Here is a 142,249-nt window from a genome sequence, read left to right as displayed (position 1 = left end):
TGCTGAGTTTTTCCTTAAAGGGAGTAGATAAGCTGTTTTAGACACACTTTGATTGATTTTGCACAAAGATTATGTTTTGCCTCCAAGATGCAAAGTGGAATCACTTCTGTTAAGTTCAATAAAATTTGTCCCATAGTTGGACCACCTGCACCATCTATACATCCTTAAGCCAATTATAGCATGAAACAAAATCCTGACCTAAATAACATTTAGCTGCCTCAAGCAAATTGCCTTTTGCTCCAATCATACTCACCTTTGTTGTTAATTTCCATATGTATTCATTGTATTTTTCCTCTAATCTTGTTGCTCAGTTTATTATTTAGTATTTAATGTTGTGACCTTTGTTGGGATCCATTTCAGGTCTTACGTTGATTCTGGTTCCAGCCTGAATAATTGTCTCTTTGGATAATCACAAACCTCCAATGCATTCACTGATGTACATCTTTTTCTCTTTTGGCCTGTTTACCTAAAACCTGCTACTGGAAAACAAGACCTGGTCCCCAAAGATCGCACATGTAATTTTATAAGTACCTGCAATAAGTTGACGTGTTGCAGTTGAGCTACATAGATCAATGCATAAGTTTCACCTGCTAACATCAGCAGAGAGCAGATGAAGTTCTAAACTATGGAAACAAAGAAAAAAATCATTTAGAAAATGCAATTTTTATTTCTAAATAATATTTATAAAACATCTTACATTGGTTACCTGTCACTAAGTGCTTCAAACAAAATTAGTAACCTAAAATGGTAACACTAACAAAATGTATGTGTAAAAAATTAAATATCATGAAACATGAGAAAGATTTTTGCTTGTTTGTCCCAAAGTTTTTGCTCTAAAGACCTCTGAATCGTTTACATGTCAGATTTTCTCTGACTTCCAGAAGTAAAAAAAAAACTTGGTCCCGGTTTAGTTTCCTTATGGTCATAAATTCTGGTCAAATGTATTTTGTATAATAATAAGTATATTTGTCTATATAAAATAGATTATATTTGCAAAGCATGATTAAACAAGTCACAGATTCGTCACTCAAAATCCTAATTCTTTCTTTCTTATATAATCTTTATATAAGTTACTTTTTTCAGATACAAAGCAAACATCTTTGTGTAAAACTCTGTGCTTCAACTTTTTAACTTGCGTGTCACTTTTCATTTTCAAGCTTAAACTGTGATGCCTTTCCCTATGATATCATCCTGATTGGTCAATGTCATGTCAATCATATAACAGTCCAATCAGAGAATAGATGGGTTTTATTACACATGGTGCTTTGAGCTGATGCAGGTCCTCGAAGCATCATGGCTGATGGCACCACCAGCTCTGGCTCAGGTAGACCTAACTTCTTGTCATAAACGGGACAGATGGACGCAGTATTAAATGTCACACAGGCAGTAGGAAAGTTTGAAATGTTTATTAACAAAAAAAATAAAAATGACAGAAAAGATGCAGAGGAAAGCAGGTTCCTACCAAACAAGAGCAGACCCCCCCAGAGTGGCCCAGATGCAGCAACCTCAATGAGCAGGCAGGAATCCGACCAAAGTCAGGGAAACAGATCAAACAGTAACAGTTCTGGAATCCAGGAGTCCGCAGCATGGTCAGGGGTTCCGATCCACACAGGAACAGACAGATCAAAGGTTTCAGGAATCCACTGAGCGTGAAGACAGGTTCAAAGTTCCATGCGTTGAGCAAAAAGCTGAGACAGAATCGCATGGATGCAGACAAGCAGGCTGGTTTAGGGACACAAAAAAAGACATGGTCCCGAGATTACTGCAGAACTTTAAACTGGTCTCCACCTAGGAGCCAGGACATGATCAGGAGACAAGACAAGACAAACACTAAAAACCTCTCAACCTAAACAACCTAACTAAAACTAACAGAACAAACACACAACATACAATTTTCTTTCCCTGATAGCTGGACTGAGTCAGATATAAAGCAACAGACGCAGGAGGATGAGATGAGTTAAGCAGGTGAATGAAGTGAACAATTATGATCAGCTATCAGGGCAGACCATGACAGGAGATCAGGTAAATACTTATTCATATGGTGGCAAGTGAAGTCTGGGATGTCCGATGGATCCCAGTCTGAAATTGCAAAAAAAAAAGCTGGCAGGCTATTTATGGGGAACCTGCTCTGATAAGAGAACTGCCATCTAAATGTTCAACATATGTAGACATTGTTGGGTTAGAGCTTCAGCTTCTGGCTGTAATATTACAGCGCATGCAGGCGGTATGAGGCCATCTAGCATGGTGGCAAAAACAGACAGTGGACCGTGCATCTTCTATATCTGCCCTTTATTTTTCTAAATACATATTCACCAGTTGTGGAATACTGGTAAATATATGTGTTTCAGTTGTGGCATTCTGAAAGTATGTGTCTTCTGTATTTTGTAGCAGAACATTCAAATAGGTGAGCGTTAGATACAGTGATTCAGTATTTCATACAGAACCTTTCATAATGTGGATGTTTTTTTGATACCATCTTAGGGCCTTGATCTATTTTCGTCCAACTAGAGAACCGTGAGATTTCTGAGGCTTTTCTCTGTATGTTACTGGTTATATGTTAAGTTACCGACACTAAGTTTGTAGGCTAAAATTCTCAGTAAAGGTCACTTGTGTGTCTAAAGATTAGATCAAGCTAATTGTTAAACATCATTAGGTTCAAATAGAAAAGCTGATCCTCTTACACCTGCATAGCTGACAGCTCCAAACCTGTAAGTTTAAACTGGAACCTATCTAATGTGTACAAACCGGATTCCAAAATAGTTGGGACACTAAACAAATTGTGAACAAAAACTGATTACAAAGATGTGGAGGTGTCAAAAACAAATATTTTATTCAGAATAGAACACAAATCGCAGATCAAAAGTTTAAACTGAGAGAATGTATCATTTTAAGGGAAAAATATGTTATTTTCAAGTTTCATGGTCTCTGCATTTATGGTGCCTTTCCAGACATGCAAGCTGCCCATGCCACAAGCACTCATGCAACCCCATGCCATCAGTGATGCAGGTTTCTGAACGGAGCGTTGATAACAGCTTGGGTTATCCTTGTCCTCTCTGGTCCGGATGACACGGCGTCCCAGTGTTCCATTAAGAACTTCAAATCGTGACTCATCTGACCACAGAACAGTCTTCTATTTTGCCTCACTCCATTTTAAATTATCCCTGGCACAGTGCAAACAGCTGAGCTTGCTTAGAAATGGCTTCCTCTTTGCACTGTAGAGTTTCAGCTGGCAACGGCAGAAGACACAGCGGATTGTGTTCTTTGACAATGCTTTCTGGAAGTATTCCTGAGCCCATTCTGTTATTTCCTTGACAGTAGCATTCCTGTTTGAGGTGCAGTGACGTTTAAGGGCCCGGAGATCACGAGCATCCAGTAAAGTTTTACGGCGTTGACCCTTACGCACAGCGATTGTTCCAGATTCTCTGAATTTTTCGATGATGCTATGCATGGTTGATGATGATAACTGAAAAGTCTTTGCTATTTTATGCTGGGCAACACTATTCTTGTTTTCCTGCACTATCTTTCTGTGCAACAGTGGTGAAATACAGGTAGGTGATCCCAGGGGCGCAGATAGGTTTTTGAAACTGTGGGGGACAGTTACTATAGGGCTTGGTCATCGTGACGTAGGCACTTCGCGTCGCCGCCATGTTGAATGCGTCTTTTACCACAGCTCAGACTACTCCCTATGACTCCCGCATACTGTACTCCTTCTCAGCCGTGTTTTAATTTGATTAATTTCACCTTAACTTGATTTCAACCATGGTAAACCGTTGCTGTATTGTGGGCTGTAACAGCTCAACACATGATCGCCATGGAAACATAGAAAATGGGTTAACTTTCCACCACTTTCCTGACTGGAGGCGTAACCATGGAGACCAAGCGTCAGAGATAAAGAGAGCTAGCTTGGATCGCGGCTGTAAGACGACCGAACATAACTTTCCACAGTATTCCAATGTCATTGAGAGTGTGTTCCCTGCATTTTCATTCTGGTAAGTTAAAGATGCACGGTTTTATTTTATAGCCTACATTGTTTCTTTCCTTCAAAGTTGGGATCTTTTACGGGAAAATAATAAAAACGGCAGCGGGAAAATGCTCAAATACGCGAGAAACCCGGAGGGTTGGCAGTTAACGTTACTAACTACATCTTTGAAACACATAGCAGCTAGTTAAAAGTACATTACATGCGTGAGTGGTTGTTAGCATTAGCGGTTAGCAGTTGCTAAATTAGCAGGTTCCAGAGCCCCTCTGATCACAGTTTACCTTCGTACAGATTACTGTGTTCCCACTGTTTGCTGGCTTTATGATCTGCAGCTCCTGAACCCATCCATTCATGAACTGCACATGAGACTCCAAGGACTTGTAGCTTGGGAACTGTTTTGAAGTATAGTCGCTCACTCATCGGTGCTCCACTCATTGTTTGGAACTTTATATGGATCCAAATGATTAACAATGCTGATTTTGTCAACATACCGGTCCGTAGCTTCTCTATTTAATGTGTCCCGGTAAATTCCAGATCCTTTTCGGGATTTTAACATCTTTTTTCTCTCTACTTCTGTCTCTTCTTTCAACAACAACGTTGTGTCAGAGCTATGCTTACGTTTGCATAGCAGTCAGTATGGCTGCGACGTCCCACAATGCAACGTGGATCCCGAGCCCTATTACTGGCTATTACTCAGCTATGACAACCCATCAATCTTAATTGCCCATCATTGCAAGAAAATAACATGTATTGGTACCAAGTACTCACCAAACATGCCACATGACGTGTGAAAAAAAAAAGGTTTTATTTAAACATGGACTGACTTTAAGTGCAGGCTGTAAACACACAGAAACACAAACAGCAAAGCCTACATATATACAAAAACAAATTTGTAAATAAGTACTTTACATGGCTTTTCAATAAATGGCCTCATATGAAGAAAGTTGTGTGTCTACTTTGTCAAGGACTCTGTAGAACTCCACTTTGTGGTACTCCACAGCAGATTCTGGCCTGTGTGCAGGTGCTGGCCCAGAATATCTCTTTGGGGGCCTATGTGTTCGAGATAGAGCAATGGGCTCTAGAGACAGCTTCTCAGCCATATCCACTGCTTCCTTAAAGACTGCCTCAAAGTGGGCTGGCTTTCTTTTGTCCCGTAATCTCTCTTGGACAACTGAGACTGCAGAGACCATGCCCTCCAATGTCTGGGTGCTTTTTTGGAGCGATGTATTCAGCACTTCCAGTTCGCTCATTACATCTAAGGCCAGTGAGCCCCAGTAGCTCCAATTTCAGTAAAATCTCAGGCTTTTAAATGTTGTAAAATCACCCATAAGTTTTAGGTGTTTTAGTCCTTTATAATTAAATTTATACATTCAAAAAACATAAGTAAGTTATTATCAACGTCTCACTCTACTTAAAAGCTTTGTATTAACATTGCTTTAATGTGTGTTATTGTGTACAGCTGGGGATGTTAAGGGCCATGTTAATTATAGATTAAATAATTTACTGTTCTGTAGTTTAAGCACTTGTCATATTTGTAACATCACTAGTCTTTCCTGTGACATGCACCTTTTATTTATTTATATACACACACACACACACACACACATATATATATATATATATATATATATATATATATATATATATATATATATATGAGAGAGGGATTCTTTCCTCCGAGTTACAGTGACATAGACAAACTTGAAGATACATGACATCCTCAAATTTCTATTCTATTAAAATTTCTGTATCTGTATAATGGCTCTGTTCTATATGTTGGCTCTGTTCGAAAACCTAGGACGGGTCCTCCAAGGACGCGGTCTACCTAGACTGGATCCTTCGAAGTCCTTGAAAATAAGGAGACCGGAAGAGTTTTGGCTGTAAATTCGACCAGGTCTACCCTTTGGCGGGTTTTACCGCCGTATGCTTTGTTGCTTAGCAACCGTGAACGTTGACACACAAAGCAGGAAAAGAATAAATACAGAAGTTTTCAAAACTGTTTATTTATTTCTTTGTTATTGTGAAGTGAACAAAGACTACACTCACAAGAATCCAGAGTGGAATAAAGATTCCAACCACCGGGAGCAGGAACAAATAAAATCAAATGTAATGATAGAAACCTTAGTCAGTTAAATAACCTGCTGCTGTCATTCTGCACATCTCTGATGTTGCTGCTATTTTCAAATATCCATTACTGTAAAAATGTCCATAGCTGCATATTGGTTATTTATTCTCCAGTTTTATATTGTTAAAACACTTTACAGTATTTTATTGTTTATATTTTAACTCTTCCTATTATGTTATTCTTATACATTTTTCTAAGGTCCACATTTGTGTGACCATTTTCAATAATCTTTCTGCTGCTGTAAATTTGCCCATTGTGGGAAAATAAAGGGATTTTCTATTCTATTCTATAAAAGGGGTAGAAAGATATAAGTAAATCTAAACAATATATGTATAAAAAATATATCTGCAAAATCTCTAATATTCAACAACAAAAAATAGGAAGTTAAGCATATTGTGCAAAATAGCAATAAAAAGATTAAACTCCTATCAGATTTATAGTCCCCACCCTGCAAATATATTAGAATCTGTCCTTAAATTCCAGCCAAACCCATTTACACAGTAACAGATTAAAACCTTTAGATAAACCAAACATTACCGCCACATATCTGACTCTATAACCATTAAAACAACTATTTTCATTCATTTCAGACGGAACTATTCACAGAGTTGTATTATATTAAACTGAACTTCCAATTTTCACCACTGTTCGGCGCCAAGTAACCTTTCCTCTGATCACGGCTTGCTTGGTCTCGCAATGAATCCTGGGATATCCAAGAATACCGAGGATACATCGGACCCGTTCTTCAAATCGGGCAAAAAGAAGGACGCATTTTAAGGCCGCATAACGAGGACTCTTGGAATCCGACCAGACCTCGGCGCCGCGCTATGACGTAATCGGCCTTCGAATCCGGTCTTCTAAGGATGCGTCCTAGGTTTTCGAACAGAGCAGTTGTCTTCTCAATAGGCTCTATGCACAGCTCCACTACTTCCTGAATTTAAAGCAGCTCCTTTGTTTCCTGTCTTTCATGATTGGATGCACTGATTAATCCAGGTGTGTATGACCTAAGTAACTGGCCAGACACACCTGGATTAATCAGTTCGTCCAGTAATGAAAGACAGGAAACAAAGGAGCTGCCTTAAATTCAGGAAGTAGTGGAGCTGTGCATAGAGCCCATTCAGAAGGCCCCATGCCTGTCTTTGCCTAGGGCCCCAAATTTCCTAAATCCGCCCCTGTGTAGTGGAATTTGTCTAGTTTTGAAGTTCGTTTTTCTCATGATTCAACCTGTAACAACCTAAACCATTTGGCTTGGCATAAATACGGATTCAAGTAGCCTACTGTAGCCTACACATTTCTGAAAGACCCCCAACAACTCCAGAAAAGGTCGGAACAGTCGATTTAATTATACATAAATAAATGCCAGTCGATTCCCCCTGCCTCCCGCCTTATGACATTGGCACCTCTCTTCACGCTATTCTCACTGACCGTCTCTACTCTTTTTTTCCACGGCGACATCGAACAGACAACCAAAAAAATGCAATGTGATATGATACCGCAATGAACAGTTTACTTACAGTTGGTGCTTTTCGAAAAAAGGATGCAATTGTTTTCTGTTTTTTCGGTTTGGCTCGCCTCATGTTGATGTCCGGACTCCGGAATTGGGAACTGTCCCGCCACTACTGTCTGTCTGAGTAACCATGGAAACCAGGCTCGAGACGTAAACGCCAGAGACAGGATAACTTTTAGATTAGAATCTCTACGACGCAGGCAGCCTGCAGTTAAACAAAACGATTGCCTGTCTATGATCTGATTGTTTTATGTTGTTGTTGCAAAGCAGTAAATTAGAAAAAGCTTTTTGATTTTCTGTGAGTTTCGCCATATGTTTTTTTTTTTTTTTTTTTTTTTTTTTTTTTTTATTATTAAAAGTGGGGGGGACGGATTGAGGGTCATTCGAATCTGTGTACGTCAGAACACCCCTGACGTACACGCTATCTGCGCCCTTGGGTGATCCTCTTACCATCTTGGCTTCAGAGAGACACTGACACTCTGAGAGGCTCTTTTTATACCCTGTTGTTAATTGACCTAATTAGTGTTAGTTGGTCTTCCAGCTGTTCGTTATATGCTCAATATCCTTTTCCCAGCCACTTATTGCTACTTGTCCCAACTTTTTTGGGATCTGTAGGCACTGTGAAATTTTGAATCAACATATTTTTCCTTTAAAATGTTACATTTACTAATTAAAATTTTGAGCCGTTATCTACATTCTATTACGAATAAAATATTGACATTTGCCATCTTCAAATTATTGCATTCAGTTTTTATTCACAATTTGTTTAGTGTCCCAACTTTTTTGGAATCCAGTTTGTACTATGGCTGTCAGAACCTCTGCTACTTCAATTCTATTCAGTCCACTTTATTTCAATAGCGCCAATACACAACACTTGTCATCTGAAGCCAGAAACAATTCAACCCGATCATACAGTCGAATTGATTCAAAGTTTTCAATCTAAGGAAAACCAGCTGAATGCACCAATTCATTGAATCTGCAGCAATCCCTTACAAAGCATGCTTGTTGTGATAATGGAGATAAAAACTCCCTTTTAACAGGAAGAAACCTCCAGCAGAACCAGGCTCAGTGTGAGCGGCCATCTGCTGAGGCCGACTGGGGTTCAAGGAGACTTAGGCAGACATAGAGTAAGAAGCAGAGATACAAAAGGCCCTGTCTTGGAAACACACAGCCAGGCAGATGAGTTCCATACCAGCTCCCACGTCAGTGGATGAAAGAGAGCACACCCAGTTAGTCACAGTCAGAGAAACAGGACTACACTGAAAAACAGGCCAAGCTCCAACTTCTATAAACAAAGGCGTCGATGGCAGCTGCTCAGCTGATCTCTCTCTCTCCAGAACGGAGACAGCTAAACAGGAACAGACCAGACTATGATGAGAAAAAGTAGAGAGAGCATTTAAGTAATTAGGATTTTGTTTCCTTAAATTTTTGGTAGTTTCTCTGCAATATATTTATGATTTTAATGCTCTGAACAGATAAGAAGTCATTTCAGGCAAGAATTATTGATACAAAGTTGCACTTTATCAGAGGTTGTGCAGACCTCTGCATCTAAGGCCTCTATATCAGATGGATTTTAATTTGTTTGGGTAAATGGTAAATGGCATGTACTTATATAGCGCCTTTATTCAAGTTAGGAGACTTGACCAACGCGCTTTACACTACATTCATTCACCCATTCACACACACTCACACACGGGTCTATAACTCTTGCTTCTATAGAGCTGCAGACACACAGAGATTTCCCTACACTGAAGCTAAGTTTTCTAGTTTTCTATTTTTTTTTTCTGAGAACCTAAAGCCAAAGTTTAACTGGTGCTTTTAGTGAAGCTGGTCTCCACCGGGGGATTGGTTGTGTTGTTCCATTCCTCCCTACGGGTCACATAATGTTCTGGGCACCATTTAAACAGCAAACATCTTATTAAAGCTCCTGCATTTGATTCCAGACAGGAAGACAGTCCAAGATGATAGGAGGGAAACAGCAACATGCATGGATTTCTGCATGACTTCCTAATAAAATGTGTTACTAATAATTTTCTTTTCTGTCATACTTATATGATTTAATTTTTAAAAGTTTAAGTCATGGTTGTGTAAAAGATCTACCTTACAGATCTTTAGCCTTTCTTCTGTCCTCTGATTATACCTGCTATGATGGAGACCTTCATCTACATGCTGAACATCCCCACACATGCTCCTACAGACTTGAGGAATATCATCCTCAACAAGTAATTCATTTCCATATCAGATTTTTCCAATAGATGCTGATGGTGTCGAGCAGAGATTGTATCACAGATGATGTTTTTTTCTTTTAGGTCTGAGGAGGGTTACACCTTCAACAGCTTCACTCTGCAGCTGGAGGGCCTGGATGTCTCGGAGGAGTCCCGATTGGCTGCCTTTCTTTTCATCCTTCTCTCCTATCTGTTTATTGTCGTTGCCAATGTTGGGATCGCTGCTCTGACTTTCCTGGATCAGAGGCTTCACCAGCCCATGTACCTGCTGTTCTTGAACCTTTCAGTCAACGATGTTTTAGGGAACACCGTTGTTCTGCCCCGTTTGCTCCTGGACATCCTTAGGCCGCCCTCTGACCGCCTCATCGGTTACTATGAGTGCGTCCTCCAGGCATTTATCATACACATGTTTAACACTACGTCCCACACCTTGCTCATGATCATGGCCTTCGACAGGTATGTGGCCATCGGTAACCCTCTGCGTTACTCTGTAATAATGACCAATAGAATGCTGGTGAAGCTGACGGCGGGCGCCTGGGGGGTGGCTCTGGTTCTGGTCGGGATTCTGCTGGGTCTGACCATACGGCTGAACCGATGCAGGACGTTCATGAGAAGCATATACTTTAATAACGCTGCATTGTTTCTGCTCTCATGTGACAATATTTTCATCAATAACGCATACGGGCTGACTTTCACCGTGGTTCTCTTCACAGCGTCCATCGGCAGCATGGTTATCACCTACACTAAGATAACTGTGGTCTGTCTGACCAGTAGGAACAATACTTTGAACAAAAAGGCATTAAAAACCTGCAGCACCCATCTGCTTGTTTATCTCATCATGTTCTTAAGCGGAATAATCATCATTATTCTGCATCGCTTTCCTCAATATGCTGAGGCCAAAAAAATCGCTGCTGTTTTGTTTCATGTGGTTCCTGGAATCCTCAACCCCCTCATTTATGGTCTGCAGTCCAAAGAGATACGGAAATATTTCTCAAGGATGTTTTCCTCAAATAAAGTTTTGATGTCATCTTAAAGAAGACTGACTTGGTCTGAAAGCACTTTTTTTTAAAGAAACAACAAATGCTATCTTCATTTGTATGAAATGCTCCAAAGGCTAACCAATGATTAGAACATTGTATAATGTTTTAAGGTTAGAAAAAACCCCAGCATGTCTTCCCCCTTTTGTTCTCTCCTTTCAGCAAATCAGATGAGAGGAATTGATGTGGTGAATCCCAGCAGCAGACCTTTTGTTAACAATATACCATCTCTGTTACTAGAACCCTTTCTCAGAAAACACTTTAGATGCAATTCTGGTTGTTTTTTTTCATACTTTCTTATCATAATAATCAGAGAAGAAGAGCATGACATTGAGAAGAAACACTTCTTCAGCACCTGAAACATTTTTCTGGAGCCCTTTTCCCTGCGTTCAAGTATTACTCCTTTATCTTTTGTCCCTCTAAGCTACTCTGGGATGATGATGGAGTCATGGCTGGTTCCTACGAGCCTAGATCATCATCCCCTACAGCACGGGATGATTAGCTGTGGTTGCTTTTCTCATGCTGCCCATAATTACATTAATGCTTAAAGGCAACTACAATATCACATCTACCTTTGTTATACGAGGCTTAAGTACAAAGGTAAAAAAAAAGCATTACCGGTAATTGTTTCATGAAATTTGGACAATAAAATAATATTTTGGAGTAAGTTCTGTGTTTTTATTAACAAAAATATCCTCCACTTCACAGAGCAGAAAGTGACATCAATACTGCATATATATAATTATATCAATAACAAAGAAGCAGATAAATCTAAGATTCAGACTATGAGAGATTATAGCTGTTAACAGGAGAATGCTGACTGCTTCCAGCCATGATCCAGAACTTTCTTACAGGAACAGACAGGAACATCAGGTACATTCAGACATTATAACCATAGCTTAAGGAAACTAAAGTCAATTTTATTACAAGGAGCACAGTGAAGTAATAATTAATTAACAGAGGTAACCTTTGTTGTGCACTTAAATTGATTGATGTTAACTAATATGCAATCATGAACATGTCCAAATAACTGTGTTTTTAAGAAAAATAATTAAGAGTGAATTCAAGCATGAGAATGGTCTGAAAGTTACCTCTGCACACATATGAAATAAATTCACCAATGCCATTCAAAAAAAAATTCAACGTGTAGACTGTAGAGATAATTGATGTTTACTATGTCATGTTAATATTCCTGAAGAAATACCAGCTGGTTTAGGAACCTTTCAAATGGTGGAGCGAAACTTTATGATGGTCATGAAGGTCTCTTATTGACAGACAGGCAGATGAGTTTCTAGATTATCCACTTAGCTAACAATCTGGTAGCTTATTTAGATTTAAAGCTTCAAAAAAGTACCATTGCTGTGTGGCAGCATGACATCATCTGATAAAGGAGCAAACCTTGTTAGTCAGTGAAAGAACTTTTAGACAAAGGAGCTAAGGGCTAGCAGAAGCAAAGGAACCTTTTATGACACGTTTGGTCTAATGAGTGAATTAGAAAAAAAACTATATGTTAATTTCAAATTAGTAGTTAAGCCTTCATTAAAACACAGTTTGTCATAAATGTTTTAATAACATATGAAACATAGGTAAAGGACGCCAACAGGCCAACAGGCAACAAACTCTTCTGCAAAGCCGATTAAGTTGTTGGAGAGGAGCTGGACTCTGACTGCAGTGTCAGAGAGGAGAATGTTGGCCAGGTTAAAATCCATGCACTTCTGAACATCCTCTTCCTGATGTGCTGGTCGCCCATAGAAGCACCTTCAGTGAGAGACTCGTTTAAAAAATCAGAAATATCCTGTCCTGGGGTGATGCTGAGAAACTAGTCCATGCATTTGTTACTCCAAGGCTGGACTATTGTAATTCTTTACTATCAGGAAGGTCAGCTGATCCAAAATGCTGCAGCCAGAGTTCTGATGAAAATTAAAAAGAGAGATCATATCTCTCCTATCCTAGCATTTCTTAGAGATTCTAGAGGACATAGGGACCCCATTTCATAATTCTTCTTCATTCTATCTCTATTTTCCAACTCTGCAGAATCTTTTAGTTCAATCTCTAACCTTCTGCTCTCTCTGCTTTTTCTCAGAGTAGCTTTGCCTTGTCTGTTCCTGTTTGGCTTTGACACCATCCTGGAGAGAAATATCAGCTGTGCTGCTTCCATCAACACCCTTGTTTAAAGATGTTGGAGATCGGCCTGTTTTTCCAGTGTAGTCCTGTTTCTCTGACTGTGACTAGCTGGATGTGCTCTCTTCATCCTCTGACATGGGAGCTGCTCAGAGCTCTTCTGCCTGGCTGTGTGTTTCCTGGACGGGGCCGCCTTTTACAGCTGCTTTTTGTGTCTCTGCTTCTGTCTCCTTGAACCCCAGTCGGCCTCAGCAGATGGCCGCTCACACTGAGCCTGGTTTCGCTGGAGGCTTCTTCCTGTTAAAAGGGAGTTTTTCCTCTCCACTGTCGCTACAAGCATGCTTAGTGTGAGGGATTGCATTCGAGTCAATGAGTCGATGCAATCAACTGGTTTTCTCTAGATAGAACTTTGAATGAACTTGACTGTATGATCTGGTGAACTGTTAAGTGCCTTAAGATGACATGTGTTGTGAATTGGCGCAAAAGAAATAATTTTAATTGAATTGAAGGGTGTAATTAACTGTTTGTCATTTTACATATTTTATTTGCTTATTTTATTCTGTCTTATCATATTATATTTTATTTTGCTACTTCTGTAAATGGTTGCAGTGTAAGAAAAGAGGGATTAATAAAGTAATTCTGATTCTGGGAGCATCTTGGCACTTGGTTTAAAGGTGCTAACATGGTATATCTGGTAGCTAACCTGCTAGCTTAGCTTTTCATTGTGCTTTTAAAATACAAATTAAATGAACAATACCCCAACTGTCTATAGCTGAGAACAACTTCCCCTGCTTTTGCCAGACCTGGTGCCTCTGCATCTCTAACCCTGACCAGCTTTCAACAGTCCTGCATCTTTGTTTGTTTTTTAGGGATGGCTCGTTGCCTGCCCAGCACCACTCTGTGAATAGAGGTAAACAGATTGACTTGCCACATCCCAAAATCACCCTCATTCCTCTAAGCTTTTACCCAACTTATACTTGCCCCACCAGAATGTCTCCTCCTTGCTCCTATCTGGATCATTACAGTATCTGTCAGGGGCAGTCTTGATTAGATAAATGTCACTTGTATTACCTTTTCATTTCACTCCGTTTTATTTTGTACTCATTTCCTCTCTCGTTTTAGGCAGCTTCACTACCTGAGGTCCTTCCTGCAATCAGGATCTGCCACAGCCTAATGCCATTCACCTGGTGTATGTGCTCCTCTTTTGTTTGTTAGAATATGTAGTTCCCACTCTTGCAGCTTTCCTTTGCCAGTTTGTCTTGGTTCTTAGAGCTTAGCGTTCCAGCCTTTTTGTCTGTTAGACTTAAGCTTTTTAGTGTTTTTACCCAGGCTTTGATTTGGACCTGTCTTTGCTTCTGTTTTGATACCCCTGTTTCTGCTGCATTATTTTGGTATTCAACCCAGGACTGTATTAAAGGAACTTTGAGTTTGAATCCACTGTGTCAGGTCTTGCATTGGAGTCCTTTATTCCTGAGCCATACAACAGTATCAGTGTGGCCTATCAGCCTTCCTGTGTTCCTGCTGTTGGCCTGCCCTCACTGGATTCTCGTCGCCCATATTCTAGACTGTTTCTGTCTGCTACTAGTCTTTTCTATCCGCACACAGTCTGTTCAATGCTTGCTTACATTCTGATCAATGAATATCTGGCTTGTGAAGTCTGCATTCAGCCAGTAAAGCCTGTCACCAGCCGGTTCTGCCTTTACCTGCCTCCTTAAACCTGCTACCCTTCTTTTTCTGCTGGTCACTAACAGGTTTTTGTCTTCACCTGTCTGCTCCAGCTGGCTACCAGTCAGTCTACTTATATTCATAAACATTTTTGATAAACCTTTAAAATTCAGTGTCTGGCTAAATGCGAGGTTCTTAAACAAGTATCAAAGACAATCTGTTTCATCTGTTCCAGTTTAGTGTCTGAAGAACAATGAAAGGATTTTAACCAGCTTTGCATCATAATAGCAACAGCGTCTAAAAACCAAAATCTCCACATAAAGTAGATTCTATAACTTATGGTTTTTACGACTCAGAAGAGAGGACCTAGTATTCAAGGCAAGACATACAGTGGGATTACTCAAAAAAAGTTTATTAAAACAACGGATCTACAGTGGCAGAGGTTTGGGCGTTTAAGGCAGGAACCTCTGCCCCAGAGAAACAGGTTAAAAGCCACGTAACTCTGACAGAGGATGATTATGAACTTGTGAGTCACTAACCTGGTTTAACAGTGCAGTCCATGCCCAGAGAACAAGAAGTGGCACCTGCCGCATATTGCCGGTGGGTGACAATCCAGAGGGTGAAGCCAAAGCCAATGCAGAGGACCTGCTCAGGAAACAGGAAACCAGATTTCCGAAGAGGTTCCAGAGGGAAATCCAGCTGCGTGAAAGAAAAGGAATGAATAATGAGAAACCGGGCAGGATTAGTGAAAGAAGTAATTAAGCCAGTCATCAGTGCCAGTCTCATGACAATGGTGGGTGTGAACCCGACAAACTAATAGTGTAACTAAATCAAAATGTAAACATTTATGTAACGAGTTTATTACACAGTTGATTTAATCCTAAATCCCCCTGATCATCATGTTTTTTTTCAGTTAAACTGTTCAGAAAATGAGACACACTGATTAAATTAAATAACATAAATTTCACAATTTACCAGAGAAATATAGATATCTTAAATTCATCTGTATCTTATCCATAGTCTAATGATCAGGGAAACTTTTAATAATTTTTCCATCAACTAATCTGCTTCACTATGTCTGCTGTACTATGTACTATACTATGGCTGTAATACTATACTATACTATACTATACTATACTATACTATACTATACTATACTATACTATACTATACTATACTATACTATACTATACTATACTATACTATACTATACTATACTATACTATACTATACTATACTATACTATACTATACTATACTATACTACACTATACCATGGCTATAAATCATACCCTAACCCTGTCATGTTGGCTTGGGGTATATTGACCCATAAGCAGAATCGCATGGAGAACCAGTGAATGTTAAATTTTATTTACAAAAGCAACAAGAATCTGGAAGAGGAGAATTGCAGGAAGTGAGATGAACTTTCTAATTGATCTGAAGGGAGAGTGCAGACTGATCAGCAAGGAGCTGATTTATGTCCTATAAGTGGAACTTTAAGTCTCCATCTTTTAGGGAAATTGCCCCCACAGTATAACAAAAAATGTCCACTCTTTGCACTAACCTTGAAAATAACCATAAACAATTACTAGAGTATGCCTAACCCTAACCTGAACCTCAACTATATTGCAACTTAGAGCTAAACCAAACTGTTAGCATGAAACAAAGTTAAGATAAGGAAAACGTCTCCACTTTGGAAAAATAGCCCTCACTTGATGGTAAATTAGGAAAAACTAAACAGTCCTCACTCTGATGCTAAGACACGAGGACCCCACCTCACAGTAAACAACTGGAGACCACCAGACCCCTGACCATCCTTTAAGAAAGGGGGATAAAAGACTGGATGAAAATAATCAAAGGATGCTGCTCTCATTGTGTGTCCCTCATGTTGCATCATAATTGTTGTATGGAGTAATTACGTCATTTAGGCTGCAATCGTGTCTTTAAAACTCTGAAGCATTGGTCGTCATGAACACTGCCAGCTGTGAGCAGGGATGGAAGGTCAGACACACTGAAGCATATTGCCAAAACATTTCTAGCAGGATGGCAGACCAACAGGACAGGGGTGAAGGATATTTAGAGTAGTTTGTTTTGTAGTTTGAAGGAGTCTCTTCCTGCTCTTTAGTATCCATGGAAAACCTCACATACAACAGCTTGACTCTCCAGCTGGAGAGTTTAAGCATCTTTAGCTATTCACCGTACCTCGCATTTTTCTTTCTCTTGTTCTCATATGTTTTTATCATTGTTGCCAATGTGGGAATAGCTTCTCTGATCATCGTCAATAAAAGCCTCCATCAGCCCATGTACCTGCTCTTCTGCAACCTGCCATTTAACGATGTTCTCGGTAACTCCATCATGTTGCCACGGCTTCTGTCTGATGTTTTAAGACCCCCAGCGGATCGTCTCATCAGCTACTATGAGTGTGTTGTTCAGGCTTTCACCATACATATTTTTGGCACTGCTTGCCATATGGTGCTGATGATCATGGCCTTTGACAGGTACGTGGCCATCTGTAACCCTCTGCGTTACTCTGTAATAATGACCAACAGGATGGTGCTGAAGCTGACTGTCTCTGCTTGGGGGACCGCCTTTGTTCTGGTTGGGATTCTGCTGGGTCTGACTATAAGGCTGAACCGATGCAGGACTTTAATCACTAGTCCATACTGTGACAACGCAGCCTTGTTCAGGCTCTCTTGTGAGAGTGTGGTCATCAACAACATCTACGGCCTGACGTTTACAGTGGTCCTGTTCACGGCCTCCATAGGCAGCATCGTCCTCACCTACACCAAGATCACCGCTGTCTGTCTGATCAGTAAGAGCAAAACTTTCAACAGCAAGGCCCTGAAAACCTGCAGCACCCACTTGGTTGTGTATCTTGTCATGCTGTTCAGTGGGGTGTCTATCATCACTCTGCATCGCTTTCCTCAGTACTCAGACTACAGGAAACTCTGTAGCATCTTCTTCCACATTGTCCCCAGCAGCTTAAACCCCATCATTTACGGTCTTCAGTCCACTGAAATCAAGAAGCTCTTTTCCAGGTTAAAGAATAAGCAACTGCTTTCATAAAACAGTTGTTAAAGCAAGGATTGTTAAATGATCATCAGAGGCCATGAATGTATGAAACAAGGTCACTAATGATATTTAAACATTTGGGTCTGAATGAAGGACAACAAGATGAAAGATGTGAAATTATTAAATTACAAGAAAACATCCTTATCAGTAGGAAATATAAACTGTAATTAAATATTTTGCTGGTACTTGCTTTTAATGCTAAATGATAAAGATGATATAGATGGTTTAATCAAGTGAAGGGATGGATGAACTTTAGGTTTCATCTTTTCCACTATCTGTCCTTTTTTTGCTGCTGCTGTTTGTGGACGTCCATATAAATAATTTCTTTCATTTATTCCCTTTCAGTTTAGCTCCTCATCCTCAAGGGTGACAACTGAGATGCTACGATACTGAATAAAGAGTTACTGAAAAAAAAATCTAAAAATAAGTAAATTTTTCTTGAAATAAGTGTATTTGCCCTTAATTTGAAGAGGTAAATAAGATGATCAGCCAATCTGAAGAAATATTTCTGACCATAAAATAGATAACTACCTACTATACAATTAAAATAAATAATGAATTTGTTTTTATCTCAGTTGTCAACTCAAATCAAAGAAAAAATATATTTATATCAAGGAAAAGTGACGTACTTGGATCTAAATGTTTTGAGTGTATGCTTTCTACTGTGGCATGTTCTGCTCACATATCCAAAGCTTCATCATCTTAAGGAGAACATGTCTTCATCCACAGCCTCCAAATAAAAGAGATTTAATGTGCTTTACTTTCTCATACTCAAAATAAAAATTATTTACATATTGCTGTTGGTTTCTGTTTATTTCAACATAGTCAGCCTCTGATAAAGATGTTAAATCAGTGGAAACAATCTTTGATCCAAAGACCATCATCCGTCTCTGCAGTGAGTCAGGAGCAGAACGTGATGATGAAGATGATGATGAAGAGGGACTGTTGGATTTACTCCCAAACTTTAGTAGATTTCTGGCAAAAAGAAGAGAAAACTGGGAAAACTGTCCGAGTCCAGCTGCAGATCTTCTATTTCTAAGGTTCTTTAGAGGATTTATGGCATCATGGAGACCAAGACACATCTTTAAAATCAGGCTTTGGCTTGATGCTCTACACAACAATATGGAAACAAACACAGAAACAGTTGAAAAAGAACATTAAGACTGCAGCGATGCATTGGGAGAGAAATAAAAACAGCTCCTCTGTCAAATAGAGACAGCTTTGAAATAGAGACAGCTTTGAAATAGAGACAGCTTTGAAACTGAAAGCAAAGTAGATATTTGGAGGTAAACGTTCCACCCTTTCAACTTCAGGTGTTAATATTCTTAACCTGTATTTTCAGCTTTTAAAGGCCTGTTTTGGTTTAGTGTTGCATGATTAGAACTGTTTGTTTTTTATTTATTTGTGGATTTATTTAGCGTTTGAAACAGCCAACTGTGGTAGTAAAGCATTCAACTCAACCTGGAGAGACTCACACAGAAAAAAAAGCGGTGATCCCAACATTTTATTGACCTAAGAAACATATGATTTTGGGGCCTCGGCATAAAATGATGTTGCTGAATCCAGCAGGTCTGCTTGTGAAGGTAGATCTAGAGACATCTTTCTTCTTAGAGTGTGACGCTGGTGGTGGGTTGAAAGAGGAGGGGCAGCTAGTGGTGAAGGGGAGGGCAGTATAAGGAGAACAAATTTCTGCAATCTAATCTGGGGAAATTTCCTGCACATAAATAAAAATAAATACCTTTTATAAAAAGTAAAATAGGAAATGGGGACAGTGATGTTTTCATTCATTTTTATATATTTATTAATATTTAAACAAAAACCAAGTATGAAATCCAGGAATGCGCCTCTTCCATTTCCTAAGATAAATCATATTAATCAATCAATAGTGTTTATTAGCGCCATCTGGTCATTCAGTCTTCTCTGTCTTCTTCCCTTGTGAGCAACATAACATTGTGTTCAGGGACAGACCAGTTTGCACCAATTTAGAGTCTGTGAGAATTTCCCTCTTTTTCCATTCCAAAAAACTAAAATGAAACTCTTTTATATATAAAAATTGAAAAACATATTTTCTTTCTACATAATGATAACTATAAAATGAAATGGCCTCCATTTGTTTATACTGCATCCTGGAGATCCTTGGGTAGCCTTCAGCAGCCTGTATTAAAATATGTGTCACAATTAAAAGATTTACATTAGATATTTCTATTAAGATTAAATTACAACAATTAAAACACATTTATAAATCTGGATCTCATGAGCAGCTTGAAGAAGCCACACCAAAAATACATGTTTTGTCAATACAGGTATAGATACATGAAAAATAAGCTCTCAGGGCAAGCATAAAAATAATGCAACCTTTTGTGAATATATATTCCTAATAGGAATATATATTCAGAATCCTATTTTCTATTCATAAATACAGCTAAATCTACTAATAAAAGTAGATTTAATGTCCTCAGGAATCCATCATGTACAGAAGGATATTCAGAGCATTAAAGCTGCACTGTTTAACCTTTGACCCCAGGATTAGCTTAATCTGAGATCATCAAATGATCCTTCAGCTCCATCTTCATCTCGTGCTGCATATTGATCCTCCCTCTTTGCTGCATTCCTCATAAACTGTCCTCTGTGACCTCAGAGGGTCGATCAGCCTCTGAATGGGTCATGTGACCCAGAGCTAACAGTTGTTGCTCTCACCCTCATCTAATCAACCAGATTTCTGGTTCTCTGATGGAGGATTTAGGAGGAACAATGCGGTTTTCGTCCCAGTCCCAGCACACTGGACCAGCTCTATACCCTTCAGCGGGTGCTCGAGGGTTCGTGGGAGTTCGTCCAACCAGTCAACATGTGTTTTGTGGATCTGGAGAAGATTTTTGACCGTGTCCCTCGTAGTGCCCTGTGGGGGGTGCTCCGGGAGTATGGGGTGCACGGCTCTCTATTAATGGCTGTCTGTATGTCCGCAGCACGAGCTTGGTTTGCATTTCCGGCAGTAAGCCAGAGCTGTTCTCAGTGAATGTTGGTATCCGCCAGCGCTGCCTTTTGTCACCATTTCTCTTCATTACATCAATGGACAGAATGTCAAGGGGCAGCCAGGGACCGGAGGGTGTCCAGTTTGGGAACCTCAGGATATCATCTCTGCTGTTTGAAGATGATGTTGTCCTGTTTGCCTCGTCAATCAGGACCTCCGACGTGCACTGGGGTGGTTTGCAGCCAAGTTTGAACCGGCCGGGAAGAGTATCAGCACCTCCAAATCTCTCATTTTTCTCCACAGGAGAAAAATGGACTCCCCTCTTCAGGTCGGTGGAGAGTCCTTGTCTTAAGTGGAGGAGTTCAAGTATCTCGGGGTCTTGTTCACGAGTGAGGGACGAATGGAGCGTGAGATCGACAGAGGGATCGGGGATCGGCAAAGATGCGATCGCTGTATCAGACTGTCGTGGGGAAGAGGGAGCTGAGTCAGGGGCCAAAGTTTTTGATTTACCGATCGATATATGTTCCCACCATCACCTATGGTCATGATCTGGATAATGATCGAAAGGACAAGATCGTGAATACAAGCAGCTGAAATGAATATTCTTCACAGGGTGGCTGGGCGCACCTTTAAGATTGAGTGAGGAGCTCAGTTACCTGGGAGGAGCTCGGAGTAGAGTCGTTTCTCCGCCACGTCGAAAGGAGCCAGCTGAGGTGGCTCGGGAATCTGTTTCGGATGCCTACTGGTCGACTCCTTTGGGAGGTGTTCCAGGCATGTCCCACTGGGAGGAGGCTTCGTGGAAGGCCCAGGACACGCTGGAGGGACTGTTTCTGAGCTCGGCTGGTGTCGCCTCGGGGTCCCAGAGCAGATGGAGGAAGTTTGTGTGGATCGGGAAGTCTGGGCATCTTTCCTTAGACTGCTGCCTCCGTGACCCAGCCCCAGATAAGTGGAAGGAAATAGATGGATGGATGATGGAGGATTTCATCTAGAGGGTGAATGTTTCCTCATCATTAGCAGGAACTCCAGCACTGCTGGTCCCAACTGGTCTGATATGAGAACTCGAACAAAAACTGATTCATTGAGAGGCAGTGCTGTTCTGCCAGTGCCCTATAGTGGAAGCAATACCCTGATGTTACAGGTCTAGCACTCCCAATCACTTAAAAGTGGTATAACTTTCATATATTAGCATTCACACAATTAAAAAACAAAATGGTGAAACAAAAGATAAAAGAATGAAACTATACACCCAAAGCGACTCAGAACCAGTCAGAACCAAATAAGGATTACAGAAAAATGTAAAATTTTGGCTTACTAGGAGGAAATTCTACAATGTCGTTCATTTAGTTAGTAAAATTTGGCCTAATCGGGATTCTGCTGGGTCTGACTGTACGTCTGAACGGATGCAGGAATCAAACACATTTTTTTATTTTTTACTTCTTATTGTTATTTCTCAGTTTTTCTTCATGAGTAAAAAGGAGTAAAGAGTTGTGTCTTTCTCTCTGACCTTTAAGATTTAAAAACTTGAAGTTAAATTTTTCAATCCAAAGTTAATTCACATCTTTTTGACCTCCTCTAAACTACGGATTAAAAATATTGCTCACAGACACCTGAGAAGATGCAATTACAGATAAAGGTTTTAATCAGGGGATTCAGGATGTCTGTTACCGTGGCAACGGGTGATTATGTTCCTTGTTTTTCGTGAAGGAACCAAAATGAGTCCCATGGGAGTTTTCCTGCTTTTGCTGCTTAATGAACGTTTATTACTAAAGGCTCTAATGTAATTTGGCCTAATTAAAGTTTCTTCTATCAAAAATAAAAGCTGCTGTTCGACCGTTGGGGTCGGATTGAGCTCTGGCTTGTCGGTAGATCCTGTTCAGACGATGGTCGTTTCTGAGAGACTTTGTCTGGTTTCATCTGTGCTGCTCTGAGCTTCACATGTTTCTATGAGCAGAAGATCTTTGTGGCCTCATGGAGCTGCTGATGTCTGAAAGGCTCAGAGGTCTGTATCCGACTCTCTCCTTCTGTTAGTTTGAGCTACAGTGAAACTGTTGGAAAGGCTCATCAGTTCATCCAATTTTCCAATATCATGCTTTCTCTGATTTCTGAGTAAAAAATGTTTGTTTAGTGTTACCAAAGATTTTAGATAATCTAAATAAGTAGATATGTGTAGATTATTGATCTGAGTTAAACAAAAAATTCCACATTTTGGCCAAAATCCAATGTCGAATAAAAGGGATTTATTCATAAATATAACTGGATACCATCAGCATGCTAGTTTTCCTTACATAGAAAACTTTAATCTGACTGGATGATCTGAATAAATGTCATCTTGAGATAAAAAGTGTTCTAAATGTGCACTTCAGAAGTAAAGTGAATAAAATTTAATTGAATTAAACCGTAATTATGAGTAGAAACTGTTTAAACTTTATTTGCACATTTCCAACACTTTGCTTCAAAGGTTTGTAGTTTTTAGGTTGTTTTTAAAAATGAGGTGGAACAACATCAGAGATTACTGAATTAATTTTGTCTTGAAAATTACAGAAAAGTATTGCAGATGATTTTATGTTGTTGAACTTTAGCTGATCTCAAAAAGGTTAAAACTGTTCCCCTAATAAATAGACATTTTGGTTTTAGGTCTGTTTCTGGTTTGATGAACTTAAGAGTTAGTTAAAACCTTAAAGTCCTCAGTGCTGAACTCATGCTTTATAAACTCAGCTTCCATCTTAAATACGCTGCATTTTCAGACAATAAGGCTTTAGTAAATGTCCTAATCTGGATGTTTCTTTTTCTCAGCAGCTGAACTTTGATTTTTCTCAGATTTTTTTCTAAAGGTTGTGTTTTTTTATTAAAAAAATGTATCTATGAATTAATTTTGTCATTTTATTTCATTTAAAAATATTTCTCTGCATTGTAAGATTTTACTTAATCAACCAATAAAAATAAAAAAAATTGGAAAATAAAATAAAACCCCATATAAAAAGTTAATTTAAACCTGAAGGTTGAGTAAAAAAAAACAAAAATCTGTTCAGGTTTATTTACTTCGTTGAGCAGTGAAGCCTCCTGCCTGGTTAATGTCCAATAATCTTACTTGATTGAACATTTTAACATGGAATTTATTAAACGTCTCGCACAGCTTTTATCCACATTCTGCTGGTTCTGCTGAGTTCTACATGTTGAATCTGTGGGTCCATCTGGTTCTTTGGGGAACGATTCCTGCTCATACCGACACATGTTTATCTTTCCATCTGCTGATTGACAAACAGTAGGGAAGAAAATCTCAGCAGGTTTTCGTATTTACAGTGAAACTCAGCTGAGATAAAAAAAACTGTTTATTTAACTTGGTTTCTGGATCCATCATCATTTTATTTCTTCATTAATTATTCCCTGAAGTTGGGTTCAGGGTCTTCTGGGTCCAGTTTTACTCTGAGGTGTGTGTCAGACTCATAGTGTAGGTTCTCTGATGTTTGAACGGTCCGTACAGAACCTGATCTTAAGGAAACCTTAAGGTGATTGATAGTGTTAGGATTATTTTTCTAATTCATGTATGTGCTTGTTAAACCCTAATAATACCAGCCTTTTATAGGTTAAGGCTCATGTTTTTGAAACAGGTTATCTAATTAGGCCAGTATTTTGAAATGAAATGGAAGCATATGGACAGATTGGATTACGGAGAGCTCTGTCGCTTTGCATTCAGAGTTTACTCGATCATGAGCACTCTATTATTTTGATAAGGCTATAGCCAGAGATGCCTAATTTTACAAACCTGTTTGTGATGAACTGATGTGATGATGAGGCAGGCAGTGTGTATAAAATGCTTCTTTAACTGGTATTTGGCCGACTTTCTGAAGAAGGGAGCGTGGTTGTAAACTCTGTCATCTATAACCGGTCTCATTATAATTTCTGTTAAATATGTTGTCGTGTTTCATAAGCACGCCTACCGACAGGGTGGACCAAGACAGAGGGGGGCCCAAAATTGACACTCTTACCATTAAAAAAATACAGGCAGAAGTTATTTTAGAAAATATTCGTGTGGAAAATATTTCATATTATAGTAACTATATATATATATATATATATATATATATATATATATATATATATATATATATATATATATATATATATATATATATATATATATATATATATATATATATAATGGACAATGGCGTGCTGCCTCTTTTAGAGTTCATTTCGCTGCAGACTAAGAATTTCAGGTTTCCAGAAGTCCAGCACACAAAAAAAAGAGAAAAGGGGAATATGACACCAAAGGCTTGAGGGGTTCTAGGGGCAAATATTAAGAATAAACTGAGGACGAGTCAGGAACAGGTCCAGGAACATGAATTGCAGAAGAATGATGTCCATTCAGAGTCAGTAAGAAGCAATGTGTTTATCATTGTGGATTTAAGGATCCCCTAGCAAGTGTAAGGGGGAAAAACACTTTTACTTTAAAAGAGATACTTCAGCTTTGTGGCAAAACCACAGAAAGATGGCAGAGGTTCAGGTGCAGTGTGAAAGACAGTATTGCAGGGGAGCCAGGGGAGGGATGGTAGGAGTCAGCGTGTGTTTGAGGAGGAGACATAGAGAGCCATCCCCACTGCTAACCGAGAGATGGAGGGTCTTCCTGCCCAACTGGACAGTCTGAGCATAGTGGCTCAGAAACAGATTATGCCGTTAATTTCATTGATCCTGCGCTGTGGCCAACAAAAATGACTGATTCTGATTGTGTGAATGATGTATGTTTAATGGCAAACGAGAAGTCTTTCACAGAGATGGCAAATTATCTGCCAGCAGATTCATAGTGTGTCTAACCTCTTCTACCTCCCACAATGGAGGGGGAAAGTTGTTAGGAACTGGCTGATATACAACAGGTCAAAAATAGCCATATTTTGCTCACCATGCCTGCTGTTCTTCTATCAAGTAGAGAAAAGATCAACTAGTGCATTAAACTCAATAGTTGGGATGAAAATATCCAACATAAAATACAGAAAGCTTAATGAAAGATTTCCAAGGCATTAAAGAAACTTTGCACACAAAACATTGTTATTGGAAATGGAAAAACCTGCTAGGTATTTTCCTATCTCTACCGGTGAGTGGCTGAATGTGAGCAGGCCTTCAGTAAAATTAAGATGAATAAAAATCTACCTGGGCTCAAGGATGACCCAGGTAAGGTTCAATGGTCTGACAATGCTGTCTATAGAGCATCAGCTTGCTAAGAAAGTAGGCTTTAAAGAATGCATAAATGACATTTCCACTAAAACAACTGGCCTGTTCATAAGCATTTTATACTATTTTATCGAATATGTAAACATAGTTTTTTGTTCTGACTCTCTTTTTCTAGATGGAAATCAGCCTCTTCTGAGCCTCAGATCCCTGAATGACAGCAGAGAGGGTGAAGATGTTACATTCTTCATCATCCACGGCCTGGCTGACCTCGCTGGACACAGGATGATCTTTTTCAGCATCCTGCTGCTGGTCTACGTCATCATCCTGGGAGGAAACAGCCTCATCATCTTTGTGGTAAAATGGATGATTTTCTCAGGATCTGGTTCTCGTTCTGATGAACCCATCATGTGTTTTCTGTCTCTTCTCTGTCTCCTGATACAGACCGTTACTGACCCAAAGCTCCGCTCCCCGATGTATTTCTTCCTCTACAACCTGTCGTTTGTGGACATGCTGTTCACCTCCAGCATCATCCCCAACATGCTGGCAGGCTTCCTGATGGACCAGTTGACCATCTCTTTTAATGGCTGCTTCCTGCAGATGTTCTTCTTCATCAACCTGTCAGTGACTGGCCGTGCTATCCTGACCGTCATGGCCTACGATCGGTACTTGGCCATCTGCAACCCTCTTCGCTACACAGCTATTATGACCCGGCCTGTCCAGGTGCTTCTGGTGGTAGGGGCCTGGGGATTCGGAGCTCTCTGCCCTCTGCCGGCCACCACCATGGCCCTGCAGCAGCGCTACTGCGGCCCAAATGTGATCCGACATGGCTGGTGTGACCCGTCCTCTTTAAGGCGTCTTGTGTGTGCCGACTCATCCGTGGATAACATTGTGTCTTTGGCCTTCGCTCTGGTGGCCTTGCTGTCCACAGGGATCCTCATCCTGACCTCCTACATCCTGATTTTTGTGACCATGTCCAGCATGGCGGTCACTCAGAGGCTGAAGGCTTTGGCGACATGTACCGCCCACCTGACCGTGGTTTCCTTCTCCTACAGCGCTGCCTCCTTTATCTACATTTCTTACCGAGTGCGAGACGTTTCACCAGAGGTAAGGATTTTACTGAAATCCTGCTTGGTAGATTGCAGTTCTACAGGCATTGGTTCCGTCCGGTTTCCTGCTGAAATCCAGAACCATGAATGTTAGGTTAATGGTTATAATAGATCATTTAAAGGGGAACACCTTTTTATTTTACCTTGGGCCCTTGATTACCCATCACCCATATGAGTTTTGTGTCATTTGGAGCTGTTCTGAAGTTATTTCGTTCAGTTATATCCAAGTAACGTCTGCTGATGGGCAACGACTTAAAGGCACAAACTGAACTGTTCATAATTTATTCTTTATGGTACGCCAGCATTCATAACATGTAGGTGAATTACTGTCCCCCAGACATCCGCGGTTATATATTTTTTATATTTAAATTTTTAAAAACAAAGCGGAGTGTGTATGACGTCAATCTCTGATCAGGTCGAGGAGACAAAGCGTCTCAGTCTGGTCCTTCCTTCTGCATTAAGGTTTCAGAGAAATCTTCATGGTTATGGTGCGTCATCACTAACCCTAAAGAAACACGTTCCTCTCTGACTGGAGCTTCTGTTTTCCCTCCAGGTACGCATCATTGTATCTGTGTTGTACTCCGCCTTGACGCCGTTCCTCAATCCCATCGTCTACAGCTTAAGGAACAAGGACCTGCAGGACGCCATCAGAAGGATCAGGTTAAGGTTCCACCTTGTGGTTCTGTCAGCACCAAGGGGCATCCAAATTGGGATCTGACCAATGCCAGGATGACATCATGTGATTTCAGAGAAGTCGCTTTGGGATACATTGGGGTGCAAAGACAACCATAAGCCCAGGATGTAGATAAACAAGGACCTGGGTTATGGAGGTCAGAGTCTGAAAACCAAGCCAGAACCTGTTCTTTGTTTCTTTGGATATTCATACTTTAATATTTTCTGCTTGGTTGTTTGAACTGATTTATGTTTGGTCAGTTTTCCTCAAAGAAGAAACTTCAACAATCAAAAAAATGTGTCCTCCTCCTTCCCTGTTGCAGACCTGGTTTAAAGAGCTCAGCTCTTTATTCAGTGTTTCTATAAAATTAAACTCTACATCACTGTGATGGAACCACTACCTGGTCTGGTGGTCGGTCCAGGTGCTCTCTCTCTCAGGCAACTGGATGATATGTTTCTACATTTTGTTCGATGCAATATTACTTTAATTACAATATAATGAAAGTCTCAGAAAGACTGTTATTAAAGCCCTCCTGCAGATGTCTGGAAAAACATGTGACAGTTATTTTTACAATGTTCATCAAACTCCTAACTAGAAGAAATAATTTCTCAAATTGATTAAAACTGCATAAAACTTTAACCTCAGTCAGTGACAGGAGTCTATACATCAGTCATGGACTCTGATGTATAGTGAAACATCAGACATGTCATATCATTGTTATTGACTGAAACATATCGCCATATTTCAATATCAAATCATCATTTAATATTTCTATTTTTTTAAATAAAAAGTAAAAGAGAAATTTGCTGGTGATGCTACTCGATGCTCATTAAAATTCCAACATTTTTAAGAGAAGCTGTCTGCAGCCATCCGGTGGTCAGAGGTAGAACCAACATTTGCTCAATTGCAACCAGTTATTCACAGGTGCTGCATTTAGCTAACTGAATTTCCAGTTTATTTAGTGCATTAACATAAACATTGTTGTAATTGCCTATGGTTTTATACATTTGATCCTTATTTCTGACCACATTAATGGAATATTGAGAATTTCAATTATGTGTGAATCACCAAAAGCTAAACCAGGAAGCAGATGTACCCACAGATGGTGTCTTCTAGTTCATGATAGTAAAACAAGCTTTTACAGTAAGTTTAGTTAAATAAAAGATTTATTTTAAATTAGTACATTTTCTGTAACAGATGTTTCTGCTCTGTAAAAACTTCCACTCTAATAAATAATCATTACAGTTGAATCCTAATTTTTCCTGACATTCTCTTTGCCTCCTTACAGCCTGGATCATAATAGTTATGTGTGAATACAGAAAAATCTGTTTTTGGATCCATAAACCTCCAGGTTAAAGTTCCCAAACATGCTTGAGGACCTTAATGTTTAAGTGGATGTTCCTCCTAGTGTTCCAGGTGGGAACATCAAGAGAGAAGGTCCTGTTTGTGGAACATTGAGAACTTATTTTCATGGGGATCTTTTTGATTTGATCACTTCGTATCTGCCACCGTGTTCTTGTTGAACATGATGAAGATCTTCTGGCGCACAGCTTTGATTTGCAGTCCATAGATAATGGTGTTCATGGCTGGAGGGACCACATGGAACATGATGGCAGCTAACTTCCTTTGGTCCTCTAAGTCAGGAAAGCGATGAAGGAGAATGATGATGCCTCCTGAAACAAACATGATGATGTAGAGGATGAGGTGGGTGGCGCAGGTCTGCAGGGCCCGGCTGTTTTTCATCCCTCTCTTGTTGATGAGGCACACCATGGCGATCCTCAGATAGGTGAGCGCGATGCTACCCAGAGAGGAGCCCAGCAGAACCACGGTGTAGGCAAGGCCGTAGATGTTGTTGATCAGGACGCTCTCACAGGACAGCTTGAACAGCGAGGCGTTGTCACAGAACGGGTTGAAAATGACCCCCCTGCAACGGGACAGGCGGACGCTGAGCCCCACCAGGACCAACACCAACGACAAAGCCACCGTCCACGCCCCCACCGACAGCTTCACAACCATCCGGTTGGTCATTACAGTGGGGTAGCGTAGCGGGTTGCAAATGGCCACATAGCGGTCGAAGGCCATGATCATGAGAACGGTGTGAGAGGCGCTTGCATGAACATGGGCGCAGAAGGCCTGCAGGGCGCAGCTGCTGTAGTGGATGAGTCTGTGCGAGGTTGGAGTGAAGATGTCACTCAGCAGGCGAGGGATGATGGCCGTGGCCCCGACCGCGTCATTGGTGCCCATGTTACAGAATAGCAGGAACATGGGTTGATGCAGGCTCCTCTCTTGGGTGATCATAGCTATCAGGCCGATGTTTGACAGCATCACAAAGATGTAGATGACGAGGAGGAGGATGAAGGCTGGGACAGAGGACTGAGGAGTGACCTTCAAACCCTCCAGGAGCAAGATGTCTGGACCAGGAGTCTTGTTTTCCATAAAGCATGAAGTTTGGCGATGCCTAAAGAACAAAAACAGAATTTAATGTCAACATCATCTTTATGTTTTTTAGCTTAAACAAAACGGACACATATGAAGGAAAGGAGCACAACCATGAATCCTGTGATCTTCTCCACACCGTTTGCTCTCTGCTTTGCTATCTGAAGAAATTAGAAAATAGAAAACTGCAAGAAACACGGTTTGGTAGTCTAACCAGAAAGGTTAGACTGACACCGATTATTCATCAAGGGTCAGGGCTGCAGGGCGTGAAGCACTGCCTGCCTTAACACGAGAGAAATCCAGAGATTGAATATGGCTTTTTTTTTTTTACTAATGTAACATAACATTAGCTCCCCTTACAACTAGAATGCTATAATCTGACCTCCTATCAATCACTATACTAACATTATCCCCCCTTATTAGAAACGTGCCAACATTAGAACCCTTTATTATCACCATTCTAACTTTAGTCCCTCTTGCTATCTCCAGTCATGTGTCTGTTGCACCAAATAGGGACTCCCCTGCAGACAGTAAATGTTGCTGCGTTGCACAGACTGCAAAATGATGGTAAAGGTACATCTATCTCAACAGTTTGGTCAGTTTAGGCAACTGGACCTGCTCGACGAGAAGGACAAGAAAGCCAAGATGTCTCAGCACAAGAAAGGCAAGGAAAACTTCACGTCCAGTTGCCCAAACTGAACTTTTCAAGCTTGACCATGACCTGGATGACAAAGAATCTTCACACATATCCACAGGAACATGCATGCATACAAGTTCAATTCTCCGGTGTACCTTTACAAGAAAAAAAGGTTATTAAAAATGTCAGCATGAGCTCTATTTAAATATTTTTCCTAATGAAAATGATTAGAAATGAATTTCCAAGCAATTTCAGAAGGGGAGGAAGAATGGGTAGCATGATAGAAGACAGAGAGCAATATTTTAACATAGTACTGTTAAAGTTCTATTAACCCCAAATGTCATCAGGACACAAACATTAATCTTTGCTTTATGAAGGAAATCAGTCCTAGCAAAGCAGTGAGAACAGATGTAATGATAACAAACAGGAACATTTGCTCTAAAAACTGTTTTTTAGAAATGAAAATGTCATGAGAGCTACACAAATTAAAATTTTGCTTTTTTTATACACTCTGTGTATAAAACATTAAAATTAATGCCTAAGTCTAAATCTAGGTCTTTCCTCTAATGCTCAACAAAAACGAAACAGTTAAACAAAGATATCATATTTTAATCAAGTCAGAGTCATTACTGGAGAGGAAGAACCAGATGAGGTTGGTGAGAAATCAGCTGATGTGTTGGTTCTGATGCCAGATGAAGATGCAGCACAGCTTCTGCTTAATCTGGATTTAGATGATGAAAGAAAACGAGAGTTATGACGATAAAAACCTGCTTTGTTCTGTTGAAATCTCCAAACGCATTCCTGTATGGTTCTATACAACAACTAAAACTATCAGGCTGAGAACCAGCTGTACATGAAAACAAAGGGTAAGTCTGAAGAAAGATTGTTCAGGGCTAACATCCTTCCTATGCTGCTTCAGTTAGAGCAGATCTGGCTCCACAAAGCAGAACACATTAGGAAGGTCCAACTAAACACACATTAGTGATGACACGCTGTCAGATTGTGAGCTGTAGGGAGAACAGCGCCGTGTTTATTCTGTGGTACTCACGTGTGGACAGGAACCTCCTCCACTGACTCCACAGCTCGGTCTGCAGGTTTTATACCATGCCTGACGACATCCTGGTTCTCCAGAGATGGATAACCACTGAATCCAAGTCTGATAGATTACTGATAGATTAAGACACAGGGAGGTTTACAAGTAAAAACATTTCCTATTGCAGCAAAAACACATATTATCCCACGGTCAGTTACAGCTGATGGTAAACTGGCTGCATAAAGATCTGTTTAAGAGAACATTAAATCACAGTAAAGACCAAAAATCCAATAAGTCTTATATATAAATATGTCATTTTTATTTAATTCATGAATCAAAAAAGAACTTTCTTGATTTTCCCCTTAGATTACCTTTTGAATCAAATGATTCTTAAATAATAGATTTATTAAAAGGCCTTTTTATTTTTATCAACATGTTCTTATTGTCATCAATTTATTATAATTTGATATATTGTTACACAAAAAATAAGTGTTCGTAACTTTGATTCTTTCAGCAGAGGTTCATCGTTTCACTGGCAGCTTACTGTCATCTGTCAGTCCGTGTGTCATGTGACCAAACCTGGTACCTGAGTGAAGTTGGCCTTCTTCAAATAAAACTAAAAGGGCTACCTGTCTTATCCTGCTGGGTCAGATGCTCACGTCTGAAAAAGTAGGGAGGCATTCAAGGTAGCAGAATAAAGCATTAGCCTCACTGCATGCTATTAGCCAAGCCTTGTAGCTAAACCCGGTCCTGGAAATGCAGATTAATTTTGATGTTCGACCGATCAGATCCATACGGTTTCACCTCGAGCTTCTATTGGTAAGTTTGCTTCCCTGCTGTGACTCAGTATGTCAGTCACCCACACAGCTACTGCGACGACAGTTCTTGTCACTTCAGGGCATAGCTTTGGTGCCCGCAGAGCCCTCCTATACTTCGCTATTGCAGAGGAGCTACTGCTCATGTACAACTTTTAACAAGAGTCAAACACTTCAAATTAGTCTGTTTATAAAGCGTCACAACATTGACATTCTTGTAATCACAAGGTACTTCAATTTAACCAGATCATACAGTCAAATTGATTTGAAATTTTCTATCTAAGGAAAAACAGTTGATTGCATCGACTCATTAACTCGAAAAACAATCCCTCACACCAAGCATGCTTGTAGCGAAAGTAGGGAGGAACAACTCCTTTTTACCAGGAAGAAACCTCCAACAAAATCAGGCTCAGTGTGAGCAGCCATAAGCTGACTGGGGATCAAGGACACAGAAGCAGACATACAGAAAGAAGCAGAGATACAAAAGGCAACTGTAAACCACCTCGAAAGACAGCCCTGCGCAGGAAACATAGAGCAGGCAGAGGAGCTCCGAGCTAGCTCCCATGTCAGAGGATGAAAGAGAGCACATCCAGCCAGTCACAGTAAGAGAAACAGGACTACACTGAAAAACAGGCCGAGCTATCTATAAAGAAAGGTGTTGGCAGCAGCACAGCTGATATTTCTCTCCAGGATGATAACAGACCAAGTTATGCTACTTTGAGAAAAAGCTGAGAGAGCACAACATTAGAGATTGAACTAAAACATTCTGTAGAATGGGAGAATGTAGACAGAATAATTCCAAATGATGAAAAAGGGTCCCTATGTCCTTTAGCAGTCTAAGCCTATAGCAGCATAACTATAGAGATAGCTCAGGATAACCTGAGCCACTCTAACTATAAGCTTTATCAAAAAGGAAAGTTTTAAGTCTAGCCTTAAAAGTAGACAGGGTGTCTGCCTCACGGACTAAAACTGGTAGTTGGTTCCACAGGTGAGGAGCCTGATAACTAAAAATTCTGCCTCCCATTCTATTTTTAGAAATTCTAGGAACCACTAGTAAACCTGCAGATTGAGAGCGAAGTGCTCTGTTAGGAACATAAGGAACAATCAGATCTCTGATATAGGATTGTGCTTGGTCCATTAAAGCTTTATAAGTGAGAAGGAGGATTTTAAATTATATTCTGGATTTAACAGGAAGCCAATGAAAAGATGCTAGGATAGGAGAGATATGATCTCTTTTTAATTTTAATCAGAACTCTGGTTGCAGCATTTTGGATCTGCAACCAGAGTTCAGCTGAAGGCTTTTAAAGGAATACTATGCAAAATTTTTCAGTTAATTAATGTGTTCCATAACATTTTGGATGATTAAATGAGTCATTTCAGGTCGAAAAAAGGTTTTCTCGGCCGCCCTGGTGGTCTGTAGGGGAAATACCTTACTTGCAATTGCATGGGGGGCCAATGGAGCGAGACCAGAACAGCGGCAATGAGCTGTTTTTCTAGTACCCATTAGAAGACATGCAGCAGCAAGCTGTCAAATGACAGAGCAGAGACTGATTCACTCCAACAAAAAATCCACTAATCCAGGCAGGGAGGAAAAAAGTGCCTTAATCATTGTTTCAAAGAGTTGTCTTTTTTTCCAGCTGTGTGATAAAACCACATTTAACAATTGTTCCACTCTGAATGTTGCATTTAAAATCACGTTCCAACCTAAAACCAAAGTCAAAGATAGATGTTTTAACAATCTTGTAATAGGTTCTAAATTAACTGCACCAGGTCACAGGAGCCACTTGGTCCGAACACTTTTACCTTTGTTTTCTTATGGTGGAAAATCAAAAAGCTCAGGGCTAGCCAAGATTTCATGTCTTTTAAATAGTCCAGAAGGGCTATTTTAGAGGCAGAGAGATGTGTTGATCATCAGCATATAAATGGAAAGGAAGTTCATATTTCTCTAAATGGAGCCTAATGGCAGTAAATATGATAAAAAGAGCAGTAAGGCTAAAGGCTGATTTATACTCAGAAACCAGGTCGACTGCGTGTGTGTCGCAGTGAATGCAAATGTAGCCCCGCTCCTTCCGCAGACACTCTGGTGCACCTCTCCAAAATTGTAGGTGTAGTGCTGCGCCGATAACTGCATGCAGGAGGTCAGATGATTACAATCAATAGTTGCTTTGTATGACTCCAGATGTTCTGTGGATGTTTATGTTTCTAAACTTCATAGTTTTGGTAAAGAATTGTAGCTATGATCACTAACCCCTCTGCCCTTGACTTTAAACCTGTTTACCAGCTTCCCCCTCTGACCTATAGTTGAGTCTTCTAGGTCCCCTCATGTCTGATGCTCTCATCTTGGTGACCATTATTTATGGACTTTAGGGAGTTGGACCTTCTGAACTTTCCAGGTTGATTAGCAGCAATGGCTGATCCAGAGTTTCTCCTGTTGTCTTTCCATCTTGGCATTGATTAAAACTCACCCGATGCTGCTGAACTCCATCTTTTTCAAACAATCCTTTGCTGAAGGGAGCTTTTCTTCAGTCCTTTAGAAACATATATGGACTCAGTTTGACCCTGATCACTACTGGTTGGTTTAGTGTTTAATAATCAGCAACTTTAGGAAAAGTGAAACATTGTTGAGTATATGTGGCGGTTTTGAGTTGGAGAATTTGAAAGTTCTGAATCATTAGAAAATTGATAAAAGAATGCTGATTTTCTTCTAAGCAGGATGTCAAATTCCATTAAAAAGAGAAAAGCAACCTTAGAAAGCATCGATATGATTAAGCTGAGGAATTTTTCTCATAATTAATGTTAATTTCTGCCAAAGAACAGCTTGTTTGTTCTCATCACTATAAATCACCAAAAACTGAGAAATAATTCGTGCATCCAGAGAAGCAAAGGAATTCATATGACCATAAATGGATTTTAGTGGGCTCTGGTAATAAGAAGAAAAAAACATGGAGCATAGAGGTTTAAGTATCTAAATCATTCTTTAGCGCCAGATCCAACATCTAGTTCTGATCTCTGCACGATCTGCCTCCTTTATGATGTTAAGCATCCATCTCTAATTTTTTTTTTTGTGTGTGCTTTTGGCCCTGTTTGGATCCGTCTCAATCTACTGACCCTACCTATAACCAAGAACAACATGTTTTACCTGGAAACTATTGGTGTAACGAGATCTTGCAATATTAAAATGTCATATCATTTGTTTTACCTGCTATCTCACAAGCATTAGTCATTCAATCGTGCTCATATCATTACATTTAGGTAGAAGGTAATGCATAGAGAAGAAAGTACCTAAGGTCTGAGAAAGTTCTAGATTCAGGAAAAAATGTTTTCAGTTTGTAATAAACTACTAAAAATGTGCAAACACATTTTTGTGGCATAAAGTTGATAAATAAAATTATCTTTATACTCTTATCAAAATCCCATTTTGTCTCATTCTTCTGAACTTCCTTTTGTTTCTCGTATCATTTTATCTATTATTACGCTCCCACTGTAAACAGTTTAAAGTCAAGTTTTCATCTTATCTTTGACATGTTAACTTCATCATGTTATTAAAGCCTCCTGACCATACTGAAGACAACTTATTTTACAGGAATAAATTCACTGCAGCTGTAATCCTGTTTTATTTCTATCAAACTTTTATTTTGAGCATCGTTTAAAAATTGAAACAAAATAAATTTGAACAAAATGTATTTAGTAACCAATCCGAAACAGCAAAGCTCCATTTAACACGGTTCTAGTCCTTCGAATGCTGATTCTAGGTCCTGAGTCCTTGCTGTCTGAGTCAGAGGTTAGTCCCTCTGGCACAGGGTCATAACTGAAACTGAACCTTCCACTAACAGACCTCAGTAAGCTGGAGGAGCTGTGGATCCAGACCCGATTACAGGAACTATTAGAGTCAAAGGGTGAGAAACATGGAGCCATGAGGGACAAATCAGGGCAAGCGGCCTTGACCCGTGCTGGGTTCACTGTAAAACACAGAACCTGAATAAATCCACATAGAAGATGTTTGAAGCCTCACCGTTTTTTTATGATGATGACAAGGAAATTTTCCTGGACTGAGAGAACCTGGAAAAGAATCGTTGAATTTCTTTTGACTGAACCCCATAAATGATGGGATTCAGGCTGCAAGGAACGATATGGAACAGGATGGACGACATCTTTCTCTGGTCTGAGTACTGAGGGAACCGATGCATCGTTATACTAGATATTCCACAGAAAACCATGATAAGATACACAACCAGGTGGGTGCTACAGGTCTTTAAAGCTTTAGTGTTCAGGGTTTTGTTCTTACTGGTCAGACAGACGGCGGTGATCCTGGTGTAGGTCAGCACGATGCTGCCTATGGAGGCCGTGAACAGGACCACCGTGAAGGTCAGGCCGTAGATGTTATTGATCACCACACTCTCACAGGACAGCTTGAACAACGAGGCATTGTCACAGAAGGGGTTTGTGATCAGAGTCCTGCATCGGTTCAGCCGTACTGTTAGACCCAGCAGAACCCCGACCAGAACACAGGCCACCCCCCAGGCAGAGACGGTCAGCTTCAGCACCATTCTGTTGGTCATGATGGCCGAGTAACGCAGAGGGTTACAGATGGCCACGTACCTGTCGAAGGCCATGATCATCAGCACCGTGTGGGACGCAGTGCCAAAGATGTGTGAGAAGAAAGCCTGGACCACACACTCATAGTAGCCAATACGGCGCTCAGACGGAGGCAATAAGATGTCTGACATCAGACGGGGAACCATGTAGCAGTTACCAATAATATCGTTAACTGGAAGGTTACAGAAAAGCAGGTACATGGACTGATGGAGGCTTTTATCAATGCATATCAGGACCACAATCCCCACATTCAAGGTCATTATTAACAGGTAGGAAAACAGGAAGAAGAAAAACACAGGGTACATGGAGGTCTCTGTGACCTTTAACCCCTCCAGCTGGAGGGTGAAGCTGTTGTAGGTGAGATTTTCCATTAACCTAAAGAAAAGACAGCATAGATTATTATATTTTACAATAAATCCCAAATACATGAAAATCAGTTAGAATGAATGACCAACAAGGGCCATTTTACAGGGTTTAAAACTCAGCTTCATTCATTTAACACTAACATTCACTCAGTAAAACTGTTCAACATGCTGGTTACCTGTCGCTCCTCCTGTTCAGATCCTCAGCAGCCAACTGACTGCAGGGAAGCAGCAGCTTCTATCAGTTTTATAGAGAGCTGCTTTCCTTAGTGAGGAGAGTTGATGAGTAACATCCATCCAGTGACCATAGAGACCGTCCCACCCAAAACTACAAGCAAATCCTCGCAACCAGGATCCTACTTCATATACTGATCCGCAAACTTCAAAGAAAATTGGCCACAGCAGAAAGCTACATTTTATTCTGCTTTTCACAGTAAAAATATTCTCACTCTATAAACAGAGCCACGTTTGGAAGAAAAGGCATTCTGTGGATCAATAACAGGGCTGAGCATAAGGCCTGGCATCTACTACTGAATCTTGTTTGGTGTAAATAGAAGAAATAAATAAAAAAAAAATTGAAAATATATTTCTTCAACCAACAGTGTTTGCAGAGCATCAATATAGTATTAAACTGAGTCAAGAGTATCCCTGCTTGCATTAAATCTTTGTTAAGGTCAAACACCTAGAGGGCTGGGATGAAGGAGCCTGAGCTGTGCGGGACAAGAAGTGATGCCTGCCAGAAATAGTGGGGATCTTCTCCACACAGCACCCCTGAAAATACCCCAGTCAGATACTGCGTAGAGAGTAGCTACATGGTTGGAGGAGAGACACACAGCAGCACTCAGTGAATATTAACCGGCAGCTACTTTGATGGTTCAGTTAAAGTTAGGAGACGGGTTGGTTAAAATAATTAGAGATCATATCATTGAAAAATCTGTTTGTTTGACATACAGAGCTTTTTAGCTAAAAATGGCAACAAATTGTAAGTTTATACAAGTTAGCATTATAATGCAAGAAGCTTGAGAAAACATAGTTTGTTCTTCTTTACTAGTTAAAAAAGCTTGGCTTCTCAGAGGACCATGACTCACAGTTAAGGGTTAAAATTAACATGCTATCTTATTGTAGAGATAGAATCAGACTACAGAGTTTCTACATATCTTGACATTTTGTTTCTGGCATCATTATATTAGTATAGTAATAAATATTTTTTAAACAGAGCACAGAAAAAAGTAGGAAGAGCTGCAGAGTTAAAGGTGAAACAGATTTACTGGGATATGCAACATGCAATAAAATATATCTCTAAGTTTACAAGAAAGTTTACAAAAAAAAATATGCTGTGCTATATTTAAAATGAAGCATATCCATGTTTTTCTGGATGGATGGAATTTAAATTGTATTTCTAGGGATGCATGATATATCGATTTTGGCATCGGAATTGGCTGTTATTCATAATTTTTTTATACATTAATGTTTTTGGGCTCTATATATGTAATGCAGTAAAAGGCATCTCTCTAACTATCTATAAATATAAATATCAGTGTATTATAGTTCTCTTGTGTTCTGAACATTTGGAAAGCATTCACTAAATATATGTTTGAGCTCATTTTTGGAAAATACAAAAACCTAATGAAAGTATTTGGGTTGAGTAACTGTAGGTCCATAAGACACCACCCATGTGTCCCCACCAATTTTTATCACAAAGTTAAACCCTTGCCCCTACCGCTAGGCCAGTAGGGCTAGTGCCTGCCAACTGCTCCACAACATTTCATTATCGGATTAAGGGTTGAACCTTAACCAGGTAATTCTAACCAATGAACCTGTTTTGATCAAACCATTCTTAGTATCTGTTCAATTCAATTTATTTATATGTATAGCTTGAATTCAGAACACATTCGGCACTTTACAGACACAATTCAATCAGATCATTCAGTCAGACTGGTTCAAAGTTTTTAACTAATGACCAACAGCTGATTGTATCGAGTCATTTACCTGCAGGACATCATCCTTCTGGATGAACATGTGGCAACTATATTTGCTTTTGTTGCATTTTGTTGTTGACTCTACAGCAATCCCTCACACTATGGATTCATGCAAAAATTCACTTTACCGGAACAATCCTCCAGCAGAACCAGGCTTTGTGAGTGGGATTCTGCATAGGCTGACTGGGGTTCAAGAAGACAGAAGCAGACATATGAAAAAAGTTGACATTTGAAAGGTAACAGTAACAGTTAAGCAGACAAACTTTGTGGCAGTTTTCATGTCAAAGGATGAAAACCAAACATTCAATTAGTCAGAACAAAAGCTGAGCCCATAGCTATGTCTAGGAGAGAAACAGGACTAAACACAAAAAAAACAGGCCAAACTCTATCATCTATAACCAAAGTGTTGATGGCAGCAGCACAGCTGGTATGGTCAAGGATGGAGTCACAAACAGGCAAGAACAGACCAGAAGAAGCTTCTATGGTGGACAAATAAGAACAGAGAATGTAAATGTAGGGGTTGAACTAACAAATACTGCAGAATGAGAAAATCTGATTTTGACAGTTTATTTTATAAAACAACAAGGACAAAACGAGAGGTGATCTGGATCTATGGCGGTGTTTATGGACAATGGTTCTCTATAAGCGACAACAGGGTGAGAACAAGACAGGAAGAAGGAAGTTAATGTAGCTAAAGGTAGACGCATGTCTGCCAGGTAGTAGAGACTGACATTTTTTCGGGAATCCCACGGGTCACGGGATTCCCGTGTGATTCTCGTGGGATGGGAGTCGGTACTAGTAACGATTACGTGATTGGAACGGTACAGGATTAAACATTAACGGGAGCAGACGGGAGCGGGAGCAAACCAATAGTAACTAAAAAAAACTAGGATCGATGCCAAAAAATTTAATAAAATAGAAAGAAAAAAAATCCAGTACTGGCGCCGCTATTTTGTAATTTTTTTCCATGAAGCCTACACTATAATGCGAGTCAAAAAAACTACACGACCCAAAAACCAACAATGCTTCCACTCTGAGTTTTTCACCCACTCTCAAAAACAACAATGGAGCGACCAACAGTTAGTGGCAAACTCGACTTCGAAAATGGGAGTGGTGCAGGAGCAGGAGTCATTCTGAATGGGAGCGGGATGGGAGTATTTTAACCAGGAGTGGGACGGGACAGGATTTAGATTTCTACTCTGGCCCCGGATCTGGACGGGACACAATTTTTTTTTGTGGGAGTGGGACGGGACAGAACTGACCAGGTGTGTATTTCTAATATGTAAAGAAATAGAAACATTATACTTTTTTTATGCCATTATTCATTGAATAACTTATCAGTGGTTATGGTAAATTTTCAGAGGCACTTTACCAGAGATTCTTTGAATGTTCCTGATGCTCCTGTCAAAGCTTTTCTCTGGTTAGCCTATTGTGGCTTCCGAAATCACAGTGAGATAATTAAATTAGAGAGTGAGGTGAGGCGTTCAGGGGACGCTGGACAGGGACCTGCTTTCTATTATGCTGCCTGGTCTCCTCTCAGGGCCTCTGTGCGTTTCAGGCTCCCAGATGAACTGGTAATGACTGAACTGGAGGCAAATGTCCAGGATAGGCCTGAGTTCATTTCTTATGGGTTCCTCTGGTCATCTTAGCTCACGGATGTAACTACTTCTGGGAACTGGGATGACCATGGAAGGAGGATGTGGACCTGTTTAAGATCATCATCCTGGCAGAGAATCAAATGATGACCTGGTTTTGTGTATCGGTCATATTAAGCTGAACTTTCGTATTTTAAAGTGTTCATGATCCAAAAACATCCTGACTAATTTTTTATTCCTTTTTAATTTCTTCAATTGAAAACATTGTGATTCTTCTAATTTTTGATATAAGATAGTGACTGAAACCTTTATCAGAAGTAGGACTTTTTTGTTCTGACAAAATTACAAAGTCTTTCAGATTCATGTGGCTGACTAGTGCTTTGATTTGTCTTTCTACCAAAGTTTTAGTTGAGACTAGTTTAACTATTTTGCATTAATTGTATCTGGCAACAAGTGAATCCCCGCGGAAGCCTGTGTGTTATCTGGTTCCCTGCCCCTGAGGGCTACGTGTTATTAGAAGGGGTTGATAATTAGTCCTCTGGGTTTTATGGCAAAGCTCACAGTGGAGTTCATTAATGAACGCCTTTGTTCTGAAACATTACATTGTTTCTGTTTGTTGTTGGAACGCAGACTGATGAAACCTGTTCATCATCAGGGGCCAAAGTGGTCCCCTAAGGCCCCAAAGGTTTGAAACAGTTTGACTCTGTGGAGAAAAACACAAACAGGTGAATCTGTTTTAGTTCTAACTTAAAGCCAAAGAAAGTTTGCAGTTTTCACGCATAACTTCTTACATTGCTCTTGATGCAAACCTTTGGCTCTCACTCCAGAAAGATGTTGAACAATAATCTGAAATTACTGGATTACGGTACTCAGGTTGATTTTAATCTGGGGTCAAGGGTCAGTAGACCTCTCAAACAAAGCATATAAAAGATATTAGAGAGCAAGCGACCTTACAATGTTTTTGATCGAAGATGCAAAAAGATTCAGGTTAGAGTAGCCTATAACAGTGTTTATACCTGTTAATAGATCTGAAACAATATTGTTTGTTGATGCTTGTCAAGCAGTAGAGAGATTACTTTATTTGTAATATTGCTGCACAGAGCTGCACAATCCTCCATGTGGCCACCAGAGGTAGGATTACTTCCATTAGGTACCGAGTTGAGACCCTAAGACCCTTTGTGAGACTATATGCTGATGCGGTTGGCCGGTTGGGTTCCTCCTAATGCAGCACAATGGAAGACCTCATGTGGTTGGAGTGTGTCAGTTCTTGCAAGATACTGTAAAGGTATTGAAGCCATTGAACCGCCTGTTACACAGACCTGAATTGGATTAAGCACATCTGGGACATCAAGTCTCTGCATGGTGAAACTGCAAAAGAACATAAACAAGCCCCACAAACTAGAATCCTCACAGTCTCCATCCATTGACTAATCTCATTTTGCATCAGTCGGCGAATGCTTTAGTCCAGGTCTGGGAGGAGATCCATGAGTAGACCATCCACCGCCTCATTTGAGCACATTCTGAACTAATTTAAGGACATTACCACCCAAGAATATAAATTAACAAAATTATAAATAAATTGTAATACAAAAAAAAACTGAAAAACAATATTGTGTGAATTCCTTAGTTAGGAGTTTTGTCTGAATAGATCACATATTTTACATTTATTTTTCACCATAGTAGAAAAAAAAGGGTTTCCAAGCAGAGTGAAGTATTTCTTCTTCTTTCCTTCTATTGTTTTTCCTATTGTAAATGACTGAAATGTAAATATCCTGCCTTAGACGGTTATGATGAGTTGGAGGACTCTTATTTTTCTATTTAAGCAAAATCAGGCATCTTGCTTTTAATAGTACAAAACACATTGATATAGAGACTGTTAGGATGTATGTAAACGGCGACAACTTTAAGTAATAACATATGTGAGTCTGTAGGGAGACTGATTTAAAACATTTTTATAAAATGTGAATGGTTTTGCTGCATAGGTAATATTGGGAAAGTTACAGTATGGAGCATAACTGCAACGTTCACAAGACGAGTCTGCATCTGATATTTCTCCTTTTTAAGGGCTGGATTCTTACCCACTAACCCTGGTTATATTTACTGGTCCTACATGCAAAGAGGATTTGGGGCACCACTACCCTCACAGGATTGTGCAAAAAAATGAAAAATTGATGGGTATGGAAAACAAAATTAGGGCTAGGGGGCGTGTTGGGATTGGTCTTTGAAGATCCTGTCTGCAGACCTGAGTGCAGTGGTCCTATTTTATGGATGATCCAAACCAAATAGTGAGGGTCAAACATAGGATAAACACTGTTGTGGAAGATGACCATTAGCTGAGCCTGCAGGGCCTTCTTCTAAGGTTTGTCTTTGTGTGAGGACCACTTAACCTCAGGTCCGTTCCTAGGAACTAGTCCACAGCCACAGGCGGTTCCAAAGGGTGAGGTAAGGGAGCTTGGCAGGGGGTTATTCGCCAGTATTGAACAGGTTAACCAGCAGGTTGTTCTGGCAGTTGTAATTCTGTTTAGACCTTGTGTCTTAGTTTCTGTTTTGAAATACTGTATTTACCTCAGGTTCCCATCCAGATGGACCGAGTCCTGTTATCTTAAGAATAAGAACTCTGCCTCTGGATGGTCGTATGTCTGTATCAATTTTTTGTCTCTCAGTTGAGGTGTTTTATTGTTTCGTTGTTTTAATGTAATTTATTGGAATAGTTTTCCTCCTTTTGTTACCAACAAAAGCATAAAAACTCACAAGGTTTGTGTTTTTAGACTTTTATCTGTAGAGGTGATTCTAACTCAATGTCCCAAAAAGTTAAAGTCGAACTTCTCAGACTAAGAATCCCTGCAGAGACTTTACTGAATTCCTACAGGAATCAGACTCATTATCTGAGCTGTAATTAACATCCGTTACTTTTTCTTCCCACGGGATTAAACATCATCACAAAGTGTAGATCATCAGCTCACTGTGGGATTCATTAATCAAGCACGAACTCTTGGTTCTGTTTGCTGACGGAACCCATCCCTGGCAAAACCTGTTGCTCACTAGGGGTCGCTGTTGTCCCCCTGTGGCCCTCTGTCTGAATTCAAATGGACAAGTTGAATAAATTTTAGTTCAACATAAAGAACTTCTAATTATGCTTTATACCGTCTAAGATGTGGCAGCTTTAGAGATTTTTATCAGAAGCTGCTATGAAGCACTTTCTTGCTGCTTTTTATAACGCACACAAATACAAACTGAAACTGAGGTGCACTCACTACTCTTAAATCTGAAAAAGTAGATGTAAGTTATTAAATGACATGCCCCAAATTATTTTTACATATATTTTTTCTTTAATTGTGTAGAAATTGAGCAAACCCTTGAATATGAATGTATATATTAGAGGAAAAACTAATTTAGCCAAATAAAAAATATGAAAAGATCCAAATAACGGCCAAGTTAAAGTAGCAGTGATCATGATATAGAAATCATCAGTTTATTAATAAATGATATAACTGAAAATTTTGGACATAAAGTTATGGAAAGCTCTCTGCAAGGGTTAAACCAGATGATTGTTCACCCAACATCATAGTTTCAAGTTGAATCAAAGTTCTGAAAGTTTCCTGAGAACATCATGATAGAAAAAATATCCTTTAAATTAAATCACTGAATCATATATGAAATAATTCCAAAAATGGCAGAAAATATAAATTCATATAATAAAAGTTATTTCAATGGGCTTTAAATAGAGTCATTTGGGGTCGACAGTCTAACCACTTGATATTATGAAAATTGAGTAAAAAAATTAACAAACAAAATAAGTAATGTTTTCCTAAAAATTATTAGAAAGTGCAGCGATAGGAGCTACACTTCTTACACTGTATATGTCTATGCATTGAAAAAATTAATGCTTAATTGAAACATTTATGTTTTTTGAGGACAATATCACCATAATCTCATGTTCAAGACTATGAACTTTGATGAAAAAGGGTTTCAGGGGTGTCATGACTTTTCCAGTGGTAGCTATAGAACCTCTTATAGTGGTTCTTTATTTCACTGAATTAAAGTAGAAAATAATGTGGATAGCTCTTGTAAAAGATGGAAGGAAGTTTCTTACATTTTTATTTAAACTCCTGAAACTGCCAGAAAATGTTTCACTGATAAAGTGCATCTTTGTTTGTACATTACATTTTATACCGTTCAATCAACACATTTAAATGACTTTTATGAAATGATTGTTATGACATTTAAAATTATTTGGTGTTATTTCATAAACATCGAAAACAGTGTAGTTTAGTTCTGAATACATGTAATATATAAAATACAGGAGACAAAAAGAAAACATTTCATTAAGACAATTTGGACAATAGATAAAACACACATCTGTATGCATTTAAAGAGGATATACATTATCCTAAATATCTGAGACAAAATTTGAAAATATATTTTCAGGATGAAGAAAAAACTTTTTTAGACCTGAAAAAATTAGAAAGGGATCTATTTATTTCTTTGAACTGAACTCCATAAATGATAGGATTCAAGCTGCAAGGGATGATGTGAAACAATATGGCCGACATTTTCCTGTGGTCCGAATACTGAGGGAATCGATGCAAAGCGATGATCAAGATGCCACAGAAAAGCATGATCAGATACACAACCAGGTGGGTACTGCAGGTCTTCAAGGCCTTCCTGTTCAACGACTGGTTCTTACTGGTCAGACACACGGAGGTGATCCTGGTGTAGGTGAGGACGATGCTGCCTATGGAGGCTGTAAACAGGACCACTGTAAAGGTCAGGCCGTAGATGTTATTGATCACCACACTCTCACAGGACAGCTTGAACAATGAGGCGTTGTCACAGTATGGGTTAGTGATGAAGGTCCTGCAGCGGTTCAGCCGTATGGTCAGACCCAGCAGAATCCCGACCAGAACAAAGGCCGTCCCCCAGGCAGAGACGGTCAGCTTCAGCACCATCCTGTTGGTCATGATGGCCGAGTAACGCAGAGGGTTACAGATGGCCACGTACCTGTCGAAGGCCATGATCATCAGCACCGTGTGGCAAGAAGTGGCAAACAAATGTGTAGAGAAAGCCTGAACGACACACTCATAGTAGCTGATGAGCAACTCTGAGGGATTCTTCAGCAGGTCAGACAGCAAACGGGGCAAAACAATAGAGTTCCCAAAGATGTCATTAACTGGAAGGTTACAGAACAATAAGTACATGGGTTGATGGAGGTTCTTATCACTACAGACCAGAAACACAATCCCAACATTCAGTGTCATAATGAAAAGGTAGGAGAAGAGGAAAAACAGAAAGACAGGGTAGACAGATGTTTCTGTGAGCCTTAAACCCTCCAGCTGGAGCGTCAAACTGTTCAAGGTGACGTTCTCCATCATCCTGAAACAAATTAAGTGAGAGCATATAAAGTCTCCTTCTTAAACCTAGAAAAAGAGCAATAAAATATGCATTATGTTGACTCATCTGTTCTTTATAAAGCATTTTGAAAACAAAGTCTATTAAACAGCTGTAAACTTTTGTGAAAGTTTACCTGCTTAGAACTACAGTATGAACAACAACATTTTTAACACCAATTATAAATCCTTTAGAAATTGTTCAATGAGGCATAAATTGTAATTTTTGGAGTATAACCCAAAACCTTACCTGGTATCTCTGACCTTCTTAGGCTTGTAAAGATCAACCGTCTGAATCGCTGGGAGTCAAAGACTTTCTGGGCTCATTTTATATAAATACGTCTATTCATCTGAGAGACAAGTAAAGATGAAACAACATGCTGGTCGTCATAGAGACCAGCAGGTCACACCAGTGAATGAGTTTTTGTTTTTTTTAGGCTGAGCCATAAAGTTACTGCTTCATTTGATACTTTGTTCTATTAATTTTGATATAATAATGATGAATAACAAAAATCATATGGAGCCGTATGTCTCTTTAACAGCCCTTACTAGTTCCATTGAGTTAGCATCAACTGATGACCTGAATGTTTCAGTCATTTTAGTTTTTTTATAGTGCCAATGCATAACAAATGTCATCTTGAGTCTCTTTGCTGGACATAAATAATAACCAGGATGAAAAGCTACTGTTGGGTGTGGGGTCTGCAGATCTGCAGCCTGCAAAATGTAGGTCTTAAGAGTTACAGCCTGCAGATCTGGGGTCTGCAGTTCTGGGGTCTGAAAATTTTGAGTCTAAAGACCTGGGGTCTGCAGATGTGCGGCCTGCAGAATTAGGGTCTGAATTTCTGGGGTCTGCAGATCTGGGGCATTCAAATCTGGGGTCTGCAGATCTACGTTCGGCAGATCTGGGGTTTGCAATTTTTGGGATCAGAAGACCTGGGTTCTGCAGATCTACGGTCTGCAGATTTAGGGTCTGAAGAACTGGGGTCCGACGATCTGGGTCTTTCACATCTGGGGTCTGCAGATCTGAGGCTTGCAGATCTGAGGTTTGGAGATCCAGGGTTTCAAAATTTGGGGTCTGCAGATGTGGGTTCAGAAAATTGTGGTCTGAAGACCTGGGGTCTGCAGATCTGCGGCCTGCAGATTTGGCTGAATTTGTTTGACTGTGATTTGAGCTTGATTCACACTTTCATTTTTTTTGTTCTAACATACAGCCAGTAGGCGTGTGTTCATAAACAATATATTACAGTCCAAATAATATCTGATTAAATAAGATATTTACCATCCCTGCCGGGGTGGGCAGGGATGGTAAATATTGCACTTTAACTACACAACTTTGTCCAGTGGCGAAACATGTCCTCAATTTCTGTCATAGATGCTGCTGTCCTATGGTCATGCATACTTTAGCTTAACTACAGCATGTGTGTGTCTTTATTTGTTTCTTTCCAGCTGTAATTAAAAAATCTTCAGTCATTCAGAATCATTGATCTATCATTTCTATCACATTTTTATAATCAATGTTGGGATCTTAAACAGAGAATTGATATAATTTTTCTGGCTGTATATACCAGCAGGTTTGTTTGGTGGAGGGTTTTGTTTCTGTTTAAGTTCAGATGAATTTAGTTAGTATACACGTCAGATTAAATAATACTGCCTATACTTCAGCGATAGTATCAAGGTGCAGCTTTATTGTATCTATTATACTGTATCCGTTGGTTGTGTTGTTCTTTTTACGTCTCTCTTTGCAGGTGATGAAGCAGACTGAAGACCTTTTACTATTGTCTCCTTTTTATCTCCTCTCACTGGAAAAAAAACTAAATCTAGCTAAGTAATTTTTTCTTAAAATAAGTGCATTTGTTCTTGGATTGAGGAGATAAAAGAGACATTTTGCCAATGTAACAAGACAATTTACACTTAAAATAAGAAAACACAATTACACTGTCTTATTTCAAGTGCATATTATCCAATTACATCCCCAGAGCCAGTTTAAGCGCCCGCGGATCAGGTCGCCGAGGTCTCTGCCTCTGGCTGCCGCCCAATCCACTCCTTTGGCCTCAAAGCGATTCTGGCAAACCGTCCGGCGCCTCCGGAGGGGAAAACAGTGCTTCGCTAACACTGTTTTCAGTGGGAGTGGGGAGCTGCTGACCTTGAAGGAGGATATTGTCGGGCGGTGGAAGGAATACTTTGAGGATCTCCTCAACACGACGGACACGCCTTCCGTGGGGGAAGAAGAGACGGGGTGCTTGGGGCTGGGATCGTTCATCACCCAGGCCGAAGTCACTGAGGTGGTCAAAAAACTCCACGGTGGCAAGGCTTCGGGGGTGGACGAGATCCGTCCTGAGTATCTTAGAGCTCTGGAAGTTGTCGGGCTGTCATGGTTGACACGTCTCTTCAACATCGCGTGGAGGTCGGGGACAGTTCCCCTGGATTGGCAGACTGGGGTGGTGGTTCCCCTCCACAAGAAGGGGGACCGGAGGGTGTGTTCCAATTATCGGGGAATCACACTTCTCAGCGTCCCCGGAAAGGCCTATGCCAGGGTGCTGGAGAGGAGAGTCCGGCTGATTGTCGAACCTCGGCTGCAGGAGGAGCAGTGTGGTTTTCGTCCTGGCCGTGGAACAGTGGACCAGCTCTACACCCTCTGCAGGGTGCTTGAGGGTTCATGGGAGTTTGCCCAACCAGTCCACATGTGTTTTGTGGACTTGGAGAAGGCATTCGACCGTGTCCCTCGTGCTGCCCTGTGGGGGGTGCTCCAGGAGTATGGAGTCGGGGGCCCTTTATTAGGGGCCATCCGTTCTCTGTACAAGCGGAGTAGGAGTCTGGTTCGCATTGCCGGCACTATGTCGGACCTGTTCCCAGTGCATGTTGGACTCCGACAGGGCTGCCCTCTGTCACCGGTCCTGTTCATAACTTTTATGGACAGGATTTCTAGGCGCAGCCAAGGACCGGAGGGGTCTGGTTAGGGCAACAGCGGATCTCGTCCCTGCTTTTTGCGGATGACGTAGTTCTGCTGGCTCCCTCCTGCCAAGACCTACAGCGTGCGCTGGGGCGGTTCGCAGCCGAGTGTGAATCGGCCGGGATGAGAATCAGCTCCTCCAAGTCCGAGGCCATGGTTCTCGACCGGAAAAAGGTGGCTTGTCCTCTTCAGGTTGGAGGAGAGTCCCTGTCTCAAGTGGAGGAGTTCAAGTATCTTGGGGTCCTGTTCACGAGTGAGGGAAGAATGGAGCGGGAGATCAATAGACGGATCGGTGCGGCTGCTGCAATAATGCGGACGCTGCACCGGTCTGTCGTGGTGAAGAGAGAGCTGAGCGAAAAGGCAAAGCTCTCAATTTACCGGTCGGTCTACGTTCCTACCCTCACCTATGGTCATGAAATTTGGATCATGACCGAAAGAACGAGATCCCGGATACAGGCGGCTGAAATGAGCTTTCTCCGCAGGGTGGCTGGGCTCTCCCTTAGAGATAGGGTGGGGAGCTCGGTCATTCGGGAGAGGCTCAGTGTAGAGCCGGTTCTCCTCCACATTGAGAGGAGTCAGTTGAGGTGGCTCGGACATCTTTTTCGGATGCCCCTTGGATGCCTCCCTCGGGAGGTGTTCCAGGCACGTCCCACTGGGAGGAGGCCCAGGGGACGACCCAGGACACGCTGGAGAGACTCTGTCTCTCGGCTGGCCTGGGAGCGCCTAGGGCTTCCCCCAACAGAGCTGGAGGAGGTGTCTGGGGAGAGGGAAGTCTGGGAGTCTCTGCTTAGTCTGCTGCCCCCGCGACCCGGTTCCGGATAAAGCGGGAGACGACGAGTACGAGTACGATTATCCAATTATCTTATTTTAAGAGTAAAAATACCAATTCTATTGGCAAACTATCTCATTTACCTACTCAAATTAAGGGTAAATACACTTAATTTAAGACATTTTCACTTATCTCTAGATTGTTTTTGCAGCGCTTTCATCTTTTCTTCTTTTTCCTGTTTTACTTTCCCATTGCAGTGCCATATAATCTGTAATAATCTGTAATACTCCCTGCATAATCATAATAAAACCATGCGTAAACCAAGCGGAACACTATGGCGATAGCCGTCCTGCTCCACTTGTGAAAGCAAAATCTGTTGGGCTCTTTTTTGGCAAAAAAAAAAAAAAAGAATTTAGTTAGTTTGGAAATTGTGGTTTGGTTTGGTTGATGTGAATTAGTCTCTTTTGTGTGTATTTGGTTGATTCATTTATTATTGTTTATCAAATTGTCAGTTTGAAAAATTGTCTGAAATGAATGCCTATTCATTCATTCTGTTGGGATCTGGAGATGTACCACCTTCCTCCAGCAGAGTGCGCTGTGGGTCTCCTGGACTGGAGCCCTCCAGCACACCTGACGTTCATCAACCCATCAGGAGACCTGCCTTTATAAGCAGCAACCAGACCTTCCTTCGACGCCGCAGTGTTGACCTAGTTTGGTTAGCGAACCTGAGCCTCTGTTACCTGAAAGAATCTTTGTTATCTCATGAGAGAAACCTGATTCTAATCTGCCTCTGTCTTTGCTCACAGGAAACCTGTCTCAAGTTTGAAGCTCTGGATGAGCTTTAACCTGCCTGCCAGCCCTGGTGAGCCAAACCTGAAGATTCCAATCTGGATTTCTCCTGCAGCTCTCAGAGAAGAGCTGGAAACTCTGATCAAGGTCTGCCATTCATAGTCAGAAGCTAGACGCTGCTGCTGCTTTGTGCACTCTGCTGAACCAACAGTCTCTGAACCCAACCGGTTCCCTCTCTCACAAGCAAAGCCTGGACTTCTTCAAGGTAGACTCTGAATTATCTAAAGACTCAATTAATCATCTGACTGCCTGGCTAATCAAACTGTTCGTCTCTGCAGACATCAGTGAACCCAACCCGGACCAGTACCTGAACCAGTTCATGTCTTTGTGTGAAAACCTTTTTCAATAAACTCTGTTAAACTTTTACTCAGCCTCCGTTTGTGTTCTGCATGTGGGTTTAGCCTTAAATCAATCATGACGCATTCATTAATTTATTCATTCATTAATTCATTTTCAGTCGACTTGGTAATAATTTACAACTTAATGATTGGAACTCAGGTCCCTAAATAGAAAAAGCTAAAATTCTATATAGCAAACTACGACACATAATTATTTACCACTATTTTCATAGTATTCCTAGTATTGAATTTTTTTTTTTTTTCAAAAATATATACTAACAGCTTAACTAGCAGCTTGTCTGCAGCACCTCATCTCAGAAACTTCTAAACACTTCACAATAACGCTTATACAGATTTTTTTCTGACTCTAATTTGACTCTCCATTTGCATCAGCTCATTGTTAGGACTTCCCCTTTCCATGTCTTACCTGACTCCATGGCTTTATAAACCAGTGAGGACCTGATGCGGGCCCAGATCATCCTCAGGTCATGAGAAAGTCAAGGAATTCTCCTGTCACTGAACTACTGAGCTTTGAGCATTTATTTCGTGTATTACTGTTTTGTAAAGATTGTTTTAGATTTTTGTTTCTTCTTACTGTTGTCTAATAGAAAACAGTCTCTGCATCTGTTTTTCATGGAAAACTACACTGTCAACAGCGTCATGTTGCAAATTGAAGGGTTAAATGTCGCAGGGACTGCTATGTACCCTGTTTTCTTCTTCTTACTCTTCTGCTATGTTTATATCATGATAACCAACATTGGGATTGTAATTCTGATCATCATGGATGAAAGTCTCCATCAGCCCATGTATTTTCTGTTCTGCAACCTGCCTTTCAATGATATTCTTGGAAATTCAGTCATGTTGCCTCGTGTGATCATGGATATCCTCCTCCCTCCGTCCGAGCGTCTAATCAGCTATTATGAGTGTGTGGTCCAGGCTTTCTTCTCACATATTTTTGGCACCTCTACCCACACGGTGCTGATGATCATGGCCTTCGACAGGTACGTGGCCATCTGTAACCCTCTGCGTTACTCTGCCATAATGACCAACAGGATGGTGCTGAAGCTGACTGTCTATGCCTGGGGAACATCCTTTGTTCTGGTCATGATTCTTTTGGGTCTGACTATAAGGCTGAGCCGATGCAGGACTCTCATTGCAAACACATACTGTGACAACGCCTCCTTGTTCAAGCTGTCCTGTGAGAGTGTGGACATCAATAACATCTACGGCCTAACCTTCACGGTGGTCCTCCTGACCTCCTCCATAGGCAGCATCGTCCTCACCTACACCAGGATCACTGTGGTCTGTCTGACCAGTAAGAACCGATCTCTGAACAGGAAGGCCCTGAAAACCTGCAGCACCCACCTGTTCGTCTACATGGTGATGTTTGTCTGTGGGAAGGTGAACATAGTGCTGCATCGTTTCCCTGAGTATGCAGAGTACAGGAAGGTTTGTGTACTCCTGTTTCACATCCTTCCAGGCAGCCTGAACCCCATCATTTATGGAATTCAATCCAAAGAGATAAAAAAGTTTCTGTCCAAGCTGTTCTGCTCCAAAAAGGGTCTGGCATCATCATTATGACGTTAAATAAAAGTCATTAGGTCTGAAACTCTAACAGGGAATCAGTTCTCTTTCTCTTTCTTTTTTTCCAGGAAGGTTTTTCTGGGATGCAAACCACAGTTTAAGCATTTGTATTTTTTCTGCAAATTATGTGTCATATAAATGTTATAAAACCAAACTGTTGATTGCTGATTAAAAGCATGTAAAAGTTGTTTCTAGTGCTCAGTTTGGCAACAGCTCTCTGGAAACACCTGCTGCACAAGTTTTAATCCATTATTCAAACTTAATACAGGCTGACTGGTCCACAGCTTTGATATCCCCGATCTTCTGATCTTTAGAAACCTTTAGGTAAAGTTTAACAGCTGAAATGCTCCATAAAGATGGTTCTCATACAGCTCCAGCTGCAATCACATTTTGTTCATATGTCATTATTGATCATATTCTCCTCACTGAAGAGAGAAACTTCAGACTCTTACCTTGATATGCACACGTGTTTACTTTCATAAGAGTTCCCCCGTCCATGTTACAATAACTGACATTTCGGGCTGTTGATGTGATAAAGTTTATGAATGAATCTGGAAACAATCATCTTCTTAGCATAAACACTGAATCGGCATAACAGCTCATTTCTTCTTCCTTCTTTTCTCAGCAGCAGACACATTAAGTGTATTGCAAACATCAGCTAGATTAGAACTTCCATGATTAGAAAGTATAAAAGAAGAGGCATTGAGGCATGAGAAAGACCAGCGGATGGCGAACTGGATGTAGGAATCTTCCAACAAACTGCAAAAGCGCTGTAAAACTGCTTTTCTCCAGTAGGTTTTTAAACACACACTGCAAAGACATCTGTAAAGTGTTTTGGACTGTCCATGTTTGCAAACTCCGGTTTAATGAAGGCTTTGATTTGCATTACTTTTTAGGTTGGAGATTAGATCCTAAAATAAGCCAGGATCTTATTCATGAATGCCATAATTTCAAAGTAAAACCTTATTCAGACATTTTAAAGCCCAAAAAGAGAACAAACAGATAACAAACAAATAATTGGCCTCCTAGTGTAGACTTTGCAGTAATTTAAGGACATAATCAGTAATATCCAACTTTTGCTTATCTATTTAGCTGTGTTTCTATACTATATGTACTGGATCAGTGTTTCATAAGCACTGGCCTGCTGGTTCTGCTGGAAGTTTTCTCTGTTTATATAGCTGTTTTTCCGCACAGAGAAAACTTTATCAGATGGAATGGTAAATTCTAGTGATGGGTCAGGCAGCACCGATGCATCAGTGCATGTGTGGAGCCCATAGAACAAGACACTGCATCAGTGCGTGTGTTTTTCAAGAAAGTCTTGTGACCGATACAGGAGTTGTTCCTAACTGAGTGACTCACTAAACTGATTTTAAGAATGTATTTGCAGTTTATCATTAAAATTAACAAGAAGTTTGGAGCAGCCTAAAAGGAATAGGAACATTTCAGCCGTTGCGTTTTTTTTTGTGTTTTTTTTTCTCATTGTGTCATCCTTTTCCTCTCAGTTATCACTCAACTTATCTGAATTGAAGTTAATTTGAAACTGACTCTTTGTTTATTTACTGTTTTTATTGTACTTACTGCTTTAAAAACATGATTTAAAATCCTAGTCCACAAGCATCCTCATTCACATTTTTCCCTAAATTATAATGTTTTGATATATGTTTACATTATTTATTGGCTGCATCTAAAAATATCAAACATATTTTCAATTTAAACATAGATATTAAATAATACAATATAACTTACAATAAAATTAATTATTTTATTATAGTAGGTCATCAAATAAATTCAGTTCAGTCTGTCAAATAAACTGTCTGTAGTGTTTTTAAAGTTCCAGCAGGTGAAGAGTCAACGACATAATGAGGGCATCAACTGGTTCAACTCAAGCCTAAAAAAAGGAAACTATAATGCGGTTTGGATGGACCTGACATGATTAGGAGTCTCGGTTGAATAGTGAAAAGCATTAACTCTAACTGGTAAGAAGCAGCAGAGGAACAGGGTAATATCTGAGCTGAACCGCCTGATCCAAAAGGTTCTGAAACTAAGCATCTAAGGAGGGTTTAATGTAGGAGATGTGACAAGCAGAATGATAGTTTTAGCATCATTAAAGGTTTGTGGATTTTACTTGACACTTCAGATATTTTTATGAACTTTTTAAGCTCAGAAAATCTATATCTATAGAATAGAATAGAACAGATCAGAATAAAATTGAATATGACCGAAAAGAACAGAACAGAATTTAACACAGCAGAATAGAATAGAATAGAACAGAATAGAATGACTATACAAGAAGTCCTAAATATTTGTCAATCAATGCAATTCACTTTATTTCTATAGCTCCAATTCACAACATGTCATCTCAAGGCGCTTTACAGAGACAATTCAATCAGATCATGCAGTCAGATTGGTTCAAAGTTTTCTATCTAAGGAAAACCAGCTGATTGCATCGACTCACTGACTTGAAAGCAATCCCTCACACAAGCATGCTTTTAGCGAGAGTGGAGAGGAAACCTCCAGCAGAACCAGACTCACTTTGAGCGGCCATCTGTTGAGGCCAACTGGGGTTCAAGTAGATAGAAGCAGACATACGGAAAGAACCAGAGATACAAAAGGCAACCGTGATTCAGCTCCACAGGCGGCCCCATCTATCTATCTATCTATCTATCTATCTATCTATCTATCTATCTATCTATCTATCTATCTATCTATCTATCTGTCTGTCTGTCTGTCTGTCTGTCTGTCTGTCTGTCTGTCTGTCTGTCTGTCTGTCTGTCTGTCTGTCTGTCTGTCTGTCTGTCTGTCTGTCTGTCTATGCCATTTAGACTTGGACAAGTTTTATTGTCAAAATTAAATTTCATTTTGTACAGCTTTCATGACATTTCCATTCCTTAAATCACAGCAGTAATCAAATGTAAACAGTGTGAGAGAAAAAAACATGGTACAAAAAACGGATTGATATGGAAGTTCAGAGCAATAAATAAATATGGTGCAATTATGCTGTGTTTGTCTGGTGTTGAGATTCTTTTTTCAACAGTTCAGCCGTCTAATGGCGGTGGGGAAGAAGTTGTTCTGTAATCTGCTGGACCTGCATCGGATGCTTTAAAGCCTCTTTCCAGAGAGCAGCAGGGAGAACAGTCCATGGTGGGGGTGTGAGGGGTCATTGATGATGTTTTTCAAATCAGACCAGGTTTTCCCCCAAAAGTTAGCCAATTATCAATGTGGTCCACAACGTTTCAGGACACCACCTAGACAACAACGGTTGAATGACGACATGCGGCTAAACATGTCATCACCGGTCAGATCAGGGAGGGGACTAGAGAAAATTACAGAGTCTGGCATTGTTTTGGCAAACTTCCACACCGAAGCAACAGTAATTTTAGTGACCTCCAATTGACACTTCTGGGTGTCATTAACACCATCTGAATAACAATTTTACTGTATTTAACCTTATCCCAAAGACATCTGTGGAGTAAAAGCTGGTTTATACTCAGAAACCAGGTTGTCTGCGTGTGTGTTGCAGTTAATGCAGATATGCCCTCCCACTTGGTTTGGTACCTTACCGTTTGGTTTGCATGACAGCCATTTTGAAAAATGACTTGTGAAGTTGGACCAGCTAGAAGAGTGAGGTGCGCAAGAACGCTGGGACCCTTTTTTCACCTCAGCCGTATCTAGACCCACAGCTAGTTCATGATTGTCCCTCTTGTGTTGTGGCGTGGAATAACATAACACAGACCATGCTTCATTATTGGGCATAAATACAAAATATGTCTTACACCTCCGACAAGCTCACTGTGACACACTGCTGCAGGATTATATACAGCCAGGCTTCACCAGTTATAAAACCAATGGAGTCTAAAACTATTTATGTCTATTGTTTGTTCACATGGAGAGAGGGAACTATTCGTTATATAACTGGAGTAAAAAAGGCCACACCTAAAAGTTTACATTTTCATAATTTTCCGGACATATATCATAAATCATGCAGCCTGCCCTCAGCTTGTTTGGAATCCAATTTGTGTGGGTTGCGTTTTTGTGTCTTTCTCGCCCTCCACCACTAGATGGTGCTCTGTCCTCGTTGCTCCTCTCAAACACCTGCTGCTGGTTGACTCATCACTGAGGACTATTTGAGCCATGGACTGTCACTACCTCGGCGCCAGAGTGTTTGCCAGTTTTGGGTACTCTAGCCAAGCTGAGTTTTGTTGAGTCTAACTGAGTCTTTGTTTTTTTCGCTGAGCCTAACCTAGTTTTTTTTCTTTGCCTTTTTGGCTGGAAGCCTTCCTGCAAGCTGGATGTTTGGCCTTCTCGCCCTGGAAGGATTGTTTGAGTCTAACACTGATAAGGGGATAAACCTCCACAAGTTCCGTTCAAGTCCTCCTGGATTCCCAGGTCACAGTCCGCTCAATAGCTCCTCAGGGTCTAACCAAATCTAAACCTGTCCGGCCTCCAACGAAAACCCACACCGACTGGATTCTGGGAAGAAAGTTTTCTCCACTAACGTGAGTCCCGTTTTCTCTGTCTCTCCAAGTCACCGTTCAAAGTTCCCACGGATCCTGAACTAATCACTAAAACTTCCCTTCCCTCTTCGAGTTCCGGTTCACCAGTTCACTGTGTTTCCTGAATCCAACCCCACCGGTTTCATCATTAAACCTTTTCAAACTTTTACCCTGGTTCTCTGAGTGGTTTACTGCATGTGGGTCAGATCTCTTAAGAAAATCATGACACAGCTTTCTTTGTTTTGATGATTTGCAGAAGAAGAACAGTGGTGTTTTTGTGGAAATTACATCAGCTTAGGGGTAATATTCAAAATGTAATGTTTGTTGTGAAGGGTGTGTGTCAAGAGCCATCCATTATGATCATATAGTCCTGCAGCATTGAGGAAACATTAAATTTTATTGTCTGGACCCCCACTTTTGGTCTGATTTTAAGTTTCCTTTGTTTAGTCCTTGAGACATGCTAAGAGTTGTGCCATGGTTGCAGTAATGTTAAATGATCAGTTTCATTCAGCTCCTAATTTACTCTCCAGCAGACTTAAATAAAGTTATCACATTATGTTGCTTTGCTTTGGTTTCAACCAATATTTAATGCAAACACTAATAAATGTTAATAGTTTGATATCTCATGTGTTTAACATGGTGAGCTGGGAATCAGGTAAATTTTTAGGAAGAGGAAGGGAAGATGGCCCAGTCGGTGGACAGCTGCAGAGGTGAGCTGGCTGTGAACACAGACTCTAAAAATCACACAGCTGCTTTTAAATTCAAGGTCGTCTGGGTTAATTATATTAAGTTCTCTTCTTTCCTATAATATTCTATTAAAATATAATTTTGGTCACACAAAAAGTAGCATATCAGTTTTCAATACTTACATCAGTGCTGCCCATTTCGCAATGAATACATCATGAGAAGGGATTAGCTATGAAGGCTAACTGGACCTATCCCTAAAACTGGGGACCTATTAAAAAATGAGACTGCTTTCATCTCACCGCAGTGACGATAGGAGCCTTGGAAAGATGCAGGCCCTTAATCTAGACTGAGACCAGGGGAGCTAAGATGTGGGGACTTGTATGTTGGCTGCGAGTGGAAAACTTCAACTAACCAGTGCTAAGATAGAGTTATGGCACAACATCTTCAAGCCAAAACACATGTGAGGCAAATTAGTTATTTGTGTGGAAGATTTTAAAGTTAGAAGCCAGATTTGTGCTTCATGTAAGAGGTGGAGCATCACTTTAAGGAGCTCCAGGACTTCTTAAGTATGAATCAACCTTTCTCTATCCCCTCCCCAGTACATAGAACCAAATCCAGTAGCAAACCCGAGGATTGAGCTGAAGAGAAAACTGAATCAGAGACAAGGCGGAAATCTGGACCTTCTAGAGTCAAATCAGATCCTCAGCTGAACTTTATAAAACATGGATACAATCTGGATCTGACTTTGAAAAAAGTGTTATTTCCGGAATCCGTACTGTGCCAAAAAAAAGAACCAATTAATAACGCTGCCAGACTTGAAATGAAAGCCAGCTTTCTGTTTACCAGGATAGAAAACAAACACACAAAGCAGAGAGTTTGTGAACTTTGTTTCCTGTTAAAAATCCACAAAGAACATGAAGTATTCACTTATTTTCAGCTTTTGATGAGAAACAGTAACTTTGATTGAAATCAGGTCTCTGCATTTATTTCCACACTATTCCTAAAAAAACACATCAGATTACAATTGGTGGTGCTGTTGGAGAGAAAAAAATTAAGTCTGATCATTAAGTCTGATTTAACAAGAAATTGAAATCAGTGCTCTTCTTTCAAGCAACATTTATTAATCCTTACATGGGAGAAGAGATATATCTTTTCCAATTTCCTTTGTCTGTTCAGATCTAGACAAGAATTTTCTAACTTACTCAAAGTCTGCAAAGAGCTGTGAAGGTCTCCACATACAGTTATTTAAAACAAGTTACAGACATTTAAAGAAAACAGTGACATGTTAAATAAACCTTGAATATGAAGCAGCCTGACCTCTAATCCAAACAGTCCCTAATAGTACTAAATAACCCCTCTCACTCAGACACTGTAGCCTTGCGGGGAGAGATGGCCTGAATGAATACTTTAGTGTAATAAATCAAAACAAGCTCACAATCACAGTTATGAACTAGAGGCCTAACAGGATCAGGGGTAATATATTTATTTTTCCCCATCACAATGATGTAGAGATCTAATCCAGCTCTGGTGAAAACTTCAGCAGAAGATTTTTTTCTTTTTATTTTAGTCTATTTAGTCTGTATCCGATGCCCCCCAAAAAACTTATTTTTGGTCGATAGAGTAAATGTTGGAAACAGAACCAAGAGTTGACCTGTGTTCTTTTCAGATATCCATTATTGGGAAGACAGAATCTTCCTGGACCGGACCAGCTTTGACAGGAATTGTCTGATCTCGTTAGACTGTGTTCCATAAATGATGGGGTTCAGGCTGCTGGGAACAATGTGGAACATGATAGCAGAAATATTCCTGTAGTGGAGGTACTGGGGAAACCGATGCAACAGGATGTTGACCTTCCCACAGATAAACATGATCATATAGACAGACAAGTGGGTGCTGCAGGTCTTCAGGGCCTTCCTGTTCAGAGACCGGTTCCTGCTGGTCAGACACACCAAGGTGATCTTGGTGTAAGTGAGGACAATGCTGCCTATGGAGGAGGTCAGAAGGACCACCGTAAAGGTCAGGCCATAGATGTTATTGATTACCACACTCTCACAGGAGAGCTTAAACAAGGAGGCGTTGTCACAGTACGGATTAACGATTAAAGTCCTGCATCGGTTCAGCCTTATAGTCAGACCCAGCAGAATCCCAACCAGAACAAAGGCTGTCCCCCAGGCTGAGGCGGTTAGCTTCAGCACCATTCTTTTGGTCATGATGGCAGAGTAACGCAGAGGGTTACAGATGGCCATGTACCTGTCGAAGGCCATGATCATCAGCACTGTATGGGCGGAGGTGCCAAAAATATGTGAGAAGAAAGCCTGGACCACACACTCATAATAGCTGATTAGGCGTTCAGACTGAGGCAATAAGATGTCTGAGATTAGACGAGGAAGCAAGTAGGTGTTACCAATAATATCGTTAACTGGAAGGTTACAGAAAAGCAGGTACATAGGGTGATGGAGTCTTTTATCAACCAGAATCAGAGTTATAATACCCAGATTAGAAGTCAATATAAACAGGTAGAGGAAGAGGAAGAGGAAGAAGAGTGGATACATGGAAGCTGGTGTGACTTTGATCCCTTCTATCTGCAGGGTAAAGCTGTTGAAGGAGGAATTGTCCATCAGGCTGAAACAAAACAGACAAACAAATCCATGGTCATCACATACAGGAAGAAGTTCAAAGTTAAATGATCTCACTTTAAAACAGCTGCAACATCTCAGATTATAACATGTTACCTGGGTTTTCTATCTTGCTCCTCATTACCTGTTGGACCATGTGGCATCAGACCTGAGTGTCTGTCATTTTATAAAGACAATGGTTCCTCAGAGGGTTGACGTCAACCTCATGGTCTTAGCAACAGACAAAATGGTTACATCATTGCTAAACTTCACCCTTTCACAGTTAAAGAGTCTGAATTAGTCACCAATGAAGCATATTTAACATCACTCATTAAACAGTATCACAGAGGGAATTTACCATTAAACTGTTTTTTATGTTTTGGAAAAATGAATAAATCATCATACCATTTAAGGAATTAATGTTCTTCAAGTAATTGTGTAACTTTTTTAAGCTGAGTTCTCAATTATTTTTCTTATCTTTGAGTTATTCCTGATGTTTTTCAGTCCTTACCTGTCGAAAACGATATCCCTCTTGGTATCCCTCTGTTCTAATGAGTTCCCTTCCTCAGTGTCTCAGGGACCAGGTCCTCTCTCAGCTGCATTGCATTCAGTTAACTGAACTCACCTAGTTTAGATGCCAAAGACTATGTTCTCTTTCTGCTATATCATCTGTAGCAGAAAAATTGCAGCTGTGAACCAAGGATGGGAGCTGAGGAGCACACCCGCAGCTTGGGGAGCCCTGCCGGGAAACGACACTAATGGCCCGGAAGAGGCTACAGCTGGCCCGGGCTAACTAGAGGCTAACTAGGTAGGATGAAAACAGAAAGTCAGAAGATCACATTAGTAGGGAGGGAAGAGAGGTGTCCAAAGGCAGTGTGAAGTGGCTGTGGCTTACTGTGAGGAGGAAGGCATGACAGCAAAAGGATACACCAGGGAGAAAGAGGAAGGGACGATGGCAGGATAAGGCGACCTTGAATGACTTCAGTACTTTGGACCCAATTTTCAGACAGACAGATCAAGACGATTTTCAACAGGCTTTATTATAGACAAAACACAGCAAGCGGCTGGTCGTCAAACCGGCGAATAACCAGATTATCTGCAGATATACACAGGTCAGTGACTGGAATGTTGGGCTGATCACGACTAGGAACAAAAGTCACTGACCTAGTTCAAAGTCCAGTCCAATCCCAGAGGCAAGGGAGGAATCCGGTAGGGAGGTTGTCCACATGGCTCCGAGTGAAGCTGGTGCCAGCCAATGCCGAGGGAGCAACAGTGTCCGTGAGGGGATATGCAGACCCAAAGTCAAATCCGAACCAGGTAGAAAAAACAGAATATCAAAGAGCTGAAAAGGTATCGAAGGACAATCCAAGCCGAGGCCCGTGACACAGTCCAAGTTTGGTAACCAGCAGTATTCAGGGAAAACAATCCAAAAAAAACAGACAGAGCAGACATGGGAAAGACAAGAACTCAGGTCCGGTCAGGTCAAACTTACACACCAAAGCAACACTAATTTTAGTGACCTCTGATCTGCGTAACCGGGTGTCATTACTGCCAGCGTGAATAAAAATCTTACTGTATTTAACCTTATCCTTAGCCAGCAGTTTCAGGTGGGATTTGATGTCGCCCATTCTGGCTCGCGGCAAACATTTGACTATGGTCCCTGGTGTCTCTAATGCCACGTCTCTGACTATGGAGCTGGCAATCACCAGAGTGGGCTTCTCAGTGGGTGTGTCACTGAGTGGGGAAAACCGGTTAGAAACGTGAACGGGTTGGTGGTGACCAGTGGGCAGAGATCCACAACTACGCTTTCTGCGTACAGTTACCCAATCACCTGGCTGCTCAGGCACTTTTGGAGGACAGCTATGTGGGTGGCCTACTTTAACTCCTGGATGTTCAACGGCCTTAAGCCTGGATTCTAACTCTGACACCCTCGCCTCCAAAGCTACAAAAATACTACACTTATTACACATACCATTATCACTAAAGGAGGCAGAGGAATAACTGAATATCTGACACAGAGAGCAGGAGAGAGGAGAGGAAGAAGGAAGAGTTGGAAAAGATCAAGGGAGGGAGAGAGAGAAGCCATACCAATGTTAAAGCAAGCACTAGCCTAGGCTAGCTACTCCTTACTATCAGCAATAAAACCATGTGAAACTGACAAGTGCTCAGTAGAAAAGTGCAGCAGAAGGCTCTATGTTTTAAAGTAGTTCTGGTTAGTTAGAGTTACTTAGATACAGAGATATCACAGAAAAAATAACTTAAATTTAGATGAAGATCGTCTGGAAAGCTACAACACTCGGTTAATCCAAACAGGAAGGGAACAGGCTCAAACAGGGAAATCCATGTCAATGTCAGTGGGGAGACCATAGAGCCAAAAAAAACCTTACGGAGGAGCACCTCCCACATTTCTTTAGCAGAAGAACCAAATGAATCATTTTAGAGAATCTGTAAATAATAGTCAGAATAACAGTGTTACCGTCTGAGCAAGGTAACCAGGTAATGAAGTCCATGAAAATGTGAGACATGGGGGAGAAGGGATAGGCAGAGGCCGGAGAAAGCCAGAAGGAGGTCTATTGGATGTCTTAGACTGGTTGCAAAGGGAACAAACTGCCACAAACTTCCACACATCTGCAGACAGAGAAGGCCGCCAAAACTGAGGCTGGACAATGTAAATGGTTTTAGTAACACCAGGATGACAGATGAGAACCGTGACAGAACTCAGTAGGACAGTAACTGGGAGATTATTGGTTGAGGAGGGCCTGACTGACCTCCTTCTCAATGTCAACCATAGTGATGGCACACCTCACAGATTCAGGCAAAACACATTCCTCATCACCACCAGAACTCAGCTCATCCACCTCAAACAACCTGGACAAAGCATCAGGTTTGATATTCCTTGACCAAGGTCTGTAAGATAGAAATAAATTGAAGAGACCGAAAAATAGTGCCCACCTCACCTGTCTGGGATTGAGTCTTGGATGACTTCAGTTATTCAGAATTTCCAGTACTCCAGAAACAGAGTACCTTAATAACAAGGTTCTGAAAAACTGCTGGTGCATTGGTGAGCTCAAAAGGCATCACCTGGTATTCATAGTGACCAGTGGGGGTGTTGAAAGTGGTCTTCCAGTCATCACCCTCTCGGATCCGTTCCAAGTGGTATGCATTGCGGAGATCCGGCAAGTGACTCGGAGAAGTACTTCTCAATAGCCTTCTCAGGGACGGACATGGCGTATAACCTAGCCCTAGGAGGTTTGGTACTAAGCAGTAGATCAATCCCACAGTCAAAGGAGGTTTGGTACTAAGCAGAAGATCAATCCCACAATCAAGGGGTCTGTGAGCCGTGTCCTGAAATACCCCATGGAGGTCATTTTACTCCTCAGGGACCCTAGAAAGATGCGGATAAAATTCTGAATCCTCAGAATAAACTCGGACTTAGTTGTCCATAAACAGGAACTCGGACATGCAGTAGACCAGTCTAACACTTCCACCCTTTGCCAGTCAATATGTGGGTTGTGCTTTGAAACCAGGTAGAACCTAAAACCGTTCAATATGGTTCCCACCCACCACCAGCTCCACAGGTTCTGTCAAAAGAAATGACTGATTTAGCTGATGTCCATTCTAGGGATACTAACTGAGAATCTGGTGTGGGAATTAGCTTGATGTCGAGTTGCCTGGCCAGGTCCCCATTCATGTACTCGGTATCTGCTCCTGAATCCAGAAAGGCTGACAAACTATGGCTAAGTGAGCCAACAGACAGAGTCAAAGCGAGCAGAAGTTCTGGGGAGGCAGATAATCTAGCTTGGCTCAGCAGGATCTTCCCTTCTCCTACTGAGCCTGTTCTGAGTCTCGACCGATGTTACTCTAAACCACAGTGGAAATAGAGCTGAAGCCTAAGGCGAAGATCTTTCTCCTCCTTGGATAAACGAGCACGTCCCAGCTGCACTAGTTTTGGACCAGAGGAGCGAGGGGGTTTCAACGTTGTCCCTTGAACCTCTGAAACTGATGGGAGGATGGGAAGTGGAGAACAGCAGGACGCCGCTCCCTGCGTCCCTCCTGAAGGCAAAGTTCAATCTTGGTAGCTAACTCCTGCAGCTCCTTCAGAGAATAAGAATAATCACGGGTGGCTAGCTCATCATTTATCCTATCCCTGAGTCCCATGAAAAAAAACTACGCCTAAAACACAAAATAGCATCTCAGAAAAATCCTCATAGGATTCACAGAGAAAGGAGTTCTCACTTTCCCCACAACTTCGCCTCACTAGTAACAGCAAGATTACATAAGCCATCTTGGCTCTCTCAGACAGAAATTTGCAGGGCTGCAGTGGAAGTGGATTTCGCACTGTTCTGGATCGCCCCATACAATTCAGGGGTACACAGAGGTGGTTCATGACAGGCAGAGACAGCAGGCTGAGGCATTGACACAGGCAGTGTGGGAAGGAGCAGAGGCAGCTGAAGCCTGATTACGCAGGTGAGCGAGGATCTCATTGACTCCAGATTCAAGCTGAGAGATTTCTTGTTTTACACCCTCTGTGTGCTGGATCCATAATATCAGCCAGATTATTCTGTCAGGACCTCAGAACCTTGGACCCAATATTCAGGCTAACAGATCTGAATTATTTTCAAACAGGCTTTATTAATATAAAACACCTAGTGGCTGGTCATCAGCAGGGCGGATTCTATTCTCTGGATGGAATAGAAAACTCAGATCAGTGACTGGAATGTCGGGGGGTGATCACTACAAGGAGCAAAAAGTCACTGACCTGGTTAAACAGTTCAGTCCAATCCCATAGGAAAGGGGGGAGGGAGATTGTCCACCGCTTGCGGTCGTAGCCACTTCCAGTGGCCAATGATGAGGAGGCAACAGTATCCGTGAGGGAATTTCCAGAGCTGAAGTCGAATCCGAACCAGGTGGCAGACCAGAAGATAAGAGTGGAAAAGGTACTGAAGGAGAATCCAAGTCATGGTCAGTGACAAAGTCCAAGTTTGGCAACCAGCAGAATACAGGAAATCAGTCCAACAACAAAACTGACAAAGCAGACAAGGGCAAGACAAAAACATGAATATCTCTTACCAAACAGCTCAAATAATCTGGCGCCAATGGTATTCAAACCAACAGCATAAATAGCAGGTGGAGCAATATTCATTAATGAGCCGCCAGGCCAACATCATCTTGGTCCTAATTGACAGAAACCTCTATCAGCTTATGTAGCTGCTGCTCTGATACCTAGCATTTAATGATATCTTAGGAAATTCTATTCTCCTACCCGTATAATGTCAGACATTCTGAAGCCTCCGTCTGAGCGCCTTATCTGGTACTATGAGTGTGTGGTTCAAGCTTTCCTGTCCAATATGCCGCTCATCATGTTTGGCCGATCATGATCATGGCCTTCGACAGGTATGGGGCCATCTGTAAACCTCTGTGTTACGCTGTCATCATAACCAATATGATTCTTGTGAAGCCCTCTCTGCCTGGGGCACAGCATTTTTTCTGGGGATTCTGCTGGGTCTGACAGTCTGGCTAAACTAATGCAGGACTCTCATCAGACATCCATACAGGTAAAATCAAATTTATATTTTGCTTTTTGGTCTTAGCCACAACAAGAATCTGATCATTTGAAAAAAAAACTATACATACAAGTATATATGCACACACTGAAACTGACAGTAAAATTACCCGTGAAACGTCTTCCCACAGCCGGCAAACTGCTTTTCTTTGCAGCCAAATGTTACACATGTAGGCATTTTTACGGTGCATCTCCGTGGGAGTGGGGAGTACCAGCATGGCAGACGGTGGCTTCACTTTTTTAGGGCAATCAGCAATCCAATGACTAGCGATCAGTGGTATCTGATCACTCCTTGTTTGAGATTCTGAGGCTTCTGTTGGCCTGACCACAGCAGCCCACGCTCCAATACCTCTGATTGGCTGGAAGTGACAGTAAGTCAGATTCCTGTTATAACTATGTGAAGTTATGTTTAAATATTTCATAACCTACTGCATCTTTGGACATACGAAAAAGAAAATGTATTAATTGAACAAATACAGAATTTATCTTTCAATAGACAAATCTTAAATATATCAATTTTTGTGGTGCTTTTGCATTTGAATACAAAAAGGTAATACAAAATGGTGATTGGTGTTGTAATATTTTTCTTTTATAAAATATTACTGACATCTAAAAAGCAGTTATTGGCTTTTTAGCACAGATACATAGTTTTGTTTTTGTTTTGTTTTTGGAGCATGGAGAGAGTTATTAAATTTATATTCTTATTTAGTTGTTTGTTTTTGTGTTTATTTAGCAACACTAAATTAAATGTATGCTCATTCAAGAAAAGCTTGCTTTGGACAAAATTTGTTTAAAAAATGTGAAGCTTGTGAAACAGCTTATATCATCAAATAAAGCAGCCTCAATGCACAGACCTAAGTCAAACGTTTCATCAGTTGAAGAGCATTTTACTGGACTGTGGTGCCACCTGCTGCTGTCAGGACGCACTACATGCATATGTGCAATAGTATAGATTAAGATATGTTCAGTTCCTCTCTGCAGAAGTTTTATAGGTCTCTAAAAGTGAAGGCTTTAAACTCAGATCTTAAACTCGAATCATTGAAGGACGATTCCCTGAAAACTGTCATAGTAGTTTCCTATTTTCCTCATTGCTATTGTACGTCCAGCACAATCTGTCCTCGGCCTCTAACCCACCCTTATGACAGAAAGGTGCCTATGTGCAGCACCCTATGGGCATCCTGTGGTTAGGGCCTTGTTCAAGGTCCCAATCCCTTGTGAGGAATTTAAACCAGGGATCTAGCAAAAAACGTAAAGCTGACAAAATGTTTCTGTTTCCGGACTTTAATACAATAAAAAAAAATAGATTCAATTACAAGGGAAAATCTTTTTATTTGTAACTGAAATTGCGTAATGTGATTTTAAAGCAACTAAAACCTAATGATTACTAATTAGTTGGAATTGATTTAACCCTTTGTTGGAAACAGGGTATTGTGTTGTGGATTTGTTACAAATATATCATAAATATTAAAAACTATAACTTATTTGCCAGATCACAAAAACTAAAACCATAACCAATTAAATAAATAAAAAATAACATAAACCTAACATTCTATAAAATAATACTGACAAATAGAACCAACAAACCCACAATTTAAGATTATAATTGGCAAGAAAATATGAATCTTGCTGAACTCCAAGACTGGAGTTTTGGTCCACAGGTCTAAAGGATGTGAGATCCATGTTCCGACATCAAGATAGGCTGCTAGCCCAGGCACTGAAGGTTTGGTGGTTGAACGGATCACTAACTGAGGGCCTCGGGTGAGGTTTTATTGTCTGAAAGGCTAAAAACAAACACAATAATCTTCCTCCATGTTTGTCTTTATTTCTTTTTTAAGGCTGCAAACATGAACTGACCCAAAATATCCCTAATTATCTACACCAACACAACCCCCCACCTTAAAGCCAGTCTGTACAGACAAAGAACTGGAAACAGGAAGTCAGCAATCTAAGAAAAACAAGCAGGAAGTGTAGACCAGATAATGTTTTGTTGATTGAGAGGAGTGTCAGACACAGCAAAACAGAGAGAAATAAACCTGACAAAAGAGAAAAAAGAGGGTTCTAATCTAGACAGTATAGAACATAAGTCTAGCAGATAGAGAACCATTGGGTCTGAGTATGGATGCATGCCACACTTTTTAGAAGGTCTTATGTTAAGGCCCATGAGTCATTTTCCATTTTTTACATGGAGGTCTGTGATTTTAATGGGCCAAAATAGATTTTTAGGATAGTGTAGCAGAGAGAAGAAATTTGGTTTTCAGCCCTCCTGCAGCCAAAGCCTATAGCAGCAGAATTATGGAGAGAGCTGTGGATAACCTGAGCAGTTAAATAACAATTCCAGAAGTGAAGCAGCAGCAGGGAGCCAAACAGCAGAGAAGTTTTTTATAGTTCTACCACTGACTGAACAAGTCAAACCAGACTAGGAACTGCCGCTGAAGGATTCTCTGCTCCAGAAACACTTCAGTTCAGCTCTGCAGGAACAGTCCAGTTCAGCTCCTCCAGGAACAGTCCAGTTGAGCCCTCCAGAACCTTAAGCTTTTTTTTTCTAGTATCTCCAACAGTTTGGACTTCCTGGGTTGGATTCCTGATAGCACTCCTCCCCCTCCCTTCCTGCAGCTGGATGTGCTTTCAGCAGGGCAGAAGAGAAGCAGAACCAGCAGCAGCTGAGACTGAACTGAGCTACAAGGATCACAGTAAGTCTTCTGTTTCCTTCAGCTTCGTCATTGTCTTCCCCAGAGGATTGGAGTCTGACTCGATGAATGAAAGCTGCTGCTGTTCTGTGGAGTGTCTGCTTTTAAAAAAGAATCTCTCTTCACTTCAAGGTGAATGAAACTTCTCTGGAGCATCTTCTTGAGTTAATTCAGGAGATTTACTGAGCTCAGGCTGATCATCAACATCGGGTTTAGTTGGAGACAAACCTCCATTAACTTCTTCATTACCTCGTGAAAGAATCAAGAAGGGGGAGAAACTGTTTAACTGATTACATTAAATCTCTGCTTTTATTAACTTATTCCGGATCAGGATTCTTTAATGAATCTGACTATCTTGTTTTTGTCTCCTGAGCCTTTGGTGTCTGGTTGAAACCAATCTCCTGGAGTTCAGAAAAGGATCTGCATATAAACTATAAATCTGCTCCTTTACTGGAGCTGATGGTAAATACATGGCTGATGGTGGCCATAAAAGCCTACTGATTAAGCTGGTTACTGATTAATACTTGCAGGTCTTAAAACATGGACCTGCTCAGGTAGAACTGATACTGCTGCTACCAACTGTCTGCCAGCGTGTCATGGTTTTGGTTCAGTTGTGCTTTACTTTGCTTTGGTTTAATTCCTATTTTGTTGTAGTTTCTAGATTTATGTTCTCTGGTTTTTCAGTTGTTTTCTTTTGTTGCCCTCTTGTGTGTTCCTTTCCCCTTGGCTCCCCCGTTGTCTCCTCTCACACCTGCTCCTTGTCAGCTCGTTAGCCCTGTTTTTGTCTCAGTCAGCTACATATACTCTCCCTCTGCTGTCACTCTTTGTTGGTTCCTTGTTGTTGCTGGTCCTGTCGTCGCTGTTCTCTGCTCACCTCGTCTCTCCCTGGCTCCTTGTGCATGTTTCCCCCTGATGTCTTTATGGTTCTGGTCTGTGTTACATTTTAGTTGGATTCCTGCCTTTAACTGCTTTCATCATTAAAACTACAAGAAATCCCCTCAGCCTCTCTGCCTCTGCATTTGGGTCTAAACCTCAACCTAAACGTGACACAGCGGGTCCAAAAGAAAGAGAAATGGATGATCTAGAATCTGTTCATTCTTGTTTTAGGTTTTCCAAATAAAACAAATGTCAAAAGGTTCAAATATCCATCACATGGATGGAAGCAGCAGATATCAGCCACATACTTTCATTTTTCTGTTTAACAGCAGGTTTTTAGCTGAGCTATGAAACCACAGAGTGTCGACACGTACAAGGTTTTCAAAGGAGAGCGGACGAGAAAAACCGAGGGCTACATATGAGCCCAAAAGTACACAAATAAAGCTAATCAGAGTCACAAACTTAGAAGTTCAGAACATCCATTATTGACGCTTTTAAAGGGACATCAGATTTTATTTTATAAAAGAAATAGACATTTGTTTCTTCAGGTTTGTTATTAAAAAGGTTTTATTTCCATGAAAGAATTCAGGAAATGTGAAAAATAAAACTTTGAAAACTGAGCTGAAAGTTGACGATCTATTTGGACAGTCCAGTTCTGGTCTTAGTGCTTCAAACTACATCAAAAGAGGAAGAGGAGGAGGAGGAGGGTTCAGGGCTGTCTAGATGCGTGGAGGCCTTACAAACTAGGGCTGTAACTAATGATTATTTAGCTGATCGATTAATCTGTCAAATATTTTTCCAATTAATAATCATATTACAAAAAAAGGTTCCTTGAAGATTTTTTACAGAATTAAACCAAATGAAACTAAAACTTTACCTCTCCAATTCAATTTTGTTTAAATATATATTTAGTGCCAAATCACAGCTCATGTCATTTGAAGGCACTTTACAGAGATAATTAACCCAGATCATCCAATCAGATTGATTTCAAAGTTTTCTATCTAAGGAAAACTAGATGATTGCATCGACTCATTGACTCAACAGCAATCCCTCAAGCTAGTGACGGTGGAAAGGAAAAACTCCCTTTCAATAGGAACAATCCTCCAGTAGAACCAAGCTGACTGGAGTTCAAGGAGACAGAAACAAAGATACAAAAGGCAACTGATATTTAGCTCCACAGGCGGACCCGTCAAGGAAACACACAGCCAGACAGATAAGCTCCCAGCCAGCTCTTATGTCAGGATTAAAGAAAGCACATACAATTATTCACAGTCAGAGAAACAGGATTACACTGAAAAACAGGCATAGCTCCAACATCTATAAACAAAGGTGTTGATGACAGAAGCTCAGCTGATATTTCTCTCCAGGATGGTGTCACAGCCAAACAGGAACAAACCAGATGAAGCTCTTTAGGAACTCTGGATAGAGCATATTGACAGACAAAAGATGTTAAATATTCATATACATTTTTATAATTACTGCTCTAAGACTGTTGCTCTGTCAGATAAAGGCATGTTTAAAGAAGTTAAAGATAAATCGATTAATAAATAATTTGACAATTATTTCAATAATCAAATAATTATGATTAATTGTTTTAGCTCTATTACAAAGTAAAGGGATTACAGTAAAATCTGAGATTCATCCAGACTGCTGTGTCTTTTCTCACTGGAGAATGACAACAGATCTTACCCGTTCAGATTGAAGTAATCTATGGTCCAGTTCGGAGCAGCCTTGTTCCTCTGATGATTTTCAGAACAGCTTGCTTTAAATGAGCCGATCCAATGCTACTTTACCCACAACCCGTCGGTCAGTCCAATTCAGGCTTCATGGATGCTGGAAGGAGGAGAATCTCAAACACCGAAAATCATCAGAAACCTTCAGTAGAACCTCCTAAGCATCCAGTAGAACCTCCTCCGCCTCCAGTAGAACCTCCTAAGCATCCAGTAGAACCTCCTCCGCCTCCAGTAGAACCTCCTAAGCATCCAGTAGAACCTCCTCCGCCTCCAGTAGAACCTCCTAAGCATCCAGTAGAACCTCCTCCGCATCCAGTAGAACCTCCTAAGCATCCAGTAGAACCTCCTCCGCATCCAGTAGAACCTCCTAAGCATCCAGTAGAACCTCCTAAGCATCCAGTAGAACCTCCTCCGCATCCAGTAGAACCTCCTAAGCATCCAGTAGAACCTCCTCCGCATCCAGTAGAACCTCCTAAGCATCCAGTAGAACCTCCTAGGCATCCAGTAGAACTTCCTCTGCATCCAGTGGAACCTCCTAAGCATCCAGTAGAACCTCCTAGGCATCCAGTAGAACTTCCTCTGCATCCAGTGGAACCTCCTAAGCATCCAGTAGAACACAGGTGTCAAACTGGTTCCAGAAAGGGCCGTGTGGCTGCAGGTTTTCTTTCCAACCAAACAATAGCACACCAGACTCCAGTCATCCCATCAAGTCATCGTGTTCAGATTGGACTCCCTTGATTAGATGAATGAAGTCTGGTGTGCTATTGCTTGGTTGGAAAGAAAACCTGCAGCCACACGGCCCTTTCTGGAACCAGTTTGACACTCCTGCAGTAGAACCTCCTCAGCATCCAGTAGAACCCTCTCTTGTTGGTACAGTACCAGCACGGCTATGTTCTGACCTGAGGCCATATTAGTTCAAATGACTCAGAATGTTTAAAGGTCAGAAACATCAAACATTCCAAGTGAACTCTGTGAACTTTCAATCCAGCTCAATTGCTGTGATGACAGGAACCAGTCCAACCAGCTTGTTGACAAACTGATGGGACCAATAATTTTCAGCTCCAAGGTATAAAGGGCAGAAATGTGTGACGATAAAGACTGAATGGTTCCACCTGCCTCTAAATGAGCTGTTGGTTCTGAAAGGAGGAGCCGCTTCCTGCCAAAGCAGCGCTCAGAATCATCCACCATAGAACCACCACCCTCCGTCTGAAGATGCAGACACTGCTTTCTCTACAGGTTATATACCTAGAAGAAGAAGGAGATCCTCGGTGGGAGAGGTCCTAAAGCCCTCCATCTGTTGTTTGGTCCAGGATGTGATGGTTGAACATCTGATGATCTTCAGGCAACAGAATAATCCCTGCCCTGCATTGTTTTCTGTAAAGAAGACTGAAGATTAGCCTGGTTGTGGTTTTTAGATGTTGTAGGAAATGATCCACAGATGTATGCAGGAGAATCTCTCAGCAGCTTAGCTATATCATAACACCCCCCTTAATGTTAAAGACCCTGCAGACCTTTAGGGGCCTCCAGGTCTGGACTGTAACCAGATCCCTGGGGGTTTTCATCTTCTCTGTGTGATGTCCCAGCAGCTTTTATCCTGCCTGTCCTTATTTTTCTCTGCGGTCTCCAGGAATGTGCTATGTGTGCAGAGGCAGGCAGCAGTAGGCCTGCATGAAATTAACCTGTGGTTGTGGAGCAGGACCGTGGGGGAAATTTGGAACTAAAAACTGCCTTAATGGTCCACTTTGTTGTTGTTGGTGTGTTCTAGGTTCTGCTCTTCCTTCCAAAATCAAAAATAAAAGATGGTGGCAAAAAGCATCAACATGAACTCTGGGGGCGTCCGCCGCTGGAGCCCTTTCAGCAGCATCAAGGTCAGTCTGGTTCAGATTACATCTCTAATGGGCTTGACCCTGCATTAAAAGAAATGTGATTCAACGGCTTTTAAATGTATGTCTCTGCTTCTGAAAACATGCCTGCATTGGTTTCTCAGGTGCTGCTAAACATAAGATTCACTGTTTAGAAAGAAACGCTGTCAATCACACTCAAACCTTTCTGACTGAAGTAGAATCTTTCTGTCTCTTAAAAGCCAGACTAAGTATATCATTAATTAAAAACTTATTTCAGCAAAAACAAAAGTTTACGCAAAAGCTACAATTAAGAGATCTTTGAACAACTTAACAAAGCAATGATGATGTCATATTTTTCTAAACCTCTGATTGGTTCATTCACAACATTTCAGTTAAAAGTGGGGAAACCTGTTATTGTCAGTTAAAAGAGTCATTATCTGGTATTTTACATGTGTAATACTTCTAAAAATGTATTTAAATTCATGTTTAATAATTTGAGGAGAATACTGAGCTCATTATGGCCCAATTTCATTACCTTTGTTTGATTATTTGACTCATAAGTATGCATGTTAATGTTAACCAGGTTTCATTTTCTGTCATTTCCAAGTGTATTACACAATACTTAAGAAATACACTAGCAGAAACACTGACACGCTGCCTGCAGTGAGCCCCTGATTGGTGGAATAGGGAGGGGAGTGTCATAGTAAGGAGGGCCAATGTTAGCATCCTTCCAGGTTTTATGTAGCTCAATGGGTCAGACCAAAATCACACTTTGTGGAGAACTCAGCCTTGTGAACTTTTCTGCTTTGAACAAAGTGCCAAAAGAAAAAGTAAAAGGCACCTTCTAATGGGGTTGCTCTGTGGCATTGTCTTCCACCATAAAAACATGTACTTAGGGACACAGTCCTTTATTCTGGCAGTCATTTCTTCAGGGGCAGAGCTTCATTTGAGAAATCATGTCCAATTATCTGATAAAACTGAGGTGTTTGGTTCTGTTTGAAGGAAAAAGCCAGAGAAAATCATCCCTTGTAGCAGCAACCTGTTGTGTTGGTGTTTGCTGCTGATCAGATTTATATTAAAAACATAAATAAAAGACATGGACCATGTTTGCACACCGCATGTTTTTAAATATCATGTATGTAAATAATTTGTTTAAAGGGATGATGTGTAACTTATTTGGCTTTAAGTAAGCAAAAACCAAGAATTGCTTTACAATATACATGTTCTTCTGAAGACTAATAACATTCCATTTTAAATGAAAGCATACTTTTAGTTTTGAATTAAGAGTTCATAAATATGTCCAGGTGAACACACTGGAGGGTTCCATATTGGGGCGTCTCTACTTGATTAAATTTGCTGAAACGGGACAAATATGTCAGCAAACATGTTTTATATCTATGTGATAGGATAAAACCAGAGTCTATATTGCCATAGTTTTTTCTAAAGAGAATGGTGCTTTAGAAGCAGAAGTTGGGAGCTTTGTGCTGCACAGGTAAGTTTATGGATTCAGTATAACAGTGAAAAGAAATTTCTGTCTTATGCTGAAGATATGTGAAAGCATGTTTTTCCTCGGCCTATTTGTGAGATGAAATATTTAGATTGTGCTTTTTCTTGGCGTAATAGGAGTAGGTTTAGAAAAATATTGTATCAGCATCCATGCTGTAATGTTTAAGGTAGGGGTAACATAAAGCAGTGGCCTCCTTCCTCTAGACTAGGGTGAAATATAGACAACATGCCCTCTAAGGTGCTTAAGGCTCCCTCATGCCATGGACACAAGACAGTTGTTGTGTTTATCTGGCCAGTGGACCTAACAGGGAATGTCCTTGATGAACTGAAGTTGTTTTCCTCCAAATGTTCATGTGTGAGAAAGTTCTTTATGCAGAGGTGAGATGGTCCCAAGAGTGTCTTGGGATTTTTACAGTATAAATGTGTGTCCTGGGCTCTATCTCTCCGTCTAAGGATGTTAAATAAATTTGAACTCTTACAAAAAATGCCTCTATCAGTTTCTCCACAACTTCACAAATAGCTCAGTGTGGTCACGTGACATTTTCCTCGTGACAGCCTGTCAGGTTTATTCAATGGTGATTATAAAATGAATGTGTGCTTATAGACCATTTGTGCAAGGGGGATGCTGCACTGTGTCTTGTGATGCAGTCAGGAGACCATCCTGCCTTGTCATTCTGATGGAGCATCTTGTCTTTATGAACTGATCAATTGTTCTGTCAGAACAAATACTGTTTTGAACCCATGTGCTATGTTCTGTTAATAAAAGATGGCTACAGGAGAGGATTAGGAGAAAGAAAGCTTGAAGTTGGGTTGGGCTTTTTCTTTCCGCTCCTGCAGAAGCTGCTTGAATCTCTTTCCTGTGTATACTCAATTTCTATTCTCAATTTCTATTTTTTTTTTACAAACCTACATTTCCTGAATCTAACACAGCCGTATTTTCCAAGATATATTTTCATACATTTTTCATAGTGCAGCTCAGAACATGTTTCCGTCACAGAGAAATGTTGTTCTGCGGTCGCACATGGTACCATATGTAGGACCTTTTATAACTTATTGCAATCAATAACAACGTTCTTTACTTCATCTCCCACCTAGACACTTAAAATTGTGCAGAAGGTTGACAACCCCAATTCTATGACACTCCACGGCTTCCGTCATTGGTACCACCGCAAGGTTTTTTGTAATTCATTTTAACACCAGGTGGTGCACGAGTGTGAAAATCTTACACCCAAAGGCATTAAATACCTGCTTCCATTCCTCATTGAGCTTTCTTTGTTCTGTGTGAGGTGGAATAAAACATCCACAGTTTTCTAACACTTCACAACAGGATATGTTTTGCTCAGATTTCTTCCATATTGGAGAGTAATCTGATTAAGGTTCACTGCGCGGTTTAGTCTATGAGGAATTCAAAGGCATCATATCCTCAGTTAAACTAGTCATTAGAATGGTCAGATGGCAGTTGGTTGCAAATTCGACCAAACTTGTTAGTAAACCAAACAACACAGAGGAGGTTGAACACCAAACAATGAATTAGAAGAGGACCAGAAGCTCAACCCAAAAGGTACTCGATTGTTCTGAGCTTAGCTCAGGGATTGTTCTCATTGGGTCAGACTTGAATGTTTTTGGTTAATGACCCAAATGAGCTCAGTTAGGATGAATCCAGTTCCTCTCGTAGTTGTTTATACGTGATCTAACCCTTCATCCTATCTCTTTTCCTTCCAAGCTATCAGTCTTTCCTGGTTTACAGACTGAGGATTTGTTCAGACAGAGGACAAAAGTTGCCATGTTGATTCCTCCTCTGTTCACAGCCTTCCTCCTGTCTGTCTCTACAGGTATTTGTGTTCTGCCACAGTTTTCTGCAGCTGGCTCAGCTTTTAGTCTCTGGTTTCATGAAGAGCTCCATCTCCACCATTGAAAGACGCTACGGCCTATCCAGCCAGAAGTCAGGGATCCTGGCTGCCTTCAACGAGGTCAGTTCAGCAGCTTCATCTGTGATTCTCTTTGGTTATCTCACAGTAGATCTGCTTTTTGTGACCAATTTTACTAGAACAAAACCAAACAAAAAGTTGGTGCTCAAAGAAAATACTGACTTACTCTACACTTTTCAGGTTATATTTTCAGCAATGTATATATCAATGCTTTACCAAAACTCCCCTTTGTCTTGTTCTAGCACATGAAACCATAACAAACAAGCACATTATAAAACGTGGAGTTTAAGAGGTCAAGAGAAAAGTCTTTCTTTTGTTTATTCTCAAGCATGTCTTTAATACTGCTGTTCAAAAAATACCTATTATTTTTTGGAATAAAGCTAAGATCTTTCAGTCATGTTTGAACTGATGCAGCTTGGGCTGTGTTTTACTCTCCAAATGTTATATCTATATTGTCAGAATCTAGAAGGCGTTAGCTTTCAAATGATGTATCACACATAAAATATGGGCTTACTGTACAGTTCCGCAGTTGTTTGCTTTTCCAATTTGGTATAGAAAATAGGCAAGGATTACTTCAAAATGAGATGGATGTGAAGAGGTTAACAGCTGTAGTATGTCACAACCAAACTAGGAACAAAACTGGACTGACGTCTAAACCCTCAGTTGCATCAACCTTGTGAAAATGCATAAGGATTTAAAAAGAACATTTGAACACTGCACTGAATTTTCATACCTTACTGCAGTATCACCATCCCCTACCCACACACCTACCTGTCGAGTAGCGCTGGCCTATGGCGACAGCGGGCTGCTGTGGCAGCAAATCCTATAATATTTTGCAAGGAGACCTCTCCGCGCAAAGCATTCCGGGACATATCTGCCTCTTCTGAGGCCGTTGTTTTCTTCTCATAAACTTTGTAGACATTTTTTCTCTTACAACCTTCTGCCATTTTCAAAGAACTGCGGTGAGAAAGGTGAGCTTCAATGACTGTCTGAAAGCGTATCTCACCACAGATATACGCCTGAAAGTGCGCATGCAGAGAAAAAGATAGCTAATGGAACGAGCACGTAGGACAATCTAACATAAATATATCACCAGAATGACTGACAATTAGGTGGACCACTTATTTTGATGATCCACAATACGTGGTCACAGTATGTGATGAAACAAAACTGTCTGGGATTTACGCAGAAAATCGGCTGAGTTTAAACACGACGTTTATGATTTAAAAACATACAAACTGTTAAGAGTATTGGCTGTCTTTTTCATGGCCTTCGCTACAAACCAAAATCACTCTTTTCTCAGAAATGGATGTTTTTATCTGTTATCTCTATTTGTGTTCTGCAGAACTGATCCTGATTTTGTTTTGGCAAGTCAAATCTCTGTCAGGTAATGATGCTGGATCTTCCTGTCTTTCACTGGTTTCTCTCTTCCTGTATCCAGGTGGGGAACACTGTTCTGATCATCTTTGTGAGCTTCCTGGGAAGTCGTGTTCATCGTCCGCGGTTCATCGGTGGCGGTGCTCTGCTGGCATGTTTGGCCTCGCTGCTTATGGCACTGCCCCACTTCCTGAGTGATGAGTACGACTACACAAATCGAATCAGATGTAAGACCTCATGCTTCTGCAAGATTCCTCCCGCCGTTCAACAAAAAAAACTGTTTGGTTTGTTGCTCTAAGATAATCTCACTTGTTTCCCAACAGCCTCCACTGATAACAGCTCAGGCCTCTGCGGTACATCCTCCTCCTCCAACCAAACATGTCTCGAGCAAGACAGCCCCGCCCAACAGATGGTCTACCCTCTGCTGCTTCTGGGTCAACTGCTACTGGGCATTGGAGCCGTCCCTATCCAGCCCTTCGGCATCTCCTACATCGATGACTATGCCAGTAGGAAGAACTCTCCGCTCTACCTTGGTAGGACACAGCAAATAAATCAACAAAGTTTAAACTCAGTCATACTTTATCATGTAGCTGCTCTTTAAATATAACAAGGTAGTGAGCTTCACAGCTTGTCTGGATCAGTGAAGAAAACAATGATGAATCATACATCTCTGTTCAACACTTTACTAATAGCTAGAACCAGAACTCTCTGCCATGTTCAGTGTTTGACAAACAGAAACACTGCTAAATGAGACTAATCAGAAAATGTTCCTTTATTTAGCTAAGGTGGCATAAAAGGTTGGCCTATGAAGCAATGGGAGGTTCAGATGTGAGAATTTGGTTTAGACAGTGTGGTATAAAGTGATGCCCTCATCTTGTCTAGTTCCTCTGGGGCCTAGTGATGATTTGATGTTTCAGTACTTCATGTCATTCCTCTTCACTGTTGTGAACCTAACAATTGAGGTCTGATGGCCCAAAGATACTGAATGACCAGGTTAGTCCATCATTTTATTCCTGGGATGATATACACACTATACACTAAAAAGTTTTCATACATACTACTGAACAGCTTTCATATAAACTACTAAAAAGCTTTCATATACACTACTGAAAATCTTTCATACATTCTACTGAAAAGTTTTCATATACACTACTAAAACACTTTTATACATACTACTGAACAGCTTTCATATACACTACTGAAAAGCTTTGTTACATACTACTGAAAAGTTATTTGCGGATTTCAGTTGAAACGGAAGGCATTTCAGTAAAACAGGAGGAATATCATTAAACTGGAAGTTGTTTTAAACAGGGGTCAGTTTGGTTAGCTCCGTACATGTGTTATATAGCCTACTCAAAAGCTCTTATACAAAGTAGTGAGAACTGTTTATATAAACTGGTGAAAAGCTTTACCTTTCATAAACACTACTGAAAAGCTTTCATACTGTACATACTACTTAAAAGCTTTTATATACACTATCAAAAGGCTTTCATATACATCACTAAAAAGATTTCATATACACTACTGAAAAGCTTTCATACTGTACATACTACTTAAAAGCTTTTATATACACTATCAAAAGGCTTTCATATACATCACTAAAAAGATTTCATAAACACTACTGAAAAGCTTTCATACTGTACATACTACTTAAAAGCTTTTATATACACTATCAAAAGGCTTTCATATACATCACTAAAAAGATTTCATATACACTACTGAAAAGCTATTTGAGGATTTTAGTAGTAATGGAAGGTATTTCAGTGAAACACGAAGGAATGTCATTAAACCGGAAGTTGTTTTAAACAGAGGTCCTTTTGGATAGATTTTGTGCAATCTCCAGCAGAAATTTTATCAAATGAAATTATTGATTATTACTCAGCTATCAGCTGGCCGCCACACAGAAGCATGGGCATTACTCAACTTTATTAATTTTCTTTGCTTCAATGGAGATCCTGCTCCAGTGATGTGCTAAATTCTGTTCCCCTATGAAAATCTGTTCCCCCTGTGTCGCGAGCACACATTGCATCCATAGAAGCGGTTCTGATCATTCTCCAGGCGCCTCTCATCATTTCTCTGAAAAAACAGCTAGTATAATCATGTCAAGGTTCAAACATTTTGTTTAATCGGAAGCTGGTGTTTACAAAATTGTAAAATCAAAAAATAAACAAGGTCTTCTTACGCTGTTTAACGATCTTTTTCCAACTTTTGAAACTTAAGCCTTACAGAAATAAAAATCAGTCACCAAACGCAGATTTCCAACCCGTAGTGTCTATTTATAATTTTTCATCACAGATATAAGAGGATGGAAACTTGCTGAGAGTTGGGCACAAAAATAAATACTTCCTGCAAAAATGAGAGTGTAGACTTTCTGCTTAATCCTGTTGTAAAATATGACAGATTACTGCATTAAGGAACTTTCTAGTATACTACATGCTATCACACATAACATTTTTTGAGAATTTGGAAACAGTTGCTCTTTATTTCCCAAAGATATATGAGGAGGAGAGGAGAGAATTGATATTTCAGCTGCCTGAAATAATCCGTTCCCCCTCCATAACATCGGAACAAATGAATTTAGCTGCAACTCTTTATCTGTGTTTATTGCTCTCTTCATCAACAACAAACCCTCTGGATTTGGTGACATTTGATCAATAGTTGCCTAAACTAAAGGAAGGGAACCATGTATTTTAGCTGATTGAAATAATCCGTTCCCTCTACATAACATGGGAACAAATAAACAAATGCTATGAATTTGGAAGTTGTCATTATTTTTCTATATAACATTTGAAACATTTATTATTTGACATTTTGAAATCAAAAATTGTTAAATAAATATGACTGTTGGTTTGATGACCTTTATGGAATGTATTTTCTGTTTAAATGTTTATCTAACAATTTAGTGGACTTTGTTTCTCAAGATTGAAGACATTTTACATCCCATCCAGAAAGCTTGCTTTGAAATTAGAAAGGGATGGGAAGCAAAACATCTTCAGACTTGGAAAACAAAGTCCACTGGTTTGATTTAAAGTTATTTTGGGAATGACAGTGACCTGAGAATCTTCAGCAGCTATTTGCAAATATTTTTGCAGATATTACATCTAACAATGTACCTTACAATATAAATACATACAGTGTAAAGTCACAAATCCCATGATGCTGAAAGGGCTTCTGTTTTAACTGAAATTTGCAAATAGCTCTTCAGTAGTGTATATGAAAGCTTTTCACTAGTATGTATGAAAGGTAAAGCTTTTCACCAGTGTATATGAACAATTCTCACTACTTTGTATGAGAGATTTTGAGTAGGTTATATAAAAGGTAAATGTTTTCACTAGTTTACGTAAGAGCTTTTCACTAGCATTTATGCACATTTTCAGTATATTATATGGAAGAGTTAACTTTAATATGTTTATATGGAAGTTAATTCTGAATTATGTCCCGGGGGCACCTCATAACCCGCTGTTACAGCGGAACTCACCCAGAGGTTGTACTCTGTCAGCCAATGACTGAAAAAAGTGTGTCTTTTACTTCTTATGACCCCGTCTAGTCACTGCTGAGACTAGACGGGTCTCTGCGGAGGAATTACCCAGTTCACTCATCATTACTTTACTGGCCCTCTGTCATTTAAGGAGTAAGTCAGAATTGCTGCTTGTTACCAGAGGGGCAGGCTCACCCTGACATGGTGATTGATCAGTCAGTTCCCATTTTTTTTTCACTCCAGTTAAAGTTAATTTATACAGCAACAATTCACAAGACTTTATCTCATCGCACGTAATCATGGAAAACCCGACAGATTGCATCGAGTCTTTGATTCACAGAATTCCCTCCTGGATGAGCCACAGTTGCTGGTCGCTCCAGTGTGGTGGCTTTTGAAGCAATCCCTCTGACTCTAACTTGACTTCACAGTTGTGAGAACAAACACCCAGCAGGGCTCCTCATGGTTTCCATTCCTGTTTTCTGGATCATAGCTCAAACTAGATATCCTTAAACATTTTGGACACCTCAGAAAGGCTATTATCTTACCTGAGTGAGAAATAACACCGTGTGTTATCATAACGACCCAGAGGCTGGTAGGAATGCTAACAGTTTGGTGGCAGATGGTAACTGAGCCCCTTTGTGTAAGAAGGTGTAGATATCAACCTGAGAGGTGATTAACACATTGTCCCAACGTCACAAAGAAAGTTCCCCATTATAAGGAGGAACAGGACATTCCTGAATGCGTCAATCAAGTCGAGAAGTAACTGCAATGAAAGGACTGCTGGAGGAACTCTAGTCTCCTGAGAGCAGGAATAGATTTTACTGACAGAGCAGGCTGCTCCTTCTCTGCAGCTTCTCTGCTTATATAACTGACCTACTTTAGCCGGTTTCCTGGAACTGAATCTGATCCTCAGAGGAAACTGTGCTAAAACTGTGTTGCACATTTCACTCCTTCACTCCTGCGTGGTCATTTTGTTGAAATATCTTAGACACTTTCAGAGAAATGCTAGTGTTCTAATGCTTTCTAAGCACATTTATGAAACACTTGGTGATTAATACTTTCTGCAGAAATGTTGAACTTCTTATTTTTCTGTTTCATGTGTTTCTTAAAATACAGAAAAAGAACAAGCAGTTTAGTGAAAGCACTGTGATGTAGAAATACTTTTTTTTTTTTGCTCTGAGTGCAGAAAGCAAATGAGGAAGTCGTCTAGATCTTTAGGTGCGGTCCGAACTCCCTTAGGCGGCTTTATCAGATACTATCAACACAGCAATGAAGTTATCTTAAACAGTACAGACCAAAGCACAGAACCACGAGGAACTCCGGAAATAATACCTATCTCTGAAAAAATTACGTTTCTAAGCATTCAACTGCTAGGTCTTAAAGGTATAGAGGAGGATGTACTTTTTCCAGGTGGATCATCAAAATAAGTGGTCCTCCTAACTGTCAATCATTTTGGTGATATGTTTATCTAAGACCGTCCCCATTTTCACTTACCGGTGGTGAGTCTGACATAGTGGAAAAATTGCAAATCTTCTTTTGGAAAGTAAGCTTGTATGAACGATGCAAACAGCAAATTTGAAACACAGCGTGGCCTCATGCCTCTCGCACACGTTTAATAGGTGTTCCCTCTCAGGAGCGGGTACAGGGTTGTCCGTGTGCATCTCTTTTTTTTAGAGTGGAGAGGGTGGGTCTTTAAAAAAAAAAAAAGGGGAAATCCTCCACTATATCTTTAAAAAATTAAGGCATGTTGTTACATATAGGGGATGGAAGAGGAAAAAAGTTTGGTTTTTAACAGGAACATTTTGTTCTTATGTCAATGTAGCTTGTTTTATTCGACTAATAGGAGAGAAAAGGTTATGTTTTAATCAATAAATTGAAAAACACCAGGATAGTGAGAGATTTTTTAGATATTTGTAAGTTGGATTCAATGTAGACATTGAAACAGTCACTGTGTCTTTTAGCAGCTTCTGACAGACTAGATCATGATTGCTGAATCAGCCTCTGTTTATCAAAATTATCACTATTTGAGGGGAAACATCAACTAGCGATAAGAACCATGGAACTCCTGATCATTGGGTCTGAAGGTTCCATGTTCTGCTCCAACATGAGTATAAGAACTTTCCCAATCCACATATGGTCCAGAGATGTACTGAAGTGTTAGAACAGGAGGGAAGAGGACACCATGCCAGCCTTTGAGCAGAGATGGCAAAAGTACTCACTTTCCGTACTTGAGTAAAAGTACAGATACTTGTGTTAAAAAATACTCTGGTAAAAGTGGAAGTACTGATTAAACTTCTTTACTCAAGTAAAAGTAACAAAGTACAGGCTTGTAAATTTACTTAAAGTATAAAAGTAAAAGTAGAAACCACTTTTTTCATGCCGTTGCCTACATTTTAAATGGATGTCTGCCAATAGGACTAGATCTCCGTTGTGTTCATTTTTAATCATCTCGTCGTCCATACTACTATGCTAACGCCACCGCCACCAAGCTGCAATGATTTGCCGCCAATGAATACCGCAGAATCTGTCGATTCATCTTGTAGTGGTGCGTCAAATGCAATGTAGATTCCCATCCAATTAGATTGAATTTGGTATTGATGACGTGAAAAATAATAACGGTAACTCCATTGAAATGATTCAAAACTAAAGTAACGAGCCAATTTTTTAAAATGTAAGGAGTAGAAAGTACAGATATTTGTGTAAAATGTAAGGAGTAGAAGTAAAAAGTCGCCATAAAAATAAGTAGTAAAGTAAAGTAAAAATATCAGAAAAATCTACTTGAGTACAGTAACGAAGTATTTGTACTTCGTTACTTCCCATCTCTGCCTTTGAGGCATGGTGTTGGCAGTGTCATGCTGCTGCTGGGCTTTCCATCTGGAAAGAGGGACTGATGCATTTCCAAAGAGAAGACTTCATGAAGTGAGGAAATCATATGAAAACACTGAAGCATCATGTCAAGGAACTGGAAGGTTGAACTTTTGAGACAGCTGCATCTTCTAAGTGTCCCTCAGTGTGCATCATAAGCTGTGAACTTTTAAACCCTGCGGTTTCGTCGTACAGTTTTAGCTGTAGCTGAGTACAATCATTGAAAATATCGCACAGTTTATGCCCGGCTTAAACAAACAGCAATAGGAAAGATTTAATGTCAGAAAGATGCTCTTTGTGTGATTAAAGGATAAATATCTTCCTTGCATGTTCTTTCTTTTCCTTATCTCTGTTTTTGTTGTTGTTTCAAATCTTTTTCTGTTGCGTCTTCCAGGCATCCTCCTCGCTGTGACCTCCATCGGCCCGGCCTTCGGCTTCATCACCGGCTCCTTCATCCTCAAGCTATATGTTGACTTTGACAAACTGTCAAAAGGTGAGCAAACAATCTACAGCAGTGACGGCTCCCAGCTGGACCAAAATGATGATGTTTATAAATGTGGCAGAGGAATGGGGAGGATATATTGCTTAAAGCAGGGTTTTAAAGTGAAAGCACTTAGTGGGTAATTTCCTTTAGAAATACGAATGTTGCACAAAGTGTTGCACAAAATGTTAAAGATAGACTAAACTTAGATGATTCATAGTGAAGTGTTTGCACTTTATTTGACCTTGTATTCAAAGTCAAAGTGATTTTCTAGTGTTTTCTATTTCTACAGAAAACCAGCCATGTTTCTTATTTTTACCAAGGGACACATGAAACTACCCACGGAGGGGAGGGGGCGTCATTGTTCTCAGCCAAAGAGAATCTCTTTTCAGCATTAAGTTATTATGAAGGAGCCATGACCTCTGTCCTTCACTCTTCGTCCAAGAATTTCTAAAGTAAACAGAAACTTCCCATAATAATGTCACAATGTTGTTCAAAGAGTCAAACAGGCTCATATGAGCAACACTGAGGCCTTAGAGTTCTTGCAAGACAAGCTGCTAATATCTGAACAGCAATCAGTCGTTCTGATTGGTTCATTTGAGACATTTATCAAAACCACTTTGATAACAGAGACAGATCTTTATGTCTGTCGTATTTTAATTTTCTTACTAGTTTTGGTAAACGGTTGTCTTGGGATGTGATTTTTATTTGATGGTCAAACTGGTGAAACTTTTACTTTCTGCAGTAGGTGTCTCTTCGGTTCCATATGGTAAATACCTCTTTAATAAATCAGTCAATACATTAATGAGTCAAACCCAGTCATACACAAAACATGAGCACCTTGATTTCCTTTTTTTCGAAAAGCTTTGTCAGGTTTTGCTTGGTTCTGAACTTAAGTTTATATATCAAGATATTAGAAAACATTACATAACCTTAACCAGGCTCACTTTTTTCTGCAACAGTTTTGAATTTCATAATATGGGTCAGTTTTGGGCAGCCACTACATTAATGGAAGACAAACACCATGGACAAGATTTATCAATTATTATTTCAGTGTTGGACTTAATTATAAACAAATCATCATATGATATCATTCTTGCTCCTCTGTGTGCTAAAATATTATGTCCACATTTGATTGCGGAGACATAGGAATTAGAATAGGTTTTATTATAGGTGCTGTTTATGTTTTCCTAGATGTTGATAACATTTGATGAGTAACATCTGGAGGGTTTCTGCTGTCATCTTGAAATGAAAGTATGACCTAAAAACAGATGGTTTTATTTTGGTAATTATTGAGACTAAGAGAAAATAAAAAAGGCATGTTTAGATTAGTCACATTTAAATGGAAAAAGAGAACATTTTCAGAACATAGAGGAACAAGATTGACATCAGCTAACTCCAGTAAAAAACATAAAACCAAATGATTTCAAAGGTCCAAGCAAGAATCAAAGGCATTTTTTATGATGTATGCAATGTCATCTAAACCCCGTGAGGGCTGGATCAGCTGCAGTTACGAAATCTGGGTCTTCTAATTTTCTTTCATTTGTTCCAAGCTTGAAATAAAAGTCTGTAAACTTCCACAGAGGTGTAAGTCTTCCATTGCCGTAGGGGTTTATTGTGTGTCCCATGCAACATTTCAAAGATTATGGAGGATGTTGCAAAATGAAGTCAGGATACATATAAATTTGATTCCAACATATTTTTTGGAGGGTTTAATAAACTGATTTTACTGTCCTTTCATTAGATCGGAACTCTGGATGAGATCTGCCATCTCTGTTATTAGAGCGGTTGAGAAAGCAGTCTGATGTGAAGAGTGCATGCCAAAAGTTTGACGTCTTCCGAATTTATGTCTCTCAAGTTACTTTGTGGACCTGTTTGAACAGAGCTTAATTCCTCTGTCTAATGGGTGTGTGTGAGAACGCGCGTGCAAAGTACTTCTGAATACGCATAAAGGTCGGGTCTGTCAACAGAATTGGTTGGCACCGATTCAGTTCAAAGGTACTTTCAGTTGGTGTGTAAAAAATCTGTTTCACGAATCCTAAAGCGAGGCAGTAAATATATTTCCTGAATGATCATATCTTAGTTTATATCTTATCTCTGACTTCTTATCTTATCAAAGAACTCGGCATTGATCTCTGCGGCATGCTTTCTCCCCATATCAGATTGATTAATATTTAGTCACACTGAAGGACAGCAGAGCAAACTTTACTATAGACCTCTAACCTATGAATGATTGAAGAATCACTGATTAATCTTCATCTGGATGAAATCTATGTGTAATTTTCTAGGTGCAGGTTTTGTAACCTGAATTTCGTTTAAAAAGTGAAAACACATTGAGTCATTCATTTTCGCTTTTGTATTCACATGTTACTTTAGTAGCAGGGCTTTTTGAAGCTTGAACTTCATCTTCACTGAATGTTTCTTTAACTTTTCGTATTGAAGAATGAAACAAAACAAAAGGAAAATGTCCTCATAAAACAGGTATAACTATAGGTCCCTGTTCATACACAATGACACGTGCTTGTGTATGAATATACATGTGTTTTCAGGTTGGATTATGAGATTATTTTGTTATTTAGCTCTTTGTTGCCTGAGCTAACAGGGACATTATGGGTAAGCCTTGCTGTGGCAGACATTAAAGTGTCAGTTAGGGATTGGTCACTCTTCCTGTTCTGGTTGTTTAATCACCGTGATGACGAAGGAGCCTGAGTTAGATGTTGGTGATATTTGTTACACCGCCGCAGGTGATTCATACAGACTACTGATGGTGATGGCTTCTCATTCTTGGCCTGATTCAACAAAATTTACAATCCCTTATAGACAGATTGTATTTTAAACTCTAGAAAAGTTCCTTATTCACATCTGCAAAAACCCAAACGACAAAGTTTTAAGTTTAAGGTTTTATCAACTCTTAGTCATTGTGATTGGCCTCGGTTTAAAGGAAATACTCCATTCGGTTCAATGCTTCCCCAGCTTGGTTTGGTTTTAAGGAAATGCATCATTCTCCAAGGCATGTTACATGAGCTAATTCAAGAATCAGCGTTCTTTGGCAGACTCGGTAATGCCTTCCGATGATGCGTTTAAAGTTGTTAGACTGCCGTGTCCAGACTGATCTGTTTCCTCTTTGATGAAAGAACCGCACTGTAAAAACAACAGTATGTTAAGGGAAAGTGCAATTAGCTTCCAGCATATAAGCTCTCCTAGTTTCCTTGTTGTTATGATGTTTTAAAGAGATCTGACCCACATGCAGTAAACCACTCAGACAAACCAGAGTAAAATTTAACAGGTTTATTAGGAGTCCAAATGGGTTGGATTCAGGTGAACTCAGAGGGCTGGTGAACCTGGAACTGGAAGTAAGAGGGGAAGTTCACAGAGGTTAGTTCAGGGTCCGTGGGAACTTTGAACGACATCTTGCAAAAACAGAGGTAAACTGGACTCACGTTTGTGGAGAAAGGTTTCTTCCCAGTATCCAGTCGGTGTGGGTTTTTCCAGAGATAGAGGGGCTCGTTGGAGGGCGGACAGGTTTTGGTTTGGGTGGTTCCTGAGGAGCAATGGAGCGGACTGCCACTTAGATTTCAGGGAGTACTTGAACGGGACGTGTGGAGATAAATCCCCTACTCAGTATGAAGCTCAAACAAATCCTTCCAGGGGGGAGAAGGCCAATAATCCAGTATACAGGATGACCTCCTGCCGAAAGGCAAAAGACAAAAACAACGTTAAAACTAAGAGAGACAAAGACTCAGTTTGACTCAGCTAAACTCAGCTCGGCTAGAGTACCCAAAACTGGCAAACACTCTGGCATCGAGGTAGTGACAGTCCACCGCTCAAATACTCCCCGGTGATGAGCCAACCAGCCGCAGGTGTGCAGAAGGACAAACGAGGACAGGGCACCACCTGGTGGTGGAGGGAGAGAAAAACACTTGTGTTCCTTGTTGAGAGTGCTTGAACCTTAGAGGAAGATCCTTCAGCTGTTAGAGGGTTTAGTCTGACCTTTATGGATTAAAGTTTTTTTATGCTTTTTTTTTTTGCTGCCCTATTTAATTTATTCAATGCAAATTAATAAACTTTGACATTGTTTTAAGCGATTCCAGAACACAAATAAGGTTTTCCTCAACCCAGCCGAGCTTCTGTGACCTTTGAGAGGTTTATTAGGATCTTTCAGAGTTTTTCCATAATGTCTCAGCAAGGAGGGTTTAGACTGCACTAGTAACATACAATCTCAGTAAAGACCTTTTTTATGACGTAAGTTTGGAATCAGTCCTTGTAAAAAAAAAACTGTCTAACAGATCCAGACTTTTCAGACCAGATGAAAAACAGTGAAACTAAGCACAGAAAATGAACCTAATGGAGCAACAGTCCAGAAACAACAGATTGTTCATCATAATAGTTCAGAAAACATTGAGAATCTTTTTTTCCTGTACTCAGTTAACCCGACAGCTTCCTGTGAATTTTCCTACCATAGCATCACTAAAAGAATTCTGTCCTAATCCAACGCAGACCGACTCAACAGCTGTACTGCTGCAGAAACTTGGCCCATGTTCTGACAACAGCTCAGAAGGTGGTCTGGATTCAGCTTGAACTCTGTCAGGACCCGAACCAAAGGAGGCAAACACAGTTGCAGGTGTCTGAAAGACTCCTGAGGCTGGACACCTCACCAGTGGCTGAGTTTAAATCTGTTCATGTTTTCCTCCTGCATACTGGGGTTCTCTGTAGGAATGCTGGCTTCCTCCCCAAGAGCAGTTGGCATGTTGGCTCAGTTCATGTTCCTGGCTGATTGTTTTCTTTGTTGCTCTTCGCTGGAGCAGCAGTCCCTGGGGGTTCAACCGCCTCTTGCCAAATGACGCCTGGAACTCTTGTGACCCAACAAGGATAAGTGAATATAGGCAGCAATTAGGGGGCTGGTGAAGGAAATTCTTATTGTTAAATGTAGCAGTATAGTTAAAACAAGTCCAGTTTAAACAGGCATTTTCCCACAGTAGGAATGAGAAGATTTCAGATCATTTAATTCAGTTTTAAGAGTATTCCAGGCAGCAGGAGCTGCTTCCCAACTATGTCCAAACACAAGAAACTAACCAGACAGATAAATCACATGAGCGGAGAGCATAATGACTACTGTGCATATAGATCACAATGATGGCTGGGGCACCTGCATCCTGTCCCAAACCTCAGAGCAGAGTAGCTCAACCACTGAAGGCATGTGGACGAGTCTTACATGAAAAAAACTTCAGCATCATCCAACAACGGAAGAAATGTTGCTGACAACAGATTTTTGCAGTCCCTGAGTGAGAAGCACCAACTGTTTTAATAATAAAAACCAACTGCACCTTTATTGTTTGTAATACGCATTTCAATGCATTTCAATTTGTTTCCATTGGACAGTTTATAATTGAGGCCTAAAGGCATCTGCTTTACATTTTGTTAAAAATTACATTACTTTAAGTACTATGCATTTAAAACTAACTTTCGAGACTAACATTTGTTTTGTAATAGAACTATATCAAAAGCATTTTGAAAAATTAAGTATATATCAATAAACTATGGTGTCATCGGCCTACAGATGATATTATACAGATTTAAACACATTATTACGCAAATGGAAACTCTAATAGGTCCTATAACTGAGCCTTGTGCCACTCCTTTACTGTCCTGAAGAAAAGAAAAGGCAGGAGCTACCAATCTACTGTATTTCACAGTTAACAAACCAAACAAAATATTCTGTAAGGTTTTTATCAAGAGGGCGACGAAAACAGCAACACAATGTTGTTTGTTATGGTGATCGTGGATAAACGTGTTAAAACTCTTAAAGTGTCTGTGACAGTTTAAGTTTTCTAAAACCAGAGTGAAACCAAGGTGCAGCGCAGCCGACAGCGAGGCAGCGAATTAACCTGCCAAGCTGCAGCGTTTGCCAAAATGCTCTAGGAGCAACAAAACCAGTCAGATATCTAAGCTTGGCAGATTTAAAACGTTTGATCAATTCAATGATTTTTGGTCGAAGTTGACATGGAAATTAAATGTTTTAAACAAGGTTTTAGAAAAAACGTCCTAGCATAACTGTCAAGGCTCTCCCCTTTTGGGACTCTGAGTTTTTAGTTTTCAGTTATTCTGTTTTGTTGATATTTGGTTTATTTTCCATTATATTCGAGCAGTCTTTTGTTACTCCCTGTTGCCCCTTTCTGCTTGTTTCCTTTCCCCTTGGCTTCCTTCTTGTTAGTTCCACTCACACCTGCTCCTTATTCAGCTCATTGTTCCATCATTTGTTCTGTTCCCCTTATATACTCCACCTCTGCAGTCACTCAGTGCTGCTTCCTGGTTGTTTTGGTTGTTCCTTCGTCTCTGGCTTCTCAAGAGAGTTTTCCCTGATGCTTTCTGTTTTTTTGGTTCTTGGTATTTTAAATTTTTGTTTGTCTGCCTCGGTTTTTCATTAAATCTACAAGATTCACCTCTGCCTCCTGCTCTCTGCATTAGGGTCCTCAACTAACCTCCATACAATTACAGCCTCTATAGCGCATGTTTTCTTTGCTCTTGTCAAAGCTTGTGAATTGTTTTGCAAATTAATCACTGTTTGACTCTGGTGGTCACGGATATCTAATCTTCACTGTGCTGTAAACACAGATGATTAAATAAACCATAGACAGTTTAAGATTAGTTATTTCACAACACCCTCCGGCAGCTTCTCACATCTGATAAAAGGAAGTTCCCACATTTTTCAGTTTGCTTTGGCAAAACTTCCTTAAAGAGTTGATTGTCCTTAAAGACTAAAATTTAAGATATAAGGATCAAGAATCCTTTTTACATTTTAGATGTTTTTCATCAATGTAACTCCTAGAATGGGGGATATAACAACGATTAATGCTTGGCAACAAGTCTATTTTAGTGAAACAAAACCCAGAGTAATTTATCATCTGCATAAGTCAATATTTTTTTGCTTCTTTTAGTTTTGTAAATTTATAAATATTTGATTGACTGTAATACTTGTCCAAAGACTTGACCCCTGAGGGTTCTGATTCTTAGATTTTTATTTTTTTCGACAAGCAGTTTATAGAAAGGACCTGTATTCAAACTATGAGCTGATTTCGAGCACAGCCGATAAACCCATGCAAGTCTAGCTCCTACTGGGGGTAGTTGGCCCACTGTGGGATGGCCTGTTGTCATTTGTTGAGTCCTGGACAGGTTCCTCAAGGAGGTAACGGTCCACCAGATGCTACCTGACAAGCCCACCATCTTGGGCAACATCACTACCCTAAATGTATTTAGGCTGATTTATACTCAGAAACCAGGTCGTCTGCGTGTGTGACGCAGTGAATGCAACTGTGCCCCCACCCCTTCCGCAGTCGCTCTGGTGCACCTTTTCAAAATTGTAGGTGACCACAGACAATGCAGCAGACAGGAGGCCTCTGATTGGTTAAATTTACATCAGCTCTACACTATGGATATTTCCTGTTGGGTACCTTACCGGCTTGTTTTGTTTGTATGAACGCCATTGTGGTGGTGAAGATGGAGCAGTGAGGAGTGCGCTCTCATTTTCCTCCATTGTTGCATTACTTGCCCCCACTACATCACGGACTCAGCCGTATCTAGACCCACAGTTACCTTGTCACAAACAGCAAATGTGATTAAAAATGAAACTCCAGGATATACGGGGTGTGAGATTCTGTTTACTGTAAGCTTGCACTACATGATTAAACAGAAGTAAAAACAGATGGCTAATGTTTATCAGACCAAAGGTTTTAAAGAAACGTGACAAAAACAGAAAACAGATTTCAGTGGAGGCACACAATCCTGAGAAATTAAAAGTTTGAGCATTGTTCCTGTCATGGACAGGTTTGGACAAGTTTTCATCACTTGTTCCCATTGAGAATCTCAGTGGACGATGACAGAATGCTGACACAGTTTTAGATTACAGCTCATCATGTCAGAGCTCCTGTGTGTGAGTGAGTGTGAGTTATGCATCACTTCCATAGAGGATCTTTGTAGAGAACCTAGGTAGCCTACACAGGTGAGGATAATCTTTCTCATCAGAGTGCTGGGCTTAAAAGAGCAGCAGAGCCTTCACTCAGTTCTGGTTTCTTGTGTTGTTGATGTTGTTTCGTTGCTTTCTTGTCACTTCCTTCAAGTATTTTCCCTGACGTTTATTGGTTTTTGTTTGGTTGTCAATATTTTCCTATTTTGGATTTTTGCCTCTGTTCCCCTTGGACTTTTGTTAAATCAACAAAAGCTCATCTGTGCCTACTCCTCTCTGCATTTGGGTCCTCAAAGCCTCCACACAAGCTGAAACATAATTTATCATTTCAGATTTGTTTTGCTGTTGTGGATCTTTGTTCTAAAAGTTTTAGGAGATCAAATATTTAGCATCTTTTCAAGTCATGGGATTCCAAAGAACTTCACATTCAGTCAGTCACCCATTCATGCAATGACTGATGGTGTCAAGCTGAAATGTAGCCACTGCTGCATTGGGGCCCACTGCATCCGATGCCACTGTCGCCGAAAACATTCCCTAACTGCTGCAAATATAGAAAAACTATATACTTAAACTGTGAAGATTTAAGATTAAATGTAACTGTAACTTTCTTTTTGCTGTTTAGATAAGATTGAGCTGGATCCCAAAGACCTTCGCTGGGTCGGGGCTTGGTGGCTCAACTTCCTGCTGGCCTCCGGCCTCCTCTTCCTCAGCGCACTGCCTTACCTGTTCTTCCCCAGAGAGATGCCCAAAGAGGTGAGATGGGATCACTGGATGTTAGAAGCAAACAACGCTGCAGTTTCACCTCAGGAGCTAATTTTGGTCTGCAGGGGAAAACATTCTAAATTTATGCCATCTATCCATCCATCCATCCATCCAACCATCCATCAATCCATCCATCCAACCATCCATCAATCCATCCATTCATCCATCCATCCATCCATCCATCCATCCATCCATCCATCCATCCATCCATCCATCCATCCATGCTCCAACCATCAACAATCCATCCATCCATTATCCATCGATCCATCCATCATCTGTTTCTCTGTGGGCATTGTCTTGTTCTACTCTAACAGCAGCCCTTCATTGTCCAGATGCTTTAGCAGCTCCAAAATTAAAGTTGTCTGTCTGGTTTCACCACAGTCTCCTCTCTGGTATGATAGTTCCCAATAAACATGTTTCTAACTACAAGCAAACAACAGTTAAATGTTCCCTATAATCATTATGGGTGTGATTTAAACGTCTTTGGCCAAGCGTAGCTGCAGCAGCTGTGAGGAAGAGTTTAAACAGCTCCAGTAAGTTTTTTCCGTGAAAACACAGTTTATCTGGAATTGGCCATCTGGCAGAGATAAGACTTGCTAAGCTCAGTGAAAGAGCTGAAGGATTCAGGTTTATTGACTAAAGGAAATGAAGGACATTTTACCAGCAGAGCAGAAAGACCCAGCAGAACCAAACTGAAATTATGTTAATTATCTATTTCCATTTACTCAACAGGGGGTAAACAATATTAAAAACATTTTCTGGCCCAGAAATCTAACAGATCAGAATGATAAGAACAGAAATAATTTAGGGACAGACAGACATCTACATATGATGGAATATAACTGATTATGTGATATTTTTCTCCCAAAAAAAAATGCAGAATAAACTCAAACTGTTTAATTTAGACCTAATGAAGACCTTCAGCTCTTTCATGTTGCAGCTTGCCGCTGTACTGAGGGCTCAATATGTTTTGGCTCCAACCCTGAAAACACAGAACATGTTTTCTCAGTAGAATGACGTGGGTATGCACCAGATTGCTCAACACTTGGACCTCCACAGGAGAGATCAGTTAAACAGCAGCCAAACCTGATGTAGATGAAAACAAGGTGCAGGTCTTCATTTTTACTTCCTGTAGTAGAAATGTGTTTCGCTTTGTACGCAGCAGAGTTCTGAAAGGTTTGGGTTCAGATCAGGGATCCTAGTGTTATAGACCTCATGTCTCCTCCATCCACTGACCTTGGTCACTGTCTAGAAGGCTGGAGATTAAAAACAACTGCTTCTGCTTTTTTAATCATATTTCACTGAAAGTAGCTAATTCTACAGATCCAAAACTAAACGGTCATCAGCATTGGAAGCTGAGGAAAGGTTCCTGACCAGAGACTTTGAAGCAGTAGGGCTGCCTTAGCTCCTCAGGTTATTTCATTGCTCTCATCATAAAGAACTTCATGGACACATAATCTGTGCTGTAAAACAAGCAGGCATCATGACTGACAACATGAAACTGGTCGATCAGGATCAGTCAAGACAAGCCTGGAACAGAAAGCATCATCTGGAGGAGATCTCAGAAAACAGAAACCTTCCATTACTCCGCTGTTAATGAAAATATTACAGACTAAGAGCTTAAAAACTGGACAAGATTTTAAAAAAGAAAGTCAAATAAAGTTCTGGCTGCTCTCAGCAGGGCAATGATGGATGATACCAAGAATTTTACTATTTTACTGCAGTTTTTTTTTTTTTTTTTTCTTTCCTGGGGGAAATAGAGTCCGGTAAAAAAAAACAAAGGAAGTGTGGATTTCAAAAATCAAAAAATATAACATTTGCATTAAAGTGGGATCGCCATTAAAATGCTCCGATCCCTGTAGAAATACAAAGAATGGCATCAACCTGAGACTCAAAGCTCAGCTTATCATCAGTGGAAGTGGAAAAATATTTGACCCACTCGCACTTCTTCATGTTCCATCCCATCAGCAGAGGTGGCAGCAAGATTTCTCCAAACAGCATCTCTTTAGTTTTTGCAACATTAAGAAGAAGAACAACAGCAGTCAAGTAGTTTTTCTTTCACTATAGAACCATGATCCTGATCTTCACTGATCAGCATGGACTCCATGACATCCATCTGCAGTGAAAGAGCCTTCAGTCCATTAGAACTGGACCAATAATCAGAATCTTTTCTTTCAATTATCAATTAAAGAAATAAAAAATTAATTAAAGGTTTAGGAGGGTCTCTGTTCCTGAAGGTTCTTTGGACCTCCAACAAACGGACATGACGGAAAGTTCAGAGGTCAAAGGTGGAGGAGGAAAGAACCCCACCTGAGGCACCTTTGTTCCTTTGGATCTAAAACCCTGGAATTGGAGTCAGGGATCTATAACTCAACAATCTATATAGATAGTTCAATAGATACATTTCGGTAACTACAGTCTACAGTAGATATATCTATCTTGATATGTCTATAAATACACTTTAGAGTAGAGTAAGATAACTACAGTCTACAGTGTATATATATAGATATATAAATATATCTATAACTAAAGTTTTAATATACAATGTATGATTATATAAATAGAATATATATGTAAAATATATTATATATTTATATCATATATATATGTATAACTAGTCTACAGCAGATACATCTATCTGTATGTATCTATCCTATCTATCTATCTATCTATCTATCTATCTATCTATCTATCTATCTATCTATCTATATACCTATATATTCATATATATATATATATATATATATTTATTTATTTATTTATTATATATATATATACTTATCTATATATCTTGTGACGTTTCTTTCTGTTTGACAGAACGCTGCTGACGATGTTGAGTCCAGACCAGACAGTAAGCAGCCAGAGCGAACAGACCCGATGAGGGAACTCTCCTTTATTCAGTTCCTAAAATGTAAGAGTTTGATTTCTGCTTCCGTTTCCTGTCTGATGAGGCCAAGACCACTGTGGGTCAGCAGGTGTTTCATCCTGCTGACCTTCAGAGAGACAGCTGCTCCGTTCTTCAGTTCTGTCATCATAGCGAAGTACCAGCAAACATGAAGAACCCCTACAGAATTTTTAACTCCAACCACAGTGTTGGCATTTGATAGTGAGGTCTGACCTTCAGACACGTGACTAACAGCAATGCGGTTCTACAGGTTTCCCCCGTATCGCTCTGCGGACGCTGCGCAGCCCCATTTACCTCCTGGTGGTCCTGGGCCTGGTCAACCTGGCGGCGCTGGTTTCTGGCCTCGGCACCTTCATGGGCAAGTTCATTGAGAAGCAGTTCTCTCAGACCACCTCATTCTCCAACATGATGATAGGTGAGACCATTCTCTTGGTTCTGTGGTGTGAGTTCTGTTTTTGAGGTTGTTTCCAGAAGGTTCTGCTGTGATGTGATGATCGGATTTAGCTTTATTATTTAAAACTGTTCAGGACAAAAATCCTTTCTAGATGTTTTTGTACCCAAAGAAATCAGACCACTTCCTGTCAGCTATTGAATCGGCTCCACCAGTCCAATCAGAACACCGGTTCCTATAAAGAGGAGCATACAAGGTTGCATCACTTCCCATAAGAAATAGAAATGATGCGGGACACTTCAAGTCCAATTTCCTGCTGCTGATTGGCTGAAATATCTGGAGAAGGCTGCTGGTAGGGCCAAACCTGCTGTAGGAACGGTTTGATGAGGAACCAGGGATTTTCCAGTAGAGCTGCATTACAACGTAAAACCACACTGGATAAAACATCAGAACCTGACAGTTTGGAACTTAAACTCCTGAAGATGGAGGAACCGAAGTTAAAATCCAATGAATCTGTTTCTCTGTAGTTTATTCTGAATTTATTACAGAACCTTCTAGAACCTTTTCTTTTTTACCATGATTAACTCTTCTCTAGTGTCCCAGTCAGGATGAGATCTAACTGAATCTTTGGATGTCCCTGTCTCAGGAGGAATCGGGATGCCGCTGGCGGTTCTGGGAATCGTTCTGGGAGGAGTTCTGATGCGTAGATTTACCTTGTCAGTCAACAGTGCCAGCAAGTTGTGTTCTGCTGTCATTTTTCTCTGCGTGTTCTTCGCCCTGCCGATGATCTTCATCGGCTGCCCCACGCAGACCATTGCTGGGTCCTTTCCTGTCAGGTAGAGTCACCATCATGTACCAGGACAGCCCATTCCTGTTTGCCTGGTTTGTTTTTTTTTTTTTTTTTTTACAGCTGGTTCTAAAGTTCTCATTCATTTGGTTCAACTTTTCTGTTTTCAGGTCCAGTAACCACGCCTGTAACTCTGCGTGTAACTGTCCTCAGGAAGCATTTAATCCTGTGTGCGGTTCTGATGGAGTGGAGTTCCGGTCTCCCTGCCATGCCGGCTGTTTGTCCCGACAAATGGACACAAACGGAAAACCCACGGTAAGAGTTCAGTACAGATCAGGCAACTCAGCTACACCCCAAACCATCAGAACTCTGTTCAGAACAGCCTCAGCACCAGTAAATCTGATTCTTTGGGCCAAACTCTGTGGTCAGCAACACTTTACCTGATCAGACTACAGAGCAGGTGTGTCAAGCAACTAAGAATCATAACTTCTTCCTGGACTTAAAAAGCTTTCCTTATATCTGTACTATACTTTAGTAAAGAATTTGAGTCCTTTTATAACCTCTGCCATAGAAGAACCCCAGGTACCATCAAAGCTTCCATGATCTGAAGAGGATCTGCAGTCTTTACCAACATTAGAAGGAGGTTTTTGCTCCTATACAATCAGTTTAAGCCAAGCTGTGGAGCAGGACAAAAATCTCTGCTGCATGTGAGCTAACATCCCTCTTAACTCCAGAAGATCCAGCGGAGAATAGGGGGGAGTAGGGAGATGTGGAGAGAACTAAGATTAGGCTGATGGTGAGGAGGCCTTTCAACCTCAAGCCTGGCTCTTCTCACTAAAGAGGAACCATCATAACATAATAGAGGAACCATCAGAACACCATAGAGGAACTATCAGAGCATCAAATGAACCAACAGAACACCAAAGGAACCATCAGAACACCATAGAGGAACCAACGGAACACCTGAGGAACCATCAGAACACCCGAGGAACCAACAGAACACCTGAGAACCCATCAGAATACCAAAGGAACCACTGCCACACAAGAAAAACCATCAGAACACCAAAGGAACCGACAGAACACCAGAGCAACAAACACAACACCAGAGGAACAAACATAACACCAGAGGAACCATCAGAGCATCAAATGAACCAACAGAACACCTGAGGAAGCGACAGAACACCTGATGACCCATCAGAACACCAACGGAACCATCAAAACATCAAATGAACCAACAGAACCCCAGAGGAACCAACAAAACACCAAAGGAACAAACAGAACACAAGAGGAACAAACGCAACACCAGAGGAACAAACATAAAACCAAAGGAACCATCAGAACACCATAGAGGAATCAACAGAATACCACAGAGGAACCAACAGAACACCAGAGCAACACACATAATACCAGAGGAACCAACAGAACACCTGAGAACCCATCAGAATACTAATGGAACCACCGGCTCTTCTCACCAAAGAGGAACCTTCAGAACATAATAGAGGAACCATCAGAACACCATAGAGGAACCATCAGAGCATCAAATGAACCAACAGAACACAAAACGTACCATCAGAACACCATAGAGGAATCAACAGAACACCATAGAGGAACCAACGGAACACCTGAGGAACCATCAGAACACCCGAGGAACCAACAGAACACCTGAGAACCCATCAGAATACCAAAGGAACCACCGGCACACAAGAGGAACCATCAGAACACCCAAGGAACCGACAGAACACCAGAGCAACAAACAGAACACCAGAGGAAGAAACAAAACACCAGAGGAACCATCAGTGCATCAAATGAACCAACAGAACACCAAAGGAACCATTAGAACACCATAGAGCAGGGGTGTCAAACCGGTTCCAGAAAGGGCCATGTGGCTGCAGGTTTTCTTTCCAACCAAGCAGTAGCACACCAGACTCCAGTCATCTCATCAAGGGAGTCCAATCTGAACATGATGACTTGATGAGATGACTGGAGTCTGGTGTGCTACTGCTTGGCTGGAAAGAAAACCTGCAGCCACACGGCCCTTTCTGGAACCGGTTTGACACCTGAGCCATAGAGGAATCAACAAAACACCATAGAGGTATCAACAGAAAACCATAGAGGAACCAACAGAACACCAGAGGAACCATCAGAACACATGAGGAACCAACAGACTACCTGAGAACCCATCAGAATACCAAAGGAACCACCGCCACACAAGAAAAACCATCAGAACACCAAAGGAACCGACAGAACACCAGAGCAACAAACACAACACCAGAGGAACAAACATAACACCAGAGGAACCATCAGAGCATCAAATGAACCAACAGAACACCTGAGGAAGCAACAGAACACCTGATGACCCATCAGAACACCAACGGAACCATCAAAACATCAAATGAACCAACAGAACCCCAGAGGAACCAACAAAACACCAAAGGAACCAACAGAACACAAGAGGAACAAACGCAACAGCAGAGGAACAAACATAAAACCAAAGGAACCATCAGAGCACCATAGAGGAATCAACAGAATACCACAGAGGAACCAACAGAACACCATAGAGGAACCAACAGACCACCAGAGCAACACACATAATACCAGAGGAACCAACAGAACACCTGAGAACCCATCAGAATACTAATGGAACCACCGGCTCTTCTCACCAAAGAGGAACCATCAGAACATAATAGAGGAACCATCAGAACACCATAGAGGAACCATCAGAGCATCAAAGGAACCATCAGAACACCATAGAGGAACCAACAGAACACCTGAGGAACCATCAGAACACCCGAGGAACCAACAGAACACCTGAGAACCCATCAGAATACCAAAGGAACCACTGCCACACAAGAAAAACCATCAGAACACCAAAGGAACCGACAGAACACCAGAGCAACAAACACAACACCAGAGGAACAAACATAACACCAGAGGAACCATCAGAGCATCAAATGAACCAACAGAACACCTGAGGAAGCAACAGAACATCTGATGACCCATCAGAACACCAACGGAACCATCAAAACATCAAATGAACCAACAGAACCCCAGAGGAACCAACAAAACACCAAAGGAACCAACAGAACACAAGAGGAACAAACGCAACACCAGAAGAACAAACATAAAACCAAAGGAACCATCAGAGCCCCATAGAGGAATCAACAGAATACCACAGAGGAACCAACAGAACACCATAGAGGAACCAACAGAACACCAGAGCAACACACATAATACCAGAGGAACCAACAGAACACCTGAGAACCCATCAGAATACTAATGGAACCACCGGCTCTTCTCACCAAAGAGGAACCATCAGAACATAATAGAGGAACCATCACAACACCATAGAGGAACCATCAGAGCATCAAATGAACCAACAGAACACAAAACGTACCATCAGAACACCATAGAGGAATCAACAGAACACCATAGAGGAACCAACGGAACACCTGAGGAACCATCAGAACACCCGAGGAACCAACAGAACACCTGAGAACCCATCAGAATACCAAAGGAACCACCGGCACACAAGAGGAACCATCAGAACACCAAAGGAACCGACAGAACACCAGAGCAACAAACAGAACACCAGAGGAAGAAACACAACACCAGAGGAACCATCAGTGCATCAAATGAACCAACAGAACACCAAAGGAACCATTAGAACACCATAGAGCAGGGGTGTCAAACCGGTTCCAGAAAGGGCCGTGTGGCTGCAGGTTTTCTTTCCAACCAAGCAGTAGCACATCAGACTCCAGTCATCTCATCAAGGGAGTCCAATCTGAACATGATGAATTGATGAAGAAAACCTGCAGCCACACGGCCCTTTCTGGAACCGGTTTGACACCTGAGCCATAGAGGAATCAACAAAACACAATAGATGTATCAACAGAAAACCATAGAGGAACCAACAGAACACCAGAGGAACCATCAGAACACACGAGGAACCAACAGACTACCTGAGAACCCATCAGAATACCAAAGGAACCACCGGAACACAAGAGGAACCATCAGAACACCAAAGGAACCAACAGAACACCAGAGCAACAAACACAACACCAGAGGAACAAACATAACACCAGAGGAACAAACAAAACACCAGAGGAACCATCAGAGCATCAAATGAACCAACAGAACACCTGAGGAACCAACAGAACACCTGATGACCCATCAGAATACCAAAGGAACCACCGGAACACATCAGGAACCATCAGAACACCAAAGGAACCAACAGAACACCAGAGGAACAAACAAAACATCCAATGAACAAACGGAACACCAGAGGAACCAACAAAACACCAGAGGAACCAACAGAAAACCAGAGGAACCAAGAGAAATCTAGAGAAACCAACAAAACACCAGAGGAACCAACATAATGCCAGAGGAACCATCAGTTTTGCTGCTGCTGAGATTTTAGTCATGTTTTTTGTTGATTATTGATCTAAATTTTCAGCTCTTTCTTTTCCTTCTCACTTTCTGTCAGAAACTGCCTTATTGTTTGTATAGATAACCAGTTGTTGCCATGGAAATGTCATTTTGTCACCATCCATCTCTTTTGATAGAACTTCACCAACTGCACCTGCATCAATGAAGGTTTAGGTACAGCCCGCCAAGGAACCTGTGGCAGCGGATGTTCTCACCTGCTGCTGCCCTTCATGGTTCTGCTGTCTCTCACCTGCTTCATCATCTCCTTCGCCCAAACACCGTCATACATGATGATCCTCAGGTATGAGCTGACTTCCTATTTCCTGTTCTGTTCTGGATGTGCACTGATTGGATGGACACAGTTGGATCTTTGACCTCAGTCTGCTGGGTGGTTTCAGTTGGAAGCTCCTTTCATTCCCATCACTGCAGCACCGATCTGTTCAGGCACATCTGGCAACATAATCTTTTCAGGTCGTGGTGATAAGATGTGAGCAATGGAAACGTGAACAATAAAGATGATTCTGATTAAAGGGAGGAAAGATCCAAAATCCAGTCAGAGTTATTTACAGCAGCAGATCTCAGTTTCCAGAGCTTTAAATAGAACCCACAGAAATTAAAACAAGGAAACTTTTAGGATCTGAGAACCATGAATATAAAAGAAAATCTGTGCTTTAATCCTTGAGGAGGGATCATGCTAACAGCTTGGGTCCAAACCTCTGCTTTCAGTCCTGATTTAAAAGAACCAACAGTTTGTGATATTATCAGGTTTCCAGAGAGATCAGAAAAGAGCTATAGAGACCAGAAACTGTTTGGTTCTGGTTCTAAGAACACTAAATCATCAGATCTCTGGAGACTTCAGATCAGAATCAGATGGATTTCAAGCTGTGTTTCTGTTCTCAGGTTCTAATCAAGCTTTTGTCCTGTGTTCTCTGACCCATTCTACATGTGTGTTTGCTACAGGACGGTTCCGCCTGAGGATAAGTCCTTTGCAGTGGGAGTTCAGTACATGCTGTTCAGAGTCCTGGGTAAGTCATGGATTTGTCAGAACCTCCCGAATGTTGAACTGGATCAGTTTTTAAGGGAACCCCTCGGTACCAAATACCTGTGTCTTATGTTTCTCCTTGCGCAGCGTTCCTGCCTGGCCCTGTTCTGTACGGTAGCGTCATTGACACCACCTGCATCATGTGGGGTCAGAAATGCGGCAAAAGAACTTCCTGTCTCTACTACAATCTGGACAAGTTCAGACAGAGGTACCATCACAAGAGAACCCAGGCGTACCAAATCAACTGTCCTATCAATGGACCACTTATACCTGCAGGGTTCTGGTGCAGATCAGGGCTGTTACCTTGAATTTTAGATGCACCGCTGCTGCAACAGCTGAACTAGTCAACAGCTTATTTAGGCCTTTTTCAGACCTGATGGCATGAGGAGGATTATTTATAATCTTCTCAATAATTAGTAGATGAATCATTCCTAGGCTTACACACACATTCCTCAGATGAATATAAGGTCCAGTGACACATTGTGGAGCCTCATCATAAGTAAATAAGATTCATGACTTTGTCTGTCAGCTGTACTCAATCCAGGGCAATCCCTTTCTTTGGTCTCCCAGCAACCAGCACAGCAGATTGTTGCGATATCAACATGTAGGTTGTCAGAGTGCTAGTCCATCTGTGAGCACAGCGCATTTTGATTCTTGACTGAATAATACGACTAATCTGTTCTGAGGATTATCTGATTTTAATGTTCATAAAAGATATTTAATTGTTAAAAAAGCACAGAGGGTCTGAGTGCCTGTGTAATGTAGGGTGAACATGTAGAACCTTCTACGCCTTCAACATGAAAATCTAAATGGGTTTTACTCATAAGGAAAGAAAAGTCCATTTCTTGATTATGTTTTATGTATTTCTAAAGCCTGAGAGCAGCACTGAAAGCAGAACCTTTGTGTGTGCAGGTTTCTGGGTCTGATGGTGGTCTTTGTCTGTGGAGCACTGCTTTGCTTCCTGCTGACGATGGTCGTCCTGAGAAGAAGAGCCCAAACTGAAGTTCTAGAAAGCAAAGGAGGCTATAAGCTTGTGGAAGAGAAGAAAGCTTCAGAAAAAGAGCAAACGACAGTGAAGACCTGAGCAGAGATAGCTGGAGAACAATGAGATGGAACATTAGGGTGTTTTCTGACAGAAACTGGAGGCTGCTCCTTGATTCTCCTGGTGTCCACCCCAAAAAGGAGGCCGTCTTTTCTGTTTGTGCATTTAGGACTCTACATCCTTTACTTAATGTGAATGTTTGGAAATACAAGATTTTGAACAAATGTGATCATCCAGAACACTGCAGAGCTTTAACTCCGGACTGGCTTGCTGGCAAACCCAAAGGAACACGGATCTTTACATGGGATTTATGGGCTTCCTCTTTCTAAACTACAACAGTTTCCAAAAGAAACAAAGAGGCATCGTAACAGGAAGGAAAAGCTCATAAAAACAGGGCTAAAAGCCAGAACCTCCTACTGCTGAAAAACAGCCTGAGAAGGTGATCCTGTCCTCTACCTCAGGTCCACAGTCCTTCTTGTAATAAATTTTACATCCCAAACCTGCAGCTGATTAGCTGAGAAGAGCCACCAAATGAAATACAAATACTCCACTTCTTTGGAAACACTGAACGTTTATACTGTTTTATATGATGGAAATCTGCTACTTGGATTAAAGAGGCTGCAGTTCTGCTCAAAGCATCTAATAGGGCTTCGAAAAATGAGGAAAACAGCTTGATTAAAGGCTGATAAAGATGGCTGAATCGCTAAGAAAAGGAGAATAATCTGTGGATTCTCCTGCTGAAACCTTCCATCAGAGCAAACGTCCCAACTTTTCTCTTCCTGATGCATATTAACGTTTCATGCCTTTAAACTCAATATTGTTTTTTATACACGTATGAGTTTGTTTTGTATACAAGTTTGTTATGTACCTTTAAAATATGAACAAACACAAAAAAGCAGCTTAATTTCACCAATAAAGAAAACATTTTTTTAAGTTGGATGGATGGATGGATGGATGGATGGATGGATGGATGGATGGATGGATGGATGGATGGATGGATGGATGGATGGATGTTCTAGAGTTTGTTTGTTTGTAAACTTCAGCCTTATTTTTTTGTCAACAGAAGGTTTTTCCTCTCCTTTTTCGTGTATAATCCCCCAAAATATTGGACATCTTTTACTTGAATACTTCCCCATGTATTCTCCTTTTTTTCGTGGTTAAATGTCAACTTCTTCATCTCTAAAGTAAGACTAAAGGCGTATGTGTCGCAGTGAATGCAAATGTGCCTCCGCCCCCTCCGCAGAAACTTTGCTGCACCTCTCCAAAATTGTAGGTGACCGCAGACAGTGCCGTAGACAGGAGGCCTCTGATTGGTCAGATCTACATCCGCTCTGCACTATGCGTATTTCCTGTTTGGTGCATCACCTTGTTTTATTTGTATGAACGCCATTGTAGAAAACGACTCATGAATTTAGACAAGCTAGTAGAGGGAGATGCACGAGAACGCTGGGACCCTTTTTCGCCATCATGTCCCTACATTGTCACACAAACTTGCCCCCACTTCCTCACTGCCTCGGCCGTATCTAGACCCACAGCTAGTTCCTGATTGTCCCTCTAGTGTTGTGGACTACGCTTCAAAATTGGGCATAAATCAAAAATATCTGCAAGAAGCTCACTACGACACACTGCTGCAGGAGGATAACCAGCCAATTACTCTTAAGAATTCAGATCACAATCTTCTTTTTCTCTGCTAAGATTATAAGCCACTTTATAAAAGACAACCTGTATTAAAAAGAACTGTAAGGAGATGGTCACGGGAAGCTGAAGAAGCCCTGCAAGGTTGTTTTGAGGCTACAGACTGGAATGCACCATGCCAGCCACATGGAGAGGACATCAATGCAATGACTGAGTGTGTGACTCACAAGTGATTTGAAGGAACTACTCAAAACGAAAAAGCAAGCCTTTAAGAAGGGAGACAGCAAATTAATGAGGAGTATACAGAAGCAACTTAAGATCTAGATAAGAGAAAGCAAGGAGGCCTATAGGAAAAGCTTTGAAAACAATATCCAGCAGATAGATATCAGAGATCTGCGGTCATGTATGAATAAGATAACATGGTGAATCAAGCAGAAGGATGATCAGTCAGATGGAAGTCTGGTCAGACCCTATGAACGGAATAAATTCGTCAGCAGATTCCGTTCAGAAATAAGCTCAGTATCTTATCTGATCTCTCTCGTCATCTGCTGGGGTAACAGCATCAGAGCCAATGGCTGAAAGGAGCTCAACCAGCCAATAAAGAAGGTCAGCTCTGTTATAAGAACTCCTCTGGAGATTGTTTCACAAAGAAGGATTCTTCATAAAGTGAAGAAGATCATGGACAACATTGAGCATCCTCTTCATCAGACTGTCAAACACCAACAGTGTCTTCAGTCAGAGGCTTCTGAACAGCCACTGTAGACAGACCACTACAGAGGCTCCTTTCTGCCTACAGCAGAAAGAAACTATGAATTACTGCAGCAGTTCTCCCTCTCAAATGTGTTTTTAATTGAATTCTCAATATTCATCTCAAACTGGTCTGTTGGTTCCGACCGTTTTGCTGCTCCTCTTCTGATCCGAAATCCCTGAAACCATCTCAGATGTTCTGAGGCAGCAGAAACATCTCCCCGCTTTTAGATAAACAGATCATTTCATCACAGCTTGACGTTAGAACATTCCTGCAGACAGACATGTCCAGACTGAAACTGGAAAAAAAGTTAAACAAACATCTCTGCAGGTTGAGATCCGCCAGCAGCTTCTCCTCAGGTTCTGCTCGCCGCAGTAGGAAATCAGTCACTTTCACCGCTGGAGGTCAGTTTTAACAGAACTTTGGTTCCGGGTTAATAAATGTTGGAGCTTAAGCAAAGTTTTTTATCAATTCAAGTAATAAACAATTATTCAGGTACATTCTGCAAAATAAATCTCTATACATATAAATCAATGCAGCTTTTGATTTGGCATTTACTGAATCATATTTAGTTACTGTAACACAATTGTTTTATGTCCTACCCTGCTAACATGAAACAGTTATGATAAAAGTAACTAAATATGATTAAGTAAATGCCAAAAACGGTTGCATTATTCTTTTCAGTGTAACTAAGATAATTTCTCAGAAACCTCACTGCGTCATATCAACTTTTCATATTTCCATTGTTTTCCTGCTCCTCTGTGAGGTCTGGTTCCAGACCTCAAACAGAAACAGAAATCAGTTTAATGCAGCCTGAACACCCTCCTACCTCCATGCTCCTCAGCCAATCAGCACCCTGTATGTCTTTATTACTATGTAACTGCTGGTTCAATCATCTTAACAGACAGAACTTTGGGCCATTCAAAGGTTGAAGCCTTTGACTTGTCAGAGAAGTGTTGCTCAAACACAGGAAGCAGGATTTCAGTCCAAAGGCCACATGTCATGAGGACCAGCTGCAGAAACAGGAAGGAGCATTTCTCCAAGGTTCACAGCTGCCTTTGTTCCATTGGCCTCATACTAGATCCAGTGTCAGAAAGTTAAAAATGAAAAAAACCAAATGTCCAGGGATTCAAAGGGGAATGTTGAACTCCTGTCACATTAAAGAAGCAGCGTTTTTGGCTTCATGTTGTCTACAGTTTTATTAAAGTGAAATAAAACAAAAACCTTCAACATTTAGAGCACTTTAAAACCCTGATGATGTTTCTATTCCTCTATTTGTCCTTTAGTCTTGAACTTTTTGAAGTTTTGTTTAAATTACTTTTTTATATTAGGAAACCCTTTTTCACAATTCTTACAAAAACTAAAGATTTTTTTTATTATTTTCAGTCATTTATTTTAGGGCTGAATGTAGAGCTGAGTCGCCCTCTGGTGGAGACTGGGCTGTATTATATACAGACGTCTGGACTCAGGAAGGAAAGCTTCTGCAGTAGCAGGCTATATAAAGATTTGTAAATAGAGAGGAGGACTTCCTCTGTTCCTTTGTTCTCCTTTTCCATAAATAAAAACTGTTTATTTGATTTGCCTGGATTTTCCTTTTTTATCTGTAGTACTCTTACTTTTTTCCTCTGATGTCAGACTAACTTCTTAAAAGTTAATCATCTGTATGCCTATGTGTTTCCAATTCTTTTCTGTTCTCATGTAGAAACTTGAAAAATTAGAGAGAGAAAAGGTGGACATTGAGGAAGACAGAAGAGAATAAAAAGAACAGGATCATTAGCTCAGTGCTATTAAGTCTCATTAGTTTTAGGATTAGGCCATAGAAATGAATAGAAAGTCCCCACAAGAATAGTGACACAACTTAATTGAAAAGAAATGCAGGTTTAAATGGAAAAATCCGATTTTTTAAGTTGTTTTTTATAAAGAGTTCCTAGATTTCCCTAAGTATTTAGTCCTTTAGACGTCCTGGATTACAAACATCACTTCATGAAATGAATCCCTAAACCAAGTAGTTTAACTGTAGTTATGATTTCTTTGGCTTTAATTCACTGGATCCCATGTTTTTTACTTGGTTTTCATCTGATTCTAAGCCTCTCTAAGCTTGTTAAGTCTGGTTCAGTGGGGACAGGAGGGTCTTTCATGATTTAAAGTTCCAACATCTTTCCACCTGCTGTGGATCTCCATGCAGTGAGACACAACCACTGGCTCTGGATATGCAGTCATGTTTCATCCAGACCTTCTGTCATGAGCCCAACAGATTAAGGCTGCCAGAAGATGTAGGCCATTATGCTGTGTTTCTGAGGGGCACGAGCTGGAGTATTGATCCCTCATCATGAACTTTGTGGACTGGTGTGAGAAGAACCATCTGTGTCTTAACACCACTAAGAACAAAGAGACGGTGATCGACTTCAGGATAAGACCCCACCTCAATCTCGTGAACATCAAGGGGCAGGACATAGAAACTGTGGAGAGTTTCAAATACCTGGGTGTTGATGTCAATAACAAACTGGACTGGACTCATAACACTGATGTCCTGAATAAAAAGGGCAAGAGCCACCTCCACCTCCTGAGGAGGCTGAGGTCCTTTGGACTGAGCAGGCCCCTGCTGAAAACCTTCTATGACTGTGGTGCCATCAGCTCTCCTCCACACTGTAGTCTGCTGGGCCCCCTGGCAGCGCAGAGCGGGGCAGAAAGAGACTGAACAAACTGGTGAGAAAGGCCACTTCTGTCCTAGGCTGCACTCTGGACTCAGCGAAGGACGTGGCTGAGAGGAGGGTGGTGTCCAAGCTTACATCCATCCTGGACAACACCTTCCACCCTCTGAACCAGACTGTAGAGGACCTGAGCAGCTCCTTTAGTGAAAGACTTCTACACCCTGTTTGTAAAAAGGAGCGCTCCCGCAGGTCATTCATCCCTGCTGCAACCAGACTCTACAAAGCGACACTAAAACAGCCATAACCTGTGCAATGTATGTCTAATTCACCATGTGCAATAACCTGATTCTCTTTATTTGACACCCAGCTCAAAGCTACATATATAAATATAAATATCCATCTATATAAATACCCATGTAAACACCCTGAGCAATAACCCTGTATAATGATCCTACTGTATAAAAAACGCTGTCATGTGTGGACGCATTGTATATACTGTATATATCCCATGCACCTTTTTCTTCCTTTGGCACATTCTTCTTCTTTGACTAATTGAGCTGATGGAATGAGTAAATTTCTACACTGTAAGATCAATAAAGTCAGTCAGTCAATCAATCAATCAATCAATCAATCAATCAATCAAATCTGGTCCAATCCAAGATAGTTCTCTGTTTCTAATAGCCCAGAGAATCTTCTGTTTGATTCAGGGATTAGAATGATAGAGAGGGTCAGATGGATTATTCCTCGGGATCCCTGAAGGTTTTTGTTAAAAAAAAAAAACCAGACCCACTCATAGTCAGACAGCAGAAACACAAGAACTTTGTGCTTGATGTTATTGTCATGTTTATTGTGATAATTGATGACATACAAAAGATTTCCTTTTTTGGATTATCTCAGGATTATTCTGTCAGATTAGCATGATCCAACCGTGTTTCAACATGAAAAACTAAGTCAAATATCCTCACAACCATCTGCCGTCAAACAGCAGAACCCCTCCTAGGACCTGCTAAGAGTCTGTGTGTGTCTGTGTGTTGGGGTTGGGGGGCTTTTCACATCTTGGGAACCGAGTGTCCTGGTGGGGTCTAATGTCTGGTCCCCATAGGTCCAAATTGTGTTTTAGGCTTAAGCTTTGGGTTTAGAACTAAGGTGCAAATTGAGTTTAGGTTGGGGTTAAGGGTTATTATCAGAGGTAAGATAGAAAGGGTTGGAAATGATTGAAAATCAATGGAAGTCAACTCATGGTCCTCACTACATATAGCGAGACTAGAATTATGTGTGTGTGTTTGGGGGGGGTTATATTGTCAGGTCTTTGGGGTTGACCACCTTCCCGATGAAGAGCAGTGCTCCTGACGGTTCATCTCTGATCAGGTAGACGAAGGGCCGATCCACTCGGTACGTCAGGTGAGAGGCCACAGAGCCGCCACTGGGGTACTGGGTTCCCTCCGGTGCTGTCTCCATGACAACCTTATGGTTGACACTGGTGAGTTTGGCCGGCTGAACAGAGATCTTCACCAGTTCTTGGTTTTCCAGCCACTCAGAGAGGCCTGCAGGAATGAATGAGGGGGAGAAGGTTAAACAGTGACTGGGTTTGGTCTGGTTGCTTTAGTGATCAGGGAAAGAAACACCCAAACATCAGAATCTACTCAGATCTGCTACCCTATGCTTTGCAGAAGGGTCTCTTTATGTACTTCAGTCAGTGTGAGATGGTAAAAACTAGGATCGGAGATTAAAAAGTCAGTGGCAACCAGTTTTAGTAGGCCAAGAACTCACTGAAGGAACTAGAAGGTTGTATTCTCAGGGTTACCTTTAGGTGTTGAGGAATGTTCTGGTTTTTTTTGTTACAACAGAACTGATCCTATCTAAAATGTGTGCCTATGAAATAGAAATACTTCATTAATCACTTAACTTAAATGACTTACGTTTGTCATCTTTAGCACATTAACAAAATTAGAGAAAGTTGGTCATTTCAAAAGCCAAGATGTCCTCAGTGACTGGGAACAGTAATGGTAAAGTTGTAAGTCAGCTGCTGGGCTCTTTTCCCAATTCCACAGACCTCCAAACAGAGCTAACTGTAGCCAGCACCATGCTGGTTTGTTCTTAGCTGTTTTCTTGTTTTGATAAAGAACTGATGGAGTTTGTGCTACAGCCCAGCACTGAAACTAGACAAGGAGAGAGAGTTACAGTATATAATTTGATAGATAGGTTATGGCACAAAGAATGAACCACTGGCCCGGTTCTTCCACTGATCAATGCAGACATCCAAAGTTCCGAAAACTCATTTCAGGGAAGCTTACTGAACCCACTGAACCAGTGCCCGCACCATGCCTCATACATACACACTCAGCATTCTTCACCTTCACTAGACGTGGATATACTTTAGTAAATTCTGCTGTAAAATTAATCTTATATTTTCATTTTCCTTCATTTTACAGGAAGCACAGCTTCGAGTGGTAACTAGGTGACTGTCAGAGAGTAAACCGAAACTTATTGGCTTATTTTTCTAACTAATCCAATCAGCGAGCTCTCTGACAACCAGTCGCCTGGATCGCTCTTTGAACAGAATATCGCTTTGGATAGATACATACAACCTCCTCCCCACACCCCCCTCTCTCTTGTTGTTCCTGCGCAATCGAAGTAGTTCTAATCCGCACGTGGAGCACAAATTATTGTATTGCCTGCACGCTCTCACTCTCATTAAAAAACACCACCTTACATGGTGTAAAATCCGGGATAATTTATCTGACTCACGGGCATCAGTGAACAACTATCTAAATCAGGGAGACTCCCGGCACTTCTGGGAGACTTGGAATGTCTGTCAATGAAACATCGCTGTTGTTCTACTGATACACTGGATATTAATTGTTTAAATTTCTTCCTCCCAACTAGACACCTGACACAACAGCCAAATCAGACGTTGGGGAAGGAAGGGAAGTCTTTTTGAGGATGAGGACTTTGTGGATATGATGAAACAAGCTGAAAAAAGGTTTAATGTGTCCAGTGTGATATATGTTAAAAAACAAAATCAGTGTGTGAAGTTCTATTGATGACTAAAATTTGACTAAGACTAAAATTGATTTTCGTCCTTTAGACTAAGACTAAGACTAAATTGGGAAGGCAATGACCAAATATGATTAAGACTAAAATAGATTTTTGTCATTGTGACTAAGTCTAAGACTAAATTAAAAAAGCTGACGAAATTAACACTTCTACCAACACTGCTGAACATTGTTAATCCTTTTAAATAGAACAACTCAATGTCCTACTGCATTTTGCAGCGTATTTATTTTGCACTGCACTGAACTTTAACATATTAATTCCCTTCTGCACCATTATTTTAAACTGTTTGTTTTTTTTCTCTCCTAGATTGTTACATTCTGATCACTGCTGCACTTTATATAAGTAATGTTTATCTTACTCCAAATGCAATATTATTACACTGTTGTAAGCTGTGTGCAATGAAATTTCGTTTTGTATACATAACATCTGCCCTTGGCATCTTCTACAAACCTTTAGATGAACAGTAGATTTAGAGAAATTTCACTTATAGAGTTGAAATAAAACCTGTTTTAAGGTTTTTCTGAGTTTGATCAGACTCACCAAGGTCGCTGAGTAGAGGCAACAGGTCTGTGGAGTAACCGAGTTTCAGGATAGGCAGAGTCAGGGAAACCCGAGCAGGCTGGAGCGCCATGGACAGGTCCTGAACAAACTCAGCCGTCAGACTCTCCTCCAGCAGGGTCGTGTTGGTCGTCACCTCATGAGGCAAGAAGATGAACATGCTGATGTCGTTCTGCATCTGGATCTGTGTGACCTGAAGGAGGAAAAGCCAAATCATTACTGCGACCCCTTTAAAGACCATTCCTCTGGTGTGTTAATCAGAACACTCACAGTGCAGCTTAGGTCTGAGTCTACTCCCATCTTTACAGGGTAGTTATCCTGTTGCATCATGGGAACACGAACTGGAGCCCCATTTTCCACCTGGAAGTTCTCCAGAGCTCCACTCTGACTAAAGCGAGTCACCCATCCCCCTGTTCAAAGAAAACTCAGACTTCACTTCATTTTCTAAAATTTTCTTCTTCATGTTAATCTTCCAAAAGATTTTGGGATCTTTTGGAAGATTGATTGAATGAAGACACATGTGCGTTGGGTCATCTGTGTTGTAAAGAGAATCCCTGATTTCTCAGATAACAGCATTATGTTTTGACCAGGCATCTGCTAGAAAACAGTCTAACCCCTAAACACCATGAAGGTCAACTATTTTGACTTTCTGTTTGATGCTTTGTTGAAAGCTTCCTAAAACTTCTAAACCCACCACTGATGCCCTCTGGGGTGGCCCCTCTATCTCATTGCATCTCCATCTGTGGTATGTTCATGGACCATTTTGTTCTTTTGCCTCATACCCCTACCAGGACAGAATTCATAATCTCTACAAGCTCAGTTGTAGCCTAGATGTCTATCAAAGAGCCTCCATCCGTCAGTTAAACCCAACTTTTAGACCATGTACTAAGATTTTTTATCACCTTCATGAAGAGACGATACCTTTGAAGTAAGCGGCGGTGACCGCATTGACACCGGCCGTTCGAGGGAAAGCATTGGTCAAGAACTGCTGGACCTTCCTGCCTGTCTGCTGAGACACCCAATCATTGACTTCCTTCATGTCTTTGGCTCCTCCCAGTAATGCTTTCGGACGAACTCCGTACTGTTGTTCCACCAGCTTGAAGTAGTCCTGCTTTAGTCGAAGCCCTGAGAAGCAAAGGGTTGATGGATCAGCTCAACAACAATAAAAATAATTTTATTACACTAACTAGTCAGAACACTATGACCAGTCAGATAAGTGAAAAATCTCAGACGTTGGGAGTACAATGGCACCTAACTGTAGGACAGGTAATACATCAAGGTCACCTTCTGTGCATTAAATTGGTAAAAGCTAATAAATGTTCTTATTGTGTTAAACAGCTTTTACACGAGCCAATGTTTGATTGGTGGCCCACAATTTCTCCAAAGCTGTAGACCTGTAGTACATTGCAGGTCTGCACGGGCTAAATCTTCTGAAGTGACCATAAAGTCCAAGACTTGTTGATCGACAAAGGCAACTGGGGGGCCCCTTCTTTTTCAGGTGTTGCCTGAGTTGGAGCCTAGGATCATATCAGAGTCGAGGTCTTTCATCGGGGTGCCAATGGCTCCAAGTGGGGGGTGTGGGGGGCTAAGACAGATGGTATAAGGTTGGAGGCCCCCGTTGAGTTCTTTCTATTGGCAGCCGGGTAAGTCTTGCTCCCAAGGGTTTATCTGGGCCTGGGCTTGGGGATGATGGTGCCCTTTATGTCCCTGCGAGTCTCTCTGACCAACAAGTTGCCTTGCCCCACTGGTGTCCTACTTCTGGACGCACTGGTGTGATACTTTGTGTCTAGGGGCCTGGGACTCCTGCAGGCTTTTAAAGCCAGGTCTTTCTACCCTTTGCTGCTTTAAGTTAATGTGGACTGCAGGCTTTCTACTGACCCCATCATACTTAGAAACTGCCCATCACATACACCCACTCAACACAAACCAAATTATTTATGTACATATGCTCAGACTCACACCCACACTGTCTTGATTATCCTTTTTTGTCCATAAAAAGCTGCCCTGGTTATTGAGGTATTCCGTTTTAATTGAGAGCAATATTTTAGTCTTTCATTTTATCTATAAATTGGTCTTTGATTTATGTTATTAATTGTTCATATCTTTAAAATGTCAATAACTGAGTCCAAAACTGTAAATAAGATTATTTATTAGAATAAAACTTACCATTCCAGGAACTAAAATTTTAAAGGTTATCAATCTCTTACCGAACCAACAAATATTTTGTAAGGAGAATATAAAAAGCGATACGTAATCATATGGTGGGTTCATTGTGTGCAAAAGGGGGTGTTAGAGTTCTTGTTCTGTTATGTTTTTTCTGTTGGATGTTCAGTTTTGCTTTGCTCCTTGTTTTCTAGTTGTTTATGGTTTAATTCTTATTTTACTATATTCTTTGGGTTTTTTTTCTCAGTTTCTGTCTTAGCCTTGGTTCAGTTATGTTTTCTTTTGAGTGTTCAGTTTTGCTTTACTCCATGTTTTATAGTCTTAGTGGTTTATTCTTATTTTGTTGTGTTTTCTGTTTATTTTCAGTTCTCAGGCTTTTATTTGTTGCCCTCTGCTGCCCTCTTGAGTTCTCCTTTTTTCCCTTGCCCCTTTCTTGTTTCTACTCTACTCACACCTGCTCCTAATCTGCTCGTTAGTCCTCTCTTTGTTTCAGTCCCCCCTAAATACTCTCTCTGTGCAGTTCTTCAGTGCTGGTTCCTCGTCAAACTTCCTCCCACTCTGTCTCTCTGAGCCTTCCTCCTTGTGATAGTAATCCCCCTGATGTCCCATAGTTACTGGTTCATTTTGATTTGTTTTTCTTGTTTTGATTTTTGTACTCCTGGTTTCCTGTTAGTTTGGACTTTGTTTTCTTTTTCGATTTTTGGATTACCTGCCTCTGTTTTCAGTAAACCTTCATTAAATCACCAAGAAATTCACCTGTCACTGTCTTCCTGCCTCTGCTTTTGGGTCAACAATCCATAACCATCCATAACCAAATCCTGACAGGGGGAGGCTACAAAAATTGATCAGCCCCAGGTCCTCTAGTCAGGTTAAATTGGCCCTTTCCGTCGAGACACCATGGCCACTGCAGCCGTTAGGCAAATCATTTTCCAGTCCCCCAGTATTTATAATAAAATTTTATCCATTCCAACCCCTGAATCATAATAATTGACCAGGTCCTGATGGTGTTAGCCCCAGGGTCCTGAAGGCCTGTTCAGAGCAGCTCTGTGGGACTCTACAGAACCTTTTCAATCTTGGTCTGTCCCAGGAAAAAGGTCCTGTGATATGTAAGGCCTCCTGACTTGCTCCAGTACTAGAGAAGACTGTTGCCCTGACATCCCACATCATGAAGGTCCTACAGAGACTTCTGTTGGTTAACCTTTGCAAACAAATAAGCAGCTATCAGGACCCCCTGCAGTTTGCTTATCGCCATGGAGTTGGAGTTGATGATGTCATCTTACACTTGCATGAACAAACCCACTGTCATTTAGACAAATCAGACAGCCCTGTGAGAATAATGTTCCTTGTTTTCTCCAGAATATTTAACATGATTCAAAAATTCCAGAAGACTCAGATGGAGGCATCAACAATCACCTTTATCAAAGACTGCCCGAGTAACAACCACAGTTTGTTAGACTGAAGGGGCAACAATCTAATCAAGCAGTCAGCAGCACAGGAGCACCTAAGGGGATGGTTTCTCACCATTCCTTTTTTCTCTGTACACGTCTGACTTCCTGTCGTCTGCAGAAACACTCAGATGACCCTGCAGTCATTGACTGCATCAAAGATGGACAAGAAGCAATCATCTGATCCTGAATGTCAACAAAACAAGGGAGATGTTTGTAGATGCCACCACTCTGCTGCTTACAACAACTGATTTAAATGAATAACTCACGTCGTGTTATGTAGAGCCGTGCAGCTGTCTTCAGGCCTTTCCCAGAGGCCTTCACTGAAGCCAGCAACTCCTTCAAGGTGTTCTGGAACTGAGGGTCCTGCAGATTGTGATAGCGGAGGGCCCGGTATAGCTGCCTCTGGGCACTCTCAGAGCCCCCTGCAGGACAGGAAGGGAAGTGGTAGGTTGCTGATTATAAAGTTTGTCTCCTTCAGAGGAAGAATTAACCCTGATGGTATTTCTACAGTGACTGAGAGGAAACATAATATAAGCTTAACAAAGACAAAGGGTTATAGGCTAAAGGTTTTTTATAATAACATCATCTCAGCATTTTATCTTAAACTGGACCAGCCCACAAGGACGGACATTTATGACACGGCTTGATGGTCATTTTTTAATAGCAGCGGAAAAAGCAAACTGGTTTCCACCTAGTTAGAAAAGGTACACACTCACCCATAGACAACTGGGTCAGAACCGCCGATACACTGATGGGAGACAGGAAGATGTTGGCCGATGTGTCACGACTCGACAGAGCCCGGAAAAGGTTGTAGCCGAAGTCTGAGGTGGCAGCGCCCAACTTCGTCACTGGTGTGGTGAATAGCTCCACATGCTCCTCCTCCACAACCTCCGCCTCACCCTCTGAATCTGACTGGAAGGATAATATGACATAACCATAAATATGAGCCAGCACAAATCATCAAACCACATCTCTGAGTTCAGGACACTCGATGCCTGCTGCTTAGTTAAAAAAATACAACGGTTAGTCCTGAAGAGACAGAAACATTCCTTCCGATGAGGATTCTTCTGGGTCTCCTTGTTTTAAACTGGGTTTTATGTTCCCAACAACCTCAGGTGCATCATGTACAACAGTCAACTAAATTCTAAGGTTTTTAGAATAATTACAATGAGTTATAATGGAGGACTTTACAGCTTCTCCCTCCCCCCAATTCAGTTTATTTACAAAGCACCATCTCAGGCACTTTACAATTCAGCCACATCATACAGTCAAAATTATTCTAAGGAAAATCAGCTGACTGCATCGACTCATTGACTCAAAGGCAATCCCTCACACAAAGCATGCTTGTAGCGACAGTGGAGAGGAAAAACTCCCTTTTAACAGGAAGAAACTGTTTCAAGCACACCCCTCAGCCAACCAGGGAGGAGCTCTGTTACAGCATTTCAAGGTCCTGGAGTTGCCTGGCCAATTTTCCAGACCACAGCCTCTTAGAAAATTAGTAGAGGAAGTCAGAAATCTGTGATTCCAAGAAACAGACACAAAACATTGCTGCTCCAGGGGGGATCTGATGAAGGAATAGTCAAAGATACCAGATACAGCGCAAGCAAATCGGGAAAAGATTGGCGATTGACCTGTCCTCTTGCAAACAAAAGTTATGCTCAAAGTATTGAGTTGAACTTTGTCATGACTTATTTGCTGGTATAATTTACAAAGACTTTCTTTGTAATGAAAGTCTGCCATGTGATTTCCTGGATTTCTTTTTGTCATAGTTGAAGCTTACCAGTGATGACAGACCTCTATCATCTTTCTAAGTAGGAGAACACGCACAAACATACACAGACTAAAAACTGTAAATCAGAACCATGAGCAGTGCCTTTGATAAGAAGCGCTTGTAATTCCTGTAGAGGATGAGGAGAGCCCACCTGCCTCCACCCATCCTCACCACCTTCTACAGAAGCACCATAGAGAGCGTTCTGACCAGCTGTCTCACTGTGTGGTGTGGAGGCTGCAGCGCCTCAGACTGGAAGAACATGAGGAGAGTGGTGAGAACAGCAGAGAAGATCATTGGGGCTCCTCTTCCCTCCATTACAGACATTTCATCCCAGTGCTGCGGGTCCCGAGCCCGTGACATCATCAATGACCCCTCACACCCCCCCACCATGGACTGTTCTTCCTGCTGCCCTCTGGGAAGCGGCTTCGCAGCATTCGATTCAGGCCCAACAGGTTCTGTAACAGCTTTTTCCCCACTGCCTTCAGACTGCAGAACTGTTGAAAAAAACTCTAAATCATGTCACAAACTCTGCATCACACTGATAACACCAAACCAAAAATACTGCATATATGCAACATATATATTAATGATCTGAACTTCCATATAAATATGCTTTTGCACCATGTTTTTTTTTTTCCCACACTGTTTACGTTTGATCACTGCTTCACTTTATGGTATTGAAATGTAAATTTACTGTAAGAAAGCTGTACTAAACGAAATTTAATTTGGTATACCCTATGTGTATACGATAGGGGTGTGGAAAAAAATGGATTTGGCGATATATTGTGATATTCGGCTGCCCAAAATAATATCGATCTTTCAGTTCCTGATATCGATTTTCAAAAGAAAAGCCAAGCTAAGTTTACCTTAAACAATGAGGTGAAAATGGACTACCTCTGCACCGCCACTCTGGTAGATGGCGCTGTGGAGCCTTTTTACTGTGCAACACATCAACATCTCTGTAGTTGAGGCAGTCACAGTGAAAGACGTGTACTGACTCAAACCCCAAACAACATGGCTTCTGATGAACATATAGAGCGCTTACTTTTCATTTTGATAGCTGGGCAAAATATCGAAATATGTAGTGATATCGCAATATTGTGATAATATTGTATTGTGACCCAAGTTTGTGACACGTATTGTATCACAACACCCATGCCAATACTCACCCCTAGTATACAAAATGACAATAAACGTTGTCTAAGTCTAAGTGGTCCATGACCAGGACAGACTAGGAACCAGGAAGCAGGACATCCTGAACACAGGGAGATGTTCTGTGGTTACCTGAGCCCAGCAGAAGCTCAGGACGGCAGCAAACACCAGCAGGAAAGTTGTTCGCTTCATCCTGAAAAACAAACAGATACAAACTATAACTCCTCTTACACTGGAGGAGGAAGATTTGTCCTTTTATTTTCTGATCTTAACACTCAAAGGAAGAACTTTACCATTTTTTTTTTATAATGTGTTTGTTTATAACAGAACAGTTTACTGGGTTAGAAAAAAAGTGGTTTTCAGTCAAAACCAGCATTTCAGTTGGTTTTGACTGAAAACCAACTTCTGTTTGTCTAACGGATGAAATGATGGCGTCCAGAACCACAAGAATTCCTCTGAATCATTGACGCTTCAGTCATAGCGTCCTCTGAGGGAGCTAAAATTACAGTGCTGCTGCTCAATAGTCTGTTCGCACACAATGACTGCCTTCTTCTCCACACATCTGGACCTTCTTCAGCAGCTCCAACCTCAGACCACACACGCAGGGATGATGGGAAACCCAGATGGCGCCGTCCAGCAGTGTTTTTCCCTTAAAACTCTGGGAGCTCAGCGAGCAAAGCAGAAACATCAGGAGGTAGAAACAAACGGATGCCTACCTCTAATACTTCTAATCATCTCCTTCTCTCCTCAGCTTTGACACCGAGCTGTTTTCATCTGAATGCATCACCTCTCTCAAGGTTCTGGACGGATTCAGTCTCTTCTTCTCAGTGTTTCCTCTTCTCTCAACTTTGGTTAAACCCAACAGCTCTAATTAGAGGAGTTTGTGGTCCAATCAGTGGTTGAACCATTTAGTGGTTGCAGAACGAGCCCAGATCATCAACGCTTTACCACCATGCTCAACTGTCTGTTATGGAAACATCTGGGTTTCTATTCTCATGGGTACTTCCTTTTTCCTCTTTTGTTGGTTCTGAATTCCCAGCATGCAGTCATTTTATCTCACATCTTTCTTTATGTTGAGAGTTACATGAAGTTGAAAGAAATATCAAAACAGGAAAATGATCCTAATTGTTTTTTTGGGGGGGCTGTTTTGGAGACTAAACCTGCAGCACAGAACCAACCGAACTGTTGATCCACTCAGACATTATATAATGGGGTGGAAAAGCACCGCAGCTGCAGCGCACAGACGGTAAAAGGTTCTGGACAGAAACATGGGATTAAAGAAGAATGGAACCGGTTCTGGACCTTTCAAAGTCTTTAGTTCGCATTTAAGGATGGAAATAAATTAAAGCAGCCCAGATGTTAACGAAGCTTCCTTCTGGTCTGGGTTTCTGTCGCCGAACCTAGCAGCGGTACCAGGAACCCAGTTTGCGCTTTTCCAACCAGGAGCACAATCTTACACACTTTCCGGAAAAACGAAGAAAATAGAGGAAGCAGATTCCTCACCTCCAGGTCTGGACGGTCCACGTCGCTCCTGTTCAGTCTGGCTGCTGGAAAAAGTGATGGACCCGCGGGTCTGCGCACACACCAGCGCGCAATCATGGCGCGGGGGCGCGCAGCAGGACAATAAAAAGCTTTTTTTTTCTTTCTTTCACCGCATTTTAGCCGTTTTTGTGAAATCGGCACAAGATGTCTTACTTTATATTTTATACATAAATCATTTACGCCATATTAAGTTAATTACTTATCAGTTTGCTTTGTTTTCATTCTACCAGTTGATGACAGGAGAACAAATCATGGATTCTGATGAGAAAAAAAAATTCTTCATGCTTTTGGTTCTTTTGGCCGGAAAAGTGAGACAAAAAAAAACACCTATGGACCTATGGAAATAGTCAATGATGTTTATCGGCTGAATTTTAAAAATTTTTTAAAAGCATGTTCTCCCTGAGCATGTGTGGGTTCTCTTTGGGTACTCCGGCTTCCTCCCACAGTCCAAAAACATGACTGTTAGGTTAATTGGCTTCTCTAAATTCTCCGTAGGTGTGAGTTTGTGTGAATGGTTGTTTGTCCAGTTTGTCACTGTGTTGCCCTGTGATGGACTGGCAACCTGTTCAGGGTGTACCCTGTAGACACCAGTACCCCTCGCGACCCCACTTGGGATTAAGCGTGCCAGGAAATGGATGGATGGATGGAAATGTTCATAATTTGTTTGAGATCAATCAAGGATTTCCAAAGATATAAACTTAATTTACCAACAATAAATAACTCTGTCCCTATGCTATGTAAAGGTGAAACATTCTGAATCTCATCTGGTTACAGCAGTTCTACGGGCGCAGAAAAAAATGTGGACCCAATCCAAGCAAGGGGGTGTTTTTGGAGAGCAAACCCAGAGGAGAGAGTGGGATGGAAGCACAGGATGAAAAACTATTTAATGAGGAAGAGAAGACAGTCTGATAAAGAACTGTTTCTGAATGTGTCACAGTCAGGTTGAAGACCCAGATACAGAACATCATGAAGACAAAATCAAGAAGGAATTAAGAAACACTTACAGAACTGAAAGGCAGAGTAACAGGGAACAAGGGAGCAAAGGTCACGGTGCAGGAGGTAAATGAACAGAGACAGGAGCAGGGGGCTGGAAGAATCCAACAAATGAGGGGAAAACAGGCAGCTTATAAAAAAAGAGAGTGATGAGAAAAGGCACAGCGAGCAGGAGAATGTGAACAGAGGAGAAACAGCTGAGGAAGACAGAAGAATTAAAAAAAGAATATTCAATAAATCAATTATTGAAATAATCTCTAACATGAAACAAAGACTCTAAATCATTCAATTCTCTTAATGAAAAATCCAGAGCAGAAATTAAAGGTGCAGTAGGAAATCTTTTCTGACGCATTTTTTTACCATTTGGCTTGAAGATCTCCGCACAGCTACGTAGCAAGAAGTGAAATAGAAGGTCTGGAAGTGAAACGGGGAAAAAATGGTCCCCGCTACAGTTTGAAATCGATGAGTAACGCCCACCAATCTCACGGTCCGTGGTCCACTATTGGTTCCTGACATGTCAATTAAGGTCGTCTGCTTCTCCCTCCCCCCATGGCACATCAACGAATCGACCCCCCAATGCTTGTGCAGGCGTGAGAATTATAACCAGCATTATAACCAGTGTTGTTTTCGTCAACAACGACGATGACAAAATTATTTTGGTTGATGCTCCTTTTTTTCATGATGATAACGAAAACTGACGAGCTAAACATGGATCTTTGATGACTAACACATGGCAAGCCATAGGTTTGAGTTTCCGTCAACAAGACGAGACTAAATAAAAATTAGCGGGTTGTCGGTTATCACTGTGCTGTAATCTGCTAAGCACTATCAGCCGTGCTGTTGCGTTCTGTTTGATCCTGCCGTCCACCTACATTGCACATGCTGCAGGAGCACAGATGGATCATGGCAGCAGCAGCAGGGTCTGAGAAAATAACCCAGAATGATCCAGTACTGCGTGCTAACAAACTCTGCTCTGATCTTCCACCTGTGCTTGCGCAAAAATGCGTCTTTGCTCAAAGAGCTCAGAGTCTGCGTTTCTCGCTCCCCATTGATAGTTGGCTCTTAGCAATATGGCTCCTTCTGCTCTCGCTACTTAATAAACTATGTGGCTGATCATCCTTTGCCAAGCATAAAAAAAAACCTTTGTCTAACTATCAAGATTTTATTTTATCCAGCTCACAAGAGGGCATACTAAACATTCTTTAATTTCTACAAAAAGGAATCCCTAAATTATACCCACATAAAATATTTAATTGAATTATGTTTATTTTGGCATAAAGAGTGCAGCAGCCAACTGGGAGGCTGTGGAGGACAGCCTGTCATGTTTAATGATGAGTGTGGAGAAAGAAGGCTGACTAAAAACAGGCTGATGTGTATAATGAAGATGATGAAGAGTCTGTTGTGGAAAGTGTGATCTCTTCCTCCATCATCTGGTGGGATAACAGTATCACAGCAAAGGACTGAAAGAAGCTCAATCAGCTGATAGAGAAGGTTGGCTCTGTTGTTGGAACTCATCTAAAGCCTCTAGAGAAGATTTCCCAAAGAATAATTCTCCATGAAGTAAGGAATTATGAACAACAGTGAGCATCCTCTTCATCATATGTTAAATGGCCTTTACTTGTGTAGATCTTTTTTCCAAGTCAGGAGACTTGATCAAAGCGCTTTACACTACAGTCAGTCATTCACCCATTCACAGACACACTGTCTGAGGCAGGCTATATTGTAGCCACAGCTGCCCTGGGGCTCACTGTTAGAAGCGAGGCTGGCGCCACCAGTCCCTCCGACCACCATATACAGGTAAATTCTCTTGCCCAAGGACACAACGACGCTGAAAGCCAGAGCGTGAACCGAAAACCCTCCGGGTGCAGGGTAAACTCCTGCATCTTGTGTCTTCAGTCAGAGGTTTCTGCAGATTCTTTGTAAGTTAGGCCCTCGCTAAAAAAAACAATAACATTTCAACCTTTTATTTCCCTTTGGGATAAGTGAAGTATTTTGAATTTGATTTGCATTGCATGAAATTTGCATTTGATAAAACAATACAACTGTGGACACATGAAATTACCCACACCTTTTTAAAACAATATAGTGTTTTATTTCACGGTTATATTGTCAGTAAGTCTGAACATAGAAGTCACAATCTCTGTGTTTAAAAAAAATGTTGTTTCTCTCAGATGCTATTTCAACTCCCTGGAGAATGTTCTACAGATTTAATTAAACATCAATTTACTGGCCTATAAAATAGCAGAAGTGTTTAACTAAAATACAATGTGTGTACATGACCCAAAGAGTCCATTTTCTGTCTCAGCTACAGAGGAAAAAATATTCACAGATGTACCAAAAAAAAGAGTTTACAAGGTAGAGATTGTTGTCCAGTCTTTACAGTGGCTAACCAGCTGTAAGTTGTATTGACCTGAAAAGATGTGATGGTGTCAGTGCTATAATCTAACTCAGCAAAGAGATTTATCTGAAGAGATGCTGCATCATTTCTTTTATTGGAAGTTCTCAGGCAGGAACAACATTTTCTGGCTTGGAGCACGGGTCATCTGCTTGTGTCTGAGGCTTGCTATTGCTGCCATCTTGTTCAGTAACCTGATGTAAGTGCTCCTTCCCACCACCAGGGGGACTGCAGGACTGGACAGTGCTGCCCTCTGCTGGCAACCTGTTGTGCTCAACAGCCAGGTTTGTTTTCCTGGCTGTGTCAGTTACAGGTTGGTCATTCATGGTACTGTTACTGTTGGGGTCGTCGTTAGGCATGGGGTCGTTGTTGGGGGCGGGGTTTGTCACAATGCCCATGAAAAGGGGGGCCAGGGAGAAGTCATCAACCAGGGCAAACAGAAAAGGAGAGTTTACAGAGAAGAGGGAAATGGAGCGCATAACGGTCACAACAGTGGTGGCGGATGCTTCAACACCTTCTTCACTCAGCTCCACAGTGGCGGCATGAAGGACACCCGATACCCTGAGTGGCTGATCTGAAATCCCAGAGAGGTCCGGACCCGAAAACAGGGAGCCAAGGCCTGACAGACAAACAAAAGAGAAGCAAAACTCAGTGGATATCCAAATAATTTAACAACCCCAATCTTATCATCTATTTCTGCATGTTGGTAAAGGAATCACTGATTTGCCAAGTTTATATGTGTAGAACATTTCAGGAATACGGGATTTATTGACATGGAGCAAAAAAGAAAAAGTAAACTGCAGTAGGATATTTATGGGGGTGTGGAAAAGTTGGACCAAGTCAGAAGACAGAGTAGATCATTTCCTTAAAGAAGAAACCCATATACTTAACAGCAGATCATCCATTATTAGAGACAGGATCCCGTTTGTCATATATCCTATACTAATAAAGCAAAACATTATGACCACATGGCTACTAATGTATTGTCTCCCATTATCTGCCAGAACCAGTGCAGAGTCTACGCTTGTATAGAGTATCTGGCACCATAATGTTGCGGACATATCTAATACGTTCCGCCAGATCCAAGATGTGGCCTTCATGGGTCAAAAATTTTTCCCCATGCACTTCTGAGGCAAGGCCAACACTTCAATCACTAATTCTCAACAGCGGCGCCCTGCAGGGTTGAATTTTCAGTCCTCTCCTCTTCACTAGTTTCAGACATTAATGCTATGCTATCCACAATATAAACACGGTTGTGAAGTTTGTGGACGACACAGATGTGGCAAGTCTCCTATCTAACAATGATGAGGCCCACTATAGAAGTAGTGCACAATGGTTCTCCAGGACCAATCTCATACTGAACGCGAGTAAGACCACACTGCAACCACACTGCACGATCTAGAAATAAGTAAAAATGTCTTACATTAAGTGCATTAACCCTTAACTTGAGTAGGTAAATATGATGATTTGCCAATTGAATTAGATTGTTTACCATAGAAATAAGATAATTACATAATATGCGCTTTAAATAAGAAAATGCAATTGTTTTTTCTTATTTTAAATATAAATTGTCTTGTTCCACTGGCAATATGTCTCACTTATCTCTTCAATTCAAGATAAAAAAACACTTATTTTAAGAAAAAAATAAATATTTAAATTTCAATGTTTTGCACTGCAAGGAGGTCCCAGTAGACTAGAAGAGGTCCAGGAGTGCTAAAAATGATCCGCCCCATAGGGAATGTGGTGGAGTGGGCCGGCGGCAAGTTTCTAGGCATTAGCATCTGATGAAGGTCCAACGACTGCTCTTCTTTCTCAGGAGGCTGAAATGGACTGGACTCTCTACTTAGCTGTTCACAAACGTGTATAGAACCACAGCAGAGAGCCTCCTGTATCTCCTGTGCCAGAAATGACTTGGCACAGGTAAGGAAGGACTCTGTGAGGACAACACAGGGGCTTGTGGGAGTCTGTCTGCCAGATCTGAAATAGTTATGCCCTTCAAATCCAGTAAAGGGCTAGATGCATATCCTCGGATTCCAGACACCTGGTGTCTGAGCTGTTTGAAGTCCCAACCATCCCTCCTTCGTTGCTCCAAGTTCAGGTTTTGATTCCCACCTTCCCACTGAAGCTTCTCCGATTGTCCGGTAGGGGTCAGCATTAGTGCCTTGATACATATTAAACCGGGTATCTCCAGCCCTGGTCCACAAGATCTACTGTCATGCAGATATAAGACACATCTCTGCTCCAACACACCTAATTCGAATGCCTAAATTAAAGGTGTTCTCCTTCTCCCACGTTTGTTTTTTGAGATCTGGTCACACTACCTTTTAGCAGGCCTAATATTATGCCCAATAGAGGCTGAGATGTGGGTCCCCATGTTGAAATGGTTCAACTCTTTCACTTTATTAAGCAACTTGGATACAAACCAGGTTTGAATCCCAGTTGTGTCAGAAAAGACATCTTGGCCAAGTCTATGAGCAAGTCCTAAAGACTCTCACACTATACGACTATTCTGGTCTTAACGGGCCCAGATATTCTTGTAGCTAAAATCTACAGGACCCAGCTAATGGCTCATTCATTTGAGTCCATGTTCAAACAAATCTTAGGATCAGATGCCGTATTATTAAGGTAATAATGTCTGGGTACTTAGTGTTAAAGTCGTAGGGAAGTCATATTTAAAAGTCATATCATTCTGGCTTAAACATGTATATAAATGTAGCCTTTTACAGATGATGTTGTCCCAAAAGTTAGAAAATTTCTATAAAAAAAAAAAAAAATACTGTCTTAAAATCTGTGGGGGCTATTTCATTATTTTATGCAGGCCAGTTAGTCATATGTCAGCTTGTACACCTAAATTCGGCCAGTCATATATCAAAGGTCATCTGTCAATCACTTTTTTTTGGTCATTTCATCTTTATTGATATGTTGCAGCTAATATACGCAATGGTTGAAATAAGAAATAAGAATAATTTCCTTTCCCACTGAGTTCCATCCCAGTGTTCACGGGGATGGACGTCTGTGTCTTCAGCAGGCGTAGAGCTAACAGAACTGCCAGCGTTGCGAGGCAAGGGCTCAAACATGTACAGCTGTAAGCCTTCTACACCAAACCAAGCTTCTGCCGCCCTGCGTCCTCTTCCACAGCATCTTTGTCCTGCTTTTCTCCTCTAAATAAAAAATATATGATGGAGGAGACTCATCCACGACCTCCGACAGTAAACTCTCCTCCTCCTGCATGTTTACACTGTCTAAAGCGTTCCTTCACAGTGTTGTTTCTAAGTCAACAGTTTAGTGCTACTTGGTCCCAATCTAATTTCCCATTGGGAACCTACTAGCACTAAGTTGCTAACTGTTTAGCAAAATTATACCAAGACACCGTCCACAACCAAACTTGCTTGCAAACATTCCATCACAACAATCCTGCCCCCTTGAAAAACGACCAATCACATTCACTTTATTCACTCATGTAAAGTCGTGCACCACTCGGATAGGCAACGGTTGGAACAGCTGCTTCCCTACGACTTAAATATTTACTTGGAACATGGCGTTCAAAGCAATCTTCAACATTTTACTTTATGGTCAGACTTAGTTATTAATGTTTTACCATCAGGTCTGTTCGTTTCTTGCTGTTATGCAGATGCTATATCATGATATAGTTGCATATTATACCATATCAAGAGGTTTACTGCAGCATATTGCAGCAGAGGTTTACTGCAGCATACTGCAGCAGACATAAACATCAGCTTATCAGTCTAACTAATAAAAATCTCTCTCCAACCTTACCCATCCTGGTCAGTGCCTCCTCGAGCTCCTGCCGATATTGGAGCTTCACCTTGGGTAAGTTGACCCCCATTGATTTTTCTTGAGGTAGACGACTGTAGAGGTCAGAGATATTTATTTTGGGAAGCACGGATGAGATGTTTCCTCTGGGAAGGACCACAAGGAAGCTGGTGTTTCCTTTGAAGGGAAAGCTGCCCACCTAGGTGAGACAGAAAGGATTTTAATCAAGAGCAAATGAGCAAAAGACAAACTTTTTGATGAATACAGGGGACTACTTATGTACCTGCGCCTGCAGCTCAGGGTCGTCCATCAGGCGTAGCGGATAATTGGCAGACTTCATCATGTCGACAGAAACTGAATTCTGGCTGTCGAGGTAAAATTTATTCTTTGAGGTCACCTGAGGGTCAAACTGGGTCTTCCACTCACCTGGAAAATACATAATGAAGAAGTTGAAAAGAATCAGAGTATCATAAGGTGGGGCTTGACCTGTAACCAGTGGGTTTCCGGCTTAAAGCCCACTCCCTCTGTCTTAAGGGCTGTTTTTTCTCCCGCAGCCTCAGATATTTTTGTTTTGCCACAAGGCAAGAGGGACAACCACGAACTAGCTGTGGATCTAGATACGGCCGAGGTGGTGAGGAAGTGGGGGCAAGTTTGTGTGTCAATGGAGGGACATGAGGGGGAAAAAGAGCAGGGATCCAGGTGGAAAAAGGGTCCCAGCGTTCTCGCACACCTCATTCTTCTAGCTGGTCTATCTTAGCAAGTCGTTTTCCACAATGGTGGTCATACAAACAAAACAAGCCGGTATGGTACCAAACAGGAAATACACACAGTGTAGAGCGGATGTAGATTTTACCAATCAGAGGCCTCCTGTCTGCGGCACTATCTGCAATTTTGGGAAGGCGCAACAGAGTGTCTGCAAAAGGGGGAGGGGTTCACTGCGACACACATGGAGACGACCTGGTTTCTGAGTATAAATCAGCCTTTAGTCCTATCCTTAGGAAAGACACAAATCTACCTTACCTGTGGTTCCAGTTGAATGACAACCTCATCTCTGTCAGTCTCACCAGGAGCAACTCACTTTAGACTTTAATACGACACAAATTCAAACAGTGACTTCAATGTAACTTAGCACCATCAGTGTTTAAAGTTATGGGTTTAATTTTGACTGAAGAGAACATGTGCATGGCCTGTGTCATGTTGAATGAGCGAGTTCTTGGTAGAAGGGTTCACCTTTGAAGTAAACACCATTCATGAGCATTAAGACCACGTCATGTGGGATGCTCTCCAAGAAGTTGGGGATGTGCCCATTGGTGACGTTCTCCACCCATTGGTTGACCTCGTCCACAGAGACCAGGGGGAAAGGCCGAGAACGGTACCTGAACAGTAAAACAGTCACAACAAGTTTTGGAAGAAAAAAAAAACATTAAACAAGTTTTTTTTTTTTTTACTGTTAAGAACATTTTATGATAACCTGACAACAGCCAGATGCATGTCTCGCTCCACCTAGCTCCACTCACATACATCTGGAACACCGCTCATTGAAAGTGATTTCCCCAACCAAATTTATGGTCTGGCCAATCAGGATGCACGGCGGGTGTGTCCTGGAGTGGAGAAGCGACCGTGAGATTCCAACAACAATGGCGGCTCGCATCGAGGAAGCAAGCGTTAGCATTGATGCTGCTATTTCTTCTGTGTTGTCCAATCTATCTGATATTGTTTCATTAAAAGAACATCAGAGAACGGCTTTGAAGGCTTTTGTTGGTGGAAACGATGTTTTCGGCCTTCTCCCGACCGGATTTGGCAAGAGCTTGATCTACCAAATGGCTCCTCCTCTCACAGCGTCATGGGTTAGCTTCGGTGTGAGTGGTTGAAATAGCACGTCGATAAAGATGACAGACAAGTGGCTTATCCAATCATATGCAAGGAGTTTTGATAAGGCCCAGCCTTCAGTAAAGGCAATTCCTATGGCGGTGTTCCAGATGTATGTGAGTGGAGCTAGGCGGAGCGAGACATGCATCTGGCTGTTGTCAGGTTAATTTCATGACAGATCTGGAAGAAAACAGAGCTCTTCCTTGGTGAGGACTGACATAAAACATAAAGCTTCCCCATGAATCAAAGCAGAAGTTACGATAGCTGCATTTCCCTCAGCCAGCCAATTGCACCAATTGTAATTCTGAAAATAAGTTTGCTTAATGTAAAAAAACATTTTTGAAAAAACACATATTGTTTGATAAAATTATTTGCTCTAGGGTGAGGTGTTTTTTGGTGTATTTAACAAAATTGCAATGGAAACACTATTCCACATTGCTTGAGTCATTAAGTACATGACATCACTACTAGCCAAAAAGACAAAGGAGATGGCAGGAAGTAGTAGGAGGTTGTTGACTCAGCATTTTTTTTTTCTATTATCACTTAAACCAATTTATTTACGTGTAATTTTAATAGCAGTTTTGATAGAGTTGATCAAGAAAGCTTGATGCATAAAAGCTTGAAAATTAACCTATAGAGGAATAGCGCATTTTATTTTCCTCCTGCATGATCATTAAGGTTTCCAGGTTGGTTTCCAGAATACAGCCAATACCTTGCAAGAGATTCCTCAACAAAAGACAACTTCACTTCAAATCCTGCCGTGAGGAGGAGAAAAAACAAAACACAGGAATAAGAATCTGTGATTCCTCTGCTGATGCATCAAACAAACACATGATTTCCCACCTGGCCTCAGGTACATGCGTGCTGCCACCTCCAGTGAATTCTGGGTTAAATGAGCCATGAGGCTCCCCAGGACATGATGGAAGCATGGGAGCTTTTGGGCATGGAGGCTTTGAAGGAGAAGCTTCTCTGTCTCTTTGCGGGAACCTTAAAAGAGCCATGTAGGTAAAAGGAACATGTTAGCATACAAGCAATAATCTGCAGCATTTTCATTCAGTTTAAATCTGAATCGAACTGGAAAGTGATGAACCTAAGGTGAGGTGAGCGAGGGCGAAAGCCAGGCTGAGAGGGGAAAGGATGACGTTGGGCTGCTGCGGGCTGGTTGGTAGGTTCTCTAGGATCTTCAACCCCAGCTGCTCTATAGCGCCCCCTATCAGCCTGTGTTCCTCGTGGCTGAACGCTCTTCCACAGTTACCATCATTCCTCTCCTCTTCCTCCTCTGTGAGAACAGAGACTCCAGGAGCTGCTGCGGTCGGCTCTTCCTGAACATAAAATCACAGACAACGTTAGTGCAAAGAAACCTCAGATGCTAATGAAAGAACCGTGACAGGATGAAGCTTCCTTACTGTCAGACCTAGGTGACTGAGACACAGCAACAGCAGACACAGCTTCATTTTCAGAGGGACACCTGATGAGAGACACAAACCTTCAATGAACATCGATCACAGCAGGTGGGAGTGGATCTTTGAAATGAACTTCTTCATAGAAGAGCTTTAGTATTCTGAAATTAATTTAATCCAGCTCATCATAATTTCCTGCTGCCAACAGAGTGACGTAAAGGGTTAATTTCTTTTTCAGGCTTTGTGTGGCACTAGTGGCTTTTATTTAGCAGCAGAAAGGCAGGAAATTGGTTGGACAGAGAGAGGGAGACTTTTAGGACTAATGCCATGATATCTGGGTCAGTTGCCCCACAAATTCCTTGTTTCTATAATTTTTACAGCTTCCAGTTTATCAAATCCCCAAATTCTGTGTCCCCTTAAGAATTAGAACCAAAACAATAAGAAACATCTTAAACACATTTAAACAGAAAAAGTCTGCGTTTCACTGTCGAGAGGATGTCTTCAACAGGGGGTCCACGACCCCTAGTGGGGCCACAGAGGTACTGCATTGGGGTCGCGAAGGTTTGGGTTGATTAGACTTTTTTTTATATTCCCCCCTGCAATTTTCCCCACTAATTGAAATGTCTTTAAATCCACATTAACATGAATTTAACACACAATGTAGTAAACAGATAAATGGAGGCAGAAAAAGTCAGTCATCAATGCACACATTCATCGACACACAAAAGTTCTTTCAAGCTGGGAACCGTTTTATTCACAACACCTGTCCCATCAATTAGAAATCAGAATCAGAAATACTCCAATAAGGCTAGGGCAAAATTACTTTTGTTACATTACTCCATATGTAATAGAGTGACTATAGGACCAGTTTGATATAACACAATTTCATACAATGTGTATAATTAGGGGGTCCACGCTCCATCTGGCCATCAGTTTGGGGGTCCATGGCCTGGAAAACATTGAAGACCTCTGCTGTAGTGACTGGGCTGAAATCCAGTGACCTGTTCTGTCTTGGCTTACTTTAACTAGGCCCATCCAGTATATGTTACCGGCTGAAAATTATGTGATAACGAGCGCTGATCATTGATGATTTCACAGTCGATCCTCCAACTAGCTTGGTTGCTATGACACAGTCTTCGTTCTGGAAGTCAACTCATCCCTAAAAGGAATCAACCAAGACCTAACTTCTCAGAGTCATAATGCAGGCTGGCTGATCTAGCCTAGATGAATAATGCTTTAGTGCTCCTATTAAGGAGCATTGTGACAGGAGTAGCTCATGTCCTGGATCTGTTTGTGTCCGGAGGCTCTAGCAGCTCTGACTTCAGCTGAAGACCTCATTAATCTCCTGAAGGTGCTTTGCTTTACTCAAAGCTCCAGTTATCCATGTTGACTGTGAACTTTTTTCTGCGGCAGTTTTTTTTTCTTTCACTACACTTTCTTTCACATGCCAGGCTGCAACATTAAGTGTGCAATTAGCTTTGTTGCTTTTTAAGTCCTCCTGCATCTCTGCTCTGAAACTCTACACACTTCTTGTTATATTTTGGGTTTTAATGCAACCAGCATGTTTCCAAACAACCTGTTTTGCATCAAAGTGTTTATGGTAGTGTCCAGCAGCATTCAGATCCACTGACAGAGTAAAAGTCCACTTTGTCTTGATGAATCTGTCCAGGTTAGAACCAGTGGTTAGTTGAGATGTGGCTGCCTTGTTTACCAGGAGACTAAAGGTTACTGTTTCTGAACCTTTTTGGCTGAACTGCAATTTGCTGAATAAACACAACTCAGAACAACACTGAATTGAGCACAAATACACAAACACATTATATTAGTTAAGATTCGGTTTAAAAGACATGATGTTCCTCAAAGATCTGCGGATGTTCCTCTGTGACTGAATGAATAACTGTCCCACAGAAATCATTAGAACCAGACTTTAAAAAGATGAAAACTTTCCCCCCTAACAACAAAACAGACAACGCTCCAGTGAAATAGGAGCTGATCCATACTCACCCTGACTTTGTTTGAGAAGAGGAGATGAAAAGCAGAGAATAATTAAAGTAAATCCAGATGTGGTGAAACTTCTGCAGGCTGTTCAGTGCAGTGCGTGGACCCAACATCTGCCACCCCCATGATAGTGGGTTAATGATCTACCCTGAATGGATTTAAGCTGAAAGCCTGTGCTCACTTCTATACGCTAAAATCAAATGACAAATGTTTAAATAAAAAGGAAGTTTACCAAGATTCAAATGATTTAGAAAACAAAAATCAGACCAAACTTGATCCACTCAATCCACTATTTAGTTTTAACTAAATACTTCAATGAGGCAGATCTTAAACACATTAGTCAGAATAAAACTTTTAACTGCCTTGGTTTGATAACTTCAGCTGTTTGTAACCCTGATGCATCCATTTACCACTAATTAATGTTACAGAAAACCAGTCAACTGAAAAATTAAACAAAAAAAACTTAGACCTAAGCAAAGTGCACTACATTCAAAAAACATTGTTCTAAAGCAAATCGTACAAAACAAATATGCAATAACAAAACAAAAAATAATTTTTTTTAAGTTCAGCACAAACCTGAGCAATTAGGGCTTGAATTATGGAAAGTTCGATTCAACAAATCAGTGTCCCAGTTATAATTCAGGAGCTATTTTGATGTTGCTTAGCAACCAGCTTGGCAGTTTGAGATTATTGTTTTTCTGCATTTTTTTGGTCAAATGATATCATTTAATATTTTCAGTGACTAAGGTTGTATGGTAAATTATGTGTGATTAGGTAATGTTTTTACTCCTTAGAGTAATAGGCAGTGTATGTTTAGCAAAGAAATTGTTTTGAAGTGACGCCAACTGATTATGCTGATAAACATCAGAGGCTGTTTTACAAACTCATACCCCAAAATATAGGTACTGCCAGTTATATAGGTAGATGCAGGATTTAAATAGCCTCCCCATAAAGGGAGAGTTAATTTAAATGCATAGCTAATAGTGCTAAGAGCATGTTAGCAGGGCTGTAAAATCTCACCCATTGAGAGTGAGACTCACCCATCTCAATATCTTCACACACTCTCACTTCATGTTCCCAATTTCTCATACTAAAAATTGTCATGATTTTATCCACAAATCTGACCCACATGCAGAAAACCAAACAGAGAGACCAGGGAAAGGTTTAACAGGTTTATTATGAGCTGAAGGGAAGAGTCCAGTGCTGTCCTTCTTTTTATCCAGTCGGTGTGGCTTGTTCCAGTAATAGACTTGCTCGTTGGAGAGTCGGACAGGGTTTACCCAGGCTGAGGTTGACTGCCACTTAGATCTCCTATGCTACTTGAATGGTTTCTTGTGGTAATGAATCCCTTGCTCAGTGTGAAGCCCAAACAATCATTGGGGAAAAGTTGATCCAAACCACCTGTTTGAATCCTGAGCTCAGTTTGACGCTCAGACAATCCTTCCAGGGGGGGAAGGTCCAAAAAATCCAGTTTGCAGGATGACTTCCTGCCACGAGGCAAAGAAAAAAACAACAAGGTTAAGACTCAGGTGACAAAAAACTCAGTTTGACTCAACAAAACTCAGTTTGGCTAGAGTACCCAAAACTGGCAAACACTCTGGCATCGAGGTAGTGGCAGTCAGCAGCTGAAGAGTCCTCCGGTAATGAGGCAACCATCCGCAGGTGTGTGAGAAGGCCAACAAGAACCAGACACCACCTGGTGGTGGAGGGAAAACAAAACAAAAACACAACCCACACAAACTGGATTCCTAACAAAAATGACGGACATTAAATCTCCGTTGCACTTATTTATGTATAAAATACCATGTTGATCAAAACCCAGTCCTCGTTTTTAACACAACCTTAGTGCTAACACACAAGGTCATGCCAGGTTCATATCCAGTCCTTATTCCCAACTCTTCACTGTGCTAGATATTGAAAAAAGACAGTTGTTATGAGGTATGTCGTTTTAATCTTTCTCTTATCTCATCTGGACTAGGATAATTCTCTTTATAAATTAAAATAAATGTTTTTAAGCAATCTAGTGCTTGAGTTCAGGTTTGCCTCTCGAACCCATAGAGGCTCCACAAAAAAAAAAAGAACCATTGCATTTATTTTTCAAAAGATCAGCCGACAAAGAAAAGGCCAACCACATCCAGAGAGGAGGTGCAGAAAAACTCAGTTATCCAGGATTCATAATGGGATGTTCTCATTTTATTACTCATCTTATTAATTTATCCTTATTTTGGTCCATTGAATATGTTAACTTAATTTTCATCAAATTTTCCAAATGAAACATTCAGAGAAATGCTGTCTCCTGTCTTGGTGAGTTTCCATAAAATCTAAAAGCCTCTTATAAGGTCTGAATTGTTTAGCTGTCAATTGTAAGAAAAACTAATAACACAATAAATGAAGCTTTTTAATCCTCAGCCTATTACCAAATATTCATACACAGTGTAGTTTGCATAAGTTTTGATTGCACTGGTTCCAGTATCAGTGCCAGTAATCCAGTGATAACTTATTAGTTTCCCATTGTTTAATTTACTTTAACTGCAGAGAATAATTAATAAACAAAGTTGTGAAATTCTTAGGTCACAGTATATTTAAGATGCAAGTATTTCAGTAGGGTCAATTCTTCTTTACTTCAACTGAATCAGCGGAATATAGAAAATAATATATATTGTGAAAAAAATTTTCCAATTAACTACAGATCACTTATTGTTACTCAGTTACAATTACTGTGCTATAAAAATCCCACATTCTGAAACTTGGTTTCAGTTAAATCCTCTGAAAACCTCCAACCTAGAGCTGCACCTATCCTCAGAGCATTTTGATCGAATCCTCACAGGGTTTCCTGTCTAAACTATTTCCAAATCTCACCCCAAGGTTTGGTGAAAAGTTGGCAGCCCTGCTGTTAGGTGCACTAAAGCAACAGCAAATAGCAGGCTAAGTTAACCGGGCTGGATTAACCAGGCTAGGTTAACCGGGCTAAGCTAAGCTAACCGTGTCAAGTAAGCTAAAGAAAAACCGTAAGGCTATAAAATCACTAGAAATGCTAAACTTAATAGAAGGAACCTCATAAAAGCCAACCACGATAGACAGTTTAACTAATCTAAGAATTAAAGTTGCCTATGGCATGTAATCATTTTGTAAAGTTCTATGTGGCTAAGTAATTAGCTCATACAGGTAACTTTAAAAACAGACAGATAATGAGAATTAAAACTTCAATTTGCCTCCAAGAAAAAATTTGGACTCAACTTGAATTCAACTTTGAAATATTTGATGGTTTCTTTTTGTTTTGTTTTGTTTTGTTTTTTTCTTTATGGTATCTCCACCTGACCTGGTTTTGTTTAGCTATGACAGTGGAGCCTCAAGTTCTCCTATGATGATGCACATGCTTAGTGTCTCTCAGTGTTTAAACCTGTCTCTACTTTAGACAGAGCTGGAACTAACTAAATCTATTATGTTTTATCTACACTGGTTTAGAGCTGTTTATAACCTACTTTTCTCTTACATAGAAAGTATTTCTGGATCAGAACTTCTGTGTCTATTGTATGTCTGCTGTCCCAAAGGCTGTCCAGTCAATCTGTTAATGAACAATCACATCAAAGCTTATTTTTCCACTAATAAACATCATTCCAATAGTTATAAAACTCATTGTGTTGTTTTATATACATCTAAATGTTAAAGAACATTAACCACAGATCTGGATCAAAGTCTGACAACTAAGCAAAGCAACAGAAATTAAAAAAAAGGAAAGAACAAACATAATCAAAAGCTTCTCCTTATCTTCTTTTTATATGCAGCTAAAGATAGTAATGGAAGATTTCAAGTTAGTCGTTTTTGTAACATATAAAGTCTCTAAAAAATTTCCACTTGCAAAGAATAATGAACACAGCAGAAGGAGAGCCTTCCTGGGTTAGTCTGTAAACATGACCTTATTCTATCTCAGTTATGCTATGTTGGGGCACCATTGTGCTTTTCACATACATCCAGAGCAGAGAGAGTGGGTGGATGTTTGTCTTGTTCTGAGCGCCATATTCCAACTTTACACCCCCACACAGTAGCTCTGTGACAAACAGTGTTCCCCTTCTGCCTGAAGAACCTCAAACTAGTGCAGAGGAAAAGAACCTCTGAAGAAAGAAAGACACTAGAGGAGTTTATTCAGCTGCTAACATGACTACTCATCTTCTGGAGGAAATCATGAAGTGGAAACATGTAAATGATTAAATTTAACAACAATGATAAACCAAGCAGAGCTTATTTAGCAAGGTCTTTAGATATAAGTTCTTCTAAACAGGGAGTAGAAATAAATCTGAAAAACAGAGAAAGATGAACATCACCATGAAAACTTCTAATTAAAAACATGGTGGATAGAGAAAAAGTTTGACGCTTAAAAAAAAAAAAAGTTATGCAACATAAAGAAAAGGATACAGTTGAAAAGGATACTAATTGGACCTGAGACCGTTATTTTCCTTGGTCAGAGATGACAGAGGGGATTTTAACCAGGTTGGTTCCAAAGTCCATGTTCTGATCTCAGCCTGGAGAACATTTGTGGGCAGAGCTGAAAAGTTCAGGGGGATCAAAACAGCCTACAAACCTGAGCCGGTTCCATTGCTTCTGTAAGGAGGAATTGGCCAAAATTAAAGCAAACTGTTGTTAGAAGCTTGTGGAAGGAAGTCCAGAACAGTAATACAGTATAAAACCTCCACCAGGTTCTGGCACCACAGCTGGTTCTTTTTCTATTAGGGAAGTTCCTTCTTCAGCGTATGTGCAGATATATGGCTGTAAAAAGTTAAGCTTTGAAAACTTTCTGCCTGATCTATTTTTGATTTTGCTGCTTTACATTTTTATTATATGTAACATTTCAGACTGAAAAATAAAGCAGCAGTACTGGTTTGTGACCACTGGGTGGCAGCACAGGATAGACTCTTCGTTCACCAGATCTCCTGAAGTAATGTTAAAATCCTTGCTTCTCCCTAAAAGTTTCAGTTAACAGCTAAGAAGCCATAAAATGAAATAAATCTGGAATATTTAAAACCCAGATGGTCATTTAGATGTTCATCTGCAGCATGCAGACGGGGTGTCTCTACTTCAGTATTTTGCTTTCATAGAAAGGAAAATAGATCCTTCAGTTTACTCTTATTTCTTCTGTGCCATATAGATTTAATTACTTAGACAATATTTTGAAATCTCATTTTTATTTTGATATTATTCTTTGTTGATGTTTGAACAAAAATCTGTTTTCATAATTTTTAATCCCTCATATTTCAGGTTTTGAACATCATCATTGATGAAGACAATGGGTTTTTGTCAAGCTAAGCTGGTCAGAACCTCCATCCATCCGGGTAAAACCCAGCAGGAGGAGGACAGAGCAAACTCCCAGAGATGAGCTGTTAGGCCAAATACCACTGGTGGAAGGTAACCTGAGGGCAATAGAGAAGAGACCAAGAAAAAGTAAAAATAAAAATAGGAGAGGTTTCATTTATTAGAAGTTTTACAGTAGAAGTCAGCTTAGTTTGCATTAACTGAAGTAGATTAGAAGAGCTGATTCATCCACTAAATGCGGGTTTCTGTCATCTCCAGGTCTTTAACTGAATACTTTAATTTCTCCAGAACCTACTTAATGAGGTTAATGTTTTACTGATTGTAATATTTTACAAATTTTTCCAGTTTCCTTCTTTGCAAATGATAATTTTCTTCTCCAACGTTTTGCATTCAGTTCTTACGAATATGGATTTCCTAAAAATAAATTCTTGTTTTCAGAGTTAATAGCACTGATGTTAATGAACTCTTAAACTAAGAATAAAATGCTGATGAAGGTTCTCAGTCATCCAGGTCATAGTCATTCCGTAAAAATTCAAAAAATATCCACTGGACTTGGTTTTCAAGATTTGAAGACATTTCGCCACCTCTCCAGGAAGCTTTCTCAATTCAAATGTCTGGATCCGCAGTGAGTTTGAGTCTTATATAGACAACGCCTTGTATCGCTTGGAAACATGCAATGGTAACCGATGAATGGGTCGTTAGTTCCATCGTTAGCCTGTAATATCTGAACCTGTCTATGATTCTAGGGGTCGGTCGTTAAAGGGGGGTTTGCCATTAAGGGGGGGGATTGTCTCCTGTAATACCTGAAACCTGTCTATGATTGTTAAGGGTTGGTCGTTAAGGAGGTATTGTTCACCGGCTGGAGCGGGTAGGTCCCTCGTTCCTCTGTGATGGGGTGGGGGGTTTGGTGATATCTGGAAGGGATCATGTCTATGATTGAATTGTATGTTTTTGAAAGCTGGAATCTGAGTCCACCACCTCTGTTTAAAAGCTTCCTGAAGAGGTGGCGAAACGTCTTCAAATCTTGAAAACCAAGTCCAGTGGATATTTTTTGAATTTTTACGGAATAAGAATAAAATGTTTTTATATTTGGTCATTGAAAACTGACCGAATCTTAAGCAATACCTCACACAAAGCATGCTTGTAGCAACAGTGGAGAGGAAAAACTCCCTTTGAATCGGAAGAAACCTCCAGCAGAGCCAGGCTCAGTGTGAGTGGCCATCTGCTCAGGCCGACTGGGGTTCAAGGAGACAGAAGCAGACATATAGAAAGAAGCAGAGATACAAAAGGCTACTGTCAACCAGCTTCACAGGCGGCCCTGTCCAGGAAACACACAGCCAGGCAGACGAGCTCTGAGCCAGTTACCACGTCAGAGGATGAAAGAAAGCACATAAAGTTATTCACAGTCAGAGAAACAGTACTACACTAAAAAACTTTACCTTGCAAGCAAGATGAATTATCATGAGATTTTTGCATTCAAAAACTCCCAGTACATCTTGCCAGGAGCATACGGATGCACTATATAGCCTCAATAAAGAAACGTTACAGACAAAAGAAATGACTTGTATGACCTCAATGTGTCAACCAGAGGAGAAAGGCTGAAGCAAAAGACATATGGCTGAGCTGGTTTTAGCTAGAATACCCTCTATTTCTTTTTGAAAAATGAGCAAAAGGACATGATTTTTCCCTATGTGGATGGGAGAGATGTCTAAGTGTTCCTCCCGACCAGATTTGTTAAGAGTTTGATTCATCAGTTACCTCTGCTAATTGTGAAACAAATCAAGAATGTAAAACGTCACAGCTGCTACTACGATTGGCCAAAAGTTTGACATGGGACACATCTGCCACTTTACAATCAGCTCGAAGACTTGTACTAATTGTCCCTCCCTTTTGCAAACGCTCTCCAAGGGAGTCTTACCTGATTGCTACAATGTAGAATTCAAATGCTACTACACATGAAAATGTAGCTCCAAAATCTGTAATATAAGGTGTTGATGGTAACAGTACAGCTGATACCGAAATCCAGGATGGAGTCATAACCAAACTGGAATAGACCAGATGAAGCTACTATTGCAGGAAAAAGCAGAGAGGACATTGAGTTTGAGAATAGACGAACAAATGCTGCATAATGGGAGAATAGAGATAGAATGAAGCGGAATGATTAAAACGGGTCCCTATGTCCTCCAGCAGTCTAAGCCTATAGCAGTATAGCTCAGAATAACCTGAGCCACTTTAACTATAAGCTTTTCCAAAAAGGTAGTTTTTAAGCCTGGTCCTAAAAGTAGACTAGGTGTCTGCCTTCCACATTACATGAGCCAGATAACTAAAAGATCAGCCTCCCATTTTACTTTTAGAAATTCTAGGAACCTCTAGTAAACCTGCCCATTGAGAGTGACATGCTCTGTTAGTATACAGTTCCACTGTCTTTAGATCATGGTTAACTCTGTTGTTGGATTCTGTGCAGCTAATAGGATTTTTTTCCAATATCTTTTCATTTTTGGACATTTGCTTTGATACTTTACACAACAACCACTTATTGTTTTACACCTAGGAGGTGACCATTAGCATCTAAAAGCTGAAAAGTACTTTAACTACTTCCACAAGTCTCAGCTGAGTTGAAAAGGAAATCAGGGGACGCAAAGCAGGAGTGAGAAATCGAGACAGGAGCGGGAAATTAGCTCTTTCAACAGTCATTAAGGGCAACATGAGATCTTTAGCAAACAATTTAGAGGAACTCCATGCACTACCAAGAACCCAGCCAGAATATGAGGAATGTGCTATATGTTTTACTGAAACATGGCTGCAGCCATAAAAGCATATGAGCCACTTTATAAGAGACAACCTACATCAAAGAGAATGGTAAGAAGCCATGACTGTCATGAGACACGGACAGATGGACCCAGTATTCAAGGAGAGACAGTCAGTAGGAAATTTCTAAAATATTTATTAAATAAACAAAACTAAAGTAGAGCTGTGGGTCGCGGACATTGCAGGAGGGGGGCGGGGCACCGCCCAATCTCTGACACTCTGTGGGAGAAACACAGATAAGTGACCACGATCATCTGACTGTAGATGATGATCTCTGTGAGTCACTTACCTGGTTTAGCAGTTCGATCCATACCCCTTAAAGGGGGTGCAATCCAGCCAATGAGCTAACAGCTGACGCGGTTCGCGTCACCCAGAGTGTCCCCGGTGTGGCAGCTCCAGAGGAGACAGGTTTGGAGTCTGACTGAGTTCAGAAGCGTGGCCAAACAGTCACGCACAGGAGCAGACAGGATCAGGTGCAGATGACCAGGCTCAGTGGCAGAGGGTAGCCGAGACAGGACGTGAAACCAGAACTTGATGCAGGACCTTTAAACTGGTCTCCT

The 142,249-nt window shown here is 40.8% G+C and overlaps 11 protein-coding genes and 1 pseudogene across 14 annotated transcripts in view; 6 read left to right on the top strand and 6 right to left on the bottom strand.

The window, feature by feature from the left end:
• LOC119781211 (olfactory receptor 52E4-like) overlaps positions 1–627 on the top strand; it is a 3,065-nt gene extending 2,438 nt beyond the window's left edge. Inside the window, exon 4 of the mRNA XM_038281612.1 lies at positions 1–627. This exon is cut by the window's left edge and continues 845 nt beyond it. The gene's annotated coding sequence lies outside the window, so the exon portion shown is untranslated.
• Positions 628–9,744: 9,117 nt separating this feature from the next.
• Positions 9,745–10,897, top strand: LOC119781202 (olfactory receptor 146-like). Its single transcript, XM_038281603.1, has 2 exons — positions 9,745–9,833; positions 9,921–10,897. Exons 1-2 carry the CDS (start codon positions 9,757–9,759, stop codon positions 10,867–10,869), a joined length of 1,026 nt encoding a protein of 341 aa, XP_038137531.1. The 5' UTR covers positions 9,745–9,756; the 3' UTR covers positions 10,870–10,897.
• A 5,768-nt stretch (positions 10,898–16,665) lies between these two features.
• Positions 16,666–17,777, top strand: LOC119781210 (olfactory receptor 11-like). Its single transcript, XM_038281610.1, has one exon. The coding sequence runs from the start codon at positions 16,789–16,791 to the stop codon at positions 17,722–17,724; it is 936 nt and encodes a 311-aa protein (XP_038137538.1). The 5' UTR covers positions 16,666–16,788; the 3' UTR covers positions 17,725–17,777.
• Positions 17,778–22,565: 4,788 nt separating this feature from the next.
• On the top strand, positions 22,566–28,195 carry or101-1 (odorant receptor, family B, subfamily 101, member 1). 2 transcript variants are annotated; one of them, XM_038281547.1, is made up of 4 exons: positions 22,566–22,697; positions 26,040–26,215; positions 26,306–26,968; positions 27,524–28,195. In XM_038281547.1, the coding sequence occupies exons 1-4, from the start codon at positions 22,667–22,669 to the stop codon at positions 27,686–27,688; spliced, it is 1,035 nt and encodes a 344-aa protein (XP_038137475.1). In that variant the 5' UTR covers positions 22,566–22,666; the 3' UTR covers positions 27,689–28,195. The 2 variants fall into 2 exon arrangements, with proteins under 2 accessions (XP_038137475.1, XP_038137474.1); XM_038281546.1 differs by having other exon boundaries at positions 26,040–26,218.
• A 596-nt stretch (positions 28,196–28,791) lies between these two features.
• Positions 28,792–31,778, bottom strand: LOC119781164 (olfactory receptor 13C7-like). 3 transcript variants are annotated; one of them, XM_038281548.1, is made up of 3 exons: positions 31,765–31,778; positions 31,347–31,437; positions 28,792–30,101 (listed from the first exon to the last, which is right to left on the bottom strand). In XM_038281548.1, the coding sequence occupies exon 3, from the start codon at positions 30,077–30,079 to the stop codon at positions 29,135–29,137; it is 945 nt and encodes a 314-aa protein (XP_038137476.1). In that variant the 5' UTR covers positions 30,080–30,101; positions 31,347–31,437; positions 31,765–31,778; the 3' UTR covers positions 28,792–29,134. The 3 variants fall into 3 exon arrangements, with proteins under 3 accessions (XP_038137476.1, XP_038137477.1, XP_038137478.1); XM_038281549.1 differs by lacking the exon at positions 31,347–31,437; XM_038281550.1 differs by lacking the exons at positions 31,347–31,437; positions 31,765–31,778 and adding an exon at positions 30,193–30,276.
• A 4,396-nt stretch (positions 31,779–36,174) lies between these two features.
• LOC119781195 lies at positions 36,175–37,732 on the bottom strand (annotated as a pseudogene).
• Positions 37,733–45,217: 7,485 nt separating this feature from the next.
• Positions 45,218–46,774, bottom strand: LOC119781196 (putative gustatory receptor clone PTE03). Its single transcript, XM_038281595.1, has 2 exons — positions 46,734–46,774; positions 45,218–46,469 (listed from the first exon to the last, which is right to left on the bottom strand). Exon 2 carries the CDS (start codon positions 46,466–46,468, stop codon positions 45,521–45,523), a length of 948 nt encoding a protein of 315 aa, XP_038137523.1. The 5' UTR covers position 46,469; positions 46,734–46,774; the 3' UTR covers positions 45,218–45,520.
• Positions 46,775–51,879: 5,105 nt separating this feature from the next.
• LOC119781199 (olfactory receptor 52N5-like) lies at positions 51,880–53,001 on the top strand. Its single transcript, XM_038281597.1, has one exon. It carries the CDS (start codon positions 52,023–52,025, stop codon positions 52,968–52,970), a length of 948 nt encoding a protein of 315 aa, XP_038137525.1. The 5' UTR covers positions 51,880–52,022; the 3' UTR covers positions 52,971–53,001.
• A 6,259-nt stretch (positions 53,002–59,260) lies between these two features.
• On the bottom strand, positions 59,261–61,000 carry LOC119781194 (olfactory receptor 146-like). The gene is made up of 2 exons (XM_038281594.1): positions 60,886–61,000; positions 59,261–60,775 (listed from the first exon to the last, which is right to left on the bottom strand). The coding sequence occupies exons 1-2, from the start codon at positions 60,930–60,932 to the stop codon at positions 59,827–59,829; spliced, it is 996 nt and encodes a 331-aa protein (XP_038137522.1). The 5' UTR covers positions 60,933–61,000; the 3' UTR covers positions 59,261–59,826.
• Positions 61,001–68,762: 7,762 nt separating this feature from the next.
• On the top strand, positions 68,763–105,353 carry slco2b1 (solute carrier organic anion transporter family, member 2B1). Its single transcript, XM_038281565.1, has 15 exons — positions 68,763–69,021; positions 73,393–73,495; positions 76,810–76,947; positions 78,347–78,509; positions 78,606–78,815; positions 85,020–85,118; positions 93,689–93,819; positions 96,646–96,739; positions 96,984–97,148; positions 97,771–97,960; positions 98,082–98,226; positions 102,474–102,637; positions 103,297–103,361; positions 103,466–103,586; positions 104,291–105,353. The coding sequence occupies exons 2-15, from the start codon at positions 73,427–73,429 to the stop codon at positions 104,460–104,462; spliced, it is 1,926 nt and encodes a 641-aa protein (XP_038137493.1). The 5' UTR covers positions 68,763–69,021; positions 73,393–73,426; the 3' UTR covers positions 104,463–105,353.
• Positions 105,354–110,273: 4,920 nt separating this feature from the next.
• serpinf1 (serpin peptidase inhibitor, clade F (alpha-2 antiplasmin, pigment epithelium derived factor), member 1) lies at positions 110,274–121,230 on the bottom strand. Its single transcript, XM_038281593.1, has 8 exons — positions 121,107–121,230; positions 119,736–119,796; positions 117,397–117,592; positions 116,947–117,102; positions 113,991–114,194; positions 113,340–113,479; positions 113,052–113,262; positions 110,274–110,998 (listed from the first exon to the last, which is right to left on the bottom strand). Exons 2-8 carry the CDS (start codon positions 119,793–119,795, stop codon positions 110,748–110,750), a joined length of 1,218 nt encoding a protein of 405 aa, XP_038137521.1. The 5' UTR covers position 119,796; positions 121,107–121,230; the 3' UTR covers positions 110,274–110,747.
• Positions 121,231–124,613: 3,383 nt separating this feature from the next.
• On the bottom strand, positions 124,614–133,721 carry LOC119781154 (alpha-2-antiplasmin-like). Its single transcript, XM_038281535.1, has 9 exons — positions 133,581–133,721; positions 131,583–131,644; positions 131,267–131,498; positions 131,020–131,163; positions 130,889–130,931; positions 129,538–129,683; positions 128,591–128,733; positions 128,311–128,506; positions 124,614–125,152 (listed from the first exon to the last, which is right to left on the bottom strand). The coding sequence occupies exons 2-9, from the start codon at positions 131,628–131,630 to the stop codon at positions 124,641–124,643; spliced, it is 1,464 nt and encodes a 487-aa protein (XP_038137463.1). The 5' UTR covers positions 131,631–131,644; positions 133,581–133,721; the 3' UTR covers positions 124,614–124,640.
• Positions 133,722–142,249: the final 8,528 nt, after the last annotated feature.

The sequence above is a fragment of the Cyprinodon tularosa genome, unplaced genomic scaffold (genome assembly GCF_016077235.1).
Source record: "Cyprinodon tularosa strain WSP-4 unplaced genomic scaffold, ASM1607723v1 ctg172, whole genome shotgun sequence".
NCBI lineage: Eukaryota > Metazoa > Chordata > Actinopteri > Cyprinodontiformes > Cyprinodontidae > Cyprinodon > Cyprinodon tularosa.
Note: the sequence above shows the minus strand (reverse complement) of the source record. Positions and strands in the feature narration are given on the sequence as shown.

Bases quoted from the DNA above. Each gene is read 5' to 3' on its own strand.
- LOC119781202 (XM_038281603.1), top strand. From the start codon at position 9,757: ATGATGGAGACCTTCATCTACATGCTGAACATCCCCACACATGCTCCT. The intron at 9,834-9,920 runs GTAATTCATTTC...TTTTTCTTTTAG, and splicing joins AGGAATATCATCCTCAACAA to GTCTGAGGAGGGTTACACCT.
- LOC119781210 (XM_038281610.1), top strand. From the start codon at position 16,789: ATGGAAAACCTCACATACAACAGCTTGACTCTCCAGCTGGAGAGTTTA.
- or101-1 (XM_038281546.1), top strand. From the start codon at position 22,667: ATGGAGCTGCTGATGTCTGAAAGGCTCAGAG. The intron at 22,698-26,039 runs GTCTGTATCCGA...CTCTTTTTCTAG, and splicing joins GATGTCTGAAAGGCTCAGAG to ATGGAAATCAGCCTCTTCTG. The intron at 26,969-27,523 runs GTAAGGATTTTA...TTTTCCCTCCAG, and splicing joins TGCGAGACGTTTCACCAGAG to GTACGCATCATTGTATCTGT.
- LOC119781164 (XM_038281548.1), bottom strand. From the start codon at position 30,079: ATGGAAAACAAGACTCCTGGTCCAGACATCTTGCTCCTGGAGGGTTTG.
- LOC119781196 (XM_038281595.1), bottom strand. From the start codon at position 46,468: ATGATGGAGAACGTCACCTTGAACAGTTTGACGCTCCAGCTGGAGGGT.
- LOC119781199 (XM_038281597.1), top strand. From the start codon at position 52,023: ATGGAAAACTACACTGTCAACAGCGTCATGTTGCAAATTGAAGGGTTA.
- LOC119781194 (XM_038281594.1), bottom strand. From the start codon at position 60,932: ATGCCACATGGTCCAACAGGTAATGAGGAGCAAGATAGAAAACCCAG. The intron at 60,776-60,885 runs GTAACATGTTAT...GTTTTGTTTCAG, and splicing joins GAGCAAGATAGAAAACCCAG to CCTGATGGACAATTCCTCCT.
- slco2b1 (XM_038281565.1), top strand. From the start codon at position 73,427: ATGGTGGCAAAAAGCATCAACATGAACTCTGGGGGCGTCCGCCGCTGG. The intron at 78,816-85,019 runs GTAGGACACAGC...TGCGTCTTCCAG, and splicing joins GAACTCTCCGCTCTACCTTG to GCATCCTCCTCGCTGTGACC. The intron at 85,119-93,688 runs GTGAGCAAACAA...TTTGCTGTTTAG, and splicing joins CTTTGACAAACTGTCAAAAG to ATAAGATTGAGCTGGATCCC.
- serpinf1 (XM_038281593.1), bottom strand. From the start codon at position 119,795: ATGAAGCGAACAACTTTCCTGCTGGTGTTTGCTGCCGTCCTGAGCTTC. The intron at 114,195-116,946 runs GTGAGTTATTCA...TTTGCTTCTCAG, and splicing joins ACGGCTCTACATAACACGAC to GGCTTCGACTAAAGCAGGAC. The intron at 113,263-113,339 runs GTGAGTGTTCTG...TTCCTCCTTCAG, and splicing joins ACTCAGACCTAAGCTGCACT to GTCACACAGATCCAGATGCA.
- LOC119781154 (XM_038281535.1), bottom strand. From the start codon at position 131,630: ATGAAGCTGTGTCTGCTGTTGCTGTGTCTCAGTCACCTAGGTCTGACA. The intron at 128,507-128,590 runs GTACATAAGTAG...TGTCTCACCTAG, and splicing joins ACCCTGAGCTGCAGGCGCAG to GTGGGCAGCTTTCCCTTCAA. The intron at 125,153-128,310 runs GTAAGGTTGGAG...TTTGTCTGTCAG, and splicing joins GGAGGCACTGACCAGGATGG to GCCTTGGCTCCCTGTTTTCG.